The 123185-nt window shown below is 42.5% G+C and overlaps 1 protein-coding gene across 3 annotated transcripts; it reads right to left on the bottom strand.

The window, feature by feature from the left end:
• Positions 1-12171: 12171 nt before the first annotated feature.
• Positions 12172-91944, bottom strand: IPO5 (importin 5). Of its 3 annotated transcripts, XM_073348073.2 has the most exons (26): positions 91752-91944; positions 86199-86279; positions 77176-77368; positions 75644-75746; positions 75264-75360; positions 74545-74649; positions 69890-70012; positions 69685-69805; positions 65490-65577; positions 64803-64909; positions 61463-61587; positions 61285-61374; positions 61035-61208; positions 60511-60729; positions 59016-59099; positions 53172-53304; positions 52959-53080; positions 52212-52308; positions 50658-50830; positions 49990-50101; positions 49238-49293; positions 40157-40279; positions 38387-38606; positions 23428-23656; positions 17203-17344; positions 12172-13538 (listed from the first exon to the last, which is right to left on the bottom strand). In XM_073348073.2, exons 1-26 carry the CDS (start codon positions 91851-91853, stop codon positions 13452-13454), a joined length of 3306 nt encoding a protein of 1101 aa, XP_073204174.1. In that variant the 5' UTR covers positions 91854-91944; the 3' UTR covers positions 12172-13451. The 3 variants fall into 3 exon arrangements, with proteins under 3 accessions (XP_073204174.1, XP_073204193.1, XP_073204184.1); XM_073348092.2 differs by lacking the exons at positions 12172-13538; positions 17203-17344; positions 38387-38606; positions 40157-40279 and having other exon boundaries at positions 23545-23656; positions 91752-91936; XM_073348083.2 differs by lacking the exons at positions 12172-13538; positions 17203-17344; positions 23428-23656; positions 38387-38606; positions 40157-40279 and adding an exon at positions 46882-47507 and having other exon boundaries at positions 91752-91937.
• Positions 91945-123185: the final 31241 nt, after the last annotated feature.

Genomic DNA, 123185 nt, shown 5'->3' with positions numbered 1-123185 from the left:
TTTTAAGGTTTAGTAAGTAAGAAACAGGATTTTGTCTTGTGTCTACGTTAATGAGACTAGAGGTACGTTGAAGGCCCAGGCCACAATGTGACCTGTTTTGATTACAAGATTTAGTAAGGTTTAATTTACAATGCCATTCTTGCTCAACATAAAACACTGCTGTTTGTATACCTTTGAAGGTCTTTGTAAAAGACTGTGTATGAATGAGGAACGCATGCATCAGGAAAAGATAAGGTGTGAAGGCCATTGTTAAAGTCAGATGGTCAAGGAAGGAGGAGTGAAGAAACTTAAGGACACCAGAGAACCATCATCAACATGCATCCATAAGTGAGGAAGGGCAGATTGGCGACCCTGAGGTGGAGGCTGGCACCCCTAAAGATAAGACAATTGATTAAATTGCAACCAGGACAGGATGACTCTCTCAGAGGTGTTTTGGACTGTTAACATCAAAAGATAACACCGATTAAGGAGTAACTGGTAACAAACTGACACAGCAAAATCCATAGACTTCAACAGAGAAAAAAAAAAAAAGACTAAGAACAGGGTGGTTGGCCATGGGACTTTGGGTTCGTCTTGCCACAACTCCAGGAGCATCAGATTGCTACCGACAGAGCCCGCTCCCCTCTGTGACCAATCTGGCTGGCCACTAGATTGATCCAGACTCTGGACTGGTAACTATACACATCAAGTTTCAGAGTAGCAGCTGTGTTAGTCTGTATCCATAAAAAGAAAAGGAGTACTTGTGGCACCTTAAGGGACTAAAATTTATTTGAGCATAAGCTTTCGTGAGCTAGTCTCTTAAGGTGCCACAAGTACTCCTTTTCTTTTTATAAAAATCAACTGACAGGACTGTGTGCATGGTGTGTGTGTGACTGAAAAGCATATGCTAACTGCTGTATTCTCAATAAATGCAGTGTATTGCCTTTTTCTCTGAAAAAGATCCCGTGTGCTTCTTATAAGCATAACACCTACCTTTTATCAAGGGAAGGTCAGAGGCACCCATGCCAGTCCACGCTCTTCATAGGAGAGACAGAAAAGTTTCCCCGGGATTTGGAGCACTCCTTCTTGGGCTTATATGACAGCTTCTTTGGTGCTGATAATGTAAAACGACTCCTGCACCTTTTCAGAGAGGCCCCTGCCCTGGAACCAAGGCAACAGCACTCTCTGAGCCAGACACCGATCTGGTACGGAGGTCATCTTTGGGCCACAGGTCAGGCTTCATGACCTTCTGAAGCAGGTGCTGGTTAAGGCAAAGGTCCCGCGCTGCCTGAGTCCTCTTCTTGAATGATCTACAAATCGAACGGCTCTCCTTAAGGTGGGCTTTGAGAAGGCAAAGCAAGCACCACATGTGGGAGTCACTGTTAGGAATTAGCACTCCACAAGAAGGGCAATGCTTGAACTCTGATGGGGGCATCATCGGGGAGCACAACCACTGACACTATACGATATACTTTAACTTTTAATGCTACTGACTAACTATTAACTATGTACAATAAAAACCTAGGCTAAGAGACACATTGCAAGATTGTGAAGCAGCAATCACACAGAGCTCCGACTCCTGCAGATGGATGTTGAGAAGGAACTAAGGGTATTTGGGGTGGTGCCACCTCGCATAGCCAGGAAAGGAGCGACAGGCATGAGGTGCGAGCACCATCCTGCTACGGGTACTGCTTGGCAAAAATTTCCAGCTCTGGTATGCGGGGAGTGCACATACCTACTTGGAATACACATCTGCATCTACTCCAAGAACCACCATTGATATCTACTCTCTGCATGCAGTCTTTCAACCAGTTGTGCACCCACCCTATAGTAAATTAATCTAGTGTGCATTTCCCTAGTTTGTTTGGGACTGTCATATGGGACTGTCAAAAGCCTTACTAAAAATCAAGGTAAGTCACATCTACTGCTCTTCCCTATCCACTAAGCCTGTTAAAGAAGGAAATTAGTTTGGTTTGATAGGATTTGTTCTTGACAAATCCATGCTGCCTATTCCTTATAACTTTATTATCCTCTAGGTGCTTACAAATTTAACAACACTTGACAGATACTGAAACCATAAGGCTGACTGGTCTATAATTCCCCAGGTCCTTTTTCTTCCCATTTTAAAGATGGATAATATGTCTACCGTTCTCTAGTTCCAAGCATTGATGGTTCCAAGATTGTTTCAGCTAGTTCCTTAAGTACCACACGATGAATTTCATTAAGCCCTGCCAACTTCAATACATCTAACTTACCTAAATATTCTTTAACCTGTTTTTTTTCCTATTTTGGCTTATATTCCTTCCTTATTGCTAATATTGTGTTGAATATCTGGTCATCATTAACCTTTTCAGTGAAGACTGAAGTAATACAGGCATTAAACATTGCAGCCTTCTTGATGTAATCAATTATTAGCTCTCCTTGCCTGGTAACTAAAGGACCTATACTTTCTTTCATCTTTCTTGAAGGACCCATTCTTATTGCCTTTTATGTCCCTTGCTAGCTGTAACTCATTCTAGGCCTCAGCCATTCTGATTTGTACCTACATACTTGTGCTATTCTTTTGTACTCCTTAGCAAATTCTACTATGTCTCCATTTTGTGTAGGACTCATTTTTGATTTTTCAGGTCATTCAACAGCTCCTCATGGCCTCTTACTGTTCTTCCTATCTTTTCTTTGCATTGAGACAGTTTGCAGTTATCCCTTTAATATTCTCTTGTGAAACTGTCAACCTCTCCTGAATTCTTTTCCCTAGATTTTCTTCCCTGTGCACCTTACTCTGAGTTTGTAAAAATCTGCTTTTTTGAAGTCCCTTATCCTTATTCTGCTGGTTTTACTCCTTCCTTTCCATAGTATCATGAAATGTATCATTTAATGAACACTTTCACCCAAATTGCAACATCCAACTTCAGGTCTGCTCCCAATTCTTCCTATTGGACAAAATCAAGTCTAAAATTAACCATCCCCTGATTATTTCCTCTACCTTCGGAAACAAAAAGTTTTCCAATACATTCTAAGAACTTATTGGAAATGTTGTGTTTTGACATTTTCCAACAGATGTGTGGGTAGTTAAACTCCCTCATTACTACTAGGTCTTCTGTTATTTGTTCTAGAAATGGCTCATCCATCTCCTTTTCCTGATTTTATGATCTATAGTAGACCCCCTACTATGACATCACCCTCTTTTTTTAACCCCTTAACATACATTTATTCAGATTCTTAATTTTTACATTTGTATTATCTTGAAAATAATGAATGATTAATTTTTACAAATGATTTTAGTGATTTAAATTTTACAAGTAATTTCCATTCTAGTTTAATGGACATTTGAATTCAATCAAAAATGCACAAAATTAAATAAAACTACCTTAAATGTGCTGGAAACTCAAGAAAAAATTTTTGCAAAACATATTTTGCATTTAAAATTAAACTGATTTATTAAACAGAGGAAGTATTATCTCTAGTTAGTGACGTGAACTGATTTTTCCTGGTCACCATGTCCTTCAAGATACTAGAATTAGTATATCTCATCCTCTTCCAACATAAGAGCAAAACTAGGTGTAAGAGGAAAAACAAGCTCTCGAAGGCCTTGCCTACACTATGCAGCTAAATTGGCACAGCTGCTATCGATGCCTTGAGCCTCCTCCTGCACCCCAACCCCCTGCCCTGAGCCCCCTGTTCACCCCAACCCCCTGCCATGAGCCCCTGCCTGCACACGACACTCCCTCCCAGACCCCGCACTCCCTCCCACACCCCAACTCCCTGCCCCTACATTAATGGTCCTGCATACAATTTCGCCACCCAAATGTGGCCCTCAGGCCAAAAGGTTTGCCCACCCCTGCCTTAAAACTTCTCTCCAAGTTCATACCCACCATTAAGGTGCACATCCTCAACTTCCCTCTCTCATTCTGAGGAAGATGGGAGACCACATGAGCATTAACAGCATGGAGCCTAGGAATCATAGAAGATTAGGGCTCAAAGAGACCTCAGGAGGTTATCTAATCCAACCCCTGCTCAAAGCAAGACCAACCTCAACTAAATCATCCTAGCCAGGGCTTTGTCAAGCCAGGCTTTAAAAATATCTCAGGACGGAGATTCCACTACTTCCCTAAGTAACCCATTCCAGTGTTTCACCATCCTTCTAGTAAAATAGTTTTTTTCTAATATCCAACCTAGACCTCCCTCACTGCAACTTGAGAACACTGCTTCTTGTTCTGTCATCTGCCACCACTGAGAACAACTGAGCTCCATCCTCCTTGGAACCACCCTTCAGGTTGCTATCAAATCCCCCCTCACTCTTCTCTTCTGCAGACTAAACAAGCCCAGTTCCCTCAACCTCTCCTTGTAAGTCATGTGCCCCAGCCCCCTGATCATTTTCGTTGCCCTCCACTGGACTCTTTCCAATTTGTCCACATCCTTTCTGTAGTGGGGGGCCCAAAACTGGACGCAATACTCCAAATGTGGCCTCACCAGTGCCGAACAGAGGGGAATAATCACTTCCCTCAATCTGCTGGCAGTGCTCATACTAATGCAGCCCAATAAGCTGTTAACCTTCTTGGACACAAGGACACACTACTGACTCATATCCAAATTCTCGTCCACTGTAATCCCCAGGTCCTTTTCTGCAGAACTGCTGCTTAGCCAGTCAATCACCAGCCTGTAGCAGTGCATGGGATTCATCCTTCCTAAGTGCAGGACTCTGCATTTGTCCTTGTTGAACCTCATCAGATTTCTTTTAGCCCAATCCTCCAATTTGTCTAGGTCACTCTGGACCCTGTCCCTACCCTCCAGCATATCAGTTTAGTGTCACCTGTAAACTTCCTGAGGGTGCAATCCACGCCATCCTCCAGATCATTAATGAAAAAATTGAACAAACCGGCCTCAAGATCGACCCTTGGGGCACTCCGCTTGATACCGGCTGTCAACTAGACATGGAGCCATTGATCACTACCCGTTGAGCCTGACGATCTAGCCAGCTTTCTATCCACCTTATCGTCCATTCATCCAATCCATAAGTCCTTAACTTGCTGGCAAGAATACTGTGGGAGACCGTATCAAAAGCTTTGCTAACATCAAGATATATCATGTCCACCGCTTTCCCCATATCCACAGAGCCAGTTATCTCATCATAGAAGGCAATCAGGTTGGGTCGGGCATGACTTGCCCTGGGAGAATCCATGTTGATTGTTCCTGATCACCTTCCTCTCCTTCAAGTGCTTCAAAATGGATTCCTTGAGAAACTGCTCCATGATTTTTCCAGGGAGGTGAGGCTGACCGGTCTGTAGTTCCCCGTATTTTCCTTCTTCCCTTTTTAAAAGATGGGCACTATATTTGCCTTTTTCCAATCATCCGGGACCTCCCCTGATTGCCACGAGTTTTCAGAGATAATGGCCAATGGCTCTGCAATCACAACAGCCAACTCCCTCAGCACCCTCAAATGCATTAGATCTGGACCCATGGACTTGTGCACGTACAGCTTTTCTAAATAGTCCTTAACCTAGGAGCTGATCCCCATAGTGGTGGTGACTTCACTTACTCACCTCAGACTAGCTGTTGAGCAGGAAATCCAAAATGACATTTCTCATTTTATCCAATAGATGACAGACGAGTCAGTACTTAAAACTAGATGGCATGCCAGCTAGGATGGTGGAATTTGGAATTCATGCAAGGCAATTTGAGAAACTTTCCCAAGGAGCTTCATTAACATCTTCACTTCTTGGCCCCTTGGGCTTTGTCTACACTAGGAAAAGAGGACAAGTTTCAGTTGGGCTAAAATAGATCTAAAATAGGCTACTTCTTCTAGTGTAGTTGCAGGGAAATCCCTTTAGTTTGATTCAACAAAATAACTTGTCCTACTAAAAAAGCTGAGCTAAAGGTATTAGCAAACCCTGATCTAAACTTGGCCTTTTCCCTAGTCAAGATAAGGCCTTCATGAGGCTGATCCCGCAATAGTCTGTACCTTGATAGAAGCAGAGAGTGAATCCAATATTATAGCAGATGCATTCAGTCACAAATTGTTACTTGCAGAATTCACACTTGTTCTTTTTGTGCCCAGGTCTAATCAATACAACCCATTTTTCTGCTACTTTCCTGTAATTATTCTCCCTGTACTTTTCTGTAAATATCCTTTGAAAGATGTTAACTACCTTGCACAGGCACCTCTGAAGCGGACAAAAGCTAACTTAGCCCTGGTGTAAAAAAAGGTTTCTCATAGGCACAGTTTCACCATAGTTTCAGTTTCTCACAGTTTCTAGTTTCAAGAAAACTGGACAAATGTTTCCTTCATTCAGACTTCTACCATTTCCATTCTGAATGGAGACAATCCAGGGACTGAACTAGCAAGCTTTTTAAATACAAGTGACAGTCTAATGTTTAATAGTACTATCTCCATCTACTGGCCAGAAGGAACTATACTTGTCTAGTTTCAGAGTAACAGCTGTGTTAGTCTGTATTCGCAAAAAGAAAAGGAGGACTTGTGGCACCTTAGAGACTAACCAATTTATTTGAGCATAAGCTTTCGTGAGCTACATTCACTTGCATCCGATGAAGTGAGCTGTAGCTCACGAAAGCTTATGCTCAAATAAATTGGTTAGTCTCTAAGGTGCCACAAGTCCTCCTTTTCTTTTTGCGTATACTTGCCTAGCAGAGAAGTAAAATGTAACCATCTTAAACTTTCCAAAATATTCATGCTGTGTGTTGGAACGAGCACTGCTAGTTTAATCTTGACTAAGGCAAGTTTCTTATTTTGCTTGTTTCAGGAATATGAACTTCCAAACAGGTGTTTTTGCATTTTAATTATGTTTAAGAACTTTATTGCTATTTCAAAATGAAAGATAAAACATTGATGTTGGATATTTGGTTCACAATGAACTTGTGAAAATGGATGGTCTTAGTTATGGTAATTCAGACAAGTGTGGGTACTGCTGAAATATTCCCCATTTGAAGTTTTTAGTACTCATGTGTATCAGTTTTATTCAATGTTTTGTCAGGAATTTCATAAAGTTTTTAAATTGGTACATGAATTGAATAGTGAGTTATGTTAACTCTATTACAGTGAGTAATATCACACAGGATACTGGCTTTAGGTGAAATTTTGTTAAGAATGCACTAAAGTGGCCAGTATTAAAACATTTCAGTCACTGGTTAGAAAAAGTACACTTTTTAAAAGGGATATTAAAGAGAAGGGATTTAGTACTATTTTTTCTTGTCTGCAAAGGAATCTGATCATTGCATTAGACGATCAGCATCAGGTGGCACTTCATATCTGAACTAGCCCGTCGCCAATTAGAGTAGCCTCGGGCCAGCTTTGATTTGTACCAGTGGAAGATGATTCCTCCGAGGAACCACTCTTCCAGCTGGCATCATCCCCACCTAAGCCAGAGGAGCCAAGAGGTGCTTACTATGATAGCACAGGATTCCCCAAAGAAAGTAAATCCTCTGCTGTGGCTTCAAAGCACCTTTGATTAACCTTGCATTGGTGGGTGCAACACAAACAGGATTTAAGATGGGCAAGAGATCTGGCACAAGCAGTGTGTCAACTGAGTATTGTTAAATTTCAGCATCAAATGTTAAACAAAATAAGCTAAACTATTATATAAAATAGTCACAAGCATCCACATTTACCAGATGCCTAAATGTTTTTAAGTTAAGTGTGTTACCAATGCTGAATTGGAAAGTTACTTTGATTAGTGCTAAGATTTAGTGATGAGAAAACAGATTTGGAATTCCAACAAATCCAAAAGTTCAGACAAATGGGAATAAGTGAAAGCTAGAGGGGGAAAAAAGATCTTATTCCTCACTGTCATACCTTGGAAAAAAAACCTGTTTGTCCATCTTTAATTTTAGTATTTGTGGTGGTTTTCTTAATTCAAAAGGTAATTTCAAAACATCAGTAAAAATGACTGACATTAGTAAATCCTAACATTACAAATTAATGAAGCACAGCAGATCCAGAAGATTAGTTTTCCTTGGAAATAAAGCTACCTTACAAAATGTTACATGCTGTTTAACGATAGAAAGTTACTTGTAATGCCTTTACACGTTGTCATTTTATGTCCCAATATTTATCGCTTTGCAATAAGAACTTGAAATTTTATATACTAAAATGTAATATTTTCCCAGTATTCTTCCATTTTTTACATGTGTAGCCAAGCTTTCTGCCTTATCTGTCCATACAAAAAGGAATTCTGTCAGATTAGTCTAAGTACATATGGCTCTAAATTTTTTAGACTAAAAGTTCACGTTCACTTATCTAAATTAATGTTACATTTTAGAGGTTTTATACTACCCCAATGGGAACATCAAATCCTCAGATCCAAGAATGCCTTTACAGGAGTAAATTTACTGAATGAATCAAACCTCTTCTTATCTAATAAAATGGAGAATGTTATCTTTGTCTTTCTGAAACTTATCTACCCCCCCACCCTCAAACTTTGGGGCTGCACCTCTTCTTGTATATACAGAAGGTAGCTCAGTTTTGCTCATGTTGCATCTGCCTGGCATGTGCTTCCAAAGCTGGATACAAACACTGGATGAGTAGTACCTAAACAGACAATAGGAAGGGAGCGGGTGGGCTTTCAACATCCAAGTTCGGATGAGGAAATGACAAACAAGCATTGGCAGCATGGGAGAAAAATTCCACAGGCCTCCCTTTTTCCAGCCCCGCTGGGAGAGGCACAATTCTCAGACTGTTTCTTCTTGATCTTCCATCAAGATTATTATTAGTTATTTAAATATATATAGATTCTGAAGAGAGATAGACACATACATTTCTTGAGTGGAGCAGACAAGAGAAGTCAGTCACAGAAAGGAAGATGACTTTTTTCCATTGTTGATTGTGACATTCCCAAATCTGAAACATAGCAAGCAAAAAGAAAAATTAGTAGAGTTATCCAAAAATGCTACTGCTGGGGATTAGCAGTCAAGCCTCTGGTGTTTATTTTTAAAATTACTGCATGATCAAATCGCAGGTACTGTAGATTTTCTTGGTAGTAGTCAATGTCCTTTCTGCTCAAGAGTCTACTCTGGAATTTTTTTTTCTCCCCCAGCTCTTTAAGCTTTGGGTAGAATAAAAATTATTTTCCAGTAGAAGGAAAAGCTGGCCATGGTAATAAGTGCCTCTGGAGTATGAAGTACCACCTTATTCCAACAGATTATGCAGTAAGGTACAAGCGGTGATTTCAGAATCTTTTCTTGCTTATTGTGATTGGGCTTAGGAAGAATATTTTATGGAGAACACAGGAAAATTGATTCTATCTATGCAAATTGGATGTCTCGTGAGTTTGTAGCAATGTAGACAGGTTTCATGTTCACTTTTACTTTGGACTAATTTTTCCCTAAGGAACCTTGATATCACTAGCTGCTTTTCCAAATATTTGGATGAGGCTGTATTTGATATTGGTTAGCATAAAAACTGAGATGCAAGAGTGGGAATCCTTAGGCTTGGCACAGCTGCAAGAAATACAGAAGAGCTGGACTGCCTCTCTCCTTAGGGCGAACCTTTTTATTTTGACATCAGCAGGAGAATCTTGTCTACTCTTGCATAGGCCAAAAGGGTAGAAGGCCTGTTGGAGGCTACATACTACTTTGGAAAACTATGCCAACATGGTTAGGGCTTATTGCTCAATAGCAGTGAGGTTCAGCTAACATGGAGTTGGGATCTGCAGGCAAAGATGGATTTAGCCTGTGGCAGCCCTATACGTCTGAGTATCACCATGCTCTTGAGCAATTTGGGTGACCCGAATGACAAAGATTTTTGATAAACAATTCAGTCATCTGTGAACCAGAATCTGTTTTCAGTGATTTGTCTTCCCTAGTGACTTTCACTGGGATACAAATAGGTCAAGGTGAGGTAGCCTAGCTCTTAGAATATCAATGGAAAACTTTGTTCAAGAGCCACTATGTGTTGTCTATTGATACTCAGCCAGTCCTGTTTGTGATTAGTCTCTTATGTGGATCATCTGATGGAGGACAGATGAGCTTCTTGTATTCCCTTGCTGGTTTATGTATGCCACAGTTGTTATGCTGTGACTGGATAAGAAAGTGCTCCTTCCTCAGGAGATTCTGGAAGTCAGAAAGGCAAGATTGACTTGTCTTATCTCTAGCATGTTGCTCTGAAATGTGCCTGGACCTTGACCATGTTCACTACATATTGCGCAGCTCAAGTATAACTCACCACCCTGAAAAACTGGAATTCAGTCAGTACCTTAGTGTCCATACCCTGTCATTACATGTGCTTCCTGCTTCTGCCACTTAAGGATCTGAAATAATTTTACATGATTTCACTTCCCTTGTGTTTTGCACTGGAAATAATTCCAAGTGTACAAAAATTCTTATTTATGTGTGGTCTCCATGCATTACATCACAAGAACAAAATTTGCAGGGGAAAATGGATGAATTACACTTCATAACTGACATTTGTTACCTTTCCTGCTTTGGGAATACTGAGCTTGGAGAAGACAATTTTTTGAGGGTTCCAGAATTCTCAAATTCTAGGACTGAACTTTTTCATTTTCAGACTTTCCTGCTCCTCCCTAAAGACTTCACACAAGGAGTAGGAAGGAATATTAAGGAGATAGTTACCAAGACAAAATTTAAGTATATGGGAGAATCAGCAGCTTTTCACTTTTGAAGTGATATGGGAAAAGGGTTGCAGGGATTTTGATGTCTCTGTGGGCAAGTCAAGCTGATGTCAGGCGGATGTGTCAGCTATCACATGCTGTCTCGCCTAATCCCCTGGCCCTGACAAACTGAGGGCCAACAACCTGGAGGCAATTGCAGCAGAACTTCCCTTGTGTGATCTGGAGTTCTTCTTACAAATAGTGCTCCTCTGTCTGCTTGTTTCAGTTGGCCTGCTTTGCTATCATAGGGAAGGGGGGGAAAAGGACGAAAGGCATGCAGTGGGGTAAACACTTCCCAACACTCAAATGTTGGTCCCTTATTTATGGGTAAAAAAGGTTTTATCCACTCCTGCTTGAAAAGTCAGCTTTTTGCACTTCCAGAAAAAGAATGTAGCTTGAGGGGAAAAGGATTATGTTTCAAACCTGAAGTCTCATGGACAACTGTGAAATGCATCCAGTATTTGTCAGAAGAGATTTCGCTCAAACGTCTGAGATTGGGGGGAAGAGGTGAGAATCCAGAAATGAATAAATGCTGAAGACACAACAAAAACCAGACAGACATAAAATAACCAAAGAGACCATTGTTGTAGCCAGATATTTGTACTTTTGAGACAAATAATCAGATTTACAAGGAGAGACAAGGTGAGTGAGGTAAGATTTTATTGGATCAACTTCTCATGGAGAGAGAGAGACTTTTGAGCTCTTATTCAGATCTGAGTGTGGCTTGAAAGCTCATCTCTTTCACCAACAGAAGTTGGTGTAATAAAAGATATTACCTCACCTACCGTGCCTTTCTAATATCCTGGGACTGACATGGCTACAACTACACTGCATACAGATTTACTGAAATATTTTCCACATCGATGGGTGCAAATCCCCACATTGGAAAATGGACATGTGAACTCCTTGAAAATAACTGGAGTTGTACTTACATGAAAAAAATTTAATGAGGAAAATTGGGATCACCACAAACTATATACTCAACAGCAAAATAGAACAGGGTTCTGATAAAATTACTGTTTACAAACTACATATGCTGTCTGTCTATAGGCAGATCTGCACTCTTAGCAGTAGCATAGTTATTCATTTGTATTTTCAAAAAATCATCGACTTCTCAGTCAGGATTGAAATGACAAACTCTGCCATGAGACTAAAGCTACTTTAAAAAACTGATTTTGGGTAGAATTTTCTTACACAAGTACAACAGGTTATATTTTGATGTATAGTTGTGTTTTAAACAGTTTGATGGCTTTTTCATCATAGAAATTGATTTTATAATTAAGGTTAAGATTTTGGCATAAGGATTTTTATTAAAATTCATGGGCAGGACACTGGCAACAAACAAATCACAGAAGCCGGAGCCCTGCCACTATGGGGGAGCTGACTTCCCTAGCCAGAGCTGAAGCTGAAAGTCACTGAAGTCTGTAAAAATCTCAATCTGTGACAAAATCGTATCCTCATTTATAATACATAGGGCAGCTTTTTTCCTCTCTCGTTAAGCATCAAACTTGTACTCTTCCATTTCACTCTAATACATTTACACAGTATGTTTTAAGAGACTGCTGCAAATCACTTAGTGAAAAGTCTTTAATTCTTAGGTTAGCTTTCTGGTCTAAGCATAAGTTTAATATTTATATCAAAAATGTTAGTACAAACTGCAAAGGGTTCACACTGAAGTTTAAATTAGAAATAAGATTTTAGAAAAACCATATATCTTAAACAGTAACCCATGTATTGCTAGGATGAGATGAAGCAATAAAACATTTATACACAAATTTTCTCCTTTCAGGATAGGCTACCAATCATATCTCCACAAATGTAACTGCATGTATTTAATTTAATACGACTGAAAGTTTGCTTGGCTAACACAGACCCATTGTACATCCGCAACTGGAACATTAGCCAACTTTTCATAAATTACCAATATGCAATTGGATCTGAAAATGAAACAGTTTATGGTAAAGGTATGTAAACTCACTGTACCCAAGGCTCATGTCACTAAATTTGAATTCTACACAGTATGTAGTTCTTTGAATCAGAAAAAAGTTGAATGGTTAAAATCCAAGAAACAAAAAAGCATGAAGTGTGAGTTAGACATATTGTACAGAAAATTTCAAATATCTTAAAATTATGACTCGTAACATTTATTCTTGTATCTTCTCATAGGAGGAAATTGAATAAGAATCACACAGCACTGAACTTTTACACAAGCGTCTTATTGTATTTGAATGTCATTTATTGAGGAGTGAATGAGATACTGCCAGACATGCCAAAGACACTTCACATTCAAGGGCTGGAAGCTGAACAGCTTTTCTCATTGAGTCACTTAAACAAGCCTTTTTTGTGTGACATCAATGAGGTCTTCATGCTTTATATTCGTCTTCAATTTTTCATCTTTTGATCTAGTGGTTTGCTGGGTAGAAGGGCACTTTCTACCCTAAAAGAAACTCACTCCAGTTAATACAATTAATACTAGATGTATAGAAATGTTATCTGCTATAATGTACATTACCGCTGAATAACTGGTCTTAAAGCTGTTTAATTCATTATATCTAATGAGAAAATTCAACTTGTCTCCTTTTCACCATCATATGGGTGGCTTATACCATTAGAAAAATACTCTTCAGTGCTTTTGTAGGGTTTACAGGGAGCTTCTTCAGTGTTGTGGGATAGAAATGGATTTAAACACCACTCTGAAAGAGTGCTTCTTCGTGTTGCCACTGCCTGTAGATTGCAAAAGAATGGCCTGCACGCTCTACAGTTCTTTTTTGCTCAAAAACAAAAACAAAGAAACCTAAACAATAGGGTAAATGTTTATTTGGAGTTAGTTTTCTTGCAGATAATTAAGGCCCTTCAAGCAGAGTTCAGGAGCTCCTGTATAGCTGCCTGTTGGTCTGCATTGAGCTGTGATATGCATTCTGTCCATAGTCCTCCAGAGGTCTGGAAAACAAATGAAAAATAAAGGTGTCTTCACTGAATATAGACTTAGAAATATGTCAACCATTTATTTTCATTAGGTCTTTCAAAGTCAACATCCATTGAGCATATATACTGTAGGAGAGTGATGGACAACTTACAGGTAAATAGTAGAGAGGCCACAAAAACCATTTTGCAAGTAGGGGGGGAGGGGGGAAGAAGGTCAGACCCTGCCCATGGAATAGTGACATTGGGTGGGGGGGAATGTAGAGTCTCTACCGCAAGGGGTAGTGGGAGGTCCTAGAGGAAGTTTCGGAGGGAGCCTGGCCTGCACTCACCCTGCCATGACTACTCCTGTCTCGCTGTGCTGGCCCCGGCTCCCCACTTGGCCCAACTGGCTCTCGCTGCAGCATGAGAGGACAAGTGCATCGTCCCGTCCCACCCCCCTTCCTGCCCCAAGCTAGACTGTGGTAGGCCAAATGAAATGATCTTGCAGGCTGGATGTGACCCCTCAACTGCCCATCCCTGCTGTAGGTTATGCCAAAGAGAACAGACAAAGTCCTTGCCAACACTCAAACCTGTATCAGCTTAACGAAAGCTTTTTAAAAAATGATTTAGTTACACTGGTGCAAGTCTGTGTGTAGACAAGGCTTAAGTAATTGGTTTGAAATTCCTAGCAACTCCCTAGAATTAAAAAAGTACAAATCACAGCAGGCAAGATGCAGCCCTTCATTCTTCTAAAGGTAAGTAGCATGACAATTTGTACTCTTTTCAATAAGGCTATAAACAGGTTATTTGCTCTGCCTTAACATAGATAAATCACATGGTACTTTCAGAAGACCAGCGGTATCGTTAGCCATAATTTTTCATCTCCACCCTGTTGTGTAGCACACTATTTTGCTTGTCACCACAAAGGTGATTTATTTTAATGGTACCAAATATATTTTCAAGGTAATACAATCCTTCAGAATAAAGGCATTCAAATAAATGGGAAGTATGTATTCAGCACAGTGATCAACACAGGTTTGGGAGCAGGGGCTAAACTTGTCTCAGTATGACAAAGGAGGCCAAGTTGAAATTTATTGCAGATAACCAATTTAAATCTCTACAGTGACACTTGATATTTAAAATCTTATTTAATGTGTTTAAACAAGCTGTCAAAGTTAGCAGATTTACATTTGATATATTTTAAACATCAGTTCTACATTGAAGATCTTAATTTAGTCTTTTCACACCATATTTAAAAAAGGATCCATTAGGTCCAATCACAGAAACGTAAAGACATGGTGTACTGTGAGATTCAATGTTCTAAAGACAATCTAACACTTAAATAAGGGCCTTTATTTTTTTTCCATAGGTAATGAGATTCTGACATTTAAGTTCTGCAGGTTTCAGAGTAGCAGACGTGTTGGTCTGTATTCGCAAAAAGAAAAGGAGTACTTGTGGCATCTTAGAGACTAACAAATTTATTTGAGCTTAGTCTCTGTTAGTCTCTAAGGTGCCACAAGTACTCCTTTTCTTTAAGTTCTGCAGTACTCCGAAATAAAGTGGCAATTTTAAAATTAAAAACTTGCCTTCTCAATCAGATATCATTGCCTCAAGCAGCCTACGCGTCCTTACTCCTGGGAGAATTCTACGCCACTGCACAATGCACAATTTCCCTTTCCCCCCGCCCTCACAGAATTGGTGTTGCAGAGCTGCTGGCTGCCAGTAGGGGCCTCTGGACCCGCAGAGCCCAGCTCGCAAATCGAATACACTGCTGGGGGAAGGGGAACAGAGCTGAAGAATTCCCAGCAGCTGCAGTTTCTGGCATGCCCTGAAGGAAGGAGGCAGTGTGCAGGAAACTCCATACAAGCCCAAGACCCAGCATCAGGCTGTTTCTCCCTGTGTGTGTGTGTAGGGGGGAGTGACTGGGCTCTGTGTGGGGAGGGGTGCAGGTACCTGGCCCTGCAGCTAGGCTCTTGAGGGAGAGATGGGCTGTGGGGTATCTAGGGCAGGGGGTCCCTGTGACTGGGCTCTGGAGGAGTGTGAATATCTGGCCCTGTGGCTGGACTCTGGGAGATGAGGGTGTCTGTCCCCACAGCTGGGCTCTGGAGGGGAAAGGGGTGTGGGTGTGTGGCCTGGTAGCTGGGCTCTGGAGGGCAAGGGGGTGTGGGTGTCTAGCCTCGGAGCTGGGCTTGGGTGTGGGGTGGGAGGGAAGGGGCAGAGAAGCAGGAACTGGGTTGCCACAGGGGTTTCCTTAACTCTGCTCCTATGAGGCATTGTTACAGGAATACTTCCTGACAGGTATTTTGAAATAAATTACCAAAATAATTGAAAGTGGCATGATTATATAGTGTTATTTTGACAAATAAAATCTGCAAAATTTTAAAATATTGTGCACAGAATTTTTATTTTTTTAAATGCAGAATTCCCCTAGGAGTAACCTCTGTTCATTGCTCCTCCACCAGCTTCCACAGTGGGGTAGTTAGCAACTATGCAAGTTTACTTAGAGATGTTTCAGAGTAGCAGCCGTGTTAGTCTGTATTCGCAAAAAGAAAAGGAGGACTTGTGGCACCTTAGAGACTAACCCATTTATTTGAGCATAAGTTTTCGTGAGCTACAGCTCACTTCAATGCATCCGATGAAGTGAGCTGTAGCTCACGAAAACTTATGCTCAAATAAATGGGTTAGTCTCTAAGGTGCCACAAGTCCTCCTTTTCTTTTTACTTAGAGATGCAATTTCTTGATCAAGTACGGCCACTTTATTTCCCCATAGTTCTGAACGTGGAAGAACCGCCCTCCATTCAAAGCCTTGCTTCATCAGTCAGTTGTATCATCATAAAAAGTTCATCTTTGCCATCTGAGGATGGGCTGGACAAGGCTATTGACATAGGATAATTAAGATTTGTGGCTGGGGGTAATGGCAGAGACTTAAGTAATTTAATGTGATTTTATTTTGAATTTTATATTTTGTACAGGTCAACCAGAGGTTGAAGTAGGTGCTTCTATTATCTAAAAAAACCTAAAAATAAATACATTTCAGTACTGCCCTCCTTCTCTTGCCCCTATCTTATAGAACTAAATGTGTAGGTTTTGCTTACTCTTTTTTTTTTAAAATGCCCTTACACAAGCAGTTTCCATTGAAACCCAAAATGCATCAATGACATTGTATAGTAAAGGTAGCATACAGCTATGGAGCTGACACTTCACTCTACTCAGTCTCTTCCAACATAGAATTCACGAGGTTCTTCTTGAATAAGCCTGTGTATCCTTGCCCTGTAGCTGCCCAGTTTCTGGGTCATTTTAATAAACTTTTGGATTTCATGCAAAATAAACGTTTAGAAATTAAAAAGCGTAGTTCAAATCACCTGAGAAAAGGTAAAGGAAACTAAAGGGAGTTAGGTAAAAGGTAAACCATGCAATTGTTCCAAGTGTTTATTTTTTTTATGAATACTTCAAAAATTACATGAGTCATAAAAACATACACACCCTCTGGTTCAAGTACCTTACATAGCGTTATCATGATTAATCTGGATTGTTGCACTGAATCTATTAGGAATCAATTTGGAATATTTCTTCTTAGAGTGAACACTGGTTGCAGCATCATGTTTATTAGAGAATAGGTTCTGAACATTAGTTTTACAATTCCTAAATCTCAGAGCAAACTAGAATGATTCCCTTTACAATAAAATAAATTCACATTCACCTGCACTTGACGAACAACATTAGCCAACCGTTTAGTACATGGATCTTCGTGTTTAATTGCTTCATGAATTTCACCATCCGCAATTATACTGAATATTCTGGGAAGATTAGCATTGTTGTGACCAAGGACAATTGGGTTGTTACTGATGGAGATCAAAAAAGTATACATGTTACAAATATGTCAGTGTTAGCATTCTAATTAAAAAAGATAAACATAGATTGTGTATGTAAGTTAACTGCTTTTCAAGACATTTCTGATTTTTAGAACTGCACATTCATACCTGAGGTTATTCAGCATCATTAAGTGCATCCTGTTCTAGAAGAAAATTCCATTTTTGTCATTTTAAGATCTGGCTAATTTGAACATTCCTTATTTATAAAGCTGGGCTGTGCTTTATCAGAAAAGTTATGTGCCTTAGATAGGCTTCAGCAGAGCAGGCCAGCCCACACTGTTGGAAGTTTAATACGGTTATGCTGGGAAAGTCCATACAGCAGGGACTGGAGCACTGTGGTAGGGAAAGCTTCGTATATTTTAAACTGATTTACTCACTCCCTCCCAGAGCTGATGGAAAGTGGTACTGACTAGCTCCAAAGGGAGAGCCAGCCAGCCTCCCTTGACCTAGAGTGAGGAATGCCACAATACAAGGACTTTGAAATATGAAAAGGGTTAGTGCTTGTTAATCAAAGGCGTTGAGAAGATTAAAGGGAGAATAAAACAGACCCAAATGGTAATGAAGACAGCTGACAGGTCTAACAGTATCAGCGCAGGCATACAATTATCCATCACCAGGATATCTAACAATGCCACCAGTACCATTTCGGTTTCAAACCCTGGTTTATACTAAGCATCATGAGATTTGACGCTTGTAGGTACTCCATGAGTTATCACAATCTGCTCTATGATTGTAAACCAAGAATGAAAGATATAATCATAGGGCTGGAAGGGACCTCGAGTCCAGCCCCCTGCACTGCAGAAGAACAAGCCCCCTACACTTAGACAGGACCAAATAACCACCTAGGCCATCCCTTGCATGTCCAACATGTTCTTAAAAACCTCCAATGACGGGGGCACCACAACCTCCCTTAGAAGCCTTTTCCAGTGCTTAACTGCCCTTTATAGTTAGAAAGTTTTTCCTAATCTCTAACCTAAATTTCCATTGCTGCAGATTAAGCCCATAACATCTTGTCCTACCTTCAGTGGACATGGAAAACAATTGATCATTATCCTCTTTATAACAGCCCTTAGCATATTTAAAGACTGTTCTCAGGGCCCCCCTCAATCTTCTTTTCTCAATACTAAACATATCCAGCCATTTTTAAAAAACAAAACTTTTCCTTATAGGTCTTTTCATCATTTTTGTTGCTTTCCTCTGGACTCTCAAATTTGTCCACATCTTTCCTAAAGTGCAACACCCAGAACTCAACACTCTACTCCAGCTGAGGCCTCCATCAGTGCTGAGTCAAGTGGGACAATTACCTCCACCCTCTTGCTTACGAACACACCTATTAATAGAGCCCAAAATATCAGCCTTTTTTGCAACTGAATCACATTGTTGACTCATTCAATTTGTGATCCACTATAACCGATTCTTTTCAGCAGTACTACCACCTTGCCAGTTAATTCCCCATTTTGTAGTTGTGTATTTGATTTTTCCTTAAGTGTAGTACTTTGCCCTTGTCTTTATTGAATTTCATCTTGTTGATTTCAGACCAAATTTTTCAATTTGTCAATGTTCTTTTGAATTCTAATCCTGTCTTCCAAAGTGCTTGCAATCCCTCCCAGCTTTGTCTCATTGGCAAATTCTACAAATATACCCTCTCTTCAAATCATTAATGAAAATATTGACTAGTAATGGACTCAGGACTGACCCTGCAGGACCCCACTAAATATGCTTCTCCTCCCCCTCTCCCCCCATAGCAGTGTGATAGCAAACCACTGATAATACTCTGAATGCAGTCTTTCAATCAGTTATCTAGTAAATTCATCCAGAGTGCATTTCCCTAGTTTGCTTATGAGAGTGTCACACTGGACTGTATCGAAAGCCTTACTAAAAATCAAAATACATCATGTCTACTGCTTCGCCGCCCCCATTCCCTAGGCCAGTGTTTCTCAACCTTTTTGATACCAGGGACCGGCTTACTGCCTTCCTAAACTGTGCCAGGGAGAGCTCAGGAACGAGCACTGGTCCACGGACCAATCATCGAGACACATTGCTTCTAGGCCATTAACACCGTAAAAGAATTAGGTGGGTTTAGTATGACTTGTTCTTGACAAGTTGGCTATTCCTTGTAACCCTATTATCCCCTAGATGCTTACAAACTGATTGTTGAATATTTGTTTCAGTATCTTTCTAGGTATTAAGTTAGGCTGACTGGTGTGTAATTCTGTGGGTCCTCTTTGCTCCCCTTTTTAATGATAGTTACTATATGTTTCCCAGTCTCCAATTCTCTGGGACCTAAACTGTCCTCCGGGACCTCACCCACCCTCCATGAGTTCTCAAAGATAACTGCTAACAGTTCTGAGATTGCTGCAGCTAGTTCCTTAAGTACCCTAGAATGCATTTCATCAGCCCCTGTCAACTTGATTATATTGAACTTACCTAACTTATCTCTGCCATTGCAGAGATGCTAAATTAATTCTTTGCATCACTCTTCACTGCAGAGGAGTGTAAGGGAGATACACCTGAGCCATTCTTTTTAAGTGACAAATTTGAGGAACTGTTCCAGACTGAGGTATCAATAGAGGTGGTTTTGGAACAAATTGATAAGTTAAACAGTAATAAATCACCAGGACCAGATGGTATTCACCCAAGAGTCTCAAGGAAATCAGATATGAAATTGCAGAACTACTGATTATGGTATGTAACCTACTGCTTAAGGTCACCCTATGTACCAGATGACTGGAGGATAGATCATGTAACCAATTTTTATAAGACTCCAGAGGCGATCCTGGCAATTATAGGCTGGTAAGCCTGACTTCAGTATCAGGCAAACTGGCTGAACCCATAGTAAAGGAAAGAATTATCAGGCACATAGATGAACACAACATATCGGGGAAGAGCCAACATGGCTTTTGTAAAAGGAGGTCATGCCTCACCAATCTATTAGAATTCTCAGAATGTCAATAAGGTGATCCAGTGCATGTAGTGCACTTGGACTTTCTGAAAATCTTTGACTAGGTCCCACAATAAAGCCTCTTAAATAAAGTAAGTAGTCATGAGATAAGAGGTAAGGTCCTCTCATGGATCAGTAATTAGTTAAAACATAGGAAACAAAGGGCAGAAATAAATTGTCATTTTTCACAATGGAAAGAGGTAAATAGCAGGGGCCTCAATAATCTGTACAGGGACCAGTACTGTTCAATATATTCATAAGTGACCTGGAAAATGGAGTGAACAGTGAGGTGGCAAAATTTGAAGACACAAAATTCCTTAAGATAATTAAATCCAAAATTGACTGCAAAAAGCTACCAAGGGATTGCCTAAAGCTGGGTGAATGGAGCAACAAAACTGAAGATGAAATTCCATGTTGATAAATTCAAAGTAATACACATTGGAAAACAATCCTAAGTTCAAAAGGGAGTCTAAATTAGTTATTTACACTCAGATGATCTTGGAGTCACAGTGGATAGTTCTCTAAAAACATCTGTTCAATGTGCAGTGGCAGTCAAAAAAAAGCTAAGAATTTTAGGAACTCTTAGGAAAGAGATAGACTATAAGACAGGAAACAATGCTGCTATATAGATCTATGGTACATTCACACTTTGAACATTGCGTGCAGTTCCAGTTGTCCCATCTCAAAAACGATAGTTTAGAATTACAAAAAGTACAGAGAAGGGCAACAAAAATGATCAGGGGTATGGAACAGCTTCCATCTGAGGAGAGATGAAAAAGACTGGAACTGTTCATCTTGGAAAAGAGATGACTAAAGGGGGATATGATAGAAGTCTATATAATCATGAATGGTGGGGAGAAAGTGAATAGGGGAAGAGTTTTATACCCCTTCACATAACACAAGAACCAAGGGTTACCCGATTAAATTAACAGGCAGCAGATTTAAAACAAACATAAGGAAGTACTTCTTCACACAATGCACAGTCAACTACTTGAACTCATTACTAGAGGAGGCTGTGAAGGCCAAGTGTGTACCTGGGTTCAAAAAAGAATTAGATAAATTTGTGGAGGATAGGTCCATCAATGCCTACTAGCCAAGATGGTAGATGATGATAACCCCATGCTCCAGATATTCCTAAACCACCAACTGCCATAAGCTCAGACTGGACAACAGCGGATGGATCACACGACAGTTGCTCTGTTCTGTTCACTCCCTCTCAAGCATCTGGCACTGGCCACTGTTGGAAGACAGGATACCAAGCTAGATGGCCATTAGACTGACCCACTATGGCCATTCTTGTGTTCTTAAATATTCTTTAACACCTTCTTTCCCTATTTTGGCTTGTGTTCCTTCCATCTTGTTAATATTAATTGTGTTGAGTACTGGTCACTATTAACCTTTTTAGTGAAGAATGAAGCAAAACAGCATTAAACACATCAAACTTCCTGATGTCATCAGCTCTCCTTCCCTGCTATGCAAAGTACACTTTTCTTCATTCTTCTCTTGCTCCTAATGTACCAGATGTCTGGACGATAGATCACCCTATGTACCAGATGACTGCAGTGAATTCTAATACTACCTAAAGAGGTTCTCCCTCCTTCCAGTGTTCTCAATATAGATACCCAGTCTTGGAAGTGCACACTGTATGAAAGCCCAGAATCTCTTATTAAAGAATCTCTTTTTATTGCCTTTAAGGTGTAACTCATTGTATGCTTATCCTTTCTTCATCCCTACACGCTTCTGCTATTCTTTTGTTCTCCTCAGCAATTTGACCATGTTTCCACTTTTTGTAGGATTCCATTTTGTTTTGATTAAGGTGGAAAATTCAGGTAGCAAGTTTTTGGCTATATCAGAAGTTGCAAGACTTATCAGTGATAGATGGTAAATGAGTCATGATTGCAAACCTTACACTGATCAGCATGAGGTTGAAGGTCTCTGTTTTCCCAGTTTTGTGACAGAGTAAAGTAGTCATCTGCTGAATGCACAGACTGTGGGCTGCCTAGTGATCTTTGAAAAGAAGTCTACATATCACCCAATGGTCAAAACTTTCCAGAAGATTCTGGGCTTTCATACAGTGTATAAGCACTTCCAAGACTGGGTATCTATATTGAGAACACTGGAAGGAGAGAGAACCTCTTTAGGTAGTATTAGAATTCACCGCAGGACTTCACTGATTGGGCTACTTGCCAGTACTTCAGAACTGCACTAAGGGAGACACCAGCACTGTACTCTAAAACTGGACTATCTGCATTGTTTCACTGTTTACTTCTTACGTAGCTGCTTCATGAACACCTGAAAGATCAAAGCACATCAACAAACAAAGATGTTTTATAAACCAATTACGGAAGAAAAGCGGCCATCTGTTTTGCATGTTGCTGGTAGTTAAAATGTCTATTTATGTTGCAATACTGGTAAGTGATCATAGGAACGGTGTCAAAGAACTGCTGGAATTTTCCTTAAGGTCTCATGCTGATACTATATCAGCACAGCAATTGGATGCAAGATACGAAAACATTTAACTAGACACTATTGAAAACTAGAATTAAATTTGTTACTAATGAATAAGGCTATGATTTTGTCATGGAGATCCCGGAATTCACAGCATCCATGACTTCCAAAGACCTCCGTGACTTCAGGCCCAGCAGCTGCAGGGTCCCACCGTCTCCCACAGTGGCAGGGAGGTGTGAGGTACCCCTGTCGCCTGAAGCAGCAGGGCCCCTCAAGCGCCAAACTGCCATGGGCAGGGGGACCCTAGAGCTCTGAGTCCCTATGGGCGGTGAGGGCCCCCAGAGCTCCCAGTCATCCCACAGCTTCCCAGCCCCTTCCCATTTTATCATGGAAATTTTTGAAAAAGTCAGGGACAGGTCATTTGGCTTCCATGAATTTTTCTTTATTGCCCGTGACCTGTGACTTTTACTAAAAATATATGACAAAAATCTTAGCCTTACTAATGGAATATGAAAGACGTTAATTTTCATGTTCAAGATAATGCGTATACTAGAGAAATAAAAACGAGTATAGGTCCCATTATTGGAGACTGTGTATAAGAAAAATAAGCAGACTACAAGTATGCTTATTTTATGCATTATATCAAAGTACATTTTTACCTTACCTCTCAATTAGGTCACACAGGTAATTGAAAGTATGAACAGCTTCTTCTTTGTCTTCGTGTAGTGGAAGCCATGATAACCAGTGTGGCAGGATTTCCTCAACATTTACACAATCAGGTTTGAACTTCATGATCTTCCCTACTGCTGAAATACAGTTCTCTGTTGCATTGACGTTCTCTTTGGCTTTGGCATCTGGTGACTGAATAACTCTCACCAGCAATGGAAGCGCCTCTGTAACAGTGCAAAATTAGGAAAAAGCCTCATGTATAGCCAAATTAAATGCTTGCACTTGAGCAACAATCGTGTTTCCCAATAGGGCACTAAACCGCTTGCAGACACACAACTTCAAATATGGGTAGTTTATAAAAATGAGTCAGATGTAGTTTAAAATAATTCTTCTGTTTAAGTCTCCCTGCTTCTTTTGTGGTTTTCCAATCTTTAAAATGTAAAGACGATTCCCGCCCCAACCGCCTTCTTGCTGTGTGAAAGGCATAACAAAAATATACTGACTATGTAAAAGGTACGCAAAGTTGATTGACTATTCAAGGGAAGCAATGAAACTGACAGCTGCCAAACACAAAAAATTAACCTGAACTGTAATAAAACAGTGTGTATAGCCCTTCAGTTGTGGTAATGTTACTTGTAATGGGTAGACATTTTTTAGCTATATGCATAGTTTTAAATTCAGTCTCAAAATAGCTTAGTAAAAGTACACAAATGGCAAAATTTGACTAGATAGGCGTTTCTCAAATGGGGGTCCTCGAGGGTACTCCAATAGGTCCGCAGGCCCAGCTGATTAACTATGCCCCCACCCTCCCAGCGCCTCCTGCACGCCACTGAACAGCTGTTCCAAACATGGAGAAGGCACTGGTATGGGGCACGCTCAGGGGAGGGGTGGAAAGTGGCAGGGAAGAGGAGGGGCAGGGGTAGAGCAGAGCCGGGAAGAACTGTGGTGGGGGTAGGGCCTTGGTGGAAGGGATGGAATGGGGGTGTGGCCTGGGGCTGAGCAGGGGGCTTGGAGGTCCCCGAAAAATTTTAAATCAAAATGGGGGTCCTCAGGTTGCTCAAGTTTGAGAACCACTGAACTAGATTAAATACCTGATGACTCAGAATACACACTGAAGAGAATATATGTATTTGTTATGTGTATTCATATGCATGTGTTACATACATGCACTTCCTAAAATAAGCAATAAAAAAAGTTCAGAAGGGCCAAATTATACTGTCTGCTAAATCCACTTTACACCACTCAGATGGCACAAGCAGAAATAAACTCACCTGAAGAGGCTAGAGAAGGTGGTTACTTTGTACAGTAATTGGCGTTCAAAATGTTTTGTCCCTATGGAGGCTCCATTTCAGGATGTACATGCGCCCATGCATGCTTGGTGGAGATGTTATCAGCAGTGCCTGAGGGTCTGCACTTGTGTACTACACATCCTCATGCGCCAATGTTATGGTATATAGGGAAAAGCAGGCAAACTGCAGCTCTAGTTCCTTCTCAACTACAAAGTCCAAAAGAACGACTGAAGCAGAGAGCAAGGAGGGCAGGTAGTAGTTTGTCCCTGTGGATGCTCCACCTAAGAAGTCCAATTACTGTAATTACAACCTAAGTAAACCTGTCCCTTGATCAGTTATCTCTGTGGTGCGCCACTGCAGAAGATTCTCGAGCAGTACATCAATTATGGAGGTGGCTGCTCAGGAAGTGGATTCAATACGGAACATAGAACAATCACCAAAAGTTATGCCGGCTCTGGAAGCATGCGTAACAGCATAGGGCTGGAAAAACATATGCATTGATGACCAGGTTGCAGTTTTGCAAATATCCAAGATGAACACCTTCTTCAGTAAGGCGACAGAGGTAGACTGGACTCCGGTGGAATAAGCAATCACTAGGACAATGACATATCTCTGAGGCATTGTAACAGGTTAATAAACATCCCAAATACCGACTTAAACAGCCTTTGGGAGGAGATTGGGTCCTCTTTGATTCGTTCTGTGACAGTGATAAAAAGTCTAGGAGAAGTCCTGAAGGGATTAATCCTGTCAAGGTAAAAAGCTGGAACTCTTATGTCTAGTATTTGGAGACTAGCTTCTTCTCTTGAAGAGTGAGAGGTGGGACAAGACTGATAGATGAGTGTCCTGATTAACGTGGAACTCTGAAGATTACCTTAGGCAGGAAATGAAGGTAGGAATGTAATGTCACCATGTCATGATAAATACCATGTACAGTGGGTCAGCCATAAGGGCCCACAGCTCTACTAGACAAGGGGATGGCTATAGGGAAGAGGTCTTGAAAGATAAATGGAGGGGAGAGCCCCCCATAGGTTCTAATGGTGTTTTTCCTCAGTGCATTGAAAACTAAGTTGAGGTCCCATAGAGGAGTAGGTTCCTTGAGGTAGGAAAAAGGATAAACAGGCTTAAACGAACCTTGCAGTGGTCAGGTGAGTGAAGAATGAATACTCTTCAATTGGGGAGGGAGAGGGAAGGAGGGAAAGAAGGCTGCAATGACAGCCAGGTAAACCTTAACTGAGCTCAGTGATAACCCTGTGGTTTTCAAGTTTAGCAGGTAACCAAGAATGTTGGAAAGGGAAGACTTGACAGCAGGTACAGCTCAGAGACTGCACCAGATCTGGACACATTTCCACTCTTCCATTACAATGAAAACAGTTGCTTTTTCTACTATTGCACATTGCTGTTTGGAGAGTAGTTCTGGTCTATGCTAGAGGTCCCGAGAGCTATTAGCAGTGACGCCCTAAAATGAAGTGACAAGAAGTTGGGATGGACAGTGTATCCTGACACCTGGGTGAGGTCTGCTATCAAAGGAAGGCGGAGATGTAGTTGCAAGGACCAGGGCTGGCTCTAGGATTTTTGATGCCCGAAGCAAAAAATTTTTGGCCACCCCCCGCTTTTTTTGTGGTCCCCACCCCCAACTCCGCCCCCTCCCAAAATCCCTGCCCCCCCCATTGCTTCCTGCGGCTCCCACCCTGCAACTGCCTGCCCTAGCTTACCTCTGCTCCGCCTGCTCCCCTGAACATTTCGCTGCTCCGCTTCTCTCCCCTCCCTCCCAGGCGAGGGAGAGGCAGCGCATTCAGGGGAGCAGGCAGAGCAGAGGTGAGCGAGGGTGGGGGGGGAAGGGCAGGAAGGAATGGCGGGTAGAGGAAACACTCCCCGCCCCAGCTCACCTCTGCTCCACCACCGCCGCCTCCCCTGAGCACGCCGCCGCTCGGCTCCTCCTCCCTCCCAGGCTTGCCGCGCAAGACGGGAAGGGGGGAGAAGCGGAGCAGCAGCAGTGTGCTCAGGGGAGCAGGCGGAGGCGAGCTGGGGCACATTTCTAGGGGCTAGAATGCCACTCCTAGAACCTGCTTGTTTTGCTGGTGCCTAGAGCCGGCCCTGGCAAGGACAGTTGGAAGAGCTCTTTGAACTATATCTACTTTGGCCGCCACAACGGCATTATGAAGATGGTCCTTGATCTCTCCTGTTTCAACCTGTTCAGGATTTTGAGGAAGTAATGGTGTCAGGAGACAAATACAGAAGAGTACATGTTCTTGTTATCTCTTGGCCTCATCTTCCAGCAAGCTGTGTCTGTGTCCTCCTCTCAAGCAAGATAATCAGGCCTTCATATTGATGGCATCAAAGAAATCTCTGGAAGACCCCAGGTAATAAATCTTCCAGAATACTGGAACATTGAACTCCCACTCATGCATGGTCACGGCAGAAAACCTTGCTGAGGGTGTCTGCTATGGTGTTCTATAGCCCCGGCAGATGAGCCACTGATCTCGGTATGCTCAGATATACACCAGTTCCATTATTTTATGGATTCTGTGCACAGACCAAGATCCTGCTCCTCAATGATTTATGTAATACGTTGTTATTCAGCACTGAGTGGCTCCTGATATGGAGTGTAAAGCAATGGCAAGCCTAACGGACTCCCCAATTCTAAAATGTGACTAGAGTGGCCTCTTGAGGGATTCCATTTGCCCCAAGCTGTAAAGTTTTTAAAGTGAGTACCCCAACCTAGAAGGAAGGCATCTGGGGATTATCTTTGTGGGAGGGGAATTCAAGAATGGAACTCCCACACAGACTTTTTGCCCCCACACCTGTTGGGAGAAGTTGAGGACCATCTGGGGTATTGATACCCAGTTGGATAAACTGTTTACTCCATGTGTAAACTGCCCTCAACCAGGCTTGAAGACAATAGGAGTGTAGTCTTGCCAACCGTGTTACAACAGGGTACATGCTGCTATGTGGCCCGGGGTGGAAGGCAAGCCTTTTGCTGTGGCGTGCAGGCTCTGTTACAAAGTCCAGCCTTGTTTTACAATGTAACAAACCTGCCTGTGGGAAAGCATGCTCTGGAGGTAATGTAGTCCAGAGTGGCCCCTATGAAGTCTATTTGTTGTGTGTGTCTCAATGTAGACTCTTCTCCATCGAGGAGACCCAAAGAGTGGAACAGCGATGAGATGTACACATAGGAAAATAAGCATCCTGAAGATCAAGGGAGACAAATTAATCTCCCAGATCCAGAGAAGGAATTATTGCTGAGAGTTACCATTTTGAAACACTGCGAGAGGATGAAGGTTTTCAATGTCCTGTCTCCAGCATCCATTTTTCTTGGGGACTAAGTAGTACTCCTTTTCTGACGAAGTCCAATGGAACAGGTTTGATCGTCCCATAATTAGAAGGGATTGTATTTGCTGTTTTAGGACAGCCCGATAAGAAGCATACCTGAAGTGGGATGGAGAGGAAGGATGGGAAAGAGGGAGCTGAACTGAATGGAACAGCCCACTGAAAACACCTCCAGGATCTGTCAGAGGTGATAAGCTCTCAGGCAGGCAGGAAATCAGAGAGGAGCACCACAAGGGTGTTGAGGGGGGATGGGTATAGCATATGATCTGGAATGGGAGACCGATTATGACTCTTGACCAACTGGTCAAAACAACTGTTTTGAGAGTCACTGACTTATGTAACTGGAGGATAGCCCTTTCTTAGAGAATCTTGGCTTCTTTCTGAGAGGTTCCACAAGTCTCATGGGCTATAATGGCCTGAGCAAGACTGTGGAGCTGCCTTTCGAGCATACTGAATTTTCTTGTTGCTGCAGGTGTGTAGATGCTGAGGGATTGCAATGATGCCCAGTCTTTTTGTGACTGGAAGGACCTGTCTGCAATGTTACTAAACAGCTTAAGACCCAGAAGGTTCTCCAGTGTTTTGTACTTTTTGGAGTAGGCTGGAGGATTGGAACCAAAAACTCAAAACTACTATAGCAGTACATAGCTGCATCAGCAGCATTGAGTGAGGCCTTAGCAATGATCTGGCTTTCTGTGATGGGGGTTTGAAACTACTCCTCCTAGTCCTGTGGCAGAAGTTCAATAAAATGCAAGAACTGAGAATATTTTGGGAAATCATATTTTGTCATCGGGGCTTGGTAACCGGCTACTCTGAATTGCAAAGTGGCAGGGGAGTAACTCTTCCAGCTAAACGGGTCTAGCCCTCTCAGCTCCTTGTCAGATGGCATTGATCTAGACAGTGGTTGTCTGTTCCTTTTGTTAACAGCATCAACAACCAAATAGTTGGGGGTTCAGTGGGAGAAAGTACTTTGAGGCCTTGGGGGTGAATATAGTATCTTTTCACTGGCCCTCTTACAAGTGCGTGGTATGGTAGCTGGAGTTTACCACACCACATGGGCTGGTGACATCACTGTTGATGGGCAAGGTGATTTTGCCTTGGAGAATGTTCTGAAAAAAATGATCAAGTTCCTGTATCTCTTAGCAGGATTTGTAACGCCTCTGCAATCCTTTTCATAAATTCCTGGAAGGCCCTGAAATCATCTGCATTGGAAGGCCGTGGGAAGGGGAGATAATTGTGTCTACTGAGGAGGAGGATTTGGGGGAAGGAGGTGTTTGTCCACTTCTGCACCTGGCTCCTGCTCCTCTGGAGAATCCCTCTGAGGGATAGGACCCGGTGTTGGTGTGGTTGCTGTTCCTAATGTGCTCTCTTACATGAGAGTATCCTTTAAAACTGCTCACCTTAGGTGGCCCACTGTGGTTAGATTAAGGAAAAGGGGGTAGTACTCCAAGATCGTTCCTGCCAGCATTGCCAGGTGTATCTCCTGCTGGGAGTATCTTCCTCAGGACATACACCAAAAGAGGAAAGGTAGAACTGGAAGTTGGAGGAACCCTGAAGCGATACCTCACAATCAGAGCAAGTACCACCAGAAGGGCAAGGTGTCGGTACCAGTGGTCATGTTGGTACTGGGAGCCAGTGATGGACCAATAACCGCATCAAGATTTCACAGACAGAACAGTGGATCTGACGGGTAAATTGATACCAGTGGGAAATCCTTCTCAATACCCCCTCAGAGATGGTTCAGAAAGCCTGTGGATGGCTGGAGACTGCATCAGTACTAGAGATTGAGTAGTCATGCAAGGGTAAGTTGACCCAGAAACATAAGTGGGTGCCTCCTGTTACCCCTGAGAAGGGATTCAGACTCTTCCGAGAATCAAACATCCTCGTGGGAGAGGAACCTAGATGGTACCATGGATCTGGATAGTATTCCTCGGGAGTCAGCATGTGGGAGGTACCAGAGACTGTACTGAAGACTAGGGCACCTAGGTGTTAAAGGAGTTCTTGTGCTTCACAGGCACTGAGTCCAGTACCGATGATGCTCCTGTTTGCTTGGTGGCTGGCTGGCTTCTTGGTACTCAGAGAACTCTTTTGAGCCTGTGCTGGGGTTTCTATACTACAGGGGGATAGAAGAAAAAGTACTCATACCAGGATGTGAGGCATCTTTAGATGTGGTTTGAAAAGGTGATTTTCCCCTCCTTTTGTTTTTTATTCTGGAGAATAGGGTCTTTTTTTGGTTGTCTGGAAGACTCTGAAAAGCCCCCATGGTCACTGAGGTGCTCTGAGCAGCTGAAGCTAATGTACCGGGGAAGGATGGGGGGGGCACCTCAGATCCTGCAGGTCTCAAAGAATGTTTTATAAAGGAGTTTTACTCCAGCCTTCTCATTTTAAATCTGCCTTTGAAAGCAGTGCAGATCTTACATTTGGAAGACAGCAGAGGCAGCTAGAATGCCTGTTGCTGCAGGAGAAAGACCTGTGGGCAGGTCTGACAATGCTTGAAGCCCAGAGTCTTGGGCATAACTGGTTAGGAAAGGCTGCAGATGGAGGGCTATGGTGAGTGAGTTTCCTAACCAGTTATGTTGGATGATAGGCCCAAATTGGGGGGGGGGGGGGGGAAATGGGACCACCCCAAAGCACAAATTCTGCTTAATAAATGAGAAAGAAAATACTCAAGTAAAGAACAAACAAAGAAAAATTAGCAAGTTACCCACATAGCTAAGTGGACACCCAACACTCCCTCTTGAGCCACAAGCAGTTGAGCAGGAATCGGGAGTGGCGGTGGGTCCACTCTTCTCTATATACCCTTCCTTCAGGGCACAAGAACATGTAGGGTGAAGGAGCAGACCCATGGATGCTGCTGACAAAATCTCCTATAAAAGCGCCTGGGCAAATGCACATCCTGAACTGGAGCACTCATAGGGACAATTAGTCAAAGAATGAACAGTCATCTTTAGTAACTGCGTTCACATGAATTCCACTTGTGATGTACGTGCACCCCAAGCATATGACAAATTCTTTTTAGCTACCAGTGTCTGTTGGGGCTGTGCCTGCACGGCCCCCCACCAGAGCACAAAAACAGAGCAGTTCCTCAGTTCCATTGCCAGTAGTACAGAATACTGTAGCAGCAGGTAAATAGGGTGAGTTGTGGAATCCATCTGGACAACACATCTTGAAGAATCAGTTATTGAAGACCATCAAACGTCACTTCCAAGTGATTTTCAACATGGATTCCTCTTCTAGTGACTAGCAAGCAGTTACCTCAGAATTATGAGGTGGGTCTGGGAGTTCTATTTAAACAAAAATTGTAGCATTGCTCTACCAAAAAGGACATCTGATCTAGAAGCATCAACTAAGGAACAGTGCTAGATAAAAGTATGGACTGATCCCCTGTAGCCATCTCGCAAATTTCTGAAATAGGAATGCTTCTTAAGGATGTTGCCTAATTCCTCATGGAACATCTTTAACCAAGTCTTTAACCTGCCTGGGTGGATTTAACTTAGCTACCACATTCTAAAACAGTTAGATACTTACATAAACAATCTTTGGGTGTAAAAAGCTTGACCCTTAATACTGTCCAATTTAGCTTCCCCCCAAAGCGAGTCTTGGGAAAGAAAAAAATCAGTTGATTCACTTTCCAGTTAAGTGAAAACTGGAAAATCTTAGGCTGCACTCCAAGTTCCTTCCAAAGAGTTACCTTATCTTTATGGAACACTGTGTAAGGTAGATCAGCCATAAGGCCCTGAATTTCCTATATCCTATGAGAGAATGTTATTTGTAAGTGACATGGGATAAGAGGGAAGGTCCTCTCACGGATTGGTAACTGGTTAAAAGATAGTAAACAAAGGGTAGGAATAAATGGTCAGTTTTCAGAATGGAGAGAGGTAAATAATGGTGTCCCCCAGGGTCTATACTGAGACCAGTCCATTGCAACATTCATAAATTATCTGGAAAAAGGGGTAAACAGTGAAGTGGCAACATTTGCAGACGATACAAAACTACTCAAGATAGTTAAGTCCCAGGCAGACTGAGAAGAGCTACAAAAGGATCTCTGAAAACTGAGTCCCTGGGCAACAAAATGGCAGATGAATTTAAATATTGATAAATAAAAAGTAATGCACATAGGAAAACAATCCCAAATATACATATAAAATGATTCTAAATTAGCTGTTACCACTCAAGAAAGATCTTGGAGCCATTGTGGATAGGTCTCTGAAAACAGCCACTCAATGTGCAGTAGCAGTCAAAAAAGCAAACAGAATGTTGGGAATCATTAAGGATAGATAAGACGACAGAAAATATCAAATTGCCTTTCTATAAATCCATGGTACGCCCATATCTTGAATACTGCATGCAGGTGTGGCCGCCCCATCTCAAAACTGATGTATTGGAATTGGAAAAGGTTCAGAAAAGTGCAACAAAAATGATTAGGGGTATGGAACAGCTTCCATATGAGGAGAGATTAATAAGACTGGGACTTTTCAGTTCGGAAAAAGACTACTAAGGGGGGATAGGATAGAGGTCTATAAAATCATGACTGGGGTGGAGAAAGTAAATTATTTACTCCTCATAATACAAAAACTAAGGGTCACCAAATGAAATTAATAAGCAGCAGGTTTAAAACAAACAAAAGGAAGTATTTTTTCCACTCAATGCAGTCAGTGGAACTCTTTGCCAGAGAATGTTGTGCAGGCCAAGTCTATAAAAGGGCTCAAAAAAGAACTAGTTAAGTTCATGGAGGATAGATCCAACGGCTATTAGTCAGGATGGTCAGGGGTAGTGTCCCTAGCCTCTGCCAGAAGATGGAAATGGGTGACAGGGAATGGATCACTTGATGATTACCTGTTCTGTTCATTCCCTCTGGGGCACCTCGCTTGGTCACTGTTGGAAGACAGGATCCTGCGCTAGATGGACCTTTGGTCTGACCCACTATGGCCGCTCTTATGATCATTTGCACTAAAGATGTGGCATTCACAGACAGGAAGTAAAAAGGTAAGGCTGCTCAGGGCTCAAAAGGGGGTCCTAGCACAGCCCCAGACAATCTGCTAGCCAAAAAGAATCTGAGTTCACATGTATGGAGTGTATGCACACTGGAAGCAGAAGCTATGGGGACAATCAAAAGAACTTCACTAGCACAAATGAAGCCAACATAATTGTCTTCTGCGCCATGTGCCCATGCTTATTTCCCGTCCCAGCAGAGGAAGCATGGAGGAGGCACAAAGGTGTAGCCAATTAGTTAATTTTATCATCCATTTATCATTGTACTTAGTGTTACGGTCCACTCATATGCTATTTCATATATAATCAATGTACGTAAAACAGATTTAAGTACAAGACTGACAAGTATTTAGGAACGATGATTGTGTATGAGGTATAAGTAATGCACAGCTGGGATGCAAGGCCTACATAGCTTAAGCCTATGGCTAAGTATGCTTGATGTGAATGGGTGACCTAGGAATAACACTACGCCAGTAAGGTTACAATATTCCTGTAAAAGATGTACTAACAGGTGATGTGACAGAAATAGACGGCAATGGAAAACAACTGCCCAAGACCACGAGATACCTGATTGTAACACCATGGAATGTCATGCTCTGACTGCAGGTTACTATGGACAGATGTGCATAGATGCCAGTAAGAATAAGGGGAAAACTAAAACTATGAAAAACAGGCCATCCCAATATTCATGGGGTGGGAAAGTACAGATAAGGAAAAAAGCATATTCATCAGGTATTAGGTGGTGGTCAGAACAATGTAAGAGGTTTCCTGGTTGTGTAAAAGTGGGAAGACGCCAATGGGAGGAATACCCATGGAAGACCTCATTGGTAGGACCATGCCAGGAACCACCTCTCTCTCAATGACCACCCATTGAGATCCCACCCAACTCTATGAAGTCTTTGGGTACTGAATCTGGATATGGCATTGGCCAGTGCATGGACTCTCTCAGGATGAATAAATGGGTATGTGACAACAACATTTGTAACTGTTTGCGCTTACTGTCTTCAATCTTCATGTGTTCCTAGAGCCTCCAAATCTCTACCCTATTTATCTTTAAACTGTAGCAACAGAAGTTGGACTAACTAATTTACCACAGAACTATCAATTCATAATAAAGGCTAAAGAGGCATGTATTGGAGTGGAAACCTGCTATGCCAAACCTTCCACTAGTGTAAATGCAGAGTTTGAGGACTATCTTTAACTTACATCAGGGCCAGGCAGTACTGAATTAGGGAGTTGCAACGGATTCCTTACCTCCACCCACTGTGTCTGAACAGAGTTCTGACTGAGTGGAGGATCTAGCCCAATATGTATTTCAGAGCACAGTGGCTATCTGAAAAGTGTGATGTTAATTTTTTGGGCTTCAGATTTCCCAGTAACATTTGAGTTCTGAGAACAAAATAGTCTTAATTTATGACTAGGGTAATTTATATCTATGGTTTTAGAGAAAAACAGCGCCTTAAGCAATTAAATTAGAATATCTAAACTTCTACAACTCCCTCAGAAGTGCCCATATTTGCTTCTCAGAAGTGCCCATACTTGCTTCTGGAATCAGTCCCTATTATAACACAGCAGCTAGTGAAATCCATGGATAATGGATACAAGATTAAAATATTTAAAATCCTTAGAAACTAAATGGACAACCCCTTTAGCACTACGAGGACTAGCCTGCTGTTTGTTAGTGGTTCCTGTTACATTATTACACAGTTTAAATTAAAGCTTTGTGCCCACTCTAAATATATCAGTTCTTCAGTCAAGAAATATTGCTCCCAATCAGTTGTGTATAAATAGTAATAAAGATCTAAATATAGCTTTCTAGCTAACACCTTCAAATATTTGAAGATACTAAATGTCACATGTTCATATTTGGGTCACAAATATTTAAGAGGAGGTGACGCTTTTTAATCTCTTATGTCTCATTTCTGATCAATATCCCTAATGGACATACCCAATAGTCATGAAGTGTCAGCTGTGTGTGGCCTTTAGTCTGGACATTAACCTTTCCTACCAATACTTTTCCCAGAGTCACAGTGTATTTCTCCTATTTTATTCTAACAGTCACCAATAAAAATGGAATTTTTTGGACACATTGGTTCTTACAAGTAGTTATCCCATAGGAGAATGAATGCATTTTTAGACAACAGGCAAATCTTAAATTCAGGAAAGGGTTTAGTGTTTGGCAATGAACATTAAAAAGTTAACTTTCTTTGGGGAGATCCATATTTTCACCATTTATAGGAGTTAATTTAACAGAGTGGATGAACAGCACTGTTTGCATATATTCACTAAACCTAGAAAAGATTATCTCACTTTGAAAATCTCTTCAGTAAAGTCCACCTCAAATCAAGTTATACCCAGTAGTCATGGCTTCTTCTTTAAAAGCATTCAGTGGAATGTTAATTTCACATCCTAATGTGAAGTGCATGCAGAGGTTCAGCTCTCTCATGGTGCAACTGTTTCAATCTACTGCCGCAGACTCCCCAAGACAGAACTACATTTATGAATAAGGCTGCAAGTTTGCCACATAGGTCATGGATTCCATGACTTTGTGACTTTTGCAGCAGCTGGTGCGCCTGGCTCAGGGACAGCTCAGGCAGCCCCTGTTCCAGGTGCACCAGCTGCTGCTGGGGCAGTCTCGGGCCCCCACCGCAGAGTTTTGGTGTGGGAGGTGGTTGGGGCACCAGACAGGGTGAGGCAGTCTCTGGACAAGGCATACCTGGGGGGCTCCCCAAAAACGGTGACATCCCTTTCGCTCAGCTGCTAGGTGGAGGCGTGAGCAGGCAGCTCTGTGGGTTGCCTCCGCCCAAAGCGCTGGCTTGGCAGCTCCCATTGGCTGGCAACTGCAGCCAATGGGAGCTGCAGGGGAAGTGCCTGCAGGCGGAGGCAGCATGCAGAGCTACCTGAACACGCCTCCGCCAAGCAGCTGAGTGGGGGGGGGGGCGGGGGGAGAAGCCAGGTAGGGAGCCTATGGCCCTGCCAACTCCCCTGCAGCACCAGCCCCCACTCCCTCCTCTCTTCTCTCCCTTCCCCCCCACAGAAGGAGCCAGGCTGCCCATAAATTTTTGTTTACTGCCCATGACCTGTCCGTGACTTTTACTAAAATACCTGTGACTAAAACGCAGCCTTATTTATCAACATGTGTTGATTTTAGACCCGAAACTCAGGGAGCTATCTGGGCCACAGACCTATGTACAGTGGCGCATTTTAAAAGCATATAATTACATTCTGGCTTGCTTTGGGACTTGCTTCTCCCCTCACCATTCTACAATCATTTTCAGTTGCTGATTTCATAGTTTGCCTTTAGATTTGTTCCCTACAGCCTATTTTCCTTGTTTCCCTCCTACCCTATTCATCTTGGATTTGCAGTGCTTGAGTCTTTCCTCTCCATAACGCAACCACCCTGGCATTTATCAGGATCTCCCAGATTCCAATCCTTGGTCTACTCTTTGGCACAAAATGTCCAAACCAAAACCAAGTGCTGCAGCTGCACAATCCATTGTGGAGTCTAACAAATCTCTACATGCAACTCCAAAGCCACAACAGGAACAATGTCTGGACCAAACAGTCGAGAAATATTTATTGCCAAGAGAAGAGCTGAAAACATGAATTTCTAAAGACTATAGCAAAATCTATGAAAATACTAAATCCTTGGGAATCCAGAGATTCTTATACTAACAATCTGCATTACTCCTAGTTACAGCATGATTTTTCCGTTGCAGCATACGTATTAATTTTAAAATTAATTGTATTTAATACATCTTGAAATACTTACCCATTAGCGTTTGTGAACCATACAATAAAATCAAGTGAAAATAAAGAAAAATAAAGAGCCAATCTATTCAAATATACTAGGCCAACTCAAACTGAAGGGAAAGCCAGATGTCTGCAGGGGTGATATGACTGATTAAAAAAAAATTTTATCTTTATTCTTTATACCATATTCGCAAACTGATCCTTTTTGGCAAAGTCCAAGATATGGAAATACTATTGATTTTCAGCAAGCATTATTCATTAAAGACAGCCAAAAGGAACCTTTGGCAGAACATTCCAAAACTAAGGAACCTAAGTAAGACTGAGCAGGTTCTGTGCCCAACTCACTCCCAACTGATTCTTGGGTCACAACAAAGGTCATCTGATAGATTCACATTATATCTTTCTGCCACCTATAACAATTTCCTAATACTTGAAATTAGAATACAGTTTATAGGCACTTCTTTATCATTGCTACTTCTCCCAGAGGGCTATAGGATAGAGAGTTTCATTCACAATGATGTAAATTATACAGTAATTGACCACTGATAAGTGGAGTCAATATGCAATATACACCTCTACCCCGATATAATGCGGTCCTGGGGAGCCAAAAAAAAAATCTTACCGCTTTGTAGGTGGAATCGCATTATATCGAACTTGCTATGGAGGGCCGGGTAGGGAAGGCTGTGCCTCCCCAAACAGCCTGGCCCCACCCCCATCCAACCGCCACCTACTTCCCGCCCCTTGACTGACCCCTCGAATCCCCTGACACATCCAACCCCACCCCCACCTGTCCCCTGACCGCCCCTCAAGACCCTCTGCCCCTTATCCAACCCCCCAGCCCCAGCACCACTTTCTCCATACTAGACCACCTTAGAATTAACTTAACTGGCTCTGGTATGAAGAGCACAAGAAGATTCTTTCAGTTGTAGCTCAGTCCTAACCAATAAAAACCATCTTCTAAATTCAAAATGCAGCTACAGTTAGAGAGCAGAAATTCAGCAAAAAGCATCTGTGATAAGTATAAATTATTAAAACTGTTCTAAGTCACAAATGTTAGATTCCTCTGCTTCACACATGGGGAAAGTGCAGGTTACTTCAATTATATTTAAGGCCCCCTCCTTATTACACGCTTCTGTACAATTTCTCCAGACATACAAAGCAAAGGACTCAATCTTGCTTTTAGACATATGTAGCTGTATCCATCTTTTATAAAATCAGTTATTGTGTACAAGTCAGCTTTTTATTGGATATACACTTGTACTTATTTAAGAGAAAAATGTTGCTTAGTGAATACATTCTTTTACACTTTTCAATCCAAAAGTGTGTCACAAACAAAAATGTGAATAGGAAGGATATGGCCACAAATCTGGATAGCTTAGGTCACCTCTCCCCTCTCCGCCCCTTTTTTTTTTTAAAACTTGTCACCACCCTCCCCAAAACACTCACTGGTATTTTATTCCATTACCAGAGATGAGAATATGATCATTCATTAACATGGAGTTGGCATTTCCTGGCAGAATCTCATGGTTAGCATAAGTATTACAATCTCTGGAGTTAGTTTTACAGGAATAGAAAGATACGCATGAATATACATACCTGTGCAAAAAGGACGATAGCTCTCCCCACCAAACTGTGCCATAACTCCAACACCATAAGCAGCTGCTTGCCTAACCTCTGGGCTGTTGTCACATATTGACTGTAGCATTGGCCTCAGGAAGTATTCAGCATATTTGAATGAGGATGGGCTGCAGTGCTCTACGATGTCATCAAAAATGCATAACCCCCACTGTCTATCTGGCCATGGCCTATGTGGACACTACATTAAAAAAAAATTAAAATTTTCTAAGCCACCTCAGAATGTAACTGTTAATCAACTGCCATGATGCATACAAAAAGATGAACGATTATATCAAAATGAAATGTTTATAATTGTGGAATTTAAGCTCCATTTCAAGAGCTACATGGGTTGACCTGAATTTAATCTTTACAGAGGAATTCGTTCCTCTAAGGACACTGATTGCAACACTAAAGACAAAATCAAAAGTTAACTTTTGCTGTTTGAGGAGAGCAGTTAGACCAGTGGTCTCCAACCTTTTTATGCCCAAGATCATTTTTTGAATCAAAGGGCAACCCAGGATCTACCCTGCCCCTTCCCTTTCCCCAAAGCACCACCCCACTCACTCCATCTCCACCCTCTCTCCGTCGCTTGCTCTCCCCAACCCTCACTCACTTTCACCAGGGTGGGGGGGTTGCAGTGTGGGAAGGGGCTCTGGGCTGAGCCTGGGGCAGGCGTGCAGGAGGAGGTGAGGGAGGCAAGCTCTAGGAGGAAGTTTGGGTGCAGGAGGGGGCTCCAGGCTGGGGCAGAGTGTTGGAGGTGCAGGAGGGGGTACAAGATGCTGGCTCTGGGAGGGGAGTCAGAGCTGGGGGTTGCGGTGCAGGAGGGGGCTTAGGATGCTGGCTCTGGGAGGGGGCTCGGGGTTCAGGAAGGGGCTCGGGGAGTTGGGGTGCAGCCTCCCACCGGGCAGCACTTACCTCTGGCAGCTCCTGGTTGGTGGCGGGCACAGCGAGGCTAAGACAGGCTCCCTGCCTACCCCAGCACCACACCACTCCCGGAAGGGGCCAACGCGGCCCTGCAGGGGGGGTGTGCACGTGTAAGGAGAGGCGGGGGGCACATGCGTCCGCGCACTGCCCCTCTCTGCAAGCACTGCCCCCGCAGCCAGGAGAGCTGTGGGGGCGGTGCTTGCAGACACAAGCAGCGCACAGAGGGAGATCCCTGCCCCCTGCCTGCACTGGTTGCTTCTGGGAGCAGCATGGGGCCAGGGTAGGGAGTCTGCCTTAGCGGCAGCCACGCCCCACCACCACAGATCATGATCGACTGGGAGATCCTCTAGGATCAACCACTTTACAGACATTGATCGGTTGGTGACGACTGAATTAGACTAATAAATGAAATCAGGACTGTATGTTGAATACAGAAGTTTTATACTCCCCCCCCCATCTCATGCCTAACTAACCCCCCCCCCCCCCCCCCCGCGCATTCTTTTTTGGGTCTTGTTCTATGAAAGTCCCTTCTACCTGGTGCACTTCCTCTTTCAAATTTCAAATACCCCACCAAAGCCTATCAGCAATAATCTATGACAGAAGGGTTAGTAAAAAAAGAAACAAATGCACTGCTGTGTGATAAAGCACCAGGTGACAAATTTGTTCGATTGTATTGGTCTAGACTATAAACTTCTTGGGTGAACACATGCCTATGTTTTGTACAAGGCATTCAGTGCTCTAAAAACAATTTGCCACACCAGCATGAGATCTTATGCATGTGCCATAACATCTCAGATTTAAATGGAAAGAATCCAAGATACTTACAATTAAATTGACAATTAGTGGTAGTAGCTGTTCAAACCACAGCAACACCTTCTCCTGGTAGCTGCTGAATATTGAGTGCAAGATATCTGACACTTTAGTCAGAATATAAACATCACTGTCATCCTAAGAAAAAATAGCAATATCATCAGAAGTATCCTTTTTGATCAGCACTCTCTCAGAAGGTAGAAACCATATCAAAATATTAAGACTTTTGCATTTTGAACTAAAGCAATTTAAATTAGACACTCTGATAACTAGATATGTAAATAATTCAGAAAGATTTATACCACTATCCAGTGTCTGTGCTGACAGAGCTACTTCACCTTGGTTCCCAACTATGTTACATCAGAAGGGTTTGTTTTAGAAGTAGTGAGAGGAACAATGCACCATCAAAAATGGAAAAATACATAGCATTTTACTATGACAGACACTTTGCACCATGGAATCAAATCTGGTTGTTTCCCTATGCAAAGCCCTTGGATGAGGACCTTTCCTATAGCTTCCTGATGCCTCAACAGTCTTTACACTGACATTTCAGCCTGTTTTCTACTCTGAGCTCTTCCTTCCTTCTGCTACAACAATCTGGACAATTTGAATCATCTTATTCTCTATTATTGTCCCCCTGCATAGTGCATCTTTACCCTCCACAATTACAGTGAATTGAAGGGCTTAATCCTGTGGACTTTCACACACAACTCCTACCAACTTAAATGGGATTTATGTGAGGATTGAAGAATTGGCCCTAGCAAGATCCTCTGACTCCTTGTTGGGAGTTCTATTACTCTAAGTATGGTTGCTTTAATCAGTGCTCCACTCCTATTCTACACATTATAGCCATAGCAACAGACAGAAAGCAAAATGCCAACTGCATCTAGCCTCTGATGGCCACACTACTAATATGACAATATTTTCACATCTCACAGTGTGACAAGCTGCGCTGCACAAGAAAGTGGGGATTGCAACTTTAGGCCATTTCTGCACTGCCATGATATAACCGAAATCCAAAATAAACCTTGGTGTGCATGTTAACTCACCCATGTTACTTTACAAAATATTTTTAAAACCACTCTGAAATAAGGGTAAAAAGGGAATTATAAGGAGAGGTTACTTACCTTGTACAGTAACTGAAGTTCTTGAAGATGTGCCCCACTAAGGAAGCTCCACTTCAGGACATGCGTGTCGTCCCCATGAACTCTTGGCTGGAATTTTTCCAGTGTTCATGCACATGCTCTAGATAGGCTTGTGCTCGGATATAAGGGGATGAGGCCCTCAGCTGCTCCAGTTCCTTCTCAATCACGAAAGTCCAGTGAGAAGACTGACGCAGAAGGGAAGGAGGGCAGGTAGTGGAGCTCCCATAGGAACACATCTCAAAGATTTCCAGTTTCTGCACCACAAGTTACCTCTCCTTCAAGTAGTGTCTGTATGGGTGTTCCATTTCAAGAGATTCCCAAGCAGTACCCTCAATTACAGAGGGGATGGATTCAGTATAAACCATAAAATATCACCAAAAGTCGCATCAGCTCTGGAAGCAGGCATGAGAGCACAGTGCTGAGAAAACATATGCACTGAAGACTAGAAGGACTGCCCTGCAGATGTCTGAGATAGGTAGGTTTTTCAGAAAGGCCACAGGTAGGCTGAACCCTGGTGGAGTGGCCAATCACTCTAGGAGGGGAATGATGCTTCATAAATAGATTAAGAAGCATCCCAAAACCCATTCAGACTATGTTTGAGTGGAAATTGGGTGCCCTATCATTAGTTCTGCGACAGAGAAAAATCCATGGGGAAGTCCTGAAGCACTTAGCTCTGTTGAGGTAAAAGATGAGAGAACTCTTCTTACATCTAGGGTATACAGGCTCATTTCCCTCAAAGAGTGAGGCTTGGGATAAAATACCAGTAAGTGAATCTCCTGATTAGTATGGAAACCTGAAGAAATTTATGGTAGCAAGCGGGAGTGTGGACATAGTGCCACCAGTAAGCAATAGAATACAGTGTGTGGTGGATCAGCCATCAGGTATCCCAGCTCCCCAAACCCACCTGGCTGAGGTAGCTGCTATGAAGAACACAATCTGGAGGGCCAAATGAAGGAGGAAATAGCTCCCCATAGGTTCAAATGGAGGTTTCCTCAGCACATTAAGGATTAAGTTGAGGTCCCATGGCGGAATAGATTTCTTAAGAGGAAAAATGTAGAACAGGCCCCTAATGAACCTCGCTGTGGTTGGGTGGGTAAAGAATAAAAATCGCTCAATGGGTGTGGGTGTGAGAGAGAAAAGCTGATGGCAGCCACATGAACTTAAATTGAACTTAGCAATAATGCTGTGATTTTTAAATTTAGCAGGTAATTGCAAGTACGTCAGACAAGATTCGAGAGAAGGTATAGATCAGAGGCTGCACCAAGCCCGACAAAGTTTCCTCTTCTGTAGATAGAAAACCCACTATAAAGGAAAATTTATTAAGAAGTACTCTTTGTATCTCTAGGGAGAAGTTTTGTTCTACACCAAAGAATCATCTAATAGCCAGGTCTTGAGGTGAAGCACTAAGAGGTTGGGGCAGGAGATAGATCTTGACTCCTGAGTGAGAAGATCCACTGTCAGGGGAAGGGGATCCTCTGTCTAGACATATGAACCAACTCTGGGAACCATACCTGTATTTTGGCCATGATGATGTTATAAGGATGGCTTCTGTTTCAACTTATTCAGAACCTTGAGCAGTAATGGCTTTGGGGATAAGCGTATAGCAATACATGAGGCCAAAGGCTGACTACAGTGTCACCTTGACACCGCCCACATCGAATTGGGGCTGTGTTTTCCCCACAAAACAGTAGTCTGCACATCGCGTGGGATGGTGATACAAAGAGTTTTATCTCCAGATGACCCCAGGTATGACATCTTTCAGAATACCGTGTTGTTCAGCTCCCACTTGTGATAGAGGTGGAAATGCCTGCTGAGGGAATCCGCCACTATTCTGAAGTCCTGGTACTGAAACCACTGAGATCTGTAGGTGGTGTGATATGGATTTAACACCGAAGGGCTGGAACCTTGCTCCTTCTTGATGACTGATATAATACACTACTGCTTTGCTATCCAGAATTATTCTGATTGGGTGTAGATGTTGAGTAATGGATCTCTGACCTAATATGTTGATATGCAGGATCACCTTCTGTGGGCTCCATTTGCCAAGCTGTGAAGTCCTGAAGTGCATAACCCAGCCCAGCAGGAAGGCATCTGTAGTGATTATCCTTGTGGGAGGAGACTGTGAGAACATAACTGCCATGCATACTTTTTGGGGATCGTTTCAACAATTTAGAGAATGAAGAACCTCTGAGATATGGACACAGTCTTGAATGGACGGCTTTTTGGGGGGGGTGTCGATAGTTCTCAGCCAAGCTTGAATACACCGAGAGTGTAGTCTTGCTAAGTGGCAGAGGTGGATTAAGGTTTCCTGGGTCAGAGCAAGTGCGTGTGTGGTGGGGGTGGGGAGGGAGAAGGAGGAGTCCTCCCCACCCCTTCCACCTTCAGTCCCATACCCATTCTGCCCCTTCCCCGGGGCCCAAGCCTGTTCCACCCACGTTTCCGCCTGGTGAACCCCCTCCCACTGCAGCTCTCCACAACCCATTTGCTCCTTTCTGCACCCTCCTCCCTGCAGTGCAGCCCCAAGAACGCAGCAGTTTTGTCCCTGTGCCTGGGGCCACAGCGGCAAGTGAGAGCTCCTCCAGTCCTGGGGCCGCAGAGGGGGGTCCAGGTGCTGGGGCTTCCCCTATGCTTCTGTGGGGGACCAGGGTCGGAGAACTGGAGCTTCTCCTGCCCTGCCTGCCCCAGGGCTTCTGCTGCGGACAAGGTCGGGGGTGGTGGGGGCTTCCACCGCCCAACAGTGGATTTTTTGCTGGGGCTCCTGGACACAGACCCCGTCGGCCTAGTGGCTAATACGCCACCGCTAAGTGGATCACAAATGTACAGGTTGCCATATGGCCCAGGAATTGAAGGCAAGACCTTGCTGTGGTTTGTGGGTTCTGTTGTATTGTCAAAACGAGGCAGGACATCATAGCGGCATTGAGTGAAGTCTGGAAAAAAATGTTTTTGTGACTGTCTGATCTTCCATTAGGAGGGCTTGAAATTGTTCACCCTGTAGCAGGTGTTCAATAAAAGATGCACTCTTTGAATAACTTGTAAAATCATATTTTGCCATCAGGGCTTGGTAATTGGCTATTCTGAATTGCTAAGAGGCCAAGGAGTAGCTTTTACGATCCAGAATGTCCAGCCATTTCAAGCTCCTTAGATAGTGTTGAACAGGACCAATGTGGCCTATTTTGTTAGTTAATGGCCTCAACCACCAGGGAGTTAGGTGTAGGATGCGAAAAAACGAATTCTCCAAGCCTCTGGGCAGTATATAGTATGCGTCAGCTCATTTATACATGAGTGGCAAATTCTAACTACCATGTCACCTCATACAGGCGGGGCCAACAGAGCATTACTGAAGGGCAAAGTGATTTCGCTCTGAGATATATGTAGAATATTCCTGTATCTTCTCAAACAGAATGTGTAAGTTCTCTGCTATTTGTTTTACAAGGTCTTGAAAATCCTTGAAACTATCAGCGTAAAATGGTGAGGGAGGCATAACAGCCTCATCTAGTGAGGAAGAGGATTTGTGGGAAGGTGGTACTTCTGCTTCTCCAGCTGGCTCTTGCTCCTCTAAGTTCCTCCTATGGAGCAGGACCTAAGGATCTCAGTTGTTGGCATGCCAACAAGGGACCCTCTAGAGCAGACCACCATAAGGGGCTCTTGAGTTCCAATAAGCCAACTCTCATGGGGCATACGGAAAAAGGGCAGGACCCCAAAGTTGCTGGGTGTAATTTCTTCCTTGGGGTGCACCTTAAGGGAGGGAGGCTAGAACAGGATGGTGGAGGAGCCTTGGATACCTCTGAATCAGATGAAGTGCCCGCCGCAATGACCATCGGAGGGGCAAGTGGAACTGGTACCAGCGGTTTGTCAAGTCAGTACTGGGGACTGGAAAGGGTCTTGTTACTGCATCTGGAGGCAGAGACTCAACTGGGCAGCAAGACTGTATTGGAGGATATAGGTACTGGCTGCAGCTCCCTCTCAGTACTCTCAAATTGTTTGTGTGGGGCCAGTGACCATGTTGGTACCAGAGGATGAGTTACGGTAGACGGCAGGACTGGAAGGTAAGTTGACTCCAGAAGGTAAGTTGGTACCAGCGAGGACTCTTTTAGTATCCCTCAGTAAAAGCGATAGGAGTTCTTCCAGGATCTGAAGGTCCTCATGGAAAAGGAGCCAGGATGGCACCAGAGAATCTAGATAAGGACCCTTGGGACTCAATATACAGTGTGGTACAGGAGAGGGTACTGAAGTGCAATCCATGTTCCCATCTCATCTAGGTACATAAGACTATCAACAACAGTTTCAGCTCCGCTTTAAAATCCATTTGCTTTGAAGGTACAGAGTCCAGTGCTGACCCACTCTAGATTGTTTACTGGTGGCTTCCCAGTATGCAGTGTGGTCTATTCAGCTGATGCTGCAGTCTCGTGACCAGAGTGGGTAAGAGCCACACCAATCCCCGTGCCAGGACACGAAGACAGACTCAGATCAAGACTTTTCCTTACTCTTTACCCACAGTGTAAAATAGGCTCTTTTTTCTTTTGAAGTCTGGATGGTTCTGAACGACCCCAGGGTTTGCTTACCATAGCAACTGTGATGCACCAGGCCTCTCTGACCAACCAAATTCAATGTAAAGGGTGGTGATTTGAATCCCAGAGTCTAAGAGAATGCTCCATCAACAGGAGTTTTAGTCTGATCTCCAACTTTTTGGATCTGCCTTTAACTCCTGAGTAGATCGTACATTAGGCGGGGACATGAGTCTCTCCCAGGCAGCGGAGACATATTGAATGTCTGTCACTGCAAGGAAAAGGCCTATGGCAGGCCTGGCAGAGTTTGAAGCCTGGGATCTTGGGCATAACCCAGGGGTTCTAAAACTGTGGGTCAGGACCCCAAAGTGGGTCAGGAACCCATTTTACTGAGGTCACCAGGGCTGGTTAGACTTGCTGAGGCCCAGGCCAAGGCCAAAACCCAAGAGCTTCACCCTGGGCAGGTGACAAAGTTACATGTCCCCTGCCCAGCGTAGGAGTCCTTTAGCTTCTGCCCCCCCAGCCCAGGGCAGCGGGGCTCGGGCTCCAGACCCCACTCCTGGAGTCATGTAGTAATTTTTGTTGTCAGAAGGTCATGGTGCAATGAAGTTTGAGAACCGCTGGCATAACCCATTACTTGTCACCATGGATTGAGGCCTGAGAGAATAAAATTGTGCCAGATTAGGCAAATAAAAGAAGGAAAGGTGGAATCCCACAAAAGCACAAAGCTTTATTAAATAAACAGAAATTAAAAAAATATATATATAAAAGAATGACAAAATGAACGAACAATCAGAGCAGCAAGTCACTAGCTAGCTACAGCTAACAGTGCACTACTCTGTCTCAAGCCACAGGCAGCTGAGAAGCAACTGGAGCAGCAGCAGATCTGTCCCACCCATACACCAGAGCCCAAAGACATCTATGATGCAGGTGTGGACCCAGGGACCAAAAGTGTATGGGCAAGCACAAATCCTGAAGTGGAGTACCCACAGGGACACTACTCAAAGAAGAAGTTAATGCGCTTAGTAAGATTACTCTATTTAAGTCATTCCTCTTCAAAATTTCTCTCATGACAAGTTCACGGGAACAATTTTATATGTCAGGTTATTTTTCTTGGTAAAAAGAGAAGTGTTCTATATATTTTGAAATGACAAGGCGTATAGCAGTAACTCTTAGTTAATGTAACTCTCATTTTCTTTCCAATGAATTTTAGTAGCTATGAAAATATAGCAATGCTGAATGTTAAAATATTTCCTTACAGACTTCATACATCACAGAATGATTATGTACAGTACCTGATTTTTCTCAAAATAACCATGTATGTCGATCCATATTCTTGGGGGAAGTGCATCCCTGGCACATGATTTTGGAAACTTCTAGCAAGTACTGTCTAATGAGACCACTTGCATCCCATTGTTTATTTGTGAGAATTTAAGAGAGGGCATGGACCCCAACCACTCAATTCCTCCAATTAACCGAATAACTCGAAAAAGAGAGACTAGTTGGAATGGGCTGAGGTATGTGGATCCATATGGACAATCTCCAAAAATCTGTTACTAGGGTAAGTCACCACTTTTTCGCCTTCAACAACTGCCCATATGGCTCCTCAGTTCTGGAAATTAACAAGCAGTTGTGACCTTCCAGGTGGTGTGTGTGTGTTAGTGAGAAGTTAGCCGCTGAAGTCACTGCAGGACTGCTTTCAAACTGGGCACAGATCTAGGAGGACAAATTGAGGAATTAAGGCTTACATAAATGTGTGTGGAGCGTCAAGTGGGAATTGTGCATTTCTTGATGTAGACATTGTACAGGTGCATTTTGGAAACATTTTTTAAAACTGTGATGTGCCCCTAGGCTCAACACAGTGGATCTATGAGCATTAGTACGATTAATTTATTGGTCCTGTGGTAACACCTCTGAGCCCCAATCACGCACTAGGATCTTACTGTGCTAGGCACTGTACAAACAGAACAAAGACTATGTTCATACACTGGTGGGAGAACACAGAACAAGCTTTGTAATCACAAGATGAATTAAGATTCATGATCCATGCTTTGAAAAGGTGAAAAGCTGAACTGGCAGCTAGACAAACAGTGAACTCAATGAAAGTTTTGACTATTAAATACTCAAAAATTAGAAAGTATGCAGGACCATCTCTAGTCCATTCTTTTCTAAGAAAGTAGAATCTTTCCACAACTTCATTCATCAAATAAGTTTTCCATGTAGAATGTTTCCTGCTTTCCAATATAATCTTTGGATTCCTCCACAGAGTTCCCAATCTTGTGCCCAAATAACCCAGAAGCCAAACTGTTAGATTGAAATACTTCAAATGCAGGTGGAAAAATCTTACTCTGATAGCGAAGTGATCTGGTAGATTGGAATACATAACTTGTGGTTCCAATACGTACCAATATACTTTTTCTGCTTCTTTGTCCCGCTAGAGACCAAATGTCTTGGTACTGAGAAATGAACAAACTCAGGACTCTTAGCCCGGCCTACCAGGACTTGGTACTGGAGAGACTTTAGTACCAACATTTATGCTCTCTTTTGAGCATGGAGAGTTTTGGGAATTACAGCACTGCCTCTCTGTCAGGCCTTAAGCAGCCATTTTCAGTGAGTAGGTCTAACTCAAAGGCCCTTTAAATGTCAACTGTTCTGGGTGTTAGATACAAGGCTTGGTTGACTAAACCCTAGGATTCAGAGTAACAGCCGTGTTAGTCTGTATTCGCAAAAAGAAAAGGAGTACTTGTGGCACCTTAGAGACTAACCAATTTATTAGAGCATAAGCTTTCGTGAGCTACAGCTCACTTCCTCAGATGCAGTGTCCTCCATCAGAAATAAAAGTTTCCTTCCCAGTACTTTAAGGTTCTACAGTCTCCACCCAGTGACTGATAACAGCTAACAGTCATCAGCAACACATAGGACGACACTGAAGGAGGCAAATGGCTTGCAGCCTCCCTGACCTTGAGTCATGCTGTTGCTTGGATTAGCAACACCACACAGACCCAAAAGGCACAAAGATAAAAAAGCAGGGCAACTGGGCTGAACCTTGGACAATACTTGGAATGGTACAATAATTGAAAAAGTAGTTTTAAAAAGCAATCCTATTTAGAAAGAGAAAGCTCTTCAAAAGAGGAAATAAGTAAGGAAAAGCTCTGCTCTAAACCTGTTCCATCAGCAGTTAGGATATATCTTCAAGTTCCAGCACACTGTGTAGCACCAATAGACAATGCTTGCTAGAAACTTCTGAGGAAACATGCCAAAGATGCACTTCTCCAATACTGGGGATCCATATGGGCAAGTCTCAAAGGATTTGGTTTTGTTTGTTTCAATTCAGCAGCATGTCACTGTGGTGTAAAGTCTGTCTCCACACAGCTGCTGCTCTGTGGAATTTGAAAGTGTCTAAATTTTTATTTATTTTTTAAAACTCAAAAAAGGAAATAACTTACTTCATCTTGTAATGACTCTTCAACTTGTTCATCATAGTCTTCATCTTGTCTTTTCACTAAATTAAAAGGAATAAGTGCAAACTATAAGGTTAGATGTTTTCTCTAGGACCCACTCCTGCAAAAAGCACAGGAACAGTTGACAAAATGCAGTAATGGATAAAAGAGGATTCCAGAAACAGTTGCAGGTGAAGCACTCAGGACCTTCTGTCAGAGTGCCTAAAGGAGATATTGGGCAAGTAAGGAAAAATGCACTGAACAAGTTAGGAGTGAGTATGTAAGGGAGCATGGAAGAAGGACAACCTTGGTCTGGGAAAAGCAAAAATCAGAAAAGCAGGGAAAAGGGATACCAAAAACAAACAGTCATTGCTGTAGGATTGGGAGGTTGTCGCTGATTTAAGGTCAGAAGGGACAATTCTGATCACCTAGTCTGACTGTCTTAGAATTTCACCTAGTGATTTCTGCATCAACTTCTGACTGAGCTACAACATTTTTTGGAAAAGATTTCAAATGATGGAGAATACATCCTTTGGTAAGCTATTTCAAAGGTCAATTACTAGTTACAGTTTGCACCTAATTTCTAATCTGAATGTATCTAGTTTCATTTTACCGCTGCTGAATCTCAAGGTGAGGTAACTCAGGAGATAACTGAACAAGCAGTCAATACGAGATGTTTAGAATCTCTGCTTTAGAGAGCTATCTTTAGTGTAAATCACAAAACTTATTCTAATACATAGAAGATGGTACTAACTTACCTTGTCTTAACTCTTGATTTTTAAAGTGCTCTTCTAATTTTCCTTTCAATATTCCTCCAAGTTCTTCAAAATGTTCATTGTTAAGGCATCCATCTCCCATTACCTCAATGCACTAGTGAAATACATTATATTCAAAACAGAAGTTTAACATTAAACACTACTCAAATAGTGACAGTGAAATTTTAACATGTTGAAAACATTGACTAGAGCTATACTTCAGATTACCACTGACAAAATAGCAAATTTTTTTTTAAAAAAGAAGAACTTTCATATTAATTCTAGGTTTATAAAATTAAGGAACTAACATTTTACAGGTTAGATCCATAAATGTAGTAAAATTTAGTGTTTTTTCTAGACTTTTGTTTGATATTTAGTATTAATGTTTTAAACAAATGTTATCTATGCAAGTGAAAAATTGTTCCCTAATCCAGAAAAACTATATTTATAAGTTTCAATGGACATTTTCAATAGTTAGCTATGAAAATTAGTCCCATTAAACTAAGCTAACAAAACCACAGTCAAATGATAGGTAACTGTCGGAAAAAATCTCCTGTACTAGTAATTTAAACTTATGGCAAGCACTAAATTTCTTGACACTAAAAATACATATACAAGTTTTCAATAATAATGATAGTGGCATAAATATTTCTATGAAGAAAAAAGGTCACCTTTGCAAATGAATGCATTATTTCTGAAAGTACATCTGAATCGGGTTCTGTCCCTATAGCTTTGATAAGCGCATCACACATGAAATGCCACATCTGTGTGAGATACTCTGGCCCACGAACTCTAGCACAGTCAAGGAGAAGAGGCATAGATTCTGCTGCTGCCACACGAACACGTTTGATTATTAAGGAAATAGTGGATAACTGAGATCAAACTGAAGTACTTTTCTGACGTGAGCATCAGGAAACATACTACCAAAAAAGTACTAAATTCCCACCTTAAACTATGACCAGTCACCCCAAGCTGAAATATACTCATTTTCATAACTACCCAGACATTTAATCAAAGAGACTTGATGTAAAAGTTATGCTTGCTATATAAAAGTTTTAAAGATTTATAATGTATAACTAAGGTTGAAAAGCTATCTATGCATTTCCTTGGCTTCTTGATTCATGCTGCAACCAACTTTTACATTTACTTATTTAATTCTTCTTTAAAAAAACCAAAAAGCCGTATTTGCCAAAGGAACTGATGGTGCAATTTGAATAAAGTTATGATCTGGGAGCACAAAAACATAGGCTAAATATTGGGGTTGTAAAAACTGTCCTTGCCCATTGTGGCAAGAATAGTAAACAGATAACAAAATAATACTTCAACATTGTTTTGGACATTTCCCCACCCTGTTTACTTCTTCCTCACGCTCTGAGTTACGTTATGGAGGCTTTTCATCAGATAAGAGCTGGAGGCAGGCACATTTAGGGACAGTCAGTGCTGCTTTTTAGTTGGATGAACTAGATGCAGAGGCGAGTGCATACTGTAAGATTAAGAAGTTAAGACTCAAACTAATTTGCATACATACTGAAACTAGACGCCCAAGCCAATGGACAAAATTTAAATAATTGGTCAAAGTAGTATTTATTGCTGGACTGACAGCTTGTTTGCAATGGATCAGGTTGGAGAAATTTATACTCCCAATTTATAAAATACTGAAAAATGAGGTTTGCTATAGACCAGAGGTGGGCAAACTCCAGCCCACGGGACTGTCCTGCCCAGCCCCTGAGCTACTGGCCTGGGAGGCTGGCCCCGGCCCCTGCCCTACTGTCCTCCCTCCCCCGCAGCCTCAGCACACAGCACTGCCAGCGCAACACTCTGGACGGCCAGGCAGCACAGTTGCAGAGCCACGGCCTGACCTGGTGCTCTAGGCAGTGCGGCTGTAGCGCTGCCAGCCACTGGTGCTCCAGGTAGCACGGTGGTGGTGGGGGGGTGGGGGTTAGATGGGGCTGGGTTGGTTAGGAGGCATGGGCCGGGCCACGCCTGGCTGTCTGGGGGGAGCCTCCCCTAACTGGCCCTCCAAACAATTTTGGAAACCCGATGTGGCCCTCAGGAAAAAAAGTTTGCCCACCCCTGCTGTAGACACCTTCCTGACACTAGAATATAACACTGTTGAACTTACTTTTTCCATATTTATGGAAAGATGACTAGCATAGATGAAGTTTTGAGTTTTTCAGAAGTAAAACTGCTAGTTAATTTCTATTGTTTTTATATTAAAAGGATATCATCATGGAAATAGAATTTCAGCAAAGGAACCATCAGTTTTACAACTTGCTCTGTGTACTCCACAAATCCTTCTTTTAATTCCTTAGCATAGCAAACCTGAAACACAAAAAAGGTAATTTTAACAGTTATCAGCACTAGGGTAAAAGCATTACTACTAAAATTTTTAAACTATGAAATGTTCAAGGAGGATAGTAGGCAACCAGAGTAAGGTCAGAGTTAATGGAAAAGCCAAGTTAGAATGCATTTACTTACCACTTAACCATGATATTTGGAAAGAGCTAGATGGCAGAGTATATTTTTTCACTAATGGCTGAATATTTTAGATTAAATGTGTATATTTCATGATATGTACAACTGAAAATTCTTTTTCTAGGGCTCCTTTTGCTGACATCTGAAAGGACACTCGTTACATTTGTCCCAAGGCTTAATTTTATGTAAGTTAACAGAACTTAGGACCAATAGAAAAAGGTTTCAGTATTTTTAAGTCATCTGCAGAGTTTGAAACCTAAACTGCAGCAATATGAAACTAAAAATGAGAACTATTAAAATTTGAATGCAAGCAGTAAGTTGAGGATGAATGAGTTATTTGCCCACAAAAAAGTTTGCCCAACCACACCTTAGTACTGCAAGAATAAAATACTTATATATATGGGATTCAGATTTAATAACTATTGACTTTTAACTATTAATTTAATTCCATAGAAAACCTAGCAAGAAGTAGCTGACCAAGATTTCCCATTACCTACCAGCATCTGGCATGCAGTTGCTTTTTCTTCAAGGCCTGCAGTTTTAATTCCAAAACTTTGCTGGTCTCCTAGGTTTACAAATTCCCAACCATCATCATCACTCATATTCTCCATATCTTGGGCTGTTGTAGAAAGAAAAAAGATGGTTATAAAAGATCTGGCAGCATTTGTAGTTCAAAGATTTTTCAAAATAAAGTAATAGTTATAACCTACTGTCTAGTAGAGCTACTTCAGGTTTAATTGATGCAGTCTTCATTAAAGGCCCCATGACAACAGGAAGGTACTGCTGAAATTCTTTTCCAAGGATTTTGCACATTCTAGCCCATGCAGAGATCATGTACGATATCTGTGAGAGCAGTTTTAAAAAACTCACATAAGCACACTCATTATTACCCTTTTTAACGTGTATTAAAACAAAACAAGAGGAAATGCATTTCTATTACACTGCAGTATATAAAAAAAGTGGTTAAAAGTCTATCATTGTCAGACTACTGGATCACAATTACCGAGGACATAGACAAAGACAAGGAAATGCTATAAAGTTTTACCCTTCCCTCAAGGTGCTACACTTGAACGTCGATGGCGTAAGAGCCACAAAGCACTCTGGTTTTGAAAACATTGCCTCCTGCCACAACATTGATGCGATCTGCTTTTAGGAAACCCATGTTAATTCATTCACTGCCAGTTACCTATAATATCTGGTTTCAATCTCAAATTACAGCCTTCATGAAAATATGGTTGAGCCATGTATGTAAGACCCAACTTACCAGTGTGGAGTCTACCATCTACATCTAACTACTATGACATCATAAGGCTCAACAACTTTAAAGTGGCTGGGTGGCCCCCTAATAATTATGGCCTACTGTATCATCACTCTAGCATCCCACTATCTATGCCAGAGACTAATAGCAACCACACAATCTGAAGCAATACAGAATCTGATCCAAGATGAACAGACTACAAACTGGATCTCTCTCAATTAACTACATTTTCATGACCCTAACCAACCAGCCAAATTTTCACTCTACCTGCTGGAATGAGGGCTGCTCCCCCGACCTCAGTTACAGACTGCGCTCTACTGCCCACCTTCAGGGTCTTTAGAAATTCCCCCCACAGCTGCATTGCCCCATCTTCATCCAAATAGGGGTTACCATACCCATACTGATTACTAAACCAAGGCTATGTTGGAACTACAGAAAGGCAGACTGGAATAATTACACTAAGCTCATTGACCAATATACAGTCGATCACATAACATCTCAATTAGATCAAGCATACTCAAGGTTTACCAATGCCATCTTTTAGGCTGCCTCCAAGACCATCCCACATGGCTGCCAAAAAGCCTATATAGTATGTTTAAGTAGGTCTGCATGTTCTTTGTCAAACAGTTAACTGACCAACATCACTAAAGCAGACAAAGATAAAATTTGAGAGGTCAATCAAAAAGAGTGGCACCACTAAAAGGAATCGCCTCAGATGGACCAAGACAAAAAAGCTTCCAGCCATTCTCTAGGAAAGAAATAAGAAAGGCACTAAAATAAATGAACACATGGACAGCCTGCTGCTTTTGAAAATATATCACCAGAACTACAACATCTTAGAAAGAAAAGCCAACACTGACTGTCCACCCTCATGTCCCATGACATATAGGAGAATGATACCCAAGAACGACAAAAAGCTAAGGTGACAACTTTACCAAAGCCAGGTAAAGCCCACTCTTCAGCAGCCAGCTACCATCCAATATCACTCAAGCTGTAGCTATAAACTCCTCGAGTGGATGATGCTTTAGACAATTATGCCTATGACAGAACAACTTTTGAATGACTCTAACCAAAAGGAAGCACAGGTGGACCAAATGCTAGCACTCACTATGTACAGTGAGAATGGATTTCAAGAGAAGAAAAGTGGAGCTGTCCTTTTTTACCTTACAGCAGCCTATGACACCATCTGGGACACTGGTTTGCTGTACAAAATGTCAAGGGTTCTTCCTAGATGGATTGTCATTGCAACTGAGCCGATGGTCTGAGGTAGACATTTTTAGGTGGCTCTGGGCCACAAAACCAGCACCTGGAGATTACAGAAGAATGGACTCCCAGGAGGCTTGGTGCTGGCACCAACTTTATTTAATATACCCACCAATGAGCCTACCAAATACCATCTCCAGGTAGTTTATGGGCATTGATCTTGATCATGGAGATGAAAACCAAGTACATCAAAGACCATGTCAATATGCTTCCATTTACGGCATGCTCAGAGCCAACCTGAGCTTAAACGTCTTTTTGAACGGTCAGTGGTCAGCACGTGATCCAAAGCCAGAGTATCAAGAGGTCACCCAACATCTCTCTCACTCACACACACACCCCCAGCCCCCACCCACGTAGCTCAAATTATCAAAAGCAGAAACGTAAACTGGTAGGATCAACCTGGAGATCTAGTATGCGAACGCTGCATAACTTAGGGCTCACTCTCGGCTATTCAACGGGAGAATACTGCGCCCCAGTTTGGTTAAATTCTGCACACACTAAATTAACAGACATGAGAATTGTTACAGGCACATTGGAGCCAACAAAAATTGTGTATGTTACCAGTCCTAGCCAATATTTCTCCACCTGACAACCAGCATCAGAATGCAACCAACAGACTGATCACCAAGGTACAGCAAATGCCACACTTGACACTGTTCAGGAATATTTGGGATGCACTCTTCTACCAACTGTGCAATAGAAATCCTATCTGGACAGTGCTGCACACTCTCGATTGAGATCAGCTCACTGAATCTGACAGAAAGGAAGAAACTGTCACTACCAGGAACTCCCACATCACCATGCTGTATGAACAGCTAATTGACTTTGGGCTTCCATACCACCTCTGGAGCCAAGCTTACTAGGTTCAGATGTTGCATAGTTCACTGTGCCAAGAAGGATGCCCCAAGCATAATCTAAGACAGCCCACTGTGCATCTGTGGAGGATGCTGCAAAAATGCTGTATGGTTGCTCTTTTCATGTTGGATTCCAGGGAGGTCTTCCCAAGATGAACACTGTTGACTCAGAGGCCAATGACTGTCTCAAGGACACAGCTATTTTGTGTTTTAAACCTTGTCTTGCCCACACACAATTGCTATGTTTTATTTATATATTGCCAAACTGCACAAAATGCAGCTCAAAGCAAAGAAAAATCAATTTTACCTGTAAGTGGTTCTGTAAAGACATAGCTGTTATACATCACCACACATGAACCTGTAACCTCAGCAAAACATTGACTAGGAAATCCTTTATCTTCAAGTTCCCAACCTGCTGGCTCTAGTACAGGACAGTGCCCATGCAGTGGAACCACTTTGGCCCTCAGGGCCCTCCAATAGTAAGTTTCTTTCAAAGAAAATTATGTAATTTGCAAAGTTAACATTTACTGAAGCTTCAATTCCAAAAAAGATACACGAGTAGTGATTTACTGTATGTGTGTTGTGAGGGAACTAATTTTCAGATACGCTTACGGAGAGAAGATCCAGAAAAAAAATCTCAAAATACAGAACATGTCACTAGGTAATACAGTGTAGCAGACCATAAAAAACAGGTACAGAATGACTCAAGGAAATTAATCAAGTTTTGCACTGAACAGTAGTTTTTTTTTTATGACATAGGAAGAAAGAACAAGAGGGAATCTCAAATAGATGGGGTTTAAATATAACATCTTATTAACTCAATGTCTATGAGCTAAAAACCCCCCCGAAAACAGCTTACCTTCAATATACTGCTGGAAAGTCAAAACAATCTTTTAACCCTCACTGACAGCTGAAGACAGTTTGTATGGGGGCACAGGGGCATACAAAAGCTATGATGGAACCCTTCTCTTCAACTGGCATGGCCTTCTTTTAGGGAATATTTTGAAGAGCTGAACCTTTGTCTTTGCTAGAATATCTGTGCAAATCCCCTGCCGTCTCCTGACTTTAACTTCCTCTTGTCCCTGTAATACCAATATTGCTCTGCTCTAATCCACCCTGAAATTATTCTTCTCAGCAAGGCAAGCTTCTGCATGTAGTCACAGCCTCTATCACCTCATAAGTGACTCTGTGTCTAGTGAGTCTTAGTTATGGATAAGTAAGGAGGCCTCAAGAGACTGGGCCCCTATCCCAAGTAGTGAAGGTCAGAGAGTTGAAGTGACAATTTTCCCTCTGCTGTAAGTTTTAAATGGGCAAAAGTAACCTTAGTCCAGGATTGCTTAGTGAGCAATCCATGTAGATGAATTCTCCAGAGGTTCAGTTGCATCAACCAAGAGAAAAAGCAGCAGTGGAAAGAGCTCAATTTCCCCAGAAACTGAATTAATTTTTAAAATACAGATGCAAGAGGGCTTGAACTACTGTATTTTCCTACTGCTCGAGGCAGGATTTCTGGTGGGCAGAGTTTACAGTCCTATGATTCTACATAAGCTTTTCACCAGTCCAATCTGTGCGAAGAGGAGCAGTGAGGTGGAAATTACATGACATAAAATTGAGCTCTGAGACCCTAAGAGTAATTGAGGCTTTGCTGCTGGAACTAGCAGCTTTGGAACTAGGCCATCAGAGTTACCTTGCAGGCTCTTTTTAGTAGTACAAACTCAAGCAAGAAGAGAATCTCTTTAATGACTACCAAGAGACCTCTATAAAACAGCTGATAAGGTCAAACCAAAAAACTTGACCTGCCAGAGTCTGTTTTGGACCCTTTTGCCCTCTTCAACTGTTTATCTAGTGTGGGTATACCAGTTTTGCTCATTCAAACTATTTTTTAAAAAGAGTAAAGTTTTAGTTTGGATTTATCTGTCCCAATGTGCAACGAGATCTGACATTGCCAAACAGAAGTGTATCCAGAAAAGTCTTAAACAGCAGGGCAGGGAAGCAAGGGACCCAACAAACTTACCCATTAGCGTAAGGGTCCACAGACTAAAAGCAGCTGTGACAGAGCTCCCCTTGTATCTCCCAAGAGTCTCTTCACAAATGGAGCCCCTCTGCTTGCTTCGATTGGGAAGCTCAGCCATAGGGAGAGGGGCAATAAATGGATGAAGGAGGTCAGAGGATGGTCAAAAGGATAGGGTGGGAAAAAGGTTTTGCTAGCTGCTGTTTCAAAATCATCCTTTAAAGCTAGGGCTACAATAGATAAGCTAGCGCTGAACGCTGCTTGCACTGCCATAGGCAGAGAATCTGGTACAAGGGTGGAAGGAAGTTAAGACCAGAGCCTCAGGGAGAATTCTGAACTGCCTCTAGTAGTTTTGGGTAGAGGCACCGATGCAATGTATCTTGGCCTGGGAGGTCAGTAAATATGAAAGTGTTTATTACAAATATCCTCAGATAGAGGGAGAAGATATTTTCTTCCTGACAAGTTTTTAGTAATAATGGTGCTGTTGAGAAAATGCAGCACAATAAAGCTAAATTTTATTCTACCGTGTGCATCAACAAGTTAGTCTGCTATGGTCAAACTGCAATTATTGGTGTAGAAGTGATATGAAAAATGACCACTTAGGTTTTCAGATCTCAAGTAGAATTTTCCATTAGAATTTCAGTTAGAAAAAAAACCAAATGACATAGGTTGAGCAATTTTATATAGAAGTTGAATACAAATCTTAATTAAATTTGTAGTCATTTTCACAGTAAAACCACTATAACATAGTAACTATTTACTATAAGAATATAGTGAATGGATCCAGTGCTAAAGAGACTATCCATTACAGAGACTCATATGCTGAAGTCTGATCCTGGCATTCCATGTACCATTTCCCTCCATTTCCTGCATGGAAGAATCTGCATTGCAAGTCCAGTTTCTTAAGTTCCTCGATCCTCAAATCCTTTCATTGTTAGGAATTTCACTTTTCAACCACCTCTACACTATGCAGATCCCATGCATTGTACTAGACTTAGGAGAATGGTTCTCTGTGGCAAAGAGATCTGAACAGCTAATTTTTTTAAGAAGCAGGTACACACTTCTATGTTGCATGGGACACTTCAGAAATTTTCTATAAAAAAGCAAGAGGATAAAGACACTAAATATTAGGCGTCAACAGATATTTGTTACAAGTGAGCATCTGACATACCTGGGGGTCATCATCTTCCAGATCACTGAAGTCTGTCTGCGTCTTCAGCAACAGCTGCATCACATCTGATGCATCCTGCATAAACTAGAAATAAAATACACCTACATGTGAAATTTCATATCAAACAACGCTTATTTCAAGTTGAGGCACATAAGTTAGTCATTGTTTTTAGAGGAATTTAACTTAAAAGCAAAAATTCCTAAAGCAGCGTAAGATACTCCTGAGAGTAATCTTCCACTGAAGATGTGAACCTTAGCTATGGTCAAGCTTTAAGGCAGTGGTTCTCAACCTGTGGCCCAATCAGCACACAGCTGTGGCTCACGTGACATCCTCAAGGGTGGGGCAGGAGAGGTACTGCCCCAGGTGCAGAGCCAGCAGGGGTGGAAGAGGTGTGCAAAAATGGGGTGTCACAGGATCGGACCCAGCATCAGTCCTGCCAGCAGGATCAAGTCCAGTGGTGTCAGGTTCCGCCCCGCAGCAGGATCAGGATCAGCGCCCCCCCACCCTACAGGATTGTGGGTCCAGTGACTCCAACTGGAGCAGGCTCCCCAACACTAGGACTGCAGCAGCAGGTGGGCAGGGCGGGCTGCACAGCTGAGGTAGGAGACCAGCAGGCACGGGGAGGAGAGTCAATTAGTACATGGGGAACAGACTAGGTTGGGGGGGGCCTAAATATTGGGGCACAGTCCATGGATAGGGCAGGGTGAGTGCTGGGAGGCAGTCCCTAGGTGGGGTGCTGGTGCACAGAAGGACAGTCCCTGGGTGGGGCTGGTCTGCCCCGCACATGCAACCCAGTCTTTACCGGGTGGGCACATGTACCAGCCCAGTGTTGGAGGGGTCTGGATGCTGGAGGTGAAGGGGGGGGTGGGGTGAGGGGGAAGAACAGTCCCTGGCTGAGGGGGCCCCTGCACTGGGAAGGGCTTCCCATCTTTGTAGGCAGGCTCTGCAGCCACGCTTTCCAGGTGCTCAGCTCAGCCACAAAGCACAGAAGTGAAGGTGGCAATACTCCATGCCATGCTATCCTTATAGTATTTTCATTAATTTTAACAATTAATGATTTGACTTATTTTGAGAATTTAAAATGTTCTTGGTAGATATTTTCCAGTGTTGAAATGAAAGGTACTATATCAATTTGAATCATATTGCCATCATGTAACAAATACTAAACTTTTTTTTAGATGTACATGTAGTATGTATACACACACACACATACATCTAGCAAAGACTAAATTGCAAGGTAGTAATCTTGGAAATACAGAATAAAAGACCAACATGAGGCACAAAACTAAAACCATTCAAACGAAGCCAGCTGAAATATTTATTTACCTTCCCAGTTAAAGGAACTTGGAAGTATGACAGACAGCAACAAACCTGAAGGTTCAGCAATCAGTGAAGGAAATGCAACATACTATTATGTGGAATCTATTAAAAAAATAGATTCTCTTTGACTCGACAGTTAACAATATGTATCTCAGTATGTATCTCAAAGACTTACCTTTTCCTTACCAACAGCAAGGCCAATTAGGCTGATGCATTCAATAGTTTTTCCTCTTAAAAGTCTAAGTTCCTTCTGTACAGCATTCTCAACAATGTGTTTAAGAGATGGCATAAATAAGTCATAGTAGGGAACAAATTTTTCTTCTGCTGTATCTGCAACTGATGCAATGGAAGTCACAACTTGTTCCAAAACCAGCTTAGTGCCTTTCTGTATTAACTTTGGGATTAAAAAAAGAAAGATGGTTTGTCTCTAAAACTTACAACCACTTAAATTTTATTTGAAAATTGCATCCCATCTCCAAATGTGGCTTTTGTACAGATTATAATTTTGATAAAATATTGTTATAGTCTAAATATCACTATTTACAACATTCAGTTTTTGATACTGAATGTGAATTTAATATCAGCTGTTTTACAAGACTCAAATAATTACTGTAGGATAATAAATGGGGTTTGCAAACTTGACAGAAGACTTTAGCAAAGCAATAAAAAAAACCACCAAAATCATTAAGCATATTGTACCTCCTGCAATTTAATCACCATGGTGGAATGAAGATGCTTCACTAGATTATCCAGGTATGGAATAAGCAGTGATTTCGGACAATCTTCAGTAAAGTTAATGAGTGCAGCAGCTGCATGAGCCTGAACACGCTGGTTGCCTTGATCTTCCATAGTTTGCAGAAGAGCTGCAATTACCTACAACAGAATAGTTTATGTTCAAAACAAGTTTCTGAATGGAACAAAATTTAATCTTGGATTGTCTATTACTTGCCTTCTCGTGGAATTTCTTTTGGAAACCAGGGGCAAAGTCTGTAGCCATTTGTCCAACTGCATTACAGGCTGCATATCTCACTCTTGGATGCTGAAATAACATTCCCCTCAAATAGTAAGTGTTTATAAAAACAGAAGTTAAATAACAAATTTTGATCAATCAACTGCATTAAACTTACAGGATCCTGGAGGAAAAGTAAAACGAAGTTAACTATCTCATTTAGAATTCCCTCCATCTGTTGATGACAACCTTCTCCAATAGCTGACAGGGCCATTAAACCAGCATGCCTGTATTTCCAATCAGCTGTGTAAGACGACGTTACATGGAAAATAAGGTATCCATTTCGGAAAATAATAAGAAAAGACAGGAATACATAAGGTCTCATTTTAAAATCGTAAAAGAACAAGTCTGGATACTTAATCTATGTATGTCAGAAATGCTCTCTCCACCCCTGCATGTATCCAGACATCCTTTTCTTCAGGATAGTTTAAGGAAATGGGGGACAAACCCTTCTGCCCAAAACTGAACACAGAAATTCTAAGCTATTGATGCCTCATCCCTAGTGCTAATGTCTTGAAATAGCCTACTTAAATAAGTCAACTAGGAAAGTTTCAGGAAAAGAGATCTTCCATTTTGCTACCAGTGATTTCCATACCCTTGTGCTTGCCCCTCTTCTTCAGTGTTTGAAAAAAAGAAAAAAATCTAGGTAAGAGAACTGAACATTCCAATTTAAAGATGAACAAAGAATCCCCACCTCTCTCTCACAAATTTCTAATGTCATGTACCCTATTCAATCCTCCTAATATGTTTTTCAAAGGATTGGACAATTTAAAAAAATTGAAGCCTAAGGTTAAATATGGATTTAGGAATTTAACTTTCACTCTTTTTATAATGTATAGCCTATTAGCCTGACACCTGACCTCCACCTCTCCTTAACAGCTTTCCTTTAGAGTGGAGAATGTGCATTAGCAAATCCCTTTTGCCCACAATGTTCTTCCTTGTACTACAACAAACACGTTTGAAAATAAAACATACAAGTAAAGATATAGCCAAATCTGTCAAACAGCCTACTCTTTCCCTGCTTTGCTGTGGGAAGAAGGTAGACTAAGATTTCTCCCCACACCAAAAGTCAAGAATTTTGAATTAGTGGTACCAGGTCTCCAATCCTCCAACTTGTAAAGGGCACTTCAACTCTTTCTACTACTGTTCCTAATGCTACTCACACACATCTGCTGAATTGTGAGGTAGTTTGGGATAGTACAAAGGTCTGTTTTTGCTACTCGCTGTAAAGCAGTGTATTATATATTCCACGGTATTATACAGCACCAGATTAAAGAGATGCCTGCCGCTCTCCCACCCCAAATAAATTAGTCAAGTAAAAAATGTTTAATTACGTCAACATCTGGCTTTTTTTTTTAAACCACTGTGCTCTGGTCAGACATATTATAGTGAGGTGAAGTGGACTATCCACTCCCACTACTCCATTGTTTCATAAACCCCAGTAGTCTAGATGGCAGATCTTCTGTACTATAGAAAATCTAAAGGATAATGTAAATATAGTAATTGTGTAGTACCAATGCACAACTCACAGGATTGCCCTAAACAGTCACAACATAAAAGTTTCCAACTCCTGCAAACTTAACCAATATACCACCACAGATTGGCATCCTAGTTGCAGCTTGCTTCATTATAAGTGAAATATATTCTGATTTGCATCGGACAGCTAGGCTAGAAAGTGCCAGTTCTGACAGTGGATGCTGGGAAGCAGCAGTTACAGTGCTTCTATTTTGGCTGCTGCTCAAGTTCACTGCTTTTTCCTAATTCATTAAGATCCCATTGTGCCTCTTCCTTCCAACTCACTGCTATTAGAATGCATGCCTGCATGCATGCATTCTTGTGATGCCAGGAGAGATGACACCTAAAGCCTGTTGGGGCTCATATTCTTGCATCCCACCCTCTGAGGGGAAAACTTACAATCTTTAATTTATGTAAGGAAGGTTTGAGGGGAAAAAGACTGGAATATTACCACTAAAAAAAGAAAAACAAAAATTCTTTGTAGTTCATCTTTAACAGTTGATTAAATAAGGTATTGTGTTTGAAGTTTTAATCAGAAAACCTTGCAGTCTCTCCTCTATTCCCTGCCTGTAAATAAAGCTCTCCCCTCCTATTATACTACCAATGACACTTCACCAAATAAATATTGCAACAGGTTCTCCTTCCCAGCAGAGCACACACCTCATGCGCCTCACCTCTCACTATCGCTCAACCCAGATTGCAGCATCCCTGCTCAAAGGAAGGATCAGGGCATACTGACTAGCAGGTCAGGTGAGAATGAGTGCTTCCAACTCTTATAAGACCCAGCCCCAACTGCCAAGGGGCTACATAAAGGCTCTAGGTACCTGCCAGTTCTGAAGGTATTGAAGATCAAAAGATTAATCAGTTTCCAAAGTATCCAAGTAGTTTTCTACAATGAATAACTTTCATTTCAGAAATTAAACAGCACAAGAAGGCTGCTAGTGGTTTGTGACTTGCCTTCTTCAACCCATATGCCTGGCTGTCCATATCAAATTCAGCATGCCTTCTAGGGTGCAATAAACCCAAATGTGCAAAATATGATTCAATGAGCAATCCTGTTGCACAAACATTAGGATACTTGGAGGTGAGGAGAAGATAGATGGCTGGCCAGGATCCATACTACTATAAGGTGGATCAGTATGGCAAAACTCAACCTGTCCACCATAGTGGTTACTACTGTATTTCAGTGTGTGATTTGTTCTTATCCATGTATGATCGCGGCACCTTAATGTGTTTTTTAAAAAAATCAGTGTGATTCTAATGCTTGTGAAAAAAGTAGGATTGAGACTCTTGCAGACTAGAGTTCTGTAAAGTTAGAGGACTGGAAGAGGCAGTTTACACTGCCTCACAATGTCTTAGCACAATGCCTGAACTCTAACCTGGGGGGGACCGTCTCTAAAAAGATAAAGAAGTCAGTATCCAACATAACCCTGGGTGTTGTCTGCAGAGGATGCCAGAAGTGTCAATTACCAATTGTGACCATCTGTAGCACATTTATCTAGTCAAACTCATTCTCAATGTTTTACTGAATTAGTGGGAAATTTCATACTGCTCATATGCAGTTGGTATTTCTAGAACTCACAAGTCCAATCTAAACCAAAATTCTTCAATGTGGCAGACATTTTCCCTCATTTATGACGAAATACAGAGAAAGTCTGAAGTTTTAAAGGGAAGCTGTTTGAGTTACTTTACTACTTTTAATAAAATAGCTCCTCTGTGCTTGACCACCGAAAGCAGAACACATTCATCACATTTTAGATACATTTTTGAAATTCCACTTTGGATAAAGAATAAATTACAAGTCTATCTACAATATCTATAGAGTTTTATATGCACCTATTAATAATCCAAAAGGATAATGAACAGAAAGCGCTACATAGCTGAACAGGCCTTTACAAAAATTATATAAGCTAAAACTCTAAAACAATGCATCAGTTACTTACGATTCTGGAGCATTTGCATAATATGTTCTTTAATCATAGGCAGAACAAGTTTCCCTCCAAGGCCACATGCCATTCTGTCCAATGCACTCTCACCAGCAACTGCATTGCTAAAGTTATTGTTTAAAAAAAATTTCATGATTAATTCAAAGTCTGGGATAAAAAGTCAACAGGTCCAATAGTTCATTCGAAAAAGCGTATTTCCTCATACACTTTTTCCATCTCTGAATGTGAATGATCCTTGCAAGCAAATAAAGTTTAAGTTTGAATCTGAAAGATACAAATGCTTATATTTGGAGTCTTTCAATAATAAAGGAAGATTTATTTACACCCAAAGCTTGTTATTCAATGAGACACACACACACAGCTACTTCTGCTCACCCTCCCCTTTAGCATTGCTCCTATCCAAGAATAAACTGCTTCTGATCCTTTTCCTTCAGACACCAGTAACGTAATTCTAGACCTCAATTATTTTCTGCCAGTTGTGGCGCCAATTTATATCACAAGGCTTCTATTTTCACTTCCACTATCTGTAAAAAGTAGAAATGTGTGTGCTGCTGCTCAGAGTGGAAGACAGGTAGAGTGTGGGAGTGCAGGATGCAAACAAACTGCATCCCCATCTCGCAAACACCCAGGTCACCTGTATGCTATAGGGTTTCTTTTAATTGAGACAGCTGGTTTGTCAAATACCTGTCAAAATCATCATCTTCAAGCTCATCTGCATTTGCCCAATCTTCATCTTCTTCTAAATCAACCATCATTGCTAACATCTGAGGAACTAAACACAAAATGAAAACCTGACAGTCATCCCAATTAAATTACAGTATACTAAAGTAATGTTTAATCTATAGCTCTGAATGAGTTTAGGAGAGGACGTTCAGAACATTTTGCTTCACATGTAATAAAAATAATAGAATGGAAATTAGGAATACCCTTTCATCACCAAAAATAAATTACAACAGAGTTCTTCTGAAGAATTTTAAATTTGCAAAGATCAATTTGATAAAGTAAAGGCTGCCAACATTCATTTGAAAGGTTTAGCAATATTTGACAAACATGGCATTAGAGTCAGGATGTGTTTGGACTAATTTATGGAAGCTTTGACAAGGAATCCTCCAAATTTTGGCTGATAAAGTCTGATGACTGACTACAGAAAACTATTTCCCAGTTTTCCTGCTCTCCATTATGAACTCTTGGTGCACAGACAGTATACCTGGCATAGATGAAAACTTAAAAAAACATAAAACACTACTGACTGATATATGGCAAACAGACCAATAAGTAATTCTCAATGGCTGTACATATTTAGAGGGACATTGGCCTAATCTTCATCTTGACAACCTGATTACCTGTTTCGGATTGCAAGTGTGTAGCCCTTCTGTTCTGCCTTGTCTTCTTTTTAAACAAAGAAGATATAAGCCCTTTAGAAATGGGATTTTCCCACTGAAAGTACCTTAGAACTTTCGGAAGAGCTCAAGATATGAAGAACCTATGACACTTAATCCATCAACTGTCAACTTGCCCATCCCTGCATTTGAAAAATGAAAGTTTACTCTGTAAATATGGAACCTTAGCTTCTAAATAGGTTTTAATTACACCCTCATCACCATAGTATTTAAGTGTCTTCCATTAAACAACATGACTAACTTATGTTACTTGTTGCTCCACCTCAGGATAATTGTGTGTGCAGTGTAACGTCTGGTAGGGTTTTTATTTGTTTTTACACTATGTACATGCGGCTATATGTTTATATTAGAGAAGACAAGAAATGTGCCTTGCAATTTGAATAAGAGGTAGTATATGTCTATGGGGACTTCTTCCCTAAGGGCTATCAAACTAGGGGGTACAAAGGAACCTTTGGGAGGGGGGCCCAATGGGGGGGCAGGGAGGGAGCACCACCCACACCTTCCCTGCCCCCAGCTCTGCTCCAGTCACACCCACAGCCACATCCCTGGCTCCTGGCCCTGCTCCCAGTCTCGGCTCTGTTCCCTGCCTAGGGCCAAGGCTGGGGCAGGAGGCCCAGCTGTTGGGCCCCCACCGCAGCCGGCTGCAGTTCTGCTCAGCCTCTGGCCATGGCTCCAGCTCCACTCCCGACCCCAGACTCACCCCCAGCTGCAGCCCCAAGGACAAGGGTAAGGAGGTGGGGACAAGGGTAAGGAGGGGGCACAACCCTCAAAAGTTTGGGGACCACTCCCTTAGGGAGTTACAGTTTTAGACCAGCAACTGAGAAAGCTCTCTTGCATCGACTAACATCACCCATGGTAAAAAAGTTCCATTGTGCCTGAGGAGCAGTTTTCAGCCACAGTCCTCATCCTGGAGCTTTATGCCATTTTTTTTTTTTTAGAAAGGCTGGGCCCACGTCATTGCATGCCTTGAAGATAAGGTCCATGACCTTAAACTTTACTTTATATTGTATGGAAGCCAGCATAAAACACACAAAACTTGTTTCATGTGCTCACAGTAGCCTGTGTTGCTGAGGAGGCATGCTGTGGCATTCCATACTAGCTGATGTTTCATAAGACTGATGGCTTTATACCGAGCTATATACAGGGGAGATGATGCAGGAGTGTACAACCAAGGCCAGGTCATCATCCACCAGGATGGGACAGTCTCCTAGCCAACTATATTACAAGAGAACTTGACTTGACATAACTCGCAGCCATCCTGTGTACTTAGCACCATGAGCTGGAAGCAAGGACACCATGTAGGAATAATTCATCCTTGCTTAGACAGACAAGACAGCCGTACAGACTGCAGTGTGTTACTAACAGCACAGTTTCAGTGAAAGGACAGAATCGAGAAGGGGTAGAGGGGAAGTGGAGAAAACAGACCTAGATTTGGGTATCAGTAGAATAATGAATTATTATTCGCCCTTGCTAGGGAGATTGTTTAGCCTATTATCAGTTATGTGCTTGGTCTAAAGAGAACCTATATAAAGTTTAGTTAGAGAGTGTACTTTGGAGAAGCTTGGGAGAAGTCTAAGAGGATTTCTATGAGCTAGGAGACTGACATCTAACTCTCCAGTAGCTAGAAGAAAGGTTGGGCACCCGAAACCTGTTGCTGTAACTCGATACCACCTCAGACTTTGGGCAACTATAATCTCAGGTGCTTCTAATCTAGAATATCGCTAGTTCTGATGTGTGCTTTATACTCAATAAAAACCAAGGACTGTTGGATGGAAGCACTCTTGTATATTCCAATCATTTATCAGACAGAGATGCTGTGTCACCCACTGACTTATTTCCTGACACTGCCTGGAAAACAGATTAGTTACCACATCTTTGGGTTCAGATAACCCTGGGTAACAAATGGAGATGGCAGAAAGCATTACTTGCTGATGATGCTGTGCGAGAATTTAGCAAAGAACCCAGGAGCTATGTAGTGAGTTAACCAATTGTGGCTATGTACATAAGCCAGAGAAAATTGCACTGTGTCTGCAAGATTCTCAGAGTGCTTTAATTTGCCCACCAAGATAACCTCTTGCATACCCAACCAAAGTTTGAATGTGATGTTGGACTACCAGACGCCTATGTGTGAAGCCACTAAGAATAAGCTGCTTCAAAAGGATTATACCTGAGATGACATGCTTTTCAAGCACACATGTGCATGACTTGTAAGCATATATATGTGGTAGCGGGGAGGCTCTTATACACCAGTGTTCAAATCCAGTTAAAAAATCAGAATCTCAATCACACATTGTCACTGGCACCAAGACTCAGATTCCAAAAACCTGGAAGAGTACAAATGACTCTAGCAAATGGCTTAAAACATGTAAGCCTACTGAGAATAGTAACATTTAATATAAAGGACTCCTGAAAAACATCTCTATAAAAGACTTGGTTTTCATGCACACTGTGTAGAAGTCTTTGACCTCCAGAGTTTTGTTCTTCTAGATATATAGGTAAAGATCGACAATCCTAATTTTTTACTGTCTTCCTAGAAGATTAACATCTCTTAAACAGTTATGAGCATAAAGCAGCACTTTTCCAACCCGCAGAAGAATGAAATAGCAAGTTGCCTTTATGTAATTTCCAGGGACTTAGCATATGGTGAACCAAAGTCTATTCAACTACCACTCTGTGTGTGTGGGGGGGGGAGGGGGTGTTTGAATCTCTCAGAGCATGACTTGTTTATTTCAGTGCCCTGTCTGCTCACAAAAGAATCTGACAGGTGGAGCAATATGCATTTAGTTATGCATATAAAAACAGTACTCTGTTGTTGGGTTGCCCAGCTGAGAAAGTTATTTTTAGTGTCCAAAAGTGCGTGCCATGCTTTAGAAAGGCACAGCGCCTGTCCTGGAGAGTTTACAATCTAGATTTTAATCAGTATTTTGGATCGAAACTTAACCCCATATTTAAGCGTCTGAATAAACTGCTTGATTTTCAAAGATGCAGCATAACAGCTCCCACTAACATTAACTGGGTGTCAGGGGCCCTTAGCACTTGGAAAAATGAGGCCACTTAGGTGCCTAAACAGAAACTTTGAATTTAAGACTTTAATAGTTGGGTGTCCATAGCTGGGTTTGTATAGTGCTAAAGTTTGGACTGTATCTAGTGACAGCTAAGTAAAAACAATCAAATGCTTTCCCAATATCACTTTCCCTGTAAGCATGTGCTCTAGTTGCTATAGAAGTGTTATGCAGCTGCAGACTGGAGGAGTTCACAAAATCATGAGTGAGAAGGCAAAACAGCTCAAAATTGCCAAGAAGTGGCCTTCACTAGAAAGAGTTTTGGAAAACTGATTTAGGGGCTTGCAGATGTTGATAAATGTTTTGCAATACTGAAAGTCTAGCGAGGTTATTGTGCTAGTTAACATGGGGGACATTGGTTTAACATTTTAAAAAGGAGGCAAGTTATTTAATAGATAACAGGAGTATTTTACTTACTAGCTTGTGCAACAATGTTGGTATGTCTTCTCAGCATAGCAGCAGCAGTTTCTGATAGCGTCACTATTACTTCCAGGGCCAGCTGACGCTGCATGTTATTGAGGTTGGTGTCTCCGCATAACTGCAAGGATTAAAGATTAAAGCTCAGTGGTTAGACCAGACGTTTAACAAATGAAAATCTGCTCTTCGTAATTTCCAGATATACCTTTAGGCTTAGTTGTAATGTTGGTTCTAAATGTGGACGTAAATATTTCGGAACAGTATCTGCAATCTCTACAAGGGATTTTAGAACGGAGTCATCATTTTGGTAACAGGAATCATTTACAGCCTAGAAAAAAATTAGGATGAAATTAAAATATTGCTTTTTACTGATGCTGCAAAAACACTGGATTATGAAGAAATTCAGGCTTTTTACTGGCATTAAAGATTATGGGGTCTACTTCTTCTGTGTGTGACTAGTTCCCACTGGAGTTAATATAAGCAGAGCCAACATGATGGGGGGAGACACTTAACTTCATAAAATCAAATCATATCACTAAGTCAGTAGTGCTCAAATGGTAAAAGTTGCATTTTAGCAGTTTAACAGGTATAACTCCCAAAAAGCATGTCTAATACTTCATACATCTTACTAACTAGTAACTGAAGGTAATCCACAAAGAAAAAAACAAATTCATGCTCATTTTGTTTCTCTGTTGTATAAATGCAGTCTTAAAGTAAAAAAAAAACCCACCACCTTAGAAATACCAAGCATATCAAGTTTATTCTTCCTTGCTTTTGCTGGAGAATCTGGAACTAGAATGGGACCCCTGTTAGCCCTCAACTGAAGGGCATGGGAATGAAAAATGTATTCAATTTTTTGTAAAGATATCCTAACCAGCAACTGTCTGAAGTTGTATATTAAAAATTATTTAAAAGTTTAACTAAAACGTCCTTGCCTTTTAATTGGTTAGACAGTGTTCTCTTGATACTGTAGTCATGTTTAGGGCTGCATTCCAGGAAAAATAGATCAATATGATCTGAATTTCTAAGGTAAACAAGTCTTTTGCTCTTTTTAGCCTAAAAAGAGCACTTTTGTCCCTTTGGCAGTCACCTCTTATCGGTATAATAGATATTTATTTGTATCACTATTAACCAGATTTTGTTCTTTATCTCAAAAGTATAGTTTAAAGCAAACAAGTTACAAACTGTATTTGGTTCTTCAATTTATAAATCAATATTGCTTTTCAACGTAATTAGGATCTCAGTGGTTTAATCTCCATCATGGAAGATACTGCTTAGTCAAGACAGGTCATCCTTATACTAGTTAGTACACTCCACCCACCCTATCCAGGCACTTGTATAACGTATACAAGGATTTTTCTTCATTTTTCAGTGATTAAGTTCTACTTGTCTATCCACTACAAGTGTGAGCAGCTGTACAGCAAAAAGTCAGTATTTTCAAACCTGGGTATCTAAAGTCACACCTCCAAATTCTGCATTAAATATAAATAGCCTAGTTAGTTTTCAGAAGTACTGAGCACCCAAATCACTGAAGTCAGTTGGAGGTGCAAGTGCTTTGTTTCCTTTGAAAGTCAGGGCTCTTGTATTTAGTAGCTCATCTGTGAATTAAGAAACTGAACTTTAGATATCAAGGCTTGAAAAAAGTCTGGCTTAAAGACCTAACTGGTCATCCAGAATGTCACACTGGTGTCCAAAGCCAAGCTTTAATCATGGTCGTAACATTTCATATCCTTCCCACTAACCAATCAGTAGAATGAACTTCAACAGCCGCAGAATTCTTTCCCAACTGCCTCCAAAGATCACCCACAATTATCCCAACACTTCTCATCTCCTATTTATAACCAGAGATCTACATATTCGGTTTACCATAGCCACAGAATCCATCCTTACCACAAAACCGTGGACTAGAATCAGTTTTCAGTTACAAATATGTAGCCATCCCTTAAGGTTGCAAAGGAAATCTTGAAATCATGAACCACATGCAATTAATAGTGTTAACTGAATCTTGAGAAGGCCTCAAATTGAAGCTCTGAGGGGTAACTGCACATATGCATCCAAACAGACTGTTTGCCATATTTAATTTTCAGACCTATCTGTGCCTATATTAACTATTTTACTGCTTAACATCTTAGTATGAACTGGATGATTATCCCACAATTCCTTCTTTCTAGCTGCCAAAAGCTCAAATTATATCATACTCCGCTACTAAAACAATTATGTATTGTCAAAACAAAATTTGTCACACAAATTCTAGAGAGTAAAAAAACTGGTTTCAGTATCAAACAGGAGTTCCTGTATTCATTTCCACAGTTAAAACACACTCAATTTTTCATTTAAATGAAGCTGCTACAGAATTTCCAGTGTGCTGCAGAAGGTAGGAATCTTGACAGAAAATTTAGGTTCAGCTTATCAGAGTAAAGGAGGCTATGTTTATAGCTTCCACTGCCTCCAGCATCAAGCCATCCTCCTGACCCTAGCAACAAAGGTTACCTTAATGTTCTTAATCTACTCTGAACTGCACTATGCAATATGAATGGCATGAAACTCACTATGGCTGCTACAAACACTGTACCAAACGAACATGCTATTACCTGCTTCCTTTTATAAAACCATCTGTACCCCACAATACCTGCCCAAGTAGAGCTCAAACTACCCAACTTAGCTTTTCCCAAAACTAGATACCCTTTAACTCCAACTCTTGCACAACTTTATCCCTTTCAAAACAAACATAAGCCAGCTTGAATCATAGGTGAGTTTCTACTCCTGATCCTCTAGAGCTAAAAGGGACCAAAAGAACATTTGGTTTGACCTGTATATTACAGGCCATTGAATTTTACCCAGTTAATCCTGTACTGAGCCCCGCAGCTTCTGTTTGGCTAAAGCATATTTTCTAGGCATCCAGTCTTGATTTAAGACTTCAAAGACAGAAACCACCAGTTCCCTTCATATTTTGTTCTAATGGCTAATTTCTTTCACTGTTAACTGACATTTCTAATTTGAATTTGTCTGGTTACAGCTTATATTATATTAACCAAACTTATAGTCTCATCAAAAAATGAGATCAGGTTTGACAAACCTATTTCCCATAAATTCATGTTGATCAGCATTAATTATATTCTCAACATTTACTTCTTTGTTCACTGAATACCAGGTCAGAGTTTTCATTATTTTGCCTGGGATTGATGTTAGGTTAACGGGCCTATGACTACCTAGGTTATCGTCCCTGCCCTTTTTGAATAACGGCAAACATTAGTACTTTTCCTGTCTTCTGGAATTTCCAAGATTTATTAAAAGTGATCCCTGGGCCAGAGATCTCTCCAGCCAACTCTGAGTAAGTGTGCAAGTTATCTGAACCTGGTGATTTAAAAATATTTATCCTTAGCAGATGTTTAACATCCTGCTTTATTATTTACAATTTCATAATCTTGAGTTTTCTTATCATATATGATTGAGCATAGTTTTTTTAAACATGTACACCAGCAAAGACTCTACTATAAAGTGATTTCATTCATTTTTACTGCTCAAGTGTTACCATAACATTTAAGATATCGACCATTAAAATAAATGGATTTTCCACAGAAATTTATCTTAGACCCTATTTATTATTTGTGTTACAAAAGCACCAAACATGTACTTGACGGTGGGCAAACAATGAAAGTCTCTGTGCCAAAGAGTTTAAAATTTCAGGCTATGTCGACATTACAGCTTATGTCGGCATTATTTATGTTGCTCAGGGTGTGAATAAATCAATGCCAAGCGATGTAAGTTACACTGACATAAGCACTGGTGTGGACAGAGCTTTGTTGGCAGCTTCTCCTGCCAACATAGCTACCACCACTTGGAGGTGGTTTTATTATGCCAACGGGAGAGCTCTCTTATCAGCATAGAATGTCTTCACTATATGCACTGCATCGGTGTGGCTCTGCCGCTGCACCACTGTATGTGTAGACATGCCCTATGTAAACAAAAAAAAGACTAGGAAAGAGAAAGCCATTTGGCACATATGATCAAGGTGGAGGAATTCACATGCCACTAAGGCAGAGGTGGGCAAACTACAGCCCGAGAGCCACATCCGGCCCATGTAACCCTCCTGCCTGGCCCCTAAGCTCCTGGCCCAGGAGGCTAGCCCTCGGCCCCTCCCTTGCTGTTCCCCCACCCCCGCAGCCTCAGCTCACTGTGCCACCGGCACAACGCTCTGGACGGCCAGACAGCGCAGCTGCAGAGCTGTGGCCTGACCTGGTGCTCTCAGTGGCGTGGCTGTAACGCCACCAGCCACCAATGCTCCAGGCAGCGAGGTAAGGGGGCGGGGTGTTGGATAGAGGGCAGGGGAGTTCGGGGTGATAGTCAGGGGTGTGAATAGGGGGTGGGGTGGTCAGAGGGCAGGGATCAGGGGGGTTGAATGGGGGCAGGGGTCCCGGGGGGCAGTCAGGAAGGAGAGGGAGAGTTGGATAGGGTGGTGGCAGGGGGCAGTCAGGGGACAGGGAGAAGAGGTGGTTGGATGGGGCAAGGGTCCTTGGGCGGGGGGGGAGGTATCAGGAATGAGAAGAGCGGTTGGATGGGGCAGCAGGGAGTTCAGGGCAGTCAGGGGGTGGTGGATGGGGCAGGGGTCCCCAGGGGTAGGCTGTCGGGGGAGAGAAGCAGGGGAGGTCGCATAGGGGTTGGGGGCCAGGCCACGCCTGGCTGTCTGGAGAGGCACAGCCTCCCCTAACCAGCCCTCCATACAATTTTGGAAACCCGATGTGGTCCTCAGGACAAAAAAGTTTGCCCACCCCTGCACTAAGGAGTTTACAAATCAATGGCTTGTGCTTACGTTAAGCAAATATAGATGGCATGACAAGACACCTTCTGCGTGGTTCTTACCTGCAAGATTCCAGGTAGCAAGTCTGCAAAATGTTTCAGAAGAGGAAGATTGTGCTCATTAGCAAGTACAAATGCAGCTGCAGCCCTTGCAGACAGCATCCTAACCTAGAGGGAAGGGGGAGAAAAAGGCTGTTTCAGGCAAAGATTAGAGTTTGTAATGGTAGAGAGACATCTGAGTGCTTTCATATTTGATACAGTTTTTAAACTAGCTGCTAAATGCCACAATAGAACCATTTTAGATTCACTTTTAGTTTGAAAATACATCCACTTGGAAAAGTTTTTGATGTTTTTCACCAAGGACTTCAATAAATTCATTCATCAGAAATCTTGTCACAAACAATCTCTTTCCTTCATTACTATATTATTGATCATCTTTACCCCTGTGAGGTACTATTATTCACCATTTTTACAGATGGGGAACTGAAAGACAAAGGGTAAAATTTTTAAAACCCAAGTAAGTGACGTAGTAGGCTAAGTCCCATTTTAAAATGACATAGGCACTTAAGAGGTAAGTCTGAAGGAAAGTGAATCTGACTTACTTCCAACATGACTTAGGCACTTTTGAAAATGTTACCCCTCTGGGACTTGCTCAGGGTCAGAAAGGAAATTTATGGCAGAGCAGGGAACTGAACCCCAGGTCCAGAGTCCTAAACTAGCACCCTAATTATGGGATAATCCTCCCCTCTTATGATTCTATGAAAGGAGAACAGGTGTATTACCGTTGGATGCTCCTGATCTTGCATACACTGAACCAACATCCGCTTAATGACCTCTAAATAGTGTTGTTGTTGATTCCCAAAAATCCCAGGAAAGTTCCTAAAGATGACGAATAACACCTGCATTAACTCATTTTAGATAGGTTTAAGACCTTAACAGACGGCAAATGAAGCTTTAATATATACTTAAAATCAGTAACAAATACTCTACCCTCTTTTCTCGGTGTCAAGTAAAATGCCATATGCCAGAATATAAACAGGATGCATAATCAGCTGTAAACTATTACAGTTTCTCCTATCTTGCATTTCTTACAAGCATTTGATTTAGCTCAAAACCCAAGTGCACTAACTGAGCAACAACCACCACTGGTCCAGAAGCATACCAAAAAATATGCAGAGCGGCCTCACGCAGTCCCACATTCTGAGAGCTGACGGAATCAAATAAGAACTTCAGACCTTCTGGCCACTGGTTATTGCCATCCTCATCTAGAAAAAAAGTCAAAGGTTTACAGGGCAAATAAATTTTAGGGTGGTTTAAGTTTCAACTACAACTTACAGCAGTTAATATATTAGGATATCAGTTGTGCAAAGCCTTTGCATACTCTTCTGGCATTCAACTAAACCAGAACTGTGAGCATAAGTTAAGTTAGTTGAAATAAGAGCAGCACTTCAACAGGAGCAAACTGGTGCATATTCAGACTGAGTAAAAACACAGTACATTTAAAAGTCACTGTGCTTTTTTCAAATAAAATTCCAAACAAAATTAAAATTGCATATGTATAAAGGCCACAGCATAAACTATTCCAGGAATATAAGAAAGGGAAAACAAAAGGAGATGAGTATCTGATAAGCAAAAACACTAAGGTACAGAGATCAGCATTTACTCTTATGAAAAAATATTCATATATAGGAATTAATACAGTTGTGCACCAGAGACTTTACTGAAAGAGTCAAGGAAGTGAAATCCTACCCAATCCCAATTATGTTTCCTTAACTGTGCCTTCTGAAGTTGCCTCTACATAGATAACTAGGGCCCTACCAAATTCATGGTCCATTCTAGTCAAGTTCACAGCCATAGGATTTGAAAAGTAGTCAGTTTCATGTTTTCAGGTGTTTACATCTGAAATTTCAGAGTTCTGTAACTGTGCGGGTCCCGACCCAAAACAGGGTTGGGGGTCAAAAAGCTGTTGTAGGGGGGTTGCCACCCTAACTTCTGTGCTACTTTCAGAGCTGGCCTCTAAAGGCAACTGCCAGGGAGCTTCCTGCAGCCGGGTCTAATCGCCGGTACTGATACGAGCGCCCCAGCCGGAAGCTCCAAGCTGCTAGTCCAAGTTGGGCTGGGAAGGGACAGGACTCGCTCTTCCCCTGCACGACCACTCTCAGAGGTGAGATCAGACCCACCTCTGAATACTTCCCTCTGCTGCAGGAAGTTCTGCATCTGGGCAGCAGCCCCAGGGCTTCCTGCAGCAGGGTAGCTGGAGGTCAATCTGATCTCCCCCACTCCCTAAGACTAGCTGTGCAGGGGAAGAGCAAGTCCTGTCTCTTCCCACCCCAGCGACTATTAGCTAGTGCCCAGTGAACACTCCTCTCCCATCCCTCCAATAGCTAGATTTCATGGGGGAGGGCTTATTTCACATTCCATGACATTTTTTCCCATGGCCGTGAACTTGATAGGACCCTATAGTTAACAAAGGTCAACATAGTACAAACTTGGATCATTAAGTTGGGTTTTAAAGCTGCAATATTTTATATTTAACCATTTTACTTACACTTCTGTCTAGACTTGCTTTCTTTTAAAAAAAGTCAGCTACTGTACTTTGAAATTCTTCTTGAGATTAGGAACCAAAATACGATGCAAATATTTACATATAGGTATGTACATATAGGTAGTGACCACTGCATATACATAATATACCTATTAAATTCCTGGCCAGCTCAGCAACAATGTCACAGATTTTTTTCCTCATACTAGACTGTGTTTCCATCTGAATAATCAACAGCAGTTCACTTTTGATGGCAGTTTGAACATCTGGTGAAAGAGCTGGATAGACTTCCTCAAACGCAGAGGACAACAGACGTCGTAGAAGGACAGCTGCCATTTGTCTAGCCTATTGCGAAAAGATATTGTATATATTACTATGTTTTCCTTGGAAGAAGTCTCATAAGCAAGATATTAGTTCTACTCCTATGAAATGTTCCACTTTTATACACAACAATCCATTTGATAAGCCATTTAATCAAATTATTTACTTGGAAAGAGGATAAGGTATGTATGTAGTTTAGTTGAGGTACATTTTTCAAAAATAAAAACTCTCATCAATCCTCTCTAAAATGCAGTACTGTCTTTTCACACAGATTTAAGGGTTTTGTTGTTTTTGTAAACTAAAACAGATGTGTCCTAACCTCCCCAAAAGGTGATTTTGTATGTGTCTCAGCAAATTTTGTACTCTTTCCCCACAAGAATTATAACATATTAACTTTGATATTCAGATCCAAACATCCCACTCATTTGAACTCCAATACCCCCCCAAGAACTTTTAGCCATTTCCTTAACTTTAAGCACATGCTTAAAATCTCATTGAGTGAGCTCAATCAAAAGCCTCTAGCTTCAGGGTCACTGTAAAATGTCAGCAAAAATGACAAGAGAAGACAAGTGCTAGTGTCTGAGGGGGAATACAAGTTCTGTTAAATGAAAGGAGCTTTGATTATGTTTAGTAAGTTACACAGTAGCTGAATATTCTGTAAAGCAGTGGTTTTCAAGCTTTGGTTGGCAGACTCATGGGGGACCACAGACGACGTCAAAGAGGTCTGCAAGAGGTTGTCATTACCATAGAACAGTGGTTTTCAACCTGTGGGGTCTAAAATTTCCAAAAGGGTCCACAACTCCATTTGAAATTTTTTTTAGGGATCTGCAAATGAAAAAACTACTGCTGTAAAGCAATCTCAGTTATCCAAGGAGTTATGAAGGAACTGTGAAATTATTAAAGTTTGTTCACAGATGGCAGTTTTACCCCACAAAACTTCACCGTGAGTAGAAATTTGTACTCAATTTTATTAAGAAGATACCCGAATCAATAGTTGCAGCAGAGTTTTTTCTGTTCTTTCTGGTTTGGGGAAGCAGCTAGATGTATTTTTCCTTAGTATATATTTTTCAATTATGCCAATTGGATGGATGGATGGATAATTTATATTTTTTAGAAATCAAAACCAAAAATCTTTAAAATATCCAATTTTAGATATTTAGAAAGAAGCGAAATTACAACTGATATCTAGATAAGATAGGAAGTGGAAAAGGGAAGGCAGATATCAATCAAGGCAAAGGGCAGAAGTCCTTAAAGCCTACTAGAGAATTCACTGTACATATTTAATCACTGAGGTGCTCAAATATTATGGTGATGAGAGAATCATACAAATACATAGGAAAGTCAGTCAATTGGTAATAATGATAAATTAAATACCTATTTGACCATGGTCAAATGTTGCAAACATTCCAGCAAGAATAGCCTGAAGAAGGCACTGGTCTATCTTTTTGATTGCACCCTGGTGCCACCTTTTAGCCAGTCTACTTAAATGTTTTGATCACTGATTTTACTAGATGCTAATGCCACCTGCTGGGAGCTAACTGAAAGTGGAGCATCTTCATTAGCTGGAATCTTCCAAAACAAACATATGTATATATATATATATCTTTATTTGTGTAACAGGCCATCAGTATACATGGTAGTTTACAAAGTACATTAAACAAGTTAAAATACACAGTCCCTGCCCTGAAGAGCTTATAATATGAACTGACTAGTCAAAGATACAGAAATTAACTCAACACATTCATAGGAATAGTGTCGACACAGGGGTGTGGGGGGAGAGGAGGAGGAGAAAGCGACACTAGGCACTCTGGGATAGAGTTGCTTTGACTTGGATCTGTGCACTGCAGTGTGGATGCCAGAGCCCTAGGTTTGAGCATGGGTCAGAAAATCCTTAACCAAGGGTTAATGTAGTGTAGACACTCTCAAGCCCAGGGTTCCCTGACACAGGTCAGCTGTCTTGAGTCTCATCAACCCTAGGCTTACATTGCTGTGTAGACATACCCTATGTGATCTGGGAGTCCATAGTTTCCTAGGATGCAGAAAAAACATGCCCAAAAATATTGATTGGCTGGAATCTCTGAAACAGCAGCAGTTAGAAACAACTGAATGGCTACTGATTGAACTACAAGGGATATTTCATAAACCAGAAAGCATTCCACCAATAGACACACATTATAATGACATAATAAATTACACCAAGTCAGGAAAGCTAAAATCATTTGTACGGAAATTTTACTAGACGTGGAAAAACTGTTAAAGCTAACTGTAAGTGTTCTGCTTGGAGTACGACACCTTGATAAAACGGAGAAACTCACTGAACTCTTGTGCGGTGTCCACCTACTGTCAAAGACAGATACTGCAGTGAAACAGCAAGAAAGGGAAACCTAGTCTGCAGCAGAATTTTCTTCAGTGCATTCTCCTACTTCATCTTCAGCAGTACCATCCTGAACAATCTTTTGAGGAAGATAGTGAGATAATGACAAAAAGCGAAGCTAATCCCATTTCTTCATCTTCTAATAAGAACTTTGCTACTTCATCTGCTTCAGCATTGAAAACTACCACCCACTGGAAAATTCTTCAGATGTTCATCAAATTGATATTAAAAAGTTTTTTGGTCCCATCACCAGAAAAATAAACTCGAACAAATGTTTGCTAGAGGCATTGTTTGCAGTACACCATTTCATATATAATTGAAAACCTTTGTATGCTAGAATTTTTTCAATTTACAAAGCATCGAGTAGGAAACAGCTTGCAGGAAGTCTTCTGAATGACAAAATGGGCAGTGTGAAAAAGTTAGTCCTCTTCTTGAGTAAGCTCCTCGCGTGTCTAGTGTCTGAAGGATGGAGCAACATTCACTATTTCATGTTCACTCCAACGCACAACTGAGCTTCACCACACAGCCCAATATATTGCTGACCAGTTAAAAAAGGTAAGACTTGGTAGGTTAGATATTTATCAGTAAAGTGTCAGTGAACATCGATTTCAAACATCAATGAAAAATATTTCCATTGATAATAATCAACATCTACAGACAGGCAAAGTAAGAAAAATGCTGCTTAAGAACTTAGAGACAGTCATTAAATTATTGCCTCACCTGCCCATAATTTCAAACAATTGCAAACAATTAAAATTGATAAAAATGTAAAAGAGAACATTTAAACGCAAAATTTCATACAACTGTGAAAGTGGAAATGGATAAAAACACTGAAAAAAAATCAAGATCAATATTATCCAAAGTTTATAAAAAACAAAATTGAATTCTGCCAAGATAATGAATGACTTGGATCCTTGGAAGGTTATTTTGGTTGTGACTAACAATGCTGCTAACATGAAAGCTTCTTGGTCACTGTAGATTGAGTATCCACACCGTGTGTTATGGATTTGCTGCCCATATGATGCAGCTTTCCATTGGTTATGTTGCAGATCTGAAAATTTTCTCATTACATGTAAAAAAGTGAAAAGCATTGCCAATTTTTCCAAAAACAAATGAGTGCCCGCAGCCATTTCTGAGCAACATTTAGTACAGCACTTGCCATATCATACTTGAGGAGCATCTTCTATTAAATGTATCAAAAATCTTCAAATATGTAAGAAGATTTCAGTCAGCCACTGCTAAAGAAAGAGCGGCCAGGTGTTCTCCCAGAGTAATCTGCACTGACATTCTTGTCAATCTTTCAGATGCACAACTCAACATTCATTTCATTGCTTGAACCAATAGCACAGTCCATTCAGAATATGAAATGATAGTTCTGCATTGTATGATGAGAAGAACAAGCTCCTGAACATTAAGAAACATCTGTGAGAATACTGAACAAAGTCCACTTACAAAAGCTGAAAATAGAGACAAAATAATAGCACAGAAAATCAAGTGATCACTCTGGCACAAATGCTGCCTATCTTCTTGATCCATGCTTCCAGGGCCAAGGCCTTGCTGATAATGACTGATTCAGCATATGACTTCATTGCAGCTGCTGCAAATTTTCAAGGATATACAGTGAACTAACAATTCGGACAGAGGCAGCAAATTATAAAACAAGCAGAAGCCCATTAAGTAATAAGACAACGTGGAGTGCTGTCCCAGGAGTTGAATCAAAGCAGTTTGCTCCATGACAGTGAAAAAGGTTGGTCCCTGCACTGTAGCTACAGTGGCAGAAGTTATTTTAGTCCTTCTGCGTGCTACTGCAGATGCAAAAAAAAAAAAAAAAAAGGATTTGGGGAATCATCCTTTCAAAACCTAGAAATAAACTCAACACCTCCACTGCTTGGAAGCTGGCAACAGTGTTTCAGGACTAAAAAGGCAAGCTAGGTGAGGTAATATCTTTTATTGGACCTACTTTTGTTGGTGAGAGAGAAGCTTTCAAGCTACACAGAGCTCGTCTCCAGGTCTGGGAAAGGTACTATGAGCATCACAGCTAACTACAAGATTGAACAGATAGTTTAGCACAAGCAGTTAGCATGTATTCTAAGGAAACATTCAAGGTGAAGTGGGCGGTAACATCCCTGCAGTCATAGGACAAAAAGGGGCTTAGAGGGTTAGATTGTTGTAATAAGCCATAAATCCACTTGTGGCATTTTGTGCCTCAAAGCAGCACTGTGGAACCCCCATATTCATATAATATATTTATGATATATTTCATACAAAGTATGCCATGTAAGACACCATATGAAAGGTCACAACCTGATGAAACCCACTGTTCTGCCCAAATATGTGTATCATTAGTGTGTATGAAGTTATGAGATTTTGCCGCATGGTTGTTACTGACATAGGTTGTAAGTTTGTTAGGGACATACCAAAAAGGCAAACCCAGAGGGGCTCCCAGAGGGGTGCTCAATGACCATTAATCAGCAGGGCAGCTGTAATCAATGGATTTACAATTCAGTGACAGTTGCACAAGACCAGGGGACTGCTCAACCCAGTGACTCAGCAAAGCCTGCCAGGACACGTCTGGGCAAGTGTCTTCTAGGTACATGGACTAAGGATATAAAATAGGGAACAAAGCAGCATTCCTTTGCCTTTCTCCTCCCCCACCAATGCTAGAAGCAACAAGAACCCTGAGAAGACAAAAACTTCATCTGAGGAGATTAGTCCAGGCTTCTCGGAGAAGTCTGTGTATTAAGAATGTAACATCCAGGGGGTGAGAAAACTGCTTGCTCTAAATACTGCCTAGGCTAATAAGTTTTAAGATTTAGACTATGCACTTACTTTTATTTTCTTTAGTAAATATCTGAACTTTTATGCCTACCACTTACAATCTATCTTTCTGTAGTTAAGAAATTTGTTTATATTTTACCTAAAACTGTGGTTTGGTTGAAGGGAGTAGGAAATGTCAGCTCAGGTACAAAGGCTGGTATATGTCCTCTCCACATTGAGGGAGGGGCGGACTGAGTAATAAACTTCCGCTGGTCAGGCTTCTGACCACGGCAAGACAGTATAGTCCGGGGGGTGCCAGGCTAGGGAGCTGAGGGGAATGGGCTGGTGCCTTTCTCTGTGTGATTCATGAGTGCTTTAGGACCATTTATGCAATCTAACTGGGCGTGGGGCTCCACATGCTCTTGTGTTGAGTGATAGCAGCACCTATAGGGGTTTGCTGCTTGTCACTAAAAGCATTGAGAGAGAGCCCAAGCTGGAGAGTTAACGGGGCACAGTGGTACCCCCGTGCCAGGCTGTACCCCAGGGATCCCACCACAACAGTGTCTTTATTTAAGATCACGATTTTTACTGTCACACAAGATTATGAACTTAAGCGCCCAGGCTTGTTTTTTGAAAGTGTTGTGCAGTGTTCCTTTGAGGATGAGGACTGATAGGTTAGAGAGAGATCACTTTCAACTTGTCTCTCCAATATCCTTGGACGGACAAAGTTACAATACCACTGTACATATCAAGACTAGATTAAGATTAGAAAAGAAAACGGCAGATGAAGAGTTGACTGAATATACATCAAATGGAGGAGATTCTGATGATAAAGATATTGATGAAGCAGTTGAAGCTGATAATGTAAAGCAAGATAATTGAAGGGCTGCTCTGCTGCTTACCTAGCATAAGTACATTTAAAAATGACTCTTATAGTTGCTGTGTTTTATTTCTGTTTAGGTTTTTTTTCCCCCTCTAACTGTTCAGCCTTGAATAAAGTTCACATGTAAATACTAAACTAACTTTGCTAAAAAAAGATAATTCTTTCACTTTTTAGAAAGTAATTTCACTGTGCTTCACATTTTTCTCAATTGAAATAACCCCGTTAAGTAATTTGTTTTTTGTAATTAGGTGTAAGTATCTAAAGCTAAACCTACTGGAGATCAAAGTTCCCCCCCCTTACTGTTGTTGTTCTAATAAATTAGTCCTTTAAAATCCTTGACTGTCACTGACACAAGACATTGTTTGACCAATATTTGACTGGTCAACCGACCAATTATTTTCTGACTGGTCAAGTGTCCAACCCTACAAATATATACGCAAAGATAAATTAAGAAAGAAAGATGAAGCCAATACAAATATTTAGTTCCTAACCTCTTTTCATAAGTAGATCTCAAACCTTCTTTATAAAGGAGGTTTAAGTATTATCACCCCCATTTTAAATGATGGGGAAACTGAGGTGTAAGGTCACACCACCACCAGGTCAGAGGCAGAACCAGGAACAGAATCCATGTCTCCCAAGTCCCAGTCTAGTGCTTTTCCCCCCACACTGCTTCAGAAATAAGCTATTATGTTGATGGGTGCTAGAGACACTCCTAAAACAGAATTAATGTGTTACTACATTGCTCATTCATATATACAACTAGATAGGACCCACTCTGGATTCACAGACATCCACATTCATTGGGGAATCTGACAAGAATTTCAGGGGGGATGTATGTTTCATAACTCAATCCATTATTCTGTAAAGGAAAACATCCACAAATACATAAAATCCATAACTGGATCGAACAAGATCCTGCCTGTGGATCCAGTATTTTAAGATTACAATATCCTTAGTTGTTGAAACCAGTAATCCAAGATCCGTTAGCCAACGGACTGCGCAATGAGGATGACTTATGAAATATTCATCCCCTTTAAAAAAAGAAAGAGTGATTACTAGTACCCGTAGCATCAAAGATGAAACTAAAGAGGAAACTGGCTTTGAAGATCTAAAGGACTAACATTAGCTAATTAATGCTCACCACATCCCTTAGAGAGTGAAAGTATTATTCTTATTTTAAGGGTGGGGCAAAATGCTGTTACTCACCCAAGGCCACAAGGCTGGTCAGCAGCAGGACTCTGGAGTTCCTGAAAACCCAAGACCACCCTGATTTTTGCCAATTTTACCTTTTTTTAAAATTAGAGGGTTGAAAAGCAATACAATACTACTTTGTGGAGAACATAATCAAGTGGGACTTTATAAGCATAAGTTTACACAAATAACATGAAAGCTGCTCAATCTGCAGTAGTTCTCTAACTGTATATACAAATATGACATCTAGAGCCCAAGACAACTTTCTGAAGGAAAAGATTGCAAAGTACCTTATTTTCCCTGACAGATATAAATGCATAAAAGAGGGTTCCACAATTTTCTGAAATTAGAAGACATCTCTGATGCACAAGGCTTTAAGCATCTCTGATCTTGGACAAGAATTAAGCATCCTCAGCTTTATGCAGCTAGCAACTTGCAATAATAGATTCAGACTCCTAAGATGCTTAATTCTTGTCCAAAATCAGAGGTGCTTAATATTGAGAGAGATTGTAAAAGGAAGAAGGTGGTTTAGCATCTGGGAGATTAGCAGTATCATTAAATACATTAAGTCTTTAAGCTGTCAGGGAAAAATGTGATATATATATATAAAGGGATCATTGCCTGACCAGGATAACACTGCTGCTCTCATGTTTTTCTTCCAATATTTATAGAGGAATTCCAAATGATATCAAACATCTTTTCATGATTCAGCAACAACTTTCCAATTAAAGCTGTATATTGACAAATTAAGTACTCTTACATTTCTAAAATGATTTTGAGTTTTCTGATGTTAAGTTAGTGGTTCTCCACTTTACATGTCCAGGTGTCTAAGGATAAGTACTTGTAAGATTAATTACTTCTGAACTGCAGGATATTCTGTAACGTGCAAACACTCCCAAACAAAGTGAGTACCTGAGAGACACGCTTTGTAAATTTTTTTACGTTACAGTACACAAGTCAACTTCATTTAGTGTTTGATAGTTACCAAACCCAAGTTCTAAACTAATGCCAGTCTTTCTGATCAATTACAGATTTTTTTTTTCCCAGTAGAGCACAAAATATATGTGAATAGTTAACACTTTAAAAACACCTTTCCCTCATGGTCAGCTACCTTAAAACTAGTCAAACAGAACTTAAGCCATTCACTTTTTGTCTAAGAAACATTAGAAATTTCAGCCCAAGGGTTACACTTAAAAACAGGGCCTTTGAATGAACAAATTTGTCAATCATAGCTATAGGTGACACTACTGTAATACACACATACTTTCATGTAAAAAATATTGTGGATAGGCTTTTCTAGGAAAAAGGACCATTTGTTATTTCAGCTGAGATAATGTTCACGCAGGAAGCAAGGCAGGTACAGGCAGCCACTGTAAATCCCCAAAACAGAATTAGTAATTAGGAAACTTAAGACAATGTATAACAAATCCACTGATACATACAATGAACTATGTATGAATGAAATCTAAACCCAGCTCTTCCTAAATGTGCTGAATTCAGCACGACTCACTATAGAAACACAATGCCAGATTTGTCACTCAGTCACTCATCCCTGCAATGAAACAGCTCACACACACCCCTCCTCCAAACCCTTACCTCCCCTCCCAGTAACCTTCTGAACACTTTGCAGAATGATTCTTAACACAAACCTCCTCAGCAGCAGCAGCATTCCTGATGGCTTGTAAAAGGAATGTGATCTTGGACTGGCCTGGGATAGTCTCATATGTTTCCTGGACATAAAGAAAAGAGAAGAGGTTACTACCAGCAAGTTACTGCTGGAAAACATACAAGTGGCATTAACATTAAGAACCTTAATTGCTCCAGTTGGAGAATCCATTGCAAATTATTAAACAAAACGATAGTACATCATATACATAAAATTAAGTTGACAAAGTACATTGAAACAAATGTAGTAAATATTTGGAATATTTTGTAAAATTAAAAAAGGCTTGGCAATATGAAATCTTACCTCCTGAGAGCTAGAAGGAAATTGCCTTATACACTTTCAGAAAGATTGTATTGTATCTCTAACTCAGGCCTGTAATGAATTATTTCAAAGACCTAAGTTAAGACTGGGATCAAATATCAGAAGCTTTTGTAGACAGAAGAATAATGTGACCCAAGTGTGAATTTTCAACTGATATTTCAGATGTGTGAGCAAGTTTTATTTATAAGAATGCACTTCATCTTTGTAGTAAGATTTTTCAGAAAGAAAAGTTAAGTAACCCCTTTAAAATATTTTACCCATTTTTCCCACTCAAATTCTAACCAAGTTCACATGTATAAACACCCAACACAAACTTTTAGATAACTTCTGCTCAAAATACAAACCTGTTCTCATCAACCCCATTCCCAACAAATCTATCTGTGACTCCTCTCCACAACTACAGTCCAATCTCTTGTCCCTTCAGTCTAAACCAGTGGTCCTCAAATTTTTTGTATTGGTGACCCGTTTCACACAGCAAGCCTCAGAGAGCCATCTCCCTTATAAATTAAAAGCACAGCATTTAAATAATGTTCAATATAAAAAATAAGTTCATAACCCCATTTAAAATGAATTTACCTTTTCTCACAGCTTTTAAATTAAAACACATTTTTTATTAAATTGTTATATGCAGAAAAGCTTTTTTTTTTAAATAGTTACTGTTTAATACTGGGGGAGCTCATGAAGAAACTGTCATTACTTTTCACAACAGACTTAGCACCCCACTGCCAACCTTACTTCACTTCCAGCAGCAGCATAGAAGTGGTGGTGCCTTCAGAACTGGACAACTATTCCCCCTCTGCCCCTCATTCGTACTCTGAACTCCTACTGACTTCCCCCTTTCTACTGTAGAGCCTCAGAATTACGAACACCTCGGGAACTAAGACGGCAAAGAGTCCTGTGGCACCTTAGAGACTAACAGACGTATTGGAGCATGAGCTTTTGTGGGTGAATACCTACTTCGTCAGGAACTAAGGTTATTTGTAACTCTGAAATGTTCATAACTCTGAACAAAACATTATGGTTGTTCTTTCAAAAGTTTACAACTGAACATTGACTTAATACAGCTTTGAAACTTTACTACGCGAAGAAAAATGCTGTTTTTCCTATTTTTTTAGTAGTTTACTTTTAACACGGCACTGTATTTCTTTTTTTTTTTTTTTGGTCTCTGCTGCTACCTGACTGTATACTTCTGGTACCAAATGAGGTATGTGGTTGACTGGTCAGTTCATAATTCTGGTACTACAGAAGTTCTACTGTACTACATTACGTTCAAGCTTCTTGTCCTCACTTTAATGGCCTTTAAATAACTCTAACCCTCCCACCTTTTTGATTCTTTATACATCTCCCACCCACCGCCATCTCACCAGTGCACCAACCTCCACCGCCCATTTGTCCACTTAACCTACAACCATCTTCATATTTTCTTTCACACCACCCGGTATATGTGCAATGCCCTCTTTGAACTGTAAAACCAGTACAATCCTTCTCCTTCAAATCTCCCATTTCTACTGTGCTGCTCTAAAAAAGTTGCGAACTAAAAACATGGAGGAAGGTCATGGGAAAAAGAAATATTTAAATTACTATTGTTTTACTCTTCACATTACTTGTCCTTTTAGATTGTGAGCTTTTTATTATTCTATAATCTACATTTGCTGCCCACCCTCCACCCCAATCTTACTGGGGAATATTCCAATGACAATCTTAGAAGCAGCAAGACAAATACATTAGCAGACTTGTCAAATGTAAACTAAAGAGATCCAAATTCTAAGGAAGGAAATATTATGGAGTTTGATTTGCAGTCAATGAACATAACTGTCCACTATTCTTTGAGACTGGATGAAAGAAGTGAAGGAACCAATTTTTAGCAAGATGGTTTGAGTCAATTGTGTAAGTGTTGCAAAGTATTATAACAGTATGTTATCAGTTTGGGACAGGTACATTTTCCTGAGATTTTGAATTAAATAGGTTTTTAAACCGTACACACTATTCAGAAGACTAACATAGTACCAAGCACCTGAATTTTGCTGTGCAACTAATCTCAAGCAGTTCTCATGCCCTCTTTAAAGGTTCCAATTTGATTCAAGAGTTTAGTTCTAACAGCTATTACTACTCAGTAGTAACACAGTAGAAAGTCATTAATGACATGGAAAGCGACTGCACGGATTACTAAATTTTGCATGTTTGTAAGCTTGGTACATTAAAATGTACTTTTCATTTGTAACATGTTAGTGTTCTAAATATTTATAACACTAACCAGTTAATCCTCAACATTCCTTTGAGATAATTATTCCCATCTGTACAGACAGAGAAATGGTGACAAAGTTCTTAAGTGACTTACCTGAGCCACATAGCAAGTCAGTGGGAAAGCTGGTACTAGTACTCAAAAGTTCTAGTTATTCATGATACATAGTATACCAATAACGGTACAGTTGTGTATATTATGAAATAGATTTAATAACAAGCTTTTGATATTGTCTTTTTTTAAGGGTTTACTAGGTTTGCACATTAGCTAAATAGTACCATTCTACACTAATTTCAAGCCACTGACACCTGGTATTAGTGCAACTAACTTGCAACACTGTATGTAATCACACTTTATTTACAAAGGCTGACGGTATCTAGGCTGGCTAAATTCTGGAACAATGAATTCTAAGAGAGCAGTCATAAGAGATTCAACAAGCAACTAAGCACTAGTTCCCGCATTTATTTGAAACGGCTGTCCTTCAGAGGTTCTGGAATTTAAGAACAAGTGTCATACTGGGGCTCAAGAATGAAAAGGATCTGTGTACTTGTGTCTAAGCTATAAATATTCATAAATTAAGGATTTGTTCCAAAGAACATACAGCAATTTTCCAGGGTAATATTATGTTCATATTAAGCACATAACTAATTGACATTAATGAGATTTCTGTATAGAGCAAGAATACACTTGCTCTATACTTTTCCCTGGAATATGCTTTCTCTATACTTTTATGCTTGCTATATACACTTGTTCTATACTTAATGTCACTTAAAAATCTACCTATTAGAATTAGTCAAAATCTTGACCTTAAAAGTAAACTAGCTATAATATGCAAACCAGAAATATTGTTCACTGGAGTAAATCAAATCATACTACTCTAAATGTATTTTCACAGTTACCTGAACTCTTAGTAACCAGTTAGGTAGATGAATTTTTAACTGTTTGAACTAAACAAACTAAATATTGCAAGGCTAAGATTAGAAACCATCATTTTAGGACAGAAATAAATTAATGGTAAACGTATTAGGGAAAAAAATATTCTAAAAATTCACAAGAGAAACATTGCTCATTTCCAAGCAAAAGCATATTTGGAGAGAGTATTTTTGGACACAAATTGATTTTTAAAACAGTACAGATTAAGTCATTTAAAATTTATGAACAAACTTTGGGAAGAGAAAATTGTTTTAGGAACAAGAAACTAAATACTCATTATCCAACTATTTCCATTATGTCTAGATGAAACAGAAACCAAACATCAAGTTCAATGTACCTAAATAAAAAAGTAAATGGTATTACTCTGTTTGTATTCAAATACAAAAGCAACACACAGTGTTCAACAGTCTGGTATAGTCAGTCACATGCAATAGATATTTTTGTTTTGATTGACTTCACATGGGAATTGACAAATGTGCAGTTGATACACATAGTCAAAGCAAACTTTTCACAAAGTAAACTATACAAAATTTTATTTATCCCTTTCTGAAAAGGATTTTATATTTGATATTATACAATTTTCCACTATCTTTTAACGTTGCTTTAATACATTGTGGAACAAATATACTTTCTCAATTTTTTTAAAACCTAATTCGTGCACAAGTGTAATTTTGCTACACTTCTGGGCATCAAAATGGGAAAAATCAAGTCACACAATTATGTCTTTACAGTCTATATTTTAACCACTACATTCCAGAATGTGGGAGCATCATTTGCTGCTTCACTGTAAGTCTGGTGGCTTTGCTACCTACAAACAGTTTTCAACTTCAATGTGCTCTTACTATGTATGCCCAGAAAGAAAAAGAATCAGACTGAGTTTTCATTTTGGTGTGGGGGAAAAACAGGATTATTCCTTATGAAAGAATGTGCTGAACTCTGCTGACCGCTAAAACAATGTAAGAGATAAAAGACCCAGCACAGCCATCCAATGGGAATTCATGGTCTAAACCAGACGCTGGTATTTAATTCAATAGAAGAGAGATTTCCCATTAGGTTGACAATAGTGACTCTTAAGTGGGGGAGGGGAGAGGGGGGAGAGAATTAGCCGAGTTTACTGACTACAAAGCATTTTTGCTGAAGTGACACGTGAAAAGTTTTGGCTGATAATAACGTTCACTATGTAGAAAAGGCTTCGTTGAGGAGAACATCACTTAGATGCTACTGGCCCTCCACAGACGACCAATTCTGAAGTGAGAGAAGAGGATTACACCACAAAAGGGGACCACGAAGAGTTAAGCAAGACTCTCAAAGGGGCTTCTCCTCAGGCGAGAGAGAGAGAGAGAGAGCGAGAGAGGGAGCGCGCACACAAGCGATCCGCGCACGGGGGGACAGCACCTGAAGGACAGACACGACACGGCTGCCTGAAGACCGCCTGGGTGCAAAGCCCTGGATGGGGCGAGCTGAGTGAATCGCTCCTATTTGCGTCTCTCAGCCCGGGCCTCATCCTAGAGCACAGCCCCTCCCGGCGCTTCACCGTGTCAGCAGTTCCCGCTAACTCCCCCCCCCCCCCCGCAACCTCCCCCTCCCCCCCATCCTGCACGGGCGGGTCACGGACGCGGGGCCGGTACGCGCTCTCGGTGCCCAGCCACGCCGAGGGAGCTGCCCCGCCTTGTATCTGGGGCAGACTCCGACAGCCGCAGAGCTGAGCAGCCCCGGCAGAGGGTGACCGCCAGGGACACCAACCGCGGCGGCCCCCGGCCCTGCGAGGCCTGAGGGGGAGCAGCGCGGCCGCACACACACGCCGAGGGCTGAGGCGGCGGCGCAGGCCCCAGGGGAGGGGAGGGGCAGGCCCTGGGACAGTTGCCGTTTGAACCCGCCCCCGAACTAACGGCCGAAACGGCCTCCGCGGCCAGAGCGGGCCAGCCGCGTCCGCGAGTCACCCCTCCAGCTGCTGCTCACACGTGGGGCTGGGCCAGCCCCGCTGCCTGCTCCCCTCCGGCGGCCGCGGGAGGCTGACAGGCCGGCGCCGGCGTCCCTCACCTCGGCCTGTTTGCGGACCGTATTGTCCGGGCTCAGCAGGTTGCCCAAGAGAAGGTAGAACTGCTGCTGCTGCTGCTCCTGCTCCGCCGCCGCCGCCGCCATTGCTGCGAGAGGGAAAGAGAGACAGAGACCGGCCGGGCAGGGCAGGGAGGGAGGGAGGGGGAGCCGGCCGCGCACCCACTGAAAGGAGGCGGAGCTGCCACCGCCGCGCTCTTGTCCGAGCTTCTCTCACGGCCCGTCCCCCACCGCCCCGCTCCAGGGCGCCCATTGGTTCTGGACGGAAGCGGCTTCCTCTCTGATTGGTCCGGGGCCCATGTCGAGCTGCGGATTGGGGGACACCGACTGCCCTCTGACTGGTGCCGCTCCTCTTTTGTAATTGGGCCGCTTCCAAGCGAGAGGACGAGGCGAGAGAAGTAGTCATTGGCGGAAGCCTCTGACAGCCGCATTGTGATTGGTCAATGGTGGGGTTGCATGGTGGAGGGAGGGAGACTAGAGCGTGTGAGCGCCTAATGGGCGGGGGAAGGGAGGAGAGGGAAAGCGCGGGAGATCCGGGGCGCCTCCCCCGGTTGTGCCACTGCTCTCGCTCCAGTGAGGTGCTGACCCCTTCTCCTGCCGTTGGCTTGGGCGCATCTCCGCCCCTCCGCGCTGCTGGTCTCTGCCCGTCCTCAGGGATGGGGGTGGGGGGCTGCGGGAGAGGGGAGCCCCAAGGAACGGCCCTGCCTACCGGGCAGTGTCAGCCACAGCCTCCCCGGAGAGGGGGTGGCAGCATCTCTGCCTCCCCAGTAACACCAAGGAGGGATCACGCGGCCCAGTGTCCCTGCCTCCCCCATGATAGGCGGGGGTCACACAACCCCACGACCCTACCAGTGTTCCCTCTACTTTTTTATGTCCACGTGTGGAATGAATTTTGTTATGTGCACCGATATGGAGGTGGTGTGTGACATATCACCTCCATATTGGTGCAGGTAACAAAATTCATGTGGTGGAGTAGTGCCGAGGGGTTTGGAGTGTAGGAGTGGGCTCAGGGCTGGGGCAGAGGGTTGGTGTGTGGGGGGGAGTGAGGTCTCTGGCGTGGGGCCGGGAATTAGGGGATCAGGGTGCGGGAGAGGGATCAGGGTTCTGGCAGAGTGTTGGGTGCAGCGGATGAAGGCTCCAGCTAGGGGTGAAGGCTCTGGGGTGTGGCCGGGGATGAGGGGTTTGAGGTGGGAGGGGGCTCGGACCGAGGGTTGGGGTGCGGGCTCTGGGGTGGGGCCAGGGATGAGGGTTTTGGGGTGCAGGCTGCCCCAGGGCTGCGGTAGGGAGAGAGGACTCCCCCCTCGCCTTCTCTCGCCGCAGCACTTTGGGGACGGGGGAGACGTGCCTCTCCCTGGCGATAGCAGCTGTGGTCGGGCTGATCTGGGGTAGTGGAAGGGCTCAGTCCTTTCCCCGGCAGCTTCAGCAGGCCTAGGCTGGGCTGGGGGACGGGCTTCTCTCCTCCTCCCCCGCAGCGGCAAGTCCAGGGCAGGTCCGCACTGGGGCTGGCAGGGAGAGGCGCCTCTCCCCGCCATGGCGGGTCTGCCCTGGGGGAAGAGGTGCCTCTCCCTACCACAGCCCTGAGCCCCTGTGCAGGGTTTAATAGGCATCTGTGCGGTTTAGAGGGAACTTAGGTTCCTACCCCCGAGTAACTGGGGATCACACACCTCTGCATCCCTGCCCTTTCCAGTGACTCAGGGGGTCACTAGCCCCATGTCCTAACACCCCCAGTGACACCAATTGGGGGTCACGCCCATGACAATGACTAGGGATCACACAGCACCATGTCCTTGCCCCCCCAGTGACAGCAACTGTGGGTCACATGGCCCCATGTCCCTGCGACGGGTTCACACAGCCCAATGTCCTAACCCTCACCATGTGACAGTGATTGGGGGTTACACAGCCCTGCATCCCTCACCTCCCCCCAGTGTCTGAATGGGGGGTCACATCTCTACCCACTTAGTGACTCAGTGGGGGTCAAACAGCACTGTTTCTCTGTCCCCTCTCAGTGACAGTGAATGGGGAAGGTCACACAGCCCCATGTCCATGCCCTCTCCCAGTGACAGTGACTGGGGGGTCACATGGCCCTGTGTCCCTGCCCCCTCTCAATAACAATCACTGGCAATCTGTGACCTATTGGCAAAGGGTCCCCTGTTCTTTATAAACAGCTCTCACCTCAGATCTGGCAAACTCATTACACCAAACACATATCTTGCAGGATATTTATCCATAAGCGATGTCATGTGCAGTACTTACAGTAAGTTGGTAAATTGTCAAGACACATAATCATTATGAGAGGTACGTATGGGTAACATTTAAGGAATAAATTAATGTATTTATGTTGAAAGTGGGCTTTATGGACTTGGAGTAGAAATTAGTCACCAGGATGTGATGTGCCCATTCACACAAGAGGGAGGTAATGCCAGCTCAACTGACTAGCTTTGGTCCATAACTATCACTAGAAAACCATCAGAGGCACCTCCAAACAATTAAAACCTCTTGGACGTGAAAAAGGAGCATTACAACAGACAGAGCTTTGTTCTGTCAGTGAAGAGAAACAAAAGGCTGTTTTCAGTATAACAGAAAAGGAAGCAGCACTCTGGATTCATTCATTGAAGAAACCCCAGGGTGATCAAGGTGCTTTCATGAACGTTTTGGATCCTGATTCTTGTAAAACGAGCCAGCTCTGCAAAAGACAGAACTACTTTTATTATAGATGAAAGGGAACTATTGATAAATGTGGATCCAGGTTTGCGTTATGATTTTGTTTTGTGGTGTAACCAGTTGTTTCCATCACTTTCATTTCTAGTTAACTCGTTTATCTTTCTTAAATAAAATTACTTGTATTTTAATATACATGCTCACAAGTGCTGTGTGGTTTACAAGAATGATGGTTTAAGGTAAAACTGGCAAATTGGGATACAGTGCACCTCTGCGTGCAGAGGCTTTGAAATTTCTTTGAGTAGCTAGTGGCAAGGACTGGATATTGGGTGACCAGATGTCCAGTTTTCGACCAGAACACCCGATCAAAAAGGGATCCTGGCAGCTCCAGTTAGCACCGCCAACCGGGCCATTAAAAGTCTGGTCAGTGGTGCTGCTCAGCTAAGGCAGGCTAATCCCTACCTGTTCTGACACTGCGCTGTGCCCCAGAAGTGGCCAGCAGCAGGTCTGGCTCTTGCGGGGGGGACGGTGCACAGGGCTCTGTGCACTGCCTCCAACCCAAGCACCAGTTCCACATTCCCACTGGCCAAGAACCAGCCAATGGGAGCTGGGGGAGGAAGGTGCCTGTGGGTGAAAGCAGCATGCAGAGCCACCTGCATGCCTCCCCGTAGGATCCGGACTTTCTGCTGGCTGCTTCCAGGGCAAAGCGCGGTCCACAGTGTCAGGACAGGCAGGAAGCCTGCCTTAGCACCCCCACTGTGCCACTGACCAGGAGCAGCCGGAGGTAAGCCTGCGCCCCAACCCCATGCCCCAATCTCCTGCTCCAGCCCTGAGCCCTCCCAAACCCAGAGTCCCCTCCCACACCCCAAACCCCTCATCCCCAGCCCAGAGCCCACTCCCACACCCAAACCCCTCATCCCAGTCCCACCCAAGAGCCCACACCCTGAGTCCAGAACCCTAACCCACTCCCACACCCCAACACCCTGCCTCAACCTGCAGCCCCCTCCGACATTCCAAATCCCTCGGCCCCACCCACCAGCCCAGTCCCAGTCTTTTTACCCAGCTATTCCTAATCCCCACCTCCATCTCCTTGGACAGCCAGACCCAGTTCCCTACCTTCTGGCTCCTTTTCCAATGGGTCTATCTCCCCACCCCTGCCTCCAGTGCCCTCAAATCCACTTTCCTGGTCCCCACTGGTTTCCAGACCCAGTCTCCCTTCCTCAGCTCCTTCTCCAGTCTCAGTGTCCTCACCCCCATCTCCTTGTCCCTGTCTCTTTGTCCAGATAGTCCCAGTTCTTACCCACATACTGGTTCCTCATCTGATCTGTCTCCCCTCCCCATCACCTCTTTCCTTCTGACCCACTGATTCCCAGTCCCATTTCCACCCTCTGATTTTTCATCAGATCTTATCCTCCCGCACACACACATTGGATCCAAGTCCCTCCCCGGTTTCCTTCCCTAGCTCCCCATTGCAGTATCCTAGGCCAGCCAGACTCAGTCTCTCCTGCTGGCTGTCAGCCCCGTATATCTACACTACGAAATTAGGTCGATTTTATAGAAGTCGATCTTTAGAAAGCAATTTTATACAGTTGATTGTGTATGTCCCCACTAAGCGCATTAAGTCGGTGGAGTGCGGCCTCAATACCATGGCTAGCATCGACTCAGGGAGCAGTGCACTGTGGGTAGCTATCCCACAATCCCCGCAGTCTCTGTTGCCCATTGGGTTAAGCTCCCAATGCCTGATGGGGCAAAAACATTGTTGCAGGTGGTTTTGGGTACATGTAATCAGTCTCCCCTCCCTCCCTCCCCCCGTGAAAGCAACGGCAGGCAATCATTTCGCGTCTTTTTTCCTGGGTTACCCACGCAGACGCCATAGCATGGCAAGCATGGAGCTCGCTCGGCTCATTGCTGCTGTTAGCATTGTAAACACCTCGTGCATTATCTTGCAGAATGTGCAGAACCTGGCTAGGAGCTGCCAGCACGAGGACGATTGTGAGGAGGACATGGACACAGACGTTCCTGAAAGCACGAGATGTGGCAATTGGGACATCATGGTGGCAGTGGGGCAGGTTGATACCCAGTGGAATGCCGATTCTGGGCCCGGCAAACAAGCACAGACTGGTGGGTCCGCATAGTGTTGCAGGTATGGGATGATTCCCAGTGGCTGCAAAACTTTCTCATGCATAAGGCCACTTTCCTGGAACTTTGTGAGTTGCTTTCCCCCACCCTGAAGCGCAGGAATACCAAGATGAGAGCTGCCCTGACAGTTGAGACGCGAGTGGCAATAGCCCGTGGAAGCTTGCAACGCCTGACTGCTACCGGTTAGTTGGGAATCAATTTGGAATGGGCAAATCTACTGTGGGAGCTGCTGTGATCCAAGTAGCCAATGCAATCACTGATCTTCTGCTAACAAGGGTAGTGACTCTGGGAAATGTGCAGGTCATAGTGGATGGCTTTACTGCAACGGGGTTCCCTAACTGGGGTGGGGCCATAGACGAAACCCATATCCCTATCTTGGCACCGGACCACCTTGTTAGCCAGTATGTAAACCGCAAGGGGTACTTCTCAATGGTACTGCAAGCACTGGTGAATCATAAGGGACATTTCATTGACATCAACATGGGATGGCCGGGAAAGGTGCATGATGCTCGCATCTTTAGGAACTCCGGGCTGTTCGAGCAGCTGCAAGAAGGGACTTACTTCCCAGACCAGAAAATGACCATTGGGGATGTTGAAATGCCAATAGTTATCCTTGGGGACTCAGCCTACCCCTTGCTCCCATGGCTCATGAAGCCGTACACAGGCAGCCTGGACAGTAGTAAGGAGCAGTTCAACTATAGGCTGAGCAAGTGCACAATGGTGGTGGAATATGCCTTTGGATGTTTAAAAGCTTGCTGGTGCTGTTTGCTGACTAGGTTAGGCCACAGTGCAACCAATATTCCCATTGTTATTCCTGCTTGCTGTGTGCTCCATAATATCTGTGAGAGTAAGGGGGAGATGTTTATGGCGGGGTGGGAGGCTGAGGCAAATCACCTGGAGGCCGATTTTGAGCAGCCAGACACCAGGGAAATTAGAAGAGCACAGCTAGGTGCGCTGCGCATCAGAGAGGCTTTGAAAACCAGTTTCATGATTGGCCAGGCTACAGTGTGACAGTTGTGTGTGTTTCTCCTTGATGCAAACCCGCCCCCTTTGTTGATTTTAATTCCCTGTAATTCAACCACCCTCCCTCCTTCGATCACATCTGGCAAAGGAAATAAAGTCACTATTGTTTTGAAACCATGCATTCTTTCTTTATTAATTAAAAAAAAAAGTGAGATAACTAACAACTGGGGTGCAGGAGGAGGGAAGGACAAGGCCACATTGCTTATTGTAGCCACACTGAAAATCAAAACTGTTTGAATGACAGCTTTCTGCTGCTTGGGCCATCCTCTGGAGTGGAGTGGCTGGGTGCCCGGAGCCTCCCCCTCATTATTGGGCATCTTGGTGAGGAGGATATGGAACTTGGGGAGGAGGGCAGGCCATTATACAGTGGATGCAATGGCGATCTGTGCTCTTGTTGCCTTTCCTGCAGCTCTACCAGACGCCTGAGCATGTCCATTTGCTCCCCCATTAGCCTCAGCATCGCCTCCTGCCTCTTCTCATCACGCTCACTTAATGCTTTCCTGGCCTCTGTCACTGAATGCCTCCATGCATTCAGCTGTGCCCTATCAGTGTGGGAGGACTGCATGAGCTCGGAAAACATGTCATCGCGAGTGTGGTTTTTTTGCCTTCTAATCTGCAATAACCTCTGGGATGGAGATGATAGGGGGACCATAGAAACATTTGCACCTGTGGGGGGTTAAAAAGGGAGATTAAAATTTAAGAAGATACATTTCTGAGAACAAAAGAGAGATTCTTTCACAGTGAATCAAGCAATTCACAGCAGACAGCACATGTGCTTTAGGTACAAGGTCACATTTTGCCTTTTATATTGAGAGCCTGCCAGTATGGTGACACATCACACATGGCTGGGCAACGGAATTTGGTTTCCAGGCAGCCATGGTAAGCCGAAGGGTATGCGGGGTTGCCTTCCTCCGCCTTCATAACATGTGGGAATGGTTTCAAATTGCAGCACCCTCCTTTCCCATAGCAAGCAATGCTGGTTGGGTTTGCCATTTAAAAGGAGGAGTTGCAGTTTTCAGGTGGATGTGCAGCACACCCCTCCCCCCACCCCACTGCGTGGTTATTCTCAGGGATGATCCCTTTTAGCCAAGCACAAACAGCCCAGCATGAACGGAGTCCTTTAACTGTTCCCTTACAAAAATTCCCCTATTTCAACCAGGTGACCATGAATGATATCACTCTCCTTAGGCTAACACAGAAAGTTATAGCCCGAATGTTGCTTGAATGCGACCAAAACCCAGGACCATTTGCTGCCATGCTTTGTGCTTCAATGATTCCAGACTACTTGCTACTGGATTGGCGTGGTAAAGTGTCCTACCATGGAGGATGAAATAAGGCAACCCTCCCCAGAAACCTTCTGCAAAGGCTTACAGAGTACCTCCAGGAGAGCTTCATGGAGATGTCCCTGGAGGATTCCTGCTCCATCCCCAGACACATTAACAGACTTTTCCAGTAGCTGTACTGGCCGCAAATGCTTCCCAATTCTTCAGGGCAAATCAAACACTATTACTTTTAAACCCTGTACTGTAGTTACAAATGTGCACTCACCAGAGGTGCCTTCTCCAGCTTCAGGGTCCGGGAACCCGCCTTGGGAGGGTATTGGCTCCAGGATGAAGAAAAGGTCCTGGCTGCCAGGGAGAACGCTTGCCTGCTGTGCATTCTCCTCCTCCTCCTCTTCCTCATCCACAAAATTCTCCTCCCTGTTGCGTGAGACTCCCCCCTTGCAGGTGTCCACAGACAGTGGTAGGGTCACCCCCTTTAATGCCATGCAGCTGATCAGAGAAGCGGCATGTATAGGGCTCTGACCCGGAGTGACCATTTGCCTCCTTTGTCTTTTGGTAGGCTTGCCTGAGCTCCTTAACTTTCACGCGACACTGCTGTGTGTCCCTATTGTAGCCTTTCTCCACCATGCCCTGTGCGATTTTGGCATATATATTAGCATTTCTTCTTTTTGATCGGAGTTCGGCCTGCACAGATTCTTCTCCCCATACAGCAATCAGATCCAGTGTCTCCCATTCAGTCCATGCTGGAGCTCATTTGCAATTCTGGGACTGCATGGTCACCTGTGCTGCTGAGTGCGCCACGCTGACCAAACAGAAAACAAAATTCAAAATTTCCCGGGGCTTTTCCTGTGTACCTGGCTAGTGCATTGGAGTTGAAAGTGCTGTCCAGAACGGTCACACTGGAGCACTCAGACAACGTTAATAAGAGGGGGTATTACCAGTCCCACCTTTAATACACTATAATTAACTTCTAATTAGTTATGTTCTTAATCAGCTCATTTCCTATAATTAATTCTGCCACCTTTCACTTATTAAATTCCATTCTTGTTCATGGTTCTTAGGGTCTGTTAGGTGGTGAATAGTGGGATTGGCTCCAATCTCCGTTCCTTCACTATTGTTTCTTAGAGGTTGAAGCTTGTTTTGCCTTTATCAGGACAAGTCTGAGGTTCAAGCAGTCTAATTAAAACAGGATTTTTTTTTTTTATAATAAAAGAGTGAAACTGACATTAACATTAAAGAAACAGTGTGCAGGACATATTGAGCTCTGCATAGTTTCAGACTAATCTTATTAGGTTCAATTTAGGTTTAGATGCAGTGAGTGAATTACAAAAAATAACTCTTTTACTTGTGTAGAAAGCACTTTCTTTTTCTTCCTATGCCCTTTAAGCCTCCCACCCTCTAACTTCTCATGATTCTCTTTGACCAAGCAAGTCTCACAGATACCATATCTAGTTCAGCTGTTTTAAGTCTTCCCTCCCTCTTAGATCCCAGTCTCTTTGGAGTGATTATTTTTTACATTGAAAATGTGACTCAGTTCATGGTCATAGCCGGCAAACTGGTGGAGTTTACATCAGCATTTTAACAATGTATTGTTTTGATCAGGTTTACCATTTGTGTAATGTGTCTGCTCTCTGTACAATGAGTTTTGTATTTCCTAATAACCTCCCACCTGCATCCCCCAAAGGTGTTTCTCAACATCCTCTCTCAAAAACTAGCATTCCAAATACCCCTTTGTTCTGGTCTACACCTTTGTCAGCCTAAGGATCAAGGGGTCTGGATTAAAGTTTGAATGTCAACTGACCCTGATTAGAGGTGTTAGAGTCAAACTCAGTGGGTTTTTAAAGCAACTGGTTTTAAAATGTTGTATAGTCTTCTCTTACCGGTATTTCTGCTCTATATCACATACGAGTTATTGATCAGTGCATCACACCTACTTTCTATGTAATATCAATAAATATAACATAACATATACAAACTAATTACCATACACTTGTTTATAATTAGCTTGCTACTTATGATTAGTTATCATTAACGTTAGTTAGTAAAATTTACACTTTGGGGGGGAAAAAACCCTAGCAAACAATATAATTTATTGTTTTTTTGCTTGTAGTACAAAGAATTCCTTCCACCAGTGAGGAGTGGATGGGGTAACATAATGAGAATGTAAACAGTACTAAACCCCAATAATATAATCTTTTGCTAGAGGATAAGATGCCAGAGGAGTTTTGTTGTAGAGCTCTCACAGTTGTACTATGACTACAATGAGAGAAAGAAGAAACAATTGATGGATTACCAAACAAAGTAAGGTAAGGAAAAGTTGATAAAGCAACTGCTGACCGTGTAGAGCCTATTAGTAGGTGGAAAATTCATCTCAACCAAATTATACTACAGATTGTAAATTCCTGAAAATTGCTCTTGTAACAGTCAGCTAGCAATAGGTTTGGAGATCAGCACACCTTTGATAATAGTTGTAACAGAGTAGTGCTTGTCTGAAGTTGAAGAATGCCACGAATGGTAAATGAGGGCAATTTATGAGCAGCTTACATGATATCTAATGGAAGTTTTCATGGGATTGGATGCATTAGTTCTGAACCTCTTAGTTCATGAAGTTTAATTAGATCTGTGTCTTCCCCAGCATTCTTATTACTCCCATGATAACAATGGATTGAAATGGTTAAAAATGTAGATGAATAATAAATGAGTGATCTCACTTTTACAGCAAGAACATTTTAGTCAGACTAACAATGATACCTGATTGAAGAGCTCTGTATGTATTTTTAAAATTACTTTTTCTTTAAGATTAGTGAAAGGTGAGAGAAGACAGATACTAGCTGCCTGCCAGATAAATTTAGTAAAGTTCCTATTGTCAGTGGTATATTTGCTTTTTTCTTCAAACATTCTTTAACGTATATTGTCTTTTGTTATTCATAATATTTAATAGTTATGAGTGGTTTGAAAATGTAGAAAATCAATGCAAAGCTAAGTATATTAGCATCTTAGGGTTGAATTCAGCAGTCCTTCATCAAGCAAAATTCCCAACGCCAATGGAGCAGGTGTAATAACTGAAACTACTTTTAACTCATTTTAAAAAAAGAAGACCCAATTTCTTTTATTGATGTCACCTTTAAAATCAATGTTTGAGGAAAAAGAAAAAAGGAGAGGTTCTAACAGAACATTGCTACACTTAGAGAAAAAAGTAATTTAGAATGAAACATACCTAAAAGTTGCCTTCTCAGTCGTCTGCATTCTTTGAAATGCAGAATGACTTTCCTGTAGTTTAATTCTGTCATTTCCTGCATTCTCAAGATTCTTTAAATAATGTTATTTATGTTAAATAAGCTGTGTTTTTGAAATGTCAGTTTAGTTATTTGAAAAACAAAATTAAGTGATGATGCACTTTTTTTCTTTAAAAGCATTTTTGCTCTGCTGTACATGGGTGCTGGGTGCAGATCCCAAGTACTGGAAGATCAGATTGGGAATATATACACCTAGGTCAGGTTTACACGAAAAACTTTTGCTCATATATCAGTGTTGGTTAGGGTTGTGATTTTTCTATATCAGCAAAAGCCCCTTGTGTAGATGCAGTCATACTGGTATAAAAATGCTTCTGCTGTTATAGCATATTTCACTCAGGGAACTGGTACAGCTGTCATGGCAAAAGCACTTTTTTTTTTTGGCAGTATATGCTGCATATACCCAGTAGGAGAGTCTGCCAGCAAATAGCTATACTGTAGACTATACGTCAGATTCTGGAAAAACAGCCTCCAGTGATTTTAAAGGTTAAACTCTATTCTTCTATTGTTTTCTAAAGTAGTAAAACCTGGAGGTAAGTGGAATTGTTTGAATTATTGGGTGCCTTTCAAAAGACAATGATATGACCTACATTTGCAGAGATGACAAAGAGTTTGTAAATCCTCAGATACACAATGACTAATGCTCAAAGCCTGTTTGCAAGTCTTGAGGAGGAACTTTCATTTTGTTTTGAATGAAAATGGATTTTCCACAAGTTTACCAGTAGGTGGCATTTTTGGAGCAGTCAAAAGTGTTATTTGACTGGGTACGTCTACACTACGAAATTAGGTTGAATTTATAGAAGTCGGTTTTTTAGAAAGCGTTTTTATATAGTCAATTGTGTGTGTCCCCACACAAAATGCTCTAAGTGCATTAAGTGCATTAACTCTGCGGAATGCTTCCACAGTACTGAGGCAAGCGTGGACTTCCAGAGTGTTGCACTGTGGAGCTATCCCACAGTTCCCACAGTCTCCGCTGCCCATTGGAATTCTGGGTTGTGATCCCAATGCCTGATGGGGCAAAAAACATTGTCGCGGGTGGTTCTGGGTACACATCATCAGGCCCTCCCTCCCTCCCTCTGTGAAAGCAACGGCAGACAATCGTTTCGCGCCTTTTTTCCTGTTACCTGTGGAGTTACCTGTGGAGACGCCATACCATGGCAAGTATGGAGCCCGCTCAGCTCACTGTCACCGTACGTCTCCTGGGTGCTGGCAGACGCGGTACTGCATTGCTACACAGCAGCAGCAACCCATTGCCTTGTGGCAGCAGAAGGTGCAATAGGCCTGAAAACAATCCTCATCGTGTCCAAGGTGCTCCTGGCTGCCTTGGTAAGGTCGGTCAGGAGCACCTGGGCAGATATGGGTGCAGGGACTAAATTAGGAGTGACTCGACCAGGTCATTCTCTTTAGTCCTGCAGGCAGTCCTATTGTACCATCTTATGGTAAGCAGGCAGGAGATGAGGATGGCTAGCAGTCGTATTGCACCATCTTCTGCCGGGCAGCCAGAAGATGTGGATGGCTTGCAGTCCTACTGCACCGTCTGCAGCCAGCAAGATGTAAAAGATAGATGGAGTGGATCAAAACAAGAAATAGACCAGATTTGTTTTGTATTCATTTGCTCCCCCCTCCCTCCCTCTGTGAAATCAACGGCCGACAATCGTTTTGGTGAGGTCTGTCAGGGGCACCTTGAAAACTTTAATAGAGATTCAGTCCTGCCTGAAATACCAGAGGGAGGGACAGCTTAGTGGGTTGAGCATTGGCCTGCTAAACCCAGGGTTTTGAGTTCAATCCTTGAGGGGGCCATTCTGTATGACAGTTGTTTTTGTTTCTCCTTGATGTAAAGCCACCCCCTTTGTTGATTTTAATTCCCTGTAAGCCAACCCTGTAAGCCATGTCGTCAGTCACCCCTCCTTCCATCAGAGCAATGGCAGACAATCGTTCCACGCCTTTTTTCTGTGCAAATGCCATACCATGGCAAGCATGGAGCCCTCTTTCCCCCTCCCCATGACTAACAGCAGGGAACATTTCTGTTCAGCCACAGGCAAACAGCCCAGAAGGAATGGACACCTCTGAATGTCCCCTTAAGAAAAGCACCCTATTTCAACCAGGTGACCATGAATGATATCACTCTCCTGAGGATAACACAGAGAGATAAAGAACAGATGTTGTTTGAATGCCAGCAAACATACACTGCAATGCTTTTTTCTACAATGATTCCCAAGTATGTGCTACTGGCCTGGAGTGGTAAAGTGTCCTACCATGGTGGACGGAATAAGGCTGCCCTCCCCAGAAACCTTTTGCAAAGGCTTTGGGAGTACATCCAGGAGAGCCGCAAATGCCAGGGAAAATTAATCATTAAACATGCTTTCTTTTAAACCATGTATACTATTTTAAAAGGTAAACTCACCAGAGGTCCCTTCACCACCTGCCGGGTCCGGGACGCAGCCTTGGGTGGGTTCGGGGGGTACTGGCTCCAGGTCCAGGGTGAGAAACAGTTCCTGGCTGTCGGGAAAACCGGTTTCTCCGCTTGCTTGCTGTGAGCGATCTACAACTTCATCATCATCATCTTCCTCATCCCCAAAACCTGCTTCCGTGTTGCCTCCATTTCCACTGAACAAGTCAAACAACATGGCTGGGGTAGTGGTGGCTGAACCCCCTAAAATGGCATGCAGCTCATCATAGAAGTGGCATGTTTGGGGATCTGACCGAGATTGGCCGTTTGCCTCTCTGGTTTTCTGGTAGGCTTGCCTCAGCTCCTTAAGTTTCATGCGGCACTGCTTCGGGTCCCTGTTATGGCCTCTGTCCTTCATGCCCTGGGAGATTTTGACAAATGTTTTGGCATTTTGAAAACTGGAACGGAGTTCTGATAGCACGGATTCCTCTCCCCATACAGCGATCAGATCCCGTACCTCCCGTTCAGTCCATGCTGGAGCTCTTTTGCGAATCTGGGACTCCATCATGGTCACCTCTGCTGATGAGCTCTGCACTCACCTGCAGCTTGCCACGCTGGCCAAACAGGAAACTGAAATTCAAAAGGTCGTGGGCCTTTTCCTGTCTACCTGGCCAGTGCATCTGAGTTGAGAGTGCTGTCCAGAGGGTCACAACAGAGCACTCTGGGATAGCTCCCAGAGGCCAATACCGTCTAATTTCGTCCACAGTACCCCAAATTCGACCCGGCAAGGCTGATTTCAGTGCTAATCCCCTTGTCGGAGGTGGAGTAAGGAAATTGATTTTAAGAGCTCTTTAAGTCGAAAACAAGGGCTTTGTCGTGTGGACAGGTGCAGGGTTAAATCGATTTAATGCTGCGAAATTCGACCTCAACTCCTAGTGTAGACCAGGGCTCAGGCAGTAGACTGATTTGATACAGCCAATGCTTAACAGTGATGGTGTGGAAAATACTATGGATAATTCTAGTTCAAATAATAAGGGTTCACATTTTCAAGGATTTTATGGCATATTTCTTTTTTAACTTGATATCTTGGTTACAGCTATTGATAAAGATAATAATATGAAAAATTTGGAAGCCATCTATCAAAGGTTCCACCTTCAGTATTCGCTGTGAAAAATGCTATGGAGGGAGAAAAATTTAAAAATAAAGGTTTGAGGTATACAGTCCAAGGAGTGCAGAGAGCCCTCTATGCTCTCATATACAAATGTGTTTTACTGTTGTTTTTCAGTGATTTCATATTGACATACCACTTGTACAAGTGTGTTATTTCTGCACAGTGCAGACAATAGGCAAGCTCTGTTGAGGGGAAAAAATCCTTTTATTTTGCTGAAGCAATGGTTGAAAGCAAATCCAGGCTCTACGTGGAGATGGACAAGGTTTTTCCAACAAAACTTATTAAAGCCAAAAAGACAGCAAGCAGATTTGGCAACGTTTGCCAAACTGTTTCAGTTTAAAAAAATCCTAAATGATGATAATAATAGTTCAAAAATGTTTTATTTTTCAATTAAAAAATTTGTTTAGAAATCCTTTAATTTTTATTTAAAAAGTTAATAAATGCTCAAAACTGAGGTAAACAAGTAAATTAATGAATATAAAACATAACAATTCAAACAAGAATTTCACTGTTCCAGTGTGCTGGGAACGTGAAAAAGCATATAAAGTACAGATTAAATTTAAACTATGAAATGATCAAGATATGATTGAATATATTCATGATACCTATAAAATTGTTAGTCATTCATCTAACTTAAAATAAATAGCAAAGATAATTCATTGAATTATTATAGTAACTTGACTCCGAGGATCTCAAAATGCTTCACAAACATTAAGAAAATTAGATTCCCAACACCCCTGTGAGGTAGGTATTATCAGCTCTATTTTGCAGTTGAGGAAACTGAAGCACACTAAGGCTAAATCACAAAATGTCAGAACTTAAATAGAATGTTGATCTCCTGTCCTGGTATCCTGTTCCTTAAACACCTGCCCATACCTTTAGTTTTGAAAGAAATTACGTTCTCTTTTAACTCCCCTACCACCTGCTACTATTTTGTCAGAATAGCTGTGTAATGCGGCCTCAGTTGTGACCCACTGAGGCACGGCCACAAGCTGTTATTTCTGAAGAGCCCTAAATCCTAATAGTTCCTCCCTGTTCTTAGGCACTAGCCTTGGCAGCATGTGAAGCTTCCCCTCTGGGCACTAGCCCGCTGCCCCGCCTCTTCTATGTGAGGCCCTGCCCTCACTTGCTGCTCTCAGCCCCCTCGTTGGTCCTGGCTGGAACGGGGTAGGGGCTGAGGACAGGTGGAACTCTTTGTCCTTGGAGTCCAGAGCAACTCGGGTGGATTTGATTTAAATCATGATTTAAGTCACTAGTCAGGAAGACTCAGGTTAATCATGGATTTCTACATAGAAGTGCATTCTTGTTGGCTGTTATAACCTTAATACGTATTCTTCACAACTCAGAGATAGATGTAGGTTTCATTTTTAGAAGGTATGTTTTTTAAAGTGATTTCTTTTGAAAACTTTTCAGATTAGGTTTTCAGCTCTATGAGAAAATTATTGATTGTTTGGTTATTTCATTTACCAAAGGTAATTGAAGCAGATATTTATGAAGTCATTGGGAGGTGAACTATCTCCAATTCAACACGTTAATCATTAGTATTTGGAGGATTTTCTTGCCAGGCTGTATTAGGAGGAGAACGTCACCAGACAGACATTTAAATTGTTTTATTTGAACAAAAAAAAAAAAAACCAACAATGTTATATATTGTGGATATTTTTCTTCAACAGCAAACATAATATTTTAACAAAACAAGCATATGAATTTTTGAATTTAGTTAAAAACATTCAAGTTTTTAAAAATCAGGTTTGTTAAAATTGTTTAACTGAAATAGTTAAACGAAATATTAAAAAAAAATTAAATTGGACTATGTCAGCCAGGTCAACATGAGAAACTTAAAATATTAGCTTCTGCAGCTAACTCAGTTGTCTTCAAATTCATTTTCCTGTTTGTTCATAATCTGGAAAAGAAAAACAAGCTTTCCTGCTTTTTAAGGTTCCAAATGATTTCTCAGTTTGGAATAAATTAGTCCAAAGGAAGAAAATATTCTTTCTACATGGGCAGAAGAGCTACTGCTGTTAAAAGTGAGATCATCACTTCAGTCTCTGAATCCAAGTGCTTAAGTGACTTCCACCAGTTCACCAGTGTGAACCTCTTTAAAACATCAGCAAACATATATTTCTTGAATGGTTCACCCTTAGCTCTGAAGTTTATTATAATTGGCATTATGGAGGGATGATTGCTGGATGTCATAGCCAACTCCTCTTCTTCAGCAGTTAAGGTTTGACCCTGGTACCAAGTATTGAGAATATTTGCAAGAACATGACCTGGAGATAATGCTTGTCCCATTTGTTTTTTTAATGCTTGTAATTTAACTCTGTCATTGCATATTTCTCTTTTTAAGATCTCACTCAGTTCCTTCCAAATTTCAACAGCATAAGCAATAAAACAGCTATTTCCCTGCATTTTGTTCAAGGCTACAGAAATAGGCTTAGAATATTAGGGTTGGAAGAGACCTCAGGAGGTCATCTAGTCCAAACCCCTGCTCAAAGCAGAACCAACACCAACTAAATCATCGCAGCCAAAGCTTTGTCAAGCTGGGCCTTAAAAACCTCTAAGGATGGAGATTCCACCACCTCCCTAGGTAACCCATTCCAGTGCTTCACCACCCTCCTAGTGAAAAAGTTTTTCCTAATATCCAACCTAGACCTCCACCACTGCAACTTGAGACCATTGCTCCTTGTTCTGTCATCTGCCACCACTGAGAACAGCCTAACTCCATCCTCTCTGGAACCCCCCTTCAGGTAGTTGAAAGCAGCTATCAAATCCCCCCTCATTCTTCTCTTCTGCAGACTAAATAACCCCAGTTCCCTCAGCCTCTCCTTGTAAGTCATGTGCCCCAGCCCACTAATCATTTTCATTGCCCTCTGCTGGACTCTCTCCAATTTGTCCACATCCCTCTGTAGTGGGGGGGGGAGGAGGACAGGAGGGGAGACCAAAACTGGATGCAATACTCCAGGTGTAGCTTCACTAGTGCCGAATAGAGGGGAATAATCACTTCCCTCGATCGGCTGGCAATGCTCCTAGAAATGCAGCCCAATATGCCACTGGCCTTCTTGGCAACAAGGGCACACTGTTGACTCATATCCAGCTTCTTATCCACTGTAATTCCCAGGTGCTTATCTGCAGAACTGCTGCTTAGCCAGTCAGTCCCCAGCGTGTAGCAGTGCATGGGATTCTTCCTTCCTAAGTGCAGAATTCTGCACGTGTCCTTGTTGAACCTCATCAGATTTCTTTTGGCCCAATCCTCCAATTTGTCAAGGTCACTCTGGACCCTATCTCTACCCTCCATCGAATCTACCTCTCCCCCCCTGCTTAGGGTCATCTGCGAACTTGCCGAGGGTGCAATCCATCCCATCATCCAACATCTTTATTAATGATCTGATCAAAACTGGCCCCAGGACGTACCCCTGGCACACTCCGCTTGATACCAGCTGCCAGCTAGACATAGAGACTTTGATCATTACCCGTTGAGGGAGACAATCTAGCCAGCTTTCTATCCACTTTATAGTCCATTCGTCCAATCCGTAAGTCCTTAACTTGCTGGCAAGAATACTGTGGGAGACTGTATCAAAAGCTTTGCTAACATCAAGATATATCATGTCCACTGCTTTCCCCATATCCACAGAGCCAGTTATCTCATCATAAAAGGCAATCAGGTTGGTTAGGAATGATTTGCCCTTGATGAATCCATGTTGACTGCTCCTGATAACCTTCCTCTCCTCCAAGTGCTTCAAAATGGATTCCTTGAGGAACTGCTCCATGATTTTGCTGTGGACTGAAGTGAGTCTGACTGGTCTGTAGTTCCCTGGGTTCTCTTTTTTTCCCTTTTTAAAATATGGACACTATATTTGCCTTTTTCCAATCATCTGGGACCTCCCCTGATCGCCATGAATTTTCAGAGATAATGGCCAATGGCTTTGCAATCACATCAGCCAACTCCCTCAGCACCCTTGGATGCATTGCATCTGGACCCAGGGACCTGAGCATGTCCAGCTTTTCTAAATAGTCCTTAACTTGTTCTTTCACCACTGAAGGCTGCTCACCTACTTCCCATGCTGTGTTGCCCAGTGCAGCAGTTTGGGATCTGTCCTTGTCTGCGAAGGCCAAACCAACCAACCAATCCAGCACTGAGTACTTCAGCTTTTTCCACATCATCTGTCACTATGTGGGACCCTTACTGAATGAGGGAGGCAACACTTTCCCTGACCTCCTTCTTGTTGCTAATATACCTGTAGAAACCCTTCTTGTTACCCTTCACATCCCTTGCTAGCTGCAACTCCAATTGTGCTTGGCCTTCCTGATTACACCCCTTCAGGGTACCCGGCATGTGTTCAACATTTTTCTTTAGCCCAATGTTGAGAACTTTGGCTGTGACAGTGCCATCTATTTTTTCACGATTTTGTTCACAAACTGTCATCAGATTAGGGCAGTTCTTGATATAGTGCTCAAAACACTGAGTTCCATTGCACGTCTTGTGGGGGAGTGAGCTTGGTTCCTCCCACTTTTTTCAGAACAGCTGCTGCAAAGTGGTTGTTACAGAAGTATTTTTCAATTTCAATAACATTAGCCTTATTTCTGGAACACTGAAGTCTGGCTAGGAGGTGCATCAAATGAGTGCTGCAATCATATGTTATTAGCTTGGGACTCTCTTCTAAATAATTTTGGATACATTTGCAGCATTGTCTGCGACCAAGCTGTGTGCAGTAACTCCTCGCTTAACGGTGTAGTTATGTTCTGAAAAAATGCGACTTTAGGTGAAACGGTATTAAGTGAATCCAACTTCCCCATAAGAATTAATGTAAATAGGGGCTGGGGAGGGGGGGGCGTTCAGTTCCAGGGAAGTTTTTTTCCCACCAGACCAAAAAAAATTACATGTGTGTGTGTGTATAAATAAAATACACACCCACACACAAAGTTTTAAACAATTTAATACTCAGCAATGATGATTGTGAAGCTTGGTTGAGGTGGTGAAGTTAGAGGGTGGAATATTTCCCAGGTAATGCCTTACTGCTAATGATGAACTGGCATTTGGCTGAGCTCTCAAGGGTTAACACATTATTGTTAATGTAGCCTCACACTCTACAAGGCAGCATGAATGGTTGGAAGGGAGACAGCATGGCAGACAGACACACCCTGTGTGTGAGTGAGAGAGATGTGCATTGCCCCTTTAAGTATATCAGGAAGTAGAGAGCTTGCTAGCTGCAGCTGCTATCTCAACTTCCTGAGCCCTATCATGTCCGTCCCCCCCACTCTATATGGAGAAGGGGTAAGTGGAGGGGCATGCGCAGGAGTGAGGGGTACACCCTGATATTAGCCCCCCTCTTCCACCGCACAAGAAGCAGGAGGCTCCAGGGAGCAGCTCCAAGGCAGAGGGCAGGAGCAACACATGGCAGTGTGGGGAGGGACAGCTGAACTGCCCGCAGTTGATAGCCTGCTGGGCGGCTGCCACACAGGGAACTTAGGGGAGTGGGGAGCTGACGGGGGGGCTGCTGGCCCACCCTGGTTCCAAGCCTCCAGCTAGCTGCAAGGGGCTGCTCTTCCTGCAAGCAGTGGACAAAGCAGGTGGCTACCAAACAATGTAACAAGGAAGCATTGAGCAACTTTAAATGAGCATGTTTCCTCATTGATCAGCAATGTAACAATGAAACAATGTTAACTGGGATATCTTTAAGTGAGGAGTTACTATACCAGACATTTGGGGCACCTTAGAGACTAGTTAATAAATTTGAGCATAAGCTTTCCTGAGCTACAGCTCACTTCATCATGAAGTGAGCTGTAGCTCAGGAAAGCTTATGCTCAAATAAATTTATTAGTCTCTAAGGTGCCCCAAATACTCCTTTTCTTTTTGCTAATACAGACTAACACAGCTGCTACTCTGAAACCATACTAGACTTTGGAATTCTCCCCCCGCCCACAGTTTGTTATAGCTTTTTCTGCTACTTCTTGCAAGTATTCCGCAGTGTGTGGATTTTCCAATGTATCAATTGTTTCTGTAAGGAAGACATTCCCTTCTTCTGTTGTCTTACAAGCACATACAACAGGATCATTGTGGACATTGCTCCACCCATCAAGACTCAGGTTAACAATTTTACCTTTTAGACCTTTTGCACACTGCTCAGTTTCTCTTTCATACGTTTTATCCAGCAATTTGCCTGTGACATCTGCTCTGTTGGGTGGGCTGTATCCTGGTCTTAATGACTGACCCATGTTAATGAAGTGTGGGTTCTCAGTCATATGGAAAGGAGAGATATTTGCATAAACAAACAGGGCAATTTTTTCATCAGTTACCTCTTTTTGTAATCTGCTGGCTCTTTTTTCTTTTTGCGTACTGTGGCTATGATATATATGATGCGACTGAAACACTATCATTGTCAATAACTCTGAAACTATTAAAAAAAGGTGATCTTGAGGGTGGATAGTCTTCAGAATCCTGTATGTTGAGGATGGATTCTCCTAAACAAAATAAGTCAGTGAAGTTATTTAATTATTATTACCATACTGCTCATTTAGTATTATGCACTGTGTTCACTGACACTCAGTACTACTTTAAGGTGAAATTGTAAAAGGAAGATCTGCCTATTTCAGCTATTTATTTTTTACCACAACTGCATCTGAACTGATAGTACCATAGAGTAACAACTATATTTTTTGCTAAAATATGAGAATTCAAGATTAGTCTATAAGGAAGACAGGCAGTCCTTAAGAAGTATGAAATAAAAAAGTTTACTAACCTGCCTGAGCATCCTGCACATTCAGACATGTTTCTTTCATCATCTTCAAAGCAGGTTCCTCCTGAGAAGGAACACTTCTCGTGATGTTGTTTCATTCAGGCAACCAGGTCTTGCATTTCTTTATTGTACTGTTTGCATTTTGTGTGCATGCCTGTCCTACCCACAGGTAGAGGAACTTCATTAAAATATTCCCAAACAGTGTCTCTTTTGCGGCCTGCTGCCGTTATAGGTTTTCCCTTCCAGTGAGAGAATGGTATGGTAGATCTCAAATCAATGAAGGCTACACTCAGAAAAGACCTCAAGACTTCTGAAATATGCTGCTCAAAACAGTTTCACTTTTGTTTCTACTGCCTGTCCCTCCCTTCTCACATTTATCTCCAGACTTCTTCTCCTTGTCCAGATCTATTCCACCCCCAACACTTTATTCATTGGACTTTTTGAAACTTTGCACTCTTAGAGAGAGGAAAGGGATTGACTCTGTGTACACAAATTTGCAGAGGGACAACAGAGTTGACGTCTGTTATTTCTCACCTCTATATATTATTTAAAAACATTTTTGCTGTTAACAAGCATGTTATCTCTAGAGACACAAATCCACAGTCTGAGAACTGCAAAACTAAGCATCTCCTAGACTTAGCATGGAGTCCCATTGGGTAGATAGAAAGATTAACCTAAATAATCTATACAGAAGCCCCTGGAACCCCATAAGGATTGGGTCCCTAATCCATGAACTATTGGAACTCATTTACAAAACACTTTTCTTAAACATTACATGAATATATTGTCTCATACTATAGAATTTATAATCCCTATTTCAAGATAAGATATCTTTGAGCTATAATGTATCTTAATTAAAACTATCTTTAGAAAGGTTTTCCTCAAAACCATTTTAACAAAAAAAATCCAATTTAAAAAATCCAATTTTTATTTAAAAAACCATTAATTTTTATCCATCTTAAAAGCAACTTCCCCTATTCCACCCATGGCCCCACCCCATTGTGGCTTTCTTCTGCAGCAACAACCCTGTTCTGTGCACTGCCCCGTCCCCACTGCCACTCTGCCTCTTCCCCCTGAGGCTCCACCCTCATTTGCTCCTCCCCCCCACCCCAAGACCAGAAAAGCTCTGTGTCCCCACTGTGGCTCTGAGGCCACGGTGGGTAGCAAGAACTCCTCCAGCCCCGGGGGCTGTGGCAGGGGGAGATTTTTCAGGGAGCTCCAAATCTACCTCTGCGCCTCAGTGGCATGAGGTTTGGGAAGGCTTAGCCTCCCCTACGTGCCACCCATGGTCAATAGTGTCTGACTATGGTCTTCTGATGGACTACAGTTGGCAGAAATATCTTTAACACCAGGTATTAGTCAAATGCGGGCTAGAATTACTTGAAACAATTTAATATTCAGTGTAATACAAAATGTACTTTAGAAAGATAGTCTGTTCTTTAAATCAAATTTTGTAAAAAGGCTTTAGGCTGGTGAAGCAAGATTCCATTAGATAGCAAAATGGTTTTTTTGTCCCTGCTGTGGGTATTTTTTTTATTTGTATTACCATAGAGTCTGACTCCAGGACCAGGACCTCATTGTGCTAGGCACTGTACAAACAGCACCAACAGACAATCCTAAAGAGTTTATAATTTAAGTATAAGACAAGAGACAACAAATGGAGACAGACAGATGAGGGTTTACAGAGAAACAATGAGACAAGATTGGTCAGCAAGCTAGGCAGCGGCCTCAGCACAGACGGAATCTCCAGGTGGTGCTGCTGCAGGAAACTGATCTTTGTAACCTTGCAGTACAAAACAAGTGAGATGTTACAAGACGCCAGACTGGGAGAGTGAGAGTTTCTTTAGTGGTATAATTATGGCAATTAGGGATGTGATATGTTACTAAATTATTATACTAGTATTACCTCTGGTGTGGACACAACTATACCAGTATAAAGGTGCTTTATACCAGTATAATGTATTCCTCTTTCCCTGCAGGAATAGCTTATACTGGTGTAAAGCACAAGCCCTTAGAGTGTCTAACTCTGAGTGCTCAAGGCAGAGTTAAAATTCACCAGAAAGCAAACTTGCTGATTTTTGAATGTTTAACTATACTGGTAAATGTTTATTGACCCAGGATTTGAGGCACCATCTAATAAATGATTGTACAATCTTTGAAGTCTGTGTCTTCCTATATGTGAGCGCAGCACCAAGCTCATTGTGGGTACTACTAAATAATAAGAGAAAATAAAAAACTTATTTCTACTTACATTTAGTCCTCTTTATCAACACACTATCATTATGACCACTGTTGTAGCACCTTCTATTCTCATTATTATAATAATTCTAAAATGCTTAGGAACAATCTGATGAGGTGTACCCCCCCACACACACTCTTACCTTGAAGGAGTTAATATAGGCCAGATGGGCTAATTAACCTAGTAAGCAGCCCTTATGAAGGGAAGCTCACCTGTGCAAGAACAGGTGGGGCCTCTATAAAACCAGGGAGCTGGTAGCAGAAAGGAGGCTGTAGACACTCTCCCTAGGATACGGGCAAGAAAGGGATTTGGACTTAAGAGGAACGGTTTGTCTAGCAGACCCAGGAGATAGGGGTTTAGCTAGAAGAGTGGAGAATGGAGCATGACATAGGCAAGGTAGGAAGTAGTCCAGGGAAGTGGCAGGAAAGCTTGTGCTAGTGTAAACTTTTACTGCTGGAGATGGGTTCCAGCCCAGCGGCCCTGAGTGGATGATGGGCCTGGGGTCCCCTAGCAGCCACTGAGTGAGTGGCACAGTCTTGGTAGTAGGGTTGCCAAATTTCTGATTTCAGAAAGCCAAACACTCCTGCCCTGCCCCTGGCCACACCCCTTCCAGAGGCCCTGCCCCCACTCACTCCATGCCCCCTCCCTCCATTGCTTGCTCTCCCCCACCCTTGCTCATTTTCACCAGGCTGGGCAGGGGCTTGGGGTATGGGAGGGGGTGACGGCTCTGGGGTGGGGCCAGAAATGACGGGTTTGGAGCGTGGGAGAGGGCCCTGGGCTGGGACGGGGGATAGGGTATGGGCTGTGGGTGTGGGCTGTGGGGTGAGGCCAGAAATGACGGGTTTGGAGCGTGGGAGAGGGCCCTGGGCTGGGATGGGGGATAGGGTATGGGCTGTGGGGTGAGGCCAGAAATGACAGGTTCAGGGGGGCCTCTGGGCTGGAGTAGGTGGTTGGGGTGTAGTGGCCACAAGGGCTCTGGCTAGGGATGCTGGCTCAGGTAGAGAGTTTGGGTGTGGAAGGGGGCCCAGGGCTGGGACAGTGAGGTAGGGTGTAGGAGGGGGCCTGGGTTGCAGGCTCTGGGAGGTAGTTAGGGTGCAGAAGGGGGTTCCAACATGGGGCAGGTGGTTGAGGTGTAGAAGGGGGTTTGGTCTCCGGGTGGTGCTTACCTCAGGTGGTTCCTGGAGGTGGCTGGCATGTCTGCTTCTAGGCGGAGGCGCAGCCAGGTCTCTCTGTGTACTGCTCCCATCTGCAGGCGCTGCCCCTGCAGCTCTCATTGGCCGTGGTTCCCAGCCAATGGGAGCTGTGGAGCCGGCGCTTAGGGCAGGGGCAGCATATGCAGCTACCATGGCTATGCTTCTACCTAGAAGCCAGAGGGAAATACTGGCCACTTGCAGGAGCCACACAGAGCCAGGGAGCCTGCCTTAGCCCCACAGACCAGATTTTTAATGGCCCAGTCAGCGGTGTTGACCAGAGACGCCAGGATTCCTTTTTGACCGGGCATTCTAGTAAAAAAAACAGACGCTTGGCAACCCTACTTGGCAGTGAATCATAGAATATCAGGGTTGGAAGGGACCTCAGGAGGTCATCTAGTTCAACCTCCTGCTCAAAGCAGGACCAATCCCCATCTAAATCATCCCAGCCAGGGCTTTGTCAAGCCTGACCTTAAAAATATCTACGGAAGGAGATTCCACCACCTCCCTAGGTAACGCATTCCAGTGTTTCACCACCCTCCTAGTGAACTTTAAGACTGTCCAGGTTGGTTTGTTCTAGCTGTTGAGGGCGTGGCTCAGCCAGAGTAGTGGAGTTAAGGACAGCCTGGGATGGTGTGGAAGACTGTGATAGTACCTTGGAAGAGGATGACTCTTGTGACTTGGCTGGAGGGCTGAACTCCCTCCCACTTAAGCTAGTCAAGCTACTATTGTGCTCACCAAATACATGCAAAAGCCTCTGTGCCTGGTGCTCCATATGCTTCTCTGGTGCTTCCCTTTGTCTCTGCTTTCAGTTGCAAACACAGGAGTTTGCTTCAAAATGACTGCAGTTTTCTTCTCATTCAGCACCTCTGACACCATGCAATGACCTTGGGGGTCATTAAATAAAAAAACTGGTGAATGAGAAAGGAATAAAACTTTAATAAATCAAACTGGAGATCTTCTGTAGTAAGTTGCTGCACACAGCCATTTCGTGTTCTCAACCTCCACAGCACATCTCCAAATTCCTATGTTAATAATAGTGTCCTTTATGAGGGAACATCTCTAAATTATAATCTTCTACAAACATATCTTCCTGTCTTTCTAGGCAGGCTAGCACCATTTTTGAATTGCTGTCAGCCAGCATGGATGCAACAATGCTCCGTGCCATTATGCTGTTGGGTGTGTGACTATGCAAAAGTCTGGTTACCATGGGTAGGGGATGGGAGTAGTAGCCTGTTGCCCTGGCCTGAAGAGGCAGCGCCTATGGCAGCACAAATGCACCAGCTCAGGCAGCCCCTTTGAGGTTTTCAGGGTTGTGGCGGAGGACAGAGCACGGGGGCCCACAGCGAGCAGAGTAAGGGGTTCCCAACAGGCATGGAATATTCCCCGGGGAGGGAAGGAACATGAGCTGGTCTGCCAGCCAGCGCTTCCCCCAGCCATGCTCTCAGGCCGCTCTGGGGCAGGGAGGACTCCAGCAGGTGGGAAAGGGGGCAGCTGGGCAGGCGGCACAGAGGGAGACTAGAAGCTGCCTTGAAGGAGGGCCATGTCCTAGCTCACCAGTGGAGCTGCCTGGCTGCTCCCGTGAGGCCACAGTGCTCTTCTGACCTGCACTCCCAGGCAACCTGCTGGAGCTGGGGTTTGCAAGTCCTTTCAGACTGCCTATGCTGGAGTTGACAAGGGAAAGCAGCGAGCGAGCGAGGGTGTGTGTAGGGGATGAAGGGGAGCAAACAAGGGTGGGACCTTGGGGGAAGTGGCAGAGCAGGGGAGTCCAGTTTTCAGAAATTAGAAATTTGGCAACCCTGCAGGAAGATGAAGCATGGCAGCTCCTGAGGAGCAAGAGAGGGACTGCAAGGCAACTAAGTGAGACAATGGGCTGAGAAATGGCAAAAGGGAGCGAGCGAGCGAGCCAGGCTAAAAGAACTAATCCCCAGAACAGGGAGGTGGTGCCTCTACTGGTGAGTAGAGAGGCCTGTAACAACCAGCTGTACTGTAATACTTGTTGTGACTGCTAATTGTTTCCTTGACACTAAAGCTGTCAGCCAATTAATGTAGTTCCCCATATGCAAGTGGGCTGGAACCTTTGTAGCAGTTTGCAGGGGCCCAAGCCCAAAGTCCCCCCTCCTCTCTGTGGTTGGCTGTTCCGGTTGTAAGCCAGCTGCTTTCTCTTCTGGTGCCACAGCAGCATCAGGGGTGGGGTGGTGAAAGACGTAATGGCAGTGCCTCCCTGCCAGAATCTATTATTCTGCAGGGGGAGAGAAAAACAAAACAAACAAACAAACAACCAACCACCACCACAAAAAAACCCACTAAACACACCACAATCTGTGGTGGGGACATGAATTCTGTGCTTATGTTTCTTTTGTTAACCGGGCACTGTTGCTAGTGCCCATATGGTGACTGGATGTGATATGCGTCCATTTTTCATGTTAATACAGCCAATATTTAAACCAGGACCCTTTTGTTCTCTAGGTTTTTACACATTATGAATGTGAGAAGGTGACAGGAGAACTTTTCCAAGTGCACCTCCACCTGGACAAGCCACTAGGTCTTGTGCTAAGTTGATTTCATATGAAAGTATCCATTCATTGAGTTAGCCCTGGCCTTCTGGGACCACTTTTATGCTTAAAATTATATTTCATTCTGCACATTCCATCCTTGGCCTCTCCTGAACTACAAAATAGGTTGACAATTATGTTAACTTTTGCTGTGTAGCTAAGTGTCCCTTAGAAACCAGTACTGTACAAATATCTAAGGGCTTGTTTATGCAGGGAGGGTAGTTCACACTGAGTTGACATGCCCTAGTTATTGTACAACTAAGCCACACTAATAGCATGTACATATGGCAGCTGTGCCCTCTGTCAGTTCATATCACTGTGTACAGATGGTGGAGATTTGGTGCACACTAAGCATATAGCATGTCTGCCAAGTATCCCATGGTCATTTGCTTCACTGCAGAGCTTTGTGCATTGTGGGATGCATACCAGAAGCCAGTGGAATTCTGGGACTTAGGGTCCAACTCCAAAACTCCCATGATTCCACCCCCTTTGTCCCATGCTTCCTGTCTTTCTAGGCAGGCTAGCACCATTTTTGAATTGCTGTCAGCCAGCATGGATGCAACAATGCTCCGTGCCATTATGCTGTTGGGTGTGTGAATATGCAGAGGCTGTTGGGGCTTTAGCTGAGGTCTTGACACTGGGTTGCTTTGGTCTTGGACTTCAACTGCTGCACCACTGCACTTGTGCCTATAGCAGCAGCTCCTCTAGCAGGAACAGCGGAGGGAGGACACCATGCAACGGCTGCTACACAAGCTCTTACTAAGAGTCACAAAGTGAGCCATTTCTCAGCAGCTCAGAAAACCAGCATCAGTTGGTGGCAGAGGATTGTTCTTCAGAGCTGGGTTGAGCAGCAATGGTTACAGAATCCAGGATGGTGAAGGCAACCTTTTTGAGATCATTGCTGAACTAGCCTCAGAGCTACAATGGCAGCGTACCAACATGCAGTGTCCCATACTTGTTGATAAGTGGGTCTCCACTGTGACCTGGCTACCCCTGATTGTTACTGGTCTGTAGCCAACTAATTTGGCATGGGGAGATGGATTGTTGTCATGCAGGTGTGTGCTGTCCTGCAGAAGGTACTGTGGCACTGGGTAATAAAGCTTGTCAATGCTCAGGGGGTTATTGATGGCTTTGGATGCCTGGGGACAATACACAACAATGGTTTCTGGGGTTGTGTCAGGGCTCAAAGTTCCTGAGTGCACCAGATGTAGGGTGTACATAATTCTGATGCTGGTTAGAATTTAATTCTTAGCAGCATTTGTTAAGAAAAATCTGACCTTACCCGAAGTGCTATTTGAATCATTTTGACACTAAACTATTTCTTTCTGTTCCTCTTCCTCCATCTCTGCTGCTTCCTCCACCTTCTCCTGGAAGGACACAATACGAATAAAAGCAAGACAGAATGAAGGATATATGATTGATACTGATAATTCCTTGAGACTCAGACAAAAATTAGCATAATCCCTTCTGGCTCACTGAGATGCTTTAGCAGGAACAGCCATCTGTCCTGCTGTTGAGGGTACTGGGCGGATTTCACCTCCATCCACTATGCGCTTCACTTGCATAAAACTCTGACTTTGTATCATCCAAAACCAGGAAATTAGTGATACTGAATAAAAGTGTATCGATAATCTAGTTTCACTAGCTGAATTGGTTCAAATCTTCCAGGATAGCACAAATGAAAATCAAGGAGGAAAACAACTTTACCTCATGCTATGTTAATGGAATAATACAACAAATTTGCAAGTTTACAATAAAAGATTTTTCAATAGTGAATTTACAGTCCTTTCATATTTGCAGTATCAGAAATGAAAATTAAAAGTTACAAACATGTATAAATTGATGACCTACCAACCCTTTAGGAACATCTCCAGTCTCACAAAACAACTCAGATAAAAAGTCTTCCAGATGCAGATAATCAGTTCATGCTATCACATACACAAGGTGATCACCAAAGAAACATATACCTGGCTAGAAACTGGCTGCAACACATGGGGACTACAGATCAACTTGTTATTTCAGCCCCAAAACAGACTAAAATTTTATGAGAGACATGAAAATCAAATACACCCTAAATTGTTGGTACCTGGGCCTCACAATAGAATTTATCCTCAAGGAGCTTCAAAGTGGCTATAAATCACTAGAAGAAAGACGCCACAGGCATTCTATCCATAAAGAAACTACTAGATAGTTTTAAATACAACACTTTGATAAAACTGCCATTTGACCATGTACTTCAACCCATTCTACTATGTGGGAATCAAGTCTGGGGCTGAATTTTAGCATCTGCATACAATGATTGGGATCAAACCTCAACAGAAGGAGCTCCAGCAACCATGGCTGCAGAATAGTATTTGGTCAATTTCCTCTACTAATCCACATATAGAAAAAAGTATTTAACTTCTGATACCATCTCAACCAAAGCAGTTAACACTCCCTCCAATCCAAAAGCATTAGAAAAAAAAATCACAATGATACTGTAGCAAAGTGAAGACTCAGCAGCACAGTGCCTCCTGCCAGTCATCTGGGAATTAGCTCTTTTCCAGCATACAGAGCACCCTCTGCAGGCCAGTGTCTCGCCAGCTGCTGGCCCCATGTCCCTCCCAGACCCTGGCGCCCTTTACCTTGGGGTTCTGCCCTAGCAGTACCCCCTTACTCTGGGTCTCCCCTCCCAGGGGAACCCCCAACCCTCTATCCCCACCTTGCCTCAGTGGCTACTGCCAGTCATCCTCTAGCCCCATTCCACTGGGGCAGACTGCAGTGTAATGGCTACTCATCATTGGCAAGGGGTTAGGACTTCCTGCCTTTGCCTATTCCTGGGCTGCTCCTCTGCAGCCCCAGTACCTTTTGTAGGCCTTCAACAAGGCCTGCAGCCTGGGGCTTACCAGGCTGGAGCTCCCTTTGCCCTTCCCCAGCACTGCTCCTCTTCTGGTACCTTGCTCCCAGGCAGCTAGCCCTTCCCATTCCAGGGCTAGGGTGAGACTTCTCAGCTCCTTTTGCCTTTTCCCCCACACTACTCTACCTCAGATACCCTTCTCTCTCTACAGCTAGAGAGAGACTGACTCAGCTCCTGGCTCACAGCCCTTTTATAGGGCCAGCTGTGGCCTAATTGGGGCATGGCCCTAGCTGTGGCTGCTTCCCCAATCAGCCTAGCCTTTCACAGGAGCAGGGTAACTGCCCCGCTACAAACATCCACACAAAAAGATGATCAGCTCCTCCATCACCACACACCAGACTCAATAATTCCAACCTCCTGACCAATGGAGCAAACAAGCACACACAAATCTGAACCATTCTCAAGTTGCCACGTAAAGGAGCAATATGTGTGTAGCATTGGGAAGAACAAATCATAAACAACAAGCTAGACTGCTACAGTTCTGGGCCAGAACTGTCACACCAGGAGGGACTATCTTATTACAGTGAAATGTGAAAAATTAAGGCAGACTCCTACCAAATATAGAATCAGTCTTTGCAGTGGAAACTGGAAAGCTCAAAGCATGTCCTCTCTAGGTTTGGACTAAGTTGTATGATCATTATGATAGAAGAGTTTGAAGAAAGAAATAAACTTTCTACTCTAGTGTCTAAAATACAAAAGAGTGGAAAAAAAATATTTCCCTCAAATTATCAGGAAATATAAAATACTTTTAATCAAAAAGTGATGAATAACCACGTCCCGCCCCACAAAAAACCCTCAAGCAAACCAGCCAGACTGTGTCAAACCCTGGGAGAAAGAAGAAATGGCAAAGAGGGTATTACACTAGGTAGCAAAATCTACCACCAGATCAAGAATGGATACTAATGACTAATGAACAAACCTCAAACACTGTGTGAAGCCCTGTTCTGGATGGATTGTATTACCTCTGACAGACACTTAAGGACTCTCTCTCTTTCGAACGCTTTAGCAATGTCTGTATATCTTGTTATGCTGATAAAATGTTATTGAACTGAACTGTAGTACCTAATCTGAGTATTATTATATTTTCACAAAGTCTCTTAAAAAACCCACAGGAAAGATTTTTAAAAGAGATATGCATCTCTCTCTTTCTATCTCCACCCAGACTTTTTGTATGATCCTACAAATATGAAGGTATTCTATTTCATATCTATTGTATTGAGGATTTCTCATTTATTTTAAAAGAACACAACTAACACAAGACTGCCTTACTGTGAGGCAACTGTAAAAAATAACATTGTGAAGGATTTTTTCTCACCTGTACAGAATTTAGCAAACAAAAGATGTTTTACATTTTTTTTGGGAAGTGCAATATATCACATGATTTTACTCAAATATGAATCCCCAAAGAAAAAACCAAAACAAAAAAATCCCCACATTTGTACTATATTCTCAATTTGCCATGCTATTTGTTAATAACTGTAACATCAGTAAAAAGAAAGGGAGTACTTGTGGCACCTTAGAGACTAACCAATTTATTTGAGCATAAGCTTTTGTGAGCTACAGCTCACTTCATCGGATGCATACTGTGGAAAGTACAGTATGCATCCGATAAAGTGAGCTGTAGCTCACGAAAGCTTATGCTCAAATAAATTGGTTAGTCTCTAAGGTGCCACAAGTACTCCTTTTCTTTTTGCGAATACAGACTAACACGGCTGTTACTCTGAAACCTGTAACATCAGTAAAGTTCAATGTAAATTATATCAAAATTTGGTGAAAACCATTATAATTTCTGAAGAATTCCTAGTGGAAATATTAGGAAACTTTTCATTAACAAAACATGTTTGATTTC

The sequence above is a fragment of the Lepidochelys kempii genome, chromosome 1, assembly GCF_965140285.1.
Source record: "Lepidochelys kempii isolate rLepKem1 chromosome 1, rLepKem1.hap1, whole genome shotgun sequence".
In the NCBI taxonomy this organism is placed as follows: Eukaryota; Metazoa; Chordata; order Testudines; family Cheloniidae; genus Lepidochelys; species Lepidochelys kempii.
The sequence above is the reverse complement of the archived record's forward strand: the minus strand, read 5'-3'. Positions and strand labels throughout refer to the sequence as shown.

Coding starts and splice junctions, on each gene's coding strand:
- IPO5 (XM_073348073.2), bottom strand. CDS start 91,853: ATGGCGGCGGCGGCGGCGGAGCAGGAGCAGCAGCAGCAGCAGTTCTAC. Junction 75,747..77,175: donor GCTGGCCAGGAATTTAATAG/GTATATTATGTA, acceptor CTTTTTTTCTAG/ATGAGGATGGCAATAACCAG. Junction 64,910..65,489: donor GAAGATGATGATTTTGACAG/GTATTTGACAAA, acceptor CAATAACTTTAG/CAATGCAGTTGCTGGTGAGA.